The 139,712-nt window shown below is 52.7% G+C and overlaps 6 protein-coding genes across 13 annotated transcripts in view; 3 read left to right on the top strand and 3 right to left on the bottom strand.

Annotated features, from left to right (window-relative positions):
* The window catches only part of COPZ1 (COPI coat complex subunit zeta 1), a 9,001-nt gene extending 3,565 nt beyond the window's left edge, over nt 1-5,436 (bottom strand). The window contains exons 1-6 of the mRNA XM_039514745.1: nt 5,405-5,436; nt 4,174-4,280; nt 3,061-3,212; nt 2,353-2,434; nt 1,380-1,471; nt 625-680 (exon numbers count right to left, since the gene is read on the bottom strand). Coding sequence (XP_039370679.1) covers nt 625-680; nt 1,380-1,471; nt 2,353-2,434; nt 3,061-3,212; nt 4,174-4,280; nt 5,405-5,436 — 521 coding nt within the window. The remainder of the gene's footprint in view (nt 1-624; nt 681-1,379; nt 1,472-2,352; nt 2,435-3,060; nt 3,213-4,173; nt 4,281-5,404) is intronic.
* Nucleotides 5,437-25,220: 19,784 nt separating this feature from the next.
* LOC120391322 (protein mono-ADP-ribosyltransferase TIPARP-like) lies at nt 25,221-31,782 on the top strand. Of its 2 annotated transcripts, XM_039514853.1 has the most exons (7): nt 25,221-25,487; nt 26,271-26,626; nt 26,900-27,071; nt 27,930-28,117; nt 28,208-28,468; nt 28,856-29,320; nt 31,047-31,782. In XM_039514853.1, exons 2-6 carry the CDS (start codon nt 26,283-26,285, stop codon nt 29,295-29,297), a joined length of 1,407 nt encoding a protein of 468 aa, XP_039370787.1. In that variant the 5' UTR covers nt 25,221-25,487; nt 26,271-26,282; the 3' UTR covers nt 29,298-29,320; nt 31,047-31,782. The 2 variants fall into 2 exon arrangements, with proteins under 2 accessions (XP_039370787.1, XP_039370786.1); XM_039514852.1 differs by lacking the exon at nt 31,047-31,782 and having other exon boundaries at nt 28,856-29,598.
* A 10,217-nt stretch (nt 31,783-41,999) lies between these two features.
* On the top strand, nt 42,000-60,681 carry NFE2 (nuclear factor, erythroid 2). Its single transcript, XM_039514851.1, has 4 exons — nt 42,000-42,306; nt 52,858-52,939; nt 54,145-54,348; nt 58,920-60,681. The coding sequence occupies exons 2-4, from the start codon at nt 52,889-52,891 to the stop codon at nt 60,027-60,029; spliced, it is 1,365 nt and encodes a 454-aa protein (XP_039370785.1). The 5' UTR covers nt 42,000-42,306; nt 52,858-52,888; the 3' UTR covers nt 60,030-60,681.
* Nucleotides 60,682-70,115: 9,434 nt separating this feature from the next.
* Nucleotides 70,116-76,643, bottom strand: HNRNPA1 (heterogeneous nuclear ribonucleoprotein A1). 5 transcript variants are annotated; one of them, XM_039514019.1, is made up of 11 exons: nt 76,489-76,643; nt 75,523-75,639; nt 74,631-74,777; nt 73,317-73,527; nt 73,070-73,162; nt 72,880-72,975; nt 72,458-72,529; nt 71,981-72,100; nt 71,441-71,566; nt 70,675-70,833; nt 70,116-70,444 (listed from the first exon to the last, which is right to left on the bottom strand). In XM_039514019.1, exons 1-10 carry the CDS (start codon nt 76,501-76,503, stop codon nt 70,682-70,684), a joined length of 1,149 nt encoding a protein of 382 aa, XP_039369953.1. In that variant the 5' UTR covers nt 76,504-76,643; the 3' UTR covers nt 70,116-70,444; nt 70,675-70,681. The 5 variants fall into 5 exon arrangements, with proteins under 5 accessions (XP_039369953.1, XP_039369954.1, XP_039369950.1 ...); XM_039514020.1 differs by having other exon boundaries at nt 70,675-70,737; XM_039514016.1 differs by lacking the exon at nt 76,489-76,643 and adding an exon at nt 76,120-76,176.
* Nucleotides 76,644-76,953: 310 nt separating this feature from the next.
* Nucleotides 76,954-126,989, top strand: CBX5 (chromobox 5). Of its 3 annotated transcripts, none has more exons than XM_039514024.1 (5): nt 76,954-76,975; nt 112,770-112,948; nt 114,342-114,528; nt 119,856-119,953; nt 126,703-126,989. In XM_039514024.1, the coding sequence occupies exons 2-5, from the start codon at nt 112,812-112,814 to the stop codon at nt 126,851-126,853; spliced, it is 573 nt and encodes a 190-aa protein (XP_039369958.1). In that variant the 5' UTR covers nt 76,954-76,975; nt 112,770-112,811; the 3' UTR covers nt 126,854-126,989. The 3 variants fall into 3 exon arrangements, with proteins under 3 accessions (XP_039369958.1, XP_039369957.1, XP_039369956.1); XM_039514023.1 differs by lacking the exon at nt 76,954-76,975 and adding an exon at nt 77,035-77,168; XM_039514022.1 differs by lacking the exon at nt 76,954-76,975 and adding an exon at nt 77,208-77,358.
* On the bottom strand, nt 99,589-103,343 carry LOC120390932 (tigger transposable element-derived protein 1-like). Its single transcript, XM_039514015.1, has 2 exons — nt 103,124-103,343; nt 99,589-101,656 (listed from the first exon to the last, which is right to left on the bottom strand). The coding sequence occupies exon 2, from the start codon at nt 101,415-101,417 to the stop codon at nt 99,645-99,647; it is 1,773 nt and encodes a 590-aa protein (XP_039369949.1). The 5' UTR covers nt 101,418-101,656; nt 103,124-103,343; the 3' UTR covers nt 99,589-99,644.
* Nucleotides 126,990-139,712: the final 12,723 nt, after the last annotated feature.

Raw genomic sequence — 139,712 nt, 5'->3', positions numbered from 1 at the left:
AATCCTGATCTCATCTGTCCCATTCTCGGTGCGGCCGACGATCCCGCCAGGGACCGGGGCACCGAGGCGTGGAGCCAGGGACCGAGGCACCGAGGGGCGGAGCTGGGGCCCTGCTGGTTCATCCCCCTGCTAGGCCGACTGGGCTCCCTTGGCTGCCAGCTCACCCAGCCCCGCACGGCTCCACTGCCCCGGAAAGATCCCCCTCACGGAGCAGACGCACGGGGCTGTGCTGGCTCAGAGGGGCACAGTGGGGAATGGGCCTCGATCCTGGGGTGCTGAGCAGCCGTCAGCAGGATCGCGCCCCGCCGGCCGCCTGCAGCTGGTCTGATGGAAGGGGCCCTCTCTCCTGAGCCCCACGGGAGACATCACCCACAGCCCGTTCCTCAAATCAGAGCCCCCCACTGCTGTCACTGGAGCCGCACTGATTCACACCTGGCCCGAGGGACTGGGGACTCAGCGCTGACCCCCACTCAGCATGCTGAGCCCCTGGCTTCCCGGGCCAGAGCCTCTGACGGTCCTAGACTGCCCAGACTGACCCTCCACCCCCCCGTCCGCCACTGCTGGGAGAACTTGAGCAGAGGGAGAGGCCTCCCCACACCCCGCCCCGCCCCCCACGGGCCTTACCTCAGCATCTGGCTGAGCGAGTCGAAGAGGCAGTTCAGCACGGCCATGAGCATCAGCTGGAAGAGGAGACGACGCAGGTCAGGGAGACCAGGCCCTGCTCCAAGTGCCCCCAGCTGGCACAACGCGGCACCCTGACAGCCAAGCAGGTCCCCGGGCATAGGGCACCGGGGAGGGGCCATCTGCTTGCAGGGGCTGCCCCTGGCGGGAGAGACGGGCAGGCGAGGGAGCAGAGCATCATCACTGCTCTGACGTGGGGCAGGGGCAGCCTTTAGGGCCTGATTTGCAAAGGGGCCCAGTGCCCACAGCCCCCACTAGGAACAACAGGGGGTGGGGGATGCCCCACGGCTGCCAATGGGGGTGTCTCCATCACTCTCCATGGAGCTGCTGGGCAGATCCGGCGCTCAGTGGGGCTCTGACTCCAGGGCACGCTGCCCCGCCCCACCCCCCTCACAGCGTGCCCAGGGTCAGCTCCCTGTGTGGGGATGTGACAAGAACGCTCTGGCACAGCCAGATCACCCACACCCGAGGACACGGGGCCGGCAGCAGCGCATCAGCTGGGAAAGCAATGGGGGGGGGGCGCGATGCCCCGCCCCGCAGCAAGGGCCAGGTTTCTCTAGGCAAGTGCCCGCCTCCAGTTCTGTACCCACAATCCCCTGCGGGCCCAGAGCATCCTGTCCCCCAGCCCCCGCGCTGGCTGGGTGCCCCGACACGAGGCTCTAACTCCTTCTCCCCCGATCCCCCGGGCAGGAACGAACCTCGTTCTCGTACGAGCTGCCGATGACGTAGAAGTACAGGTCGATGCTGCTCTTGTAGACCACGGTCAGCCCCTCCAGGAGGGCGATCTCGCCTGGGGGGGGACAGGCCAGCTCGTGGGAAGAGGGGCTTTGCTAGGGTGGGCTCGCCAGTGCCCCCTGCTGGGGAGGCAGCGGGGCAGCCAGCGTTCATGGGACGGCCCCTCCCCCCCACGGCGCCCCTGGGGCCCAGAGTGCAGCGTCTGCCCCTCCCCCCCCCACGGCGCCCCTGGGGCCCAGAGCGCGGCATCTGCCCCTCCCCCCCCCCCCACGGCGCCCCTGGGGCCCAGATCGAGGCATCTGACCCTCCCCATGGCGCCTCGGGGGCCCAGAGTGTGACATCTGACCCTCCCCCCATGGCGCCCCTGGGACCCAGAGCGCGACGTCTGCCCCTCCCCCCATGGCGCCCCTGGGACCCAGAGCGCGGCGTCTGCCCCTCCCCCCATGGCGCCCCTGGGACCCAGAGCGCGACGTCTGCCCCTCCCCCCATGGCGCCCCTGGGACCCAGAGCGCGGCGTCTGCCCCTCCCCCCATGGCGTCCCTGGGGCCCAGAGCGCGGCGTCTGCCCCTCCCCCCCATGGCGCCCCTGGGGCCCAGAGCGCGGCGTCTGCCCCTCCCCCCCACGGCGCCCCTGGGGCCCAGAGTGCAGCGTCTGCCCCTCCCCCCATGGCGCCCCTGGGGCCCAGAGCACGGCGTCTGCCCCTCCCCCCATGGCGCCCCTGGGGCCCAGAGCGCGGCGTCTGCCCCTCCCCCCATGGCGCCCCTGGGGCCCAGGCGCGGCGTTGCCCCTCCCCATGGCGCCCCTGGGGCCCAGAGCGCGGCGTTTGCCCCGCCCCCCCATGGCGCCCCTGGGGCCCAGAGCGCGGCGTTTGCCCCTCCCCCCCCTGGCGCCCCGGGGGCCCAGAGCCCCCCTCCTCCCCCCGGCCAGGGCACGTACTGTCCGTCCGGTGGGTCTTGTTGAAGATGTTCTTCTCGAAGGCTTTCTGCTCCTTGACGGTGGGGTACGTGTCGTCATAGTACTGCAGGGAGAGGCATGGGCATCACTCCTGGCCCTGTGCAACGCCAGCCGGGCCCGGAGACCAGCTCAGTCCAGACGGGCCCAGCCTGCAGCCAGGCACCGGGAAGGGGACACCCAGCCCTCCCACCACACCTCGGGGCTGGATCCTGGGCACCCAGCCAGAGAGCACCGGAGGGGGAGAAGCAGGGCTTGTTTTCATGCACACGTCCTTGAAATTGTAGGACCAGGGGTGGGGTACAGGTCAGGACTGAGGGGAATTGGGGGAGCCCAGGGCTGGGGTAGCAGGGGCTGCAGGTCGGGACTGAGGGGCACTGGGGGGGTGGGAGGAGTTAGCTTTGCCCTGTGTCTGGTTCCAGAGTTGCTCCCCTCGATCCCTACGTTCCCAATCCTGGAGTTCACTCACAAACGAGAATCCAGGCCCCTGCCTGCCCTAGGGTAGGTCACAGGACCCACAGCGCAGCATCTGACCCCCCCACGCCAATGGTGTCCCTGCTATCCAGAATGCAGCATCTGACACACACCCCCGTGGTGCCCCGGGACCCAAAGCGCAGCCCCTGATGCCATCCCTGCCTATTCCACAGTGGGACCCGGAGCGCGCCCCACGCTGCGCCACCCGCGGGCACTCACCTTGGCAAAGAGGCGGTCGCCATCGTTATCCAGGATGAGGACGGCTTTCACCGTGTACAGGGACGGCTCCTGCAGAGACACAGGCCCAGTCACTGCCCAGAGCCTGCCACGGCCCCGAGCCGCTCCAGCCCACCCTCCCCACCCGCAGGGAGCTCAGACAGCCGGGGCAGCACGTGGGGCAGCCGCGGCCCAGAACCGTCTGCGCTGGGAGCCCAGAGGGCACAGGGAGGGGGTGTGTGTATGTGCCGCGGCACCAGGATTAGGCCCACACCTGCTCCCTGTGTGGGCTGGGGTGGGGGAGCCGACTCGAGGGACCACCGTGGGGCATGGATCTCGGCACAGCTCGTGGGGCCAGCTCCGATCCCACCCCAGGTCAGCAGGGCTGGAAAATCAGCCCCACCCCGACGGCTGTTCTCAAGCTGGTGCCCAGCAGACGTGTGCATCACCCCCGGCTGGGCTCTCGACACAGGGCTGGACTTACCTCCCCCCACCGGCGCCGGCTGAGGGCCCTGCTGGGGGGAGGACGCCCCCGCCCGGCACCTCTCACCCCTCCCCAGGGGGTTGCAGACCAGAGGGCCAGCCCCAGCTGGCGTCAGGGGTGCTCTGTAACCCGTCCAGCTCTGTCACTGTCGCTCCGGGCCCAGCCACCCCTGCCTCCCACACCCTCTCTGCGCCCAGCACACGCGCCCGCTCGCCCCATGGCGGGCACGGACAGGGCACCACCAAAGGGCCCTGCTGAGAGGCATCAGTGAGTATGGAATCGGGGGGAGGGGGAGAGCCTGGCCCCCACCCCACAGAACCCACGGCATGACCTCAGCTAACGGCAGGGTGTCTCCAGAGCGGGAGAAGGGGACGTTCTGGGGTGAAAGCCAGCATCCATCCATCCCCATCCTGGGCCTGACCCCTCTTGGCTGCCCCTGCCCTGGGGTGCTGGCGCCCCCCCTCCCCGCCAGGGCGTGACCCCTTCACGTGCGGGTGCAGCCCCCCATTGCTCCAGGTGCCGGCGAGGCCTCCCCAGGGCCCAGCTGGGGCTGCAGACAGGCCCAATGCCCCATGCCCGGTAACACACAGGCCTGCAGGGCCGAGCACCCCCCAGCCAGCTCTCTGCCCCACCTCGCCACAGCCTGTCCAGCCCTGTGCTCTCCTTGCCCTCGGCCAGCAGGGGGAGCTCCACGCCTGCAGCAGCCACAGCCGCGGGCACCGAGGACGCCCAGCTGGCCCTTTGGTGGGGGTATAAATAACCGGCTGCTATCGGGCGAGCCGGCTTCCTCCCCCCCAACCCTGCACGGGGCAGCTCTAGCAACCGCGTTTATCACTCCTCACCCCGGCCAGCCGCTTCCCCCGGGCCCCGCAGCACGGAGCAAAGGCAATGGCAGCTCTGACAGCTTCAAAGACAAGGAAAGGAGCGGGGGCTAGTGGTTAGAGCAGAGGTCTCCTGGGTTGTATCCCCTAGCTCCAGGAGGAGTGGTGTCTAGGGGTTAGAGCAAGGGATTGGGGGTCAGGACTCCTGGGTTCTATTCCCGGCTTGCCCCTGGCTTTGCTGCTCAGTGTCAGACGCTGCAGCCTGCAGGTGCTGTTTGCACTGGGAACAGGGTAAGTGGGGGGCCGGTATCCCCCCCGCGCAAGGAAAGGGGACAGACGAGGGTCCCCAGAACTAAGAGGCCATGAATGCGGAAGGCACTAGGGAGGCAGCGGCTGCCAGCACCGGGCTGAGGGGGGCAATGGGGGCTCTGGGCTCCTCGCAGGCCAGCTGGCAGTGTGGGGCTGGGGCAATGGGGGCTTGGGGGCCGCTGCCGGTCACCCAGACTGACGAGAGCCCCTCGTCGCCACCAGGATCCACCCCGCTCCCAGCCACTGGCCGAGCAGCAGCGCCGCCAGCCCCAGGCCCAGCGCCCCCAGCAGGGCTCATTGTGACCCCCCCAGGGACTCCCCCTGCTCAGGTCCCTCGGCCCCAGGCTCTAAGGACTGATAGGTACGACCCAGCCCCAGGCCCATCCCCATAGGGCCCCCCCCATGGGGGAGCTGCCCCTCTGACTAAGAGGGCAGAGTGGGCCAATCCCCAGCCTCTCTGCCCAGCCAGCACCACCCCGGGCGCTCGGCCCTTCATGGGCTCTCTGCCGACACTCGGCCCAGCCCCAGCTCACTCCCCATGCGGCTGCCAGGAGGGGGCGACTGGTGCCCACCCCCGGCTATGGAGGTGGCACAGCCCTGCACCTCGGCTCCTCCCAGCCCGCAGGTCACCCGGCCACAGTCCAATCCGTGCCAGGACCCCCAGCACCAGGCCCCTTGTTCCGGCTCCAATCTACCCGAGTGACCCACAGTGGCTCCTGCAGACCCAGCTCACGGCAAGTCTCCATCCACCCAGGCTGGCGCCATCACCGTGGCGTCCGGCCTGCTGAGCCCTGAGTGCTGACGGGATCCTGCCCATGCAGCACGGCAGCCCTGGCACCCGGCCGAGCGGGGGGATCATTCACTCAGACACCCACAGACACACGCCGGAGGAGGAACACCCCAAGCATCGTCGCCCCTGGTCTCCGGGCCCCGCTCGGAGCTGGGCACGTGCACAGCTGGATTCCCACCTGGATTTACACTGGCGCAGCACCGTGCGAGGGGGGCACTGGCTCCCCCCGTGGGGGGCGCGAGATGGGGCAGTTTAGCTCCTGGAATGGGGTTTGTTTGTCTGCAGAGGCTCAGGAAGGGGAGCAGCATTAGCAGGGCTGTTCGGGGCTCGGGCTGGCAGCGCTGTGGGAAGGATCAGGGGCCGCGTTCCCACGGGGTCACGAGCTGCTAACGGGTGGCTGGGTTGGGATTCCGAACTCTCCCAGCGCCCTGGGGCAGGATCTAACCCGGGGTGGCCAACCTGAGCCTGAGAAGGACCCACAATTTACCAACGTACATTGCCAAAGAGCCACAGTAATACGTCAGGAGCCCCTGATCAGTCCCCCACCCCCGCTCCCAGCACCTCCAACCCACCCCGATCAGCACCCCACCCCCGCCAGATCAGCTGTTTCCTGGCGTGCAGGAGGTTGGGGATGGGGGGGGAGCGAGGGCATGGCAGGCTCAGGGGAGGGGGTGGGATGGGGGCAGGGCCTGGGGCAGAGCCAGGGGTGGAGCAGTGAGCGGTGCCTATCCAAGGAGCCGCATATTAACCTCTGAAGAGCCGCATGTGGCTCCGGAGCCCCAGGTTGGCCACCCCAATCTAAGGACTTCAGCCCATCAGGGGCCCGGCAGCGCCCCGTGGCCCGGGCGACCCTCCGCCCTTTTACCGGAGTGAAAGGAAGGGGGTTTGCCCAGACCAAGGCAGATCGCTCCCTGCACCCCACCGCCAGGCACGAGGGCACCGCCGGGCCCCGAGAGGCTCCTGAGCTGACGGCGGCGAAGGGGCTGGGAGCCGGGGGAACCTGCTGTTGGGGTATCAGGTGGTCTAAGCAGCCTGCGGCAGAGCCCCACGCAGGCCAAGACCCACAGCTCAGGGCTGCAGAGCACGTAAAAGGGGTGGGGGCGCTTGGGTGGCGCAGCAGAGACCTGGGGGACCCCAAGGGACACAGACGCTAAAAAGCTCTCGAGACAAAGTTCTGTGATGCACTGACCTCCACGTAGCCACAGTCGGAGTGTATAACAGAACTTCACCTCAAACGCTGCGGGCTCTGCATCCGGCACCCCCACCCCGTCCCGGGCACAGCCCCCCGTTACTGCCTGGGGCCTGGCAGCGGCGCAGAAATCCACCCGCCTGCAGATCTGGGGAGTGCAGGGCGGTTCCCAGACAGGCCCGGCTGCCTCTCCTGCAGCCGAGACCCTGCCAAGGAGAACCAGCCTGGGGGGAGGCTGCCAGAACCAACCCCGCACTGGAGCCTGTGCGGTGCCAATCGCCCATGACGCCCTCTGCCCAGCACATTCCAGGATGGGGCCCTTGACAGTTGTGATGCATGGACTGGCTCCCACTGGGCCCAGCATGGGACTGCCCCACTTCTGAGACCCCAGAGCCCCGCTGGCTGCCTGGCACCAGCCCAAGGGACCCCTCCCCATAGCCGCTCATCCTTGGGGAGAGGGGGAGAGAACAGAAACTGCCAGGTGGCCAAGTTCCCCCGCTGACTCCACAGCCCTAGAGGGCCTGGCTTCACGGGACATGACTTCCCCCAGAAGCCAAGCATGGCCCGGCCTGCAGACTCCAGAAGGGCCTGTCAGAAACCTGGGCTGATCCCCACCCCCAGCCCAGGAGACCAAGACACGGGGGTGAACCTGCCAGGAGCAACCAGGCCATTCGGGAGCATCTCCACTCGTTGGACACCCTAAGGGGTCTGATTGGTGGGTGCGCAACCTAAGGACCCGACTGTCAGAGGTGCCAAGCACCTGCTGCCCCCATGGGCGTCACTGCAAGCAGCCAGTGGGTCTGAGAATCAGGCCAAAAACTCTTTAGGGCTTGTCAACATGAGGAGTTAATTTAGATTAATTCCATGTGTGGACGCTCTTACTCCAGTATAAGTGTCTTATTCTGAATTAGCTTAATCCACTTCCAAAGTGGATTAAGGGTTAAACTAATATTAGCCTATTAACTGACACACGGAGTTAATCTGGAATAGATCATCATCTTTACATTCACACCCCACTTTATTCCGGATTAACTCTCCAACAAACCCCAGCCCTTAACTGCATCCCACGCTGGTGCGACTGTCCCGAGATTCCCCGCCAACGTGGGGGCTCAGCTGTGTTCTTCTGGGGGCAGCTGGATGGAGAGCCCTGGAGAGCTACATTCCCCTCAATGCACTGCCCCACATACCCCGCACCCTGACCAGGAGCAACCCTCTCTGGAGATGACAACGGAGCCCAGTCTCCTTGACCAACTGAGAGGGCAGGTGCACATGAGCCAAAGGAATCAGCTTGAAAAACCACAAGCCTCTTTTGCACCCAGCTGGTAATTTACAGTAGCTGCTGCCCTGCGCTGGATTCGAACCAGCAGCCTAGAGCTGCATCCTCCCATCCCAGCCCCTGCTCCATCCATCCCCCCTTGGCAAAGAGACTGCAAGAGGCGCCCTGGAGGATTTACACTTCTCTAGAGCCATGCTGCACCGCAGAGCAAAGCAAATAAATACACGTTTTAAATCTATAATGAGTGAGCAGAGGGCCTGGAGCCCGAGAAGCTGCCTCAATTTCTCTCTGGAGGTTTTTCGTTTGAGCCTCAAGCAATCAACCATTCAAACGAGCCGGTAAGAGTCACGGCACAGTTTATTCTGATCAATTAATTCGGAAGTTTCAATAAATTAGACTTCGATCAATTCAAGTAGGTGCTCAACAGCCCAGATGGTCAGCGCGGCATCGGCAGCCGCCCCGTAAACCTTTTCTGGCTGCCAGGACCCTAACTAGGGGATGATGCCGGAAGCCAAGAAATACAGGTGGGGCTTTAGTATTGCGATTGGCAAACCTGGCTGCAGACAAAGGAGAGGGGCAGGGAGCTGTTGGCAGCAATACAGAAGGGCATTTTAGACCAGGTATTGTCAGGGATCAGTGGATCTCCAAGCGCTTTACAAAGGAGATTAGCATCGTTATTATTTTACAGATGGAGAAACTGAGGCACGGGGCAGGGAAGTCACTTGCCCAAGGTAACCCAGCATCAGGCCAGTGGCAGAGCTGCGAATGGAACCCAGGAGTCCAGGCACTCAGCTCAGTGCTCTATCCACCCACAGGGAATGAGGGACGCATGCCGCGAACAGCCAGGCTTTCCGGGTCACCCAGCTGGATACTCAGCTTGGAAGAAACCGTTCACACAAAACGACTTCACCCTTTCAGAAACAATTCCCTCCGGCCGGCTGGGCTCTGGTGCACAATATATTAAAAGCCTAAAGCCCATGATTTTTCTGCACCGAGATAAGACAGGTGCACGTCCCTGGCTGTCAGAACAGCTGCTGGCCAAGACAGACAAAGCCACCAGAGGTTTTTACTCCCCTAGATTCATTTCCCCCTGGGCCATCATTCCCCAGCACAGGGCAAATGAGAGAGTCCAGGCCTGTCACCCCCAAGGCCAGAGCTGCCCCGAAGGGCCTAGCGCCATCTGAACAGGCTCTGACCCAGATCTGGATTCCTCTGGCCCCAGCACCGCAGGATCAGAGCGCTCTGGCTCCGGCTCCTTCCTACGGAGGCTGGGAAGGGGTATCTCCATTGCGCACACGGGAACCTGAGGCAGGGGGCAGAATAAGTGATTGGTCTCCGGAGTCCAAGTCCAGACCCCCAGCCTGCCCTTCCTGCGCTTCAGAGCCAGCTGTAACATCGGCCTGGCCTCCCCCAGGACGAAGGGAGGACAATGCTTTGGAATGGTCGGGTGCAGCGTAAAGGGGGGGCAGAGGGGTAGCCCCACCACCCAGCTGTGGGGACTGGGGGAGGGTGACTGGAGCAATGAGTGCACGGGCTGTCCTGGGCTTCCATGCCAGGCCCGGGTGAGCTAGAGCAGCCCGTGGGCTGCTCTCCTTTGTGCAGGGGACGATGTGGGAGCCGACCTGGATGAGGGAGACACAACGGTGACTTCAGGCTGACGTTCCCCTCCCCATCCTGGGGTCTGACTCCGGAAACATGCAGCAGAGACTCCGGCCTGGGGCCACACACAGAAGTGCCTTGGCTGGTTGGCGAGTGCCATGAGAACTAGCTGGAGCTGACTAGGCTCTCAGAGGGACAGGAACCAGCCCAGCCCAAACCAGCTGGGTGCCACCAGTTCAACCAACCCTCTCCCTGCCGGCCCTTCTGAAACCTCCCAGAATCCAGGGTGCCCAGAGGGCACCGCAGCCGGACGAGCCCTAGCGTGCCGGGTGCAAGCCCACCCCCGGTCTCAGAGCCAGGCAGCCTGGGTTTAACCCGCTTCTGTTGTCCAGGGCAGCCAGGGAGGCCAACTCTGCTAGCGCCGCCGCACAGGCACCAGGGAAATCAGGGGGCCAAGGCTTGGAGAGAACATCGGGGGCAGGTCGCTGGCTCAAGGGCCCTCTGCTCTGTGTGCCCCACTGGCCGTGCCCGACTCCCTCCCAGCTCATTCCCACAGTCAGAACCGATCAGTCCCATTCGCCCTGAGACAGGGCTACACCCGCGCTGGGAACCCCCAGGGCAAGGGCTGCCCCTGCTCTCCAGGACAGACACCGAAATCACACCCTCCTGATCACAACCTCCAGCCCTATGCCTGCAACCGGAGCCAGGGGGGCCGCCCCCCACCCCACCTGTGCGGAGTCAAAGGAGCTTCTGGGTGCAAGGGACCCCCCCCCCCGCCAAGAACTGCAAAGCGCTTTGCTCTGACCCCTCCCTCCAACACCCCACATCTCCCGGGGCCGATGCAGGAACATTCCCTGCAGTCAAAGCCCTGAGTCCTGGGGGCTAAGCTGGGCCTAGGGCCTGTAGCAAAGAGTCCAGATTTCTGAGGAGGCAAAGGGGACGTGACACTGCAGCTCCAGGGGCTTTCAGGAAGGGCAGTGGGGAAGGGAAGGAGTTTATTAAATCAGAAACGAAGCCGACCACCCCATTCAGCACAGCGACCCCTGGTTTATTTACGACACTGGGATCATTCCACACGGCCCCACACTACTGCATTTTCAGGACGCTGTGGGGTTTTGCTCCAACCACACAGAAGAATGTCACAGACCTCATCGGTGCCAGAAGTTTGGACGGGAGAGGAAGGAATTTTGCCTCCGAATTTTCCACCATTTAAACTGTCGTTGTTAGGTTTCAGAGTTAACACGGTGCACCAAACAGGAGCTGGTTTGCCCCTGTCTGAGTTGGCATCCTAGGGCCTTGGCAGACTCAGGCCTAAGTTATTCAGTTTTTCCACGTTCTCCCCTAAAGGCAAGGTTTTGAGAGACTTGTCTCAGAGCAAGCTGCGATGGTGCAGCTGGTTTTTGAGAGGCCCTCCCCCCTCCCGGCTGTCCGGTGTTACAGAGTAGCACCCTGGGCCCCACATGACAGTCACAGCTGCTCTCTCAGGACCCAGCCCCCAGGGTTAATGGCCTGTCCAGATCATACAGATCCTCCCCCACAAAAGCTGGAATCCCTCCCCCAGTCCAGACAGAAGAGGAACTCCCACCCAGAGCAGGAGGTAATCACTTGCTGTGGGGGGGTTGTTACCCAGCATATGCTCCTGCTACCCACACAGCAACGGGTGACACAGGGCAGCCCTCCCCCCTCACCTGCCAGGAGCACCAGGCCTGGGGCAACCTCTCCCCTGCCAGAGCCTCACACAGCCCAACCCCAGGCTGAAAGGGACTTGCCACCATGTGCATGGCAAGGGGGTACCCAATGGTGGTGCCCATTCTCCCCCTACCATCCCCAATGGTGGTGCCCATTCCTTCTCTCCCCCAAATAACAGTGCCCACTCCTAGATTCCAAGCCCAGAAGGGACCACTGTGACCATCTCATCTGACCTCCTGTACAACACAGGCCATAGAACTTCCTCAAATAATTCCTAGAGCAGGTCTTCTAGAAAAACATCCAAGCTTGACTTTAAAATGATCAGTGATGAAGAATCCACCTTGACCCTTGGCAAGTTTTGCCAATGCTTAATTACCCACACTGGTAAATATTTATGCCCGATTTCCAGTCTGAATTTGTCTAGCTTCAACTTCCAGCCACTGGATGTTCTACTCTTCTCTGCTAGGCTGAAAACCCCATTATCAATTATTTGGTCCCTATGTAGATATTTATAGACTACAATCAATTCAGCACTTTGAGCTCCTTGAGTCTACCTCTACAAGGCAGGTTTTCTAATCCTTTAACCATTCTCATAACTCTTCTCCGAGCTCTCTGTCAATTTATCCTTCTTGAACAGCGGGCACGGAACTGGACACAGGATTCCAGCCGTGGCCACACCAAGGCCAAATACAGAGGTAAAATAACCTCTCTGCCCCGACTCAAAATTCCCCTGTTTATGTATCCCAGGGTTGCATTAGCCACTGGGGCCACAGTGTTGCACTCGGAGCTCACATAAGCTAACTATCCACCATCACCCTCAAATCTTTTTCAGTCTCTGCTTCCCAAGAAAGTCCCCCATCCCGTAAGTAGGGCTGATGGTTTTTGTTCCCAAGTGTTACCTTTACAGTTAGCGGGACTAAAATGCAGACTCTTTGCATGCACCCAGTTTACAAGTCATCCAGATCACTTTGTATTAATGACAAATTATTACAATTTACCACAATAATTACCATTATTTACCACTTCCCCAGTCTTTGTGTCATCTGCAAACTTCGTAAGTGATGATTTTATGTTTTCTTTCAGGATACTGATAAAGATGTTAAATAGCACAGGGCCAAGAACCAACACAGGATGACCCCACTGGAAACACACCCACTCGATGACAAGTCCTTATTTACCGTTACATTTTGCGACCTATCAGTTAGCCAGTTTTTAATCCATTTGGCATCTGCCATGTTGATTTTATATCATTCTAGTTTTTTAATCAAAATGTCATGCGGTACCAAGTCAAATGTCTTACACAAGTCTAAATACATTACACTGGCACTATTACCTTTCTCCCCCATCCCTCCCAATGGCGGGGCCCATCCTCCTCTGCTTCTCCCAATGGCAGAGCCTATTCCTCCCCTCCCAAACTGCAGCACCCAACCCCCATCCAACCCACTGGTGGTGCCCATCTTCCCCCTTGCCAGTACCCAACACCCATCTCTCCCCCAACCATGGAGCCCATCCTCCCCATTGGCAGTGCCCAATCCCCCATCCTCCCCAACAGCAGCACTCAACCCCCATCCCCCTCACCAGCAGTGCCCATCCCCCATCCCCCCCTCACTGGCAGTGCCCATCCCCCCCTCACTGGCAGTGCCCAATCCCCCATCCCCCCCTCACTGGCAGTGCCCAATCCCCCATCCTCCCCAACAGCAGCACCCAACTCCCATTCCCCCAACAGTGGAGTTCATCCCCCATCCCCCTTCCCTGGCAGTGCCCATCCCCCACACCGGCAGTGCCCCTCCCCCTCCCTGGCAGTGCCCATCCCCCAACAGCAGTGCCCAACCCAACACTGGCGGTGCCCACCCCCATCCTCCCAACAGCAGCACCCAACTCCCATTCCCCAACAGTGGAGTTCATCCCCATCCTTCACTGGCAGTGCCCATCCCCATCCACACCGGCAGTGCCCCTGCCCCTCCTCCTGGCAGCGCCCAATCCATCCCCTCACTGATGCAGTGCCATCGTGAGCACTGGCAGTGCCCAATCCCCATCCTCTGGTCAGCAGCACTCAACCCCATCCCAGCTCCAGCAGTGCCCATCCCCCCAGTCACCGTTCAGTGCCCATCCCATCACTGGCAGTGCCCAATCCAGAAATTCATTCCAATAACTGGCCGTATCCCCATCCTCCCAACAGCAGCACCCCTCAGCCATTCGTAACAGTGGAGTTCATCGAAGGCGCCCTTCCCCTCACTGGCAGTGCCCATCCCGGGGTCAGCATGGGAGGGCAGGATAGTTCCCATGACGACCAGGGAAGCGGTGACGTAATGCTTCTCCCCAGCCGTGTGCTGTGGTTGGCAGGATCACATGTCACATGACCGGAAGGAGTCGTCATCCGTTGTGTGTGGGCCCCGCCGTCGTGGGGTCATGACCTAACCAGGGCACTCTGACCTCTCTGGGGTCATGACCTTTAGGGCAGGGGGAGGGGCCATGCTGGCTCCCGTGGGGCTTCCTTGGTGGGCGGGGCCTGCAAACCCCACCCCTCTAGCCATGCGGACTAGCAGTTCCTGGGTGCAGGGTGACCAGATCTCCCGATTTTAGGGTCTTTTTCTTAGAGAGGCTCCTATTACCCATCACCCCCGTCCCGATTATTCACACTTCCTGTCTGGTCACCCTACCTGGATGGGACATGCCCTCAGTCGGCCCCCTGCTGCAACCGCCACTCCTCACGTCCCCGCCCCGTGCCTCAGTTTCCCCATTTGCCCAATGGGGTGATGGGCCTGACCCCCGGTAAGACGTATTGTGATATGATGAGCAGGGCAGTGGGAGAGCGAGAGGGGAGCTGAGTAACGCCACTTCCTCCTACGCCCTCGCTTCACTCCCTTACACGGCCTTAAATCTAGGGGGACCATATTTCCCAGAGGGAAAATGGGACACAGTGCAGGGCTGGCCCAAGCCCCCCTGCCTGCCCCCTGCATGAGGCTGGGGTCAAAGCTCACTCAAGCCCTGCCTCCCTGCTCACTCAAGCCCTGCCTCCCACCCCCTGCATGTTCCTCCACGTCGAACCCCACTTTTTTTGACAAAAGTGGGTATTTATCCCATTTGCTCTTGCCAACTCAACAAATCGCCAAGAGAAAATGGGACAAATGCCCACTTTTTCCAAAATAGTTGGGACGGCCGGGACAGGGCTTGAAAAACGGACTGTGCCGGCCAAAACGAGACTTATGAGCTACTTAAATCTGAAGGCGAGTGTGTGTAAAACCCTGACTATGTGCTAACCCCAGCCCTAGGACCTCCTGCAGTTTGGCCCAAGAGGGGGAGTCTCAGGGCCTGCAGCTGTGATGCAGCAGCATCAAATGCTGCCCGGGGAGAGAGACACCCAATGAAAGGCAGCTCCGAGGTTGAGGGGCTCAGCCTCTGCCGGGGAGGAGGCAGTTGGAAGGTGGTTAGAAAAGGAGGTAAAAGGACATGGCCCTGGGTAAAAAGAGCTGTGCTAGAGGAAGCTGGACTTTGAAGGGTCGTGCGAGGGGCAAAGAGCGTATGACGGGTGAAGCTGACCCTTGGGACACTGAGAGAGGGAATACGATTTGGGTGCCTGGGTCAGCAAGGGTGGCTCAGTCTCTCTGGCTCAGGAGATGTCGATCATGATCACGGGTGAACCTGTCTGAAAGAGGTGCAGGCATCGTAGTGTTGAATAGAAGGAGCATCGCAAGGCGGAGAGAGAGGGAAACTAGATTTTGCAGCCAGGGGGAGGAGGAGCTTCTCGGGGCCACATTGTGTTCTGGAGTAATTTCTTTTAGTGTGATGATAGTAATTTACAGTTTTGGTTTTTTTTCCCTAAGCAAGTATTTGATGTTACTTCATATTATTTATGTTCTTGCCAAATTTGGGGGTTTTCCTTCTTAAAGTTTAAAAAATGAAGGCTATCTCCCTTGTGTTGGTTTGCCTCAGCCTGTCCTCACAGTAGGCCTGGTCACTCCAAATGCAGCTGTTCAAAGAGAGAGTCTTAGATAATTTCATAGTAAACAAACATCTAATACACACAAATGCATTGTAAACAGTGTTTATAGTACTTAGAAATGTTTTAATACAAAAGCTAATAGGTAGGAAGCCTGCTAGTCCTCTCATAGACCTCCAGCCGTTTGTTGCGGTTGCATGTATGTAAATGTAAGGTTTCAACAGAACATCTGCACTTCTATACTTCAACACACACACAGAAACAGCAGTCCTCTCAGATCTGCTCTCAGTCACGATTGCCCAGTCTCTGTAGTGTTGCCATAACATGGAGTGTGTGTCACCTGACCCGAACCTTTCAGAGCTTGAGACAGAGCGGCCCAGAGGATTCAGGGGACCTGGGATCTTCGGCGGCGGGGGCCCCCTGCTGCCAAATTGCCACCGAAGACCCGGCACTTCAGCAGCGGGTCCCAGGGCAGAAGGACTCCCTGCCGCGGGTCTTCGGGGCACTTCGGCGGTGGGTCCCGGAGCAGAAGGACACCCCACCGTCGAATTGCCGCCGAAGACCCGGAGCAGAAGAAGCTCTGGGGGCCTGGGACCCGCGAGAGTTTTCCAGGGCCCCCGGAGCGAGTGAAGGACTCCGCTCCAGGGGCCCTGAAAAACTCTCGTGGGGGCCCCTGTGGGGCCCGGGGCAAATTGCCCCACTTTCCCCCCTGGGCAGCCCTGGCTTGAGAAGAATGGCAGCATCTTGGATCTTTGTCAGCAAACCCTCTCGGGGCAAAACCAGAATATTACCTTTAAAGAAAAACGTATGGGTTTAGGCCTTACTGCAAAAGAGCACCCAGGCCTTGCCCCACTAGCCACTTTGCCCTTCCTCTTTCCAGGCGACCCTCCCCACCACAGGATGGACACATGTAACAGTTGCCAAGGACACAGAGACTGGCTGACAAGGCGCCGGGCAGATGGAGAGAGTAGACACTTCTGCTCTCACCACTCGGATCCATAGGAAGGCAGATGGCTCTCAGTTCATTGAAAGAGGAAGCCGCTGAGTTGGGAGTGGGAGCTGGGGCAGGGCCTGGCTGATTTCTAACAGGGACTCTCAATTGCAAACTGGCAAGGGAGGGTAGCGGGTCCGGTTGTGCTATCAGGAGAACCGCACTGCCCCCAGCTGCAAACCCAGGGCTAGGGCTGGTTGCTCGTCGGCGGAGGATCCCCAGCCTGCTCTGTGCATGATCCACAAAGAAGAAACCTCGGGCCTCATCCAAGGCGAGGTATGAAATTGAGATGCACCTGCATGCTGGGAGATCTGTCACCCCCACCTGGAAACCCAACTCGCACCTGGCTTAGGCCAGGCTAGGGATGCCTGCCTACGCATGCTCTGATCACAGCAGGGGCGGGGTGATGAGAGATCAAGCCACACCTCAGTTAAACACCTGGGAAGAACAAACTCCCACACAACGTTCCCCAAAGGAGGTTGCCATAGTTTGCAGTAGCCAAGAGCTCGTCCTGCCCACCGTTGGGCTCTGTGTGCAAAATGCAGCACAGCCCTGCTATAGACAGCGTGAAGCGAAGCAGGACAAGGCAGAGAATCATAGAATCATAGAATCTCAGGGTTGGAAGGGACCTCAGGAGGTATCTAGTCCAACCCCCTGCTCAAAGCAGGACAAAACCCAACTAAATCATCCCAGCCAGGGCTTTGTCAAGCCTGACCTTAAAAACCTCTAAGGAAGGAGATTCCACCACCTCCCTAGGTAACCCATTCCAGTTCTTCACCACCCTACTAGTGAAAAAGTTTTTCCTAATATCCAACCTAAACCTCCCCCTCTGCAACTTGAGACCATTACTCCTTGTTCTGTCATCTTCTACCACTGAGAACAGTCTAGATCCATCCTCTTTGGAACCCCCTTTCAGGTAGTTGAAAGCAGCTATCAAATCCCCCCTCATTCTTCTCTTCTGCAGGCTAAACAATCCCAGTTCCCTCAGCCTCTCCTCATAAGTCATGTGTTCCAGCCCCCTAATCATTTTTGTTGCCCTCCGCTGGACTCTCTCCAATTTATCCACATCCTTCTTGTAGTGTGGGGCCCAAAACTGGACACAGTCCTCCAGATGAGGCCTCACCAGTGCTGAATAGAGGGGAATGATCACATCCCTCGATCTGCTGGAAATGCCCCTACTTATACAACCCAAAATGCCATTAGCCTTCTTGGCAACAAGGGCACACTGTTGACTCATATTCAGCTTTTCGTCCACCGTAACCCCTAGGTCCTTTTCTGCAGAACTGCTGCCCAGCCATTCGGTCCCTAGTCTGTAGCAGTGCATGGGATTCTTCCGTCCTAAGTGCAGGACTCTGCACTTGTCCTTGTTGAACCTCATCAGGTTTCTTTTGGCCCAATCCTCTAATTTGTCTAGGTCCTTCTGTAGCCTATCCCTACCCTCCAGCGTATCAACCACTCCTCCCAGTTTAGTGTCATCTGCAAACTTGCTAAGGGTGCAGTCCACACCATCCTCCAGATCGTTAATGAAGATATTGAATAAAACTGGCCCCAGCACCGACCCTTGGGGCACCCCACTTGATACCGGCTGCCAACTAGACATGGAACCATTGATCACTACCCGTTGAGCCCGACCATCTAGCCAGTTTTCTATCCACCTTACCGTCCATTCATCCAGCCCATACTTCTTTAACTTGCTGGCAAGAATATGTGGGAGACTGTATCAAAAGCTTTGCTAAAGTCCAGAAATAGCACATCCACTGCTTTCCCCTCATCCACAGAGCCGGTTATCTCATCATAGAAGGCAATTAGGTTAGTCAGGCATGACTTGCCCTTGGTGAATCCATGCTGACTGTTCCTGATCACTTTCCCCTCCTTTAAGTGGTTCAGAATTGATTCCTTGAGGACCTGTTGCATGATTTTTCCAGGGACTGAGGTGAGACTGACTGGCCTGTAGTTCCCTGGATCTTCCTTCTTCCCTTTTTTAAAGATGGGCACTACATTAGCTTTCTTCCAGTCATCCGGGACCTCCCCCGATCGCCATGATTTTTCAAAGATAATGGCCAATGGCTCTGCAATCTCATCGGCCAACTCCTTTAGCACCCTCGGATGTAGCGCATCCGGCCCCATGGACTTGTGCTCGTCCAGCTTTTCTAAATAGTCCCGAACTACTTCCTTCCCCACGGAGAAAGAAGGCTCAGAGGCTGAGCCAAGGGCGTTTTTGTGTTGTCCGGCAGATGCAAATCCTGGTAGTACAAATGTTTACTCCTTTAAGGGAGTGCTGAGAGTGGGGGAGGGGGAAGCAGGACTCCTGGGTTCTATCGATGGCTCTGGGTAGGGTGTGGGGTCTAGTGGGTTAGAGTGGGGCAGGGAACCAGGATTCTTGGGTTCATTTACCTATTTTACCACTGATTCACTAGGTGTTCATCAGTTCATATGCAGTAAGGGTTCCACTCCCAGTGCTGCCCCCTGACCTGCTGTGGGGAGGGTTGCCAGGCATCCAGTTTTTGACCAGAATACCCAGGTGAACAGAGACCCTGGTGGCTCGTCAGCACTTCTGCCCGGGACGTAAAAGTCCAGTCAGTGGCGCAGCTGGAGCCTGCACCCCACACACACACTCAGAACCCCTCAGCCCCAGCCCAGAGCTCCCTCCTGCACATCAAATCCCTCATCCACGACCCCACCCCAGAGCCCGCACTCCCAACCGGAGCCCCCACCACCACACATGCCAAACCCCTCATCCCTGGCCCCACCCCAGAGCCCGTACCCCCAGCCGGAGCCCCCCCCCACACACACACTCCAAACCCCTCATCCCTGGCCCCATCCCAGAGCCCATACCCCCATCCGGAGCCCATCCCCCACCACACACTCCAAACCCCTCATCCCTGGCCCCATCCTAGGGCCCGCACTCCCAGCCAGAGCCCCCCCCACCACACACGCCAAACCCCTCATCCCTGGCCCCACCCCAGAGCCCGTACCCCCAGCCGGAGCCCATCCCCCACCACACACGCCAAACCCCTCATCCCTGTCCGCATCCCAGGGCCCGTACCCCCAGCCAGAGCCCACCCCACCACACTCTCCAAACCCCTCATCCCTGGCCCCATCCCAGAGCCCCTACCCCAGCCAGAGCCCACCCCCACCACACTCCAAACCCCTCATCCCTGGCCCCATCCCAGAGCCCGTACCCCATCCAGAGCCCCCACACACACACATTCCAAACCCCTCATCCCTGGCCCCATCCCAGAGCCCGCACTCCCAACCGGAGCCCCACACACACTCCAAACCCCTCATCCCTGGCCCCATCCCTGAGCCAGTACCCCAAGCCAGAGCCCACCCCCCACCACACACTCCAAACCCCTCATCCCTGGCCCCACCCCAGAGCCCGTACTCCCCAGCCAGAGCCCCCCCCACCACACACTCCAAACCCCTCATCCCTGGCCCCAGCCCAGAGCCCGTACCCCCAGCCGGAGCCCACCCACACACACACACGCCAAACCCCTCATCCCTGGCCCCATCCCAGAGCCCATACCCCCAGCCAGAGCCCACCCCCCACCACACACTCCAAACACCTCATCCCTGGCCCCATCCCCGAGCCCGCACCCCATCCGGAGCCCACCCCCACCACACACTCCAAACCCCTCATCCTGGCCCCACCCCAGAGCCCGTACCCCAGCCGGAGCCCATCCCCCACCACACACTCCAAACCCCTCATCCCTGGCCCCATCCCAGGGCCCGCACTCCCAGCTAGAGGCCCCCCACACACACTCCAAACCCCTCATCCCTGGCCCCACACCAGAGCCCGCACTCCCAGCCAGAGCCCCCACCACCACACACGCCAAACCCCTCATCCCTGGCCCCCCCCCACAGCCCGGACCCCCAGCCGGAGCCCACCCCCCACCACACACTCCAAACTCATCATCCCTGTCCCCATCCCAGAGCCCGTACCCCCCCCCGTAGCCACACACACACACACACTCCAAACCCCTCATCCCTGGCTCCATCCCAGAGCCCGTACCCAGCCGGAGCCCCCCACCACACACTCCAAACCCCTCATCCCTGGCCCCACCCCAGAGCCCGTACCCCAGCCGGAGCCCCCACACACTCCAAACCCCTCATCCCTGGCCCCACTCCAGAGCCCGCACTCCCAGCCAGAGCCCCCACCACCACACTCCAAACCCCTCATCCCTGGCCCCACCCCAGAGCCTGTACCCCAGCCGGAGCCCCACCACCACCACACACAAACACTCCAAACCCCTCATCCCTGGCCCCATCCCAGAGCCCGCACTCCCAGCCAGAGCCCCCCCCACCACACACTCCAAACCCCTCATCCCTGGCCCCATCCCAGAGCCCATACCCCCAGCCGGAGCCCCCCAACACACACTCCAAACCCCACATCCCTGGCCCCCCCCCCGAGCCCGTACTCCCAGCCAGAGCCCACCCCACACACACTCCAAACCCCTCATCCCTGGCCGCACCCCAGAGCCCGTACCCCCAGCCGGAGCCCATCCCCCACCACACACGCCAAACCCCTCATCCCTGGCCCCATCCCAGGGCCCGTACCCCCAGCCAGAGCCCCCACCACCACACACTCCAAACCCCTCATCCCTGGCCCCACCCCAGAGTCCATACCCCCATCCGGAGCCCACCCCCCACCACACACTCCAAACCCCTCATCCCTGGCCCCACCCCAGAGCCCGTACCCCCAGCCGGAGCCCCGCCCCCACCACACACGCCCAACCCCTCCTCCCGGGCCCCATCCCAGGCCCGTACCCCAGCCAGAGGCCCCACACACACACACACTCCAAACCCCTCATCCCTGGCCCTACCCCAGGGCCCCTACCCCAGCCAGAGCCCACCCCCCACCACACACTCCAAACCCCTCATCCCTGGCCCCATCCCAGAGCCCATACCCCCAGCCGGAGCCCATCCCCACCACACATGCCAAACCCCTCCTCCCTGGCCCCAGCCCAGAGCCCGGACCCCCCGCCGGAGCCCATCCCCCACCACACACTCCAAACCCCTCATCCCTGGCCCCACCCCAGAGCCCGTACCCCCAGCCGGAGCCCATCCCCCACCACACACGCCAAACCCCTCATCCCTGGCCCCACCCCAGGGCCCAAACCCCCAGCCGGAGCCCCCCACACACACACTCCAAACCCCTCAGCCCTGGCCCCATCCCAGAGCCCGTACCCCAGCCAAGCCCACCCCACCACACACTCCAAACCCCTCATCCCTGGCCCCACCCCAGAGCCCCCACACCCAGCCAGAGCCCCCACCACACACGCCAAACCCCTCATCCCTGGCCCCACCCCAGAGCCCGTACCCCCAGCCGGAGCCCCCCCCACCACCACACACTCCAAACCCCTCATCCCTGGCCCCATCCCAGGGCCCACACCCCCAGCCGGAGCCCATCCCCCACCACACACGCCAAATCCCTCATCCCTGGCCCCACCCCAGAGCCCGTACCCCAGCCAGAGCCCCCACACACACTCCAAACTCCTCATCCCTGGCCCCACCCCCGAGCCCGTACCCCCAGCCGGAGCCCTTCCCCCCCACACACTCCAAACCCCTCATCCCTGGCCCCACCCCAGAGCCCATACCCCGATCCGGAGCCCATCCCCCACCACACACTCCAAACTCCTCATCCCTGGCCCCACCCCAGAGCCCGTACCCCCAGCCGGAGCCCCTCCCCACCACACACTCCAAACCCCTCATCCCTGGCCCCAACCTAGGGCCCGAACACCCAGCCAGAGCCCCCCCACACACACACTCCAAACTCCTCATCCCTGGCCCCACCCCAGAGCCCATACCCCCATCCGGAGCCCATCCCCCACCACACACGCCAAACCCCTCATCCCTGGCCCCACCCCAGAGCCCGCCCTCCCAGCCAGGGCCCCCCCACACACGCCAAACCCCTCATCCCTGGCCCCACCCCAGAGCCTGTACCCCAGCCGGAGCCACACACACACACACACTCCAAACCCCTCATCCCTGGCCCCATCCCAGAGCCCGTACCCCCAGATGGAGCCCATCCCCCACCACACACGCCAAACCCCTCATCCCTGGCCCCATCCTAGTGCCCGCACTCCCAGCCAGAGCCCCCCCACACACACTCCAAACCCCTCATCCCTGGCCCCACCCCAGAGCCCGTACCCCAGCCAGAGCCCATCCCCCACCACACACTCCACACCCCCCATCCCCGGCCCCCCCCCAGAGCCCCTCCCCCCAGCCGGAGCCCATCCCCCACCACACACGCCAAACCCCTCATCCCTGGCCCCATCCCAGGGCCCGTACCCCCAGCCAGAGCCCCCCCACCACACACTCCAAACACCTCATCCCTGGCTCCATCCCAGAGCCCGTACTCCCAGCTGGAGCCCACCCCCCACCACACACTCCAAACCCCACATCCCAGGCCCCACCCCAGAGCCCATAACCCCAACAGGAGCCCACCCCACCACACTCCAAACCCCTCATCCCTGGCCCCACCCCAGAGCCCGTACCCCCAGCCGGGCCCATCCCCACCACACACGCCAAACCCCTCATCCCTGGCCCCATCCCAGGCCCGTACCCCCAGCCAGAGCCCCCCCACACACACACTCCAAACCCCTCATCCCTGGCCCCACCCCCGACCCCGCACTCCCAGCCGGAGACCCCCACACACACACTCCAAACCCCACCTCCCTGGCCCCCTCCCCGAGGCCCATACCCCCATCCGGAGCCCCCCCCCCACCACACACACCAAATCCCTCATCCCAGGCCCCATCCCAGAGCCCGTACCCCAGCCAGAGCCCCCCCACACACTCCAAACACCTCATCCCTGGCACCATCCCAGAGCCCGTACTCCCAGCCGTAGCCACACACACACACTCCAAACCCCTCATCCCTGGCCCCACCCCAGGCCCGCACTCCCAGCCGGAGACCCCACACACACACTCCAAACCCCACATCCCTGGCCCCATCCCAGAGGCCATACCCCCAGCCGGAGCCCACCCCCCACCACACACTCCAAACCCCTCATCCCTGGCCCCACCCCACAGCCCAAACCCCATCCGAGCCCACCCCACCACACTCCAAACTCTTCATCCCTGGCCCCATCCCAGAGCCCATACCCCAGCCGGAGCCACACACACACACACACACTCCAAACCCCTCATCCCTGGCCCCACCCCAGAGCCCGTACCCCAGCCAGAGCCCCCACCACACACTCCAAACCCCTCATCCCTGGCCCCACCCCAGAGCCCGTACCCCCAGCCGGAGCCACACACACACACACTCCAAACCCCTCATCCCTGGCCCCACCCCAGAGCCCATACCCCCAGCCGGAACCCCCACACACACACTCCAAACCCCTCATTCCTGGCCCCATCCCAGGGCCCGCACTCCCAGCCGGAGACCCCCCCACACACACACTCCAAACCCCACCTCCCTGGCCCCATCCCAGAGGCCATACCCCCAGCCGGAGCCCACCCCCCACCACACACTCCAAACCCCTCATCCCTGGCCGCACCCCAGAGCCCATACCCCCATCCGGAGCCCACCCCCCACCACACACTCCAAACTCTTCATCCCTGGCCCCATCCCAGAGCCCGTACCCCCAGCCGGAGCCACACACACACACCCTCCAAACACCTCATCCCTGGCCCCACCCCAGAGCCCGTACCCCAGCCGGAGCCCCCACCACCACACTCCAAACCCCTCATTCCTGGCCCCATCCCAGGGCCCGCACTCCCAGCCAGAGACGCCACACACACACACACACTCCAAACCCCTCATCCCTGACCCCATCCCAGAGCCCGTACCCCCAGCCGGAGCCCATCCCCCACCACACACTCCAAACCCCTCATTCCTGGCCCCACCCCAGAGCCTGTACCCCAGCCAGAGTCCCCACACACACTCCAAACCCCTCCTCCCTGGCCCCATCCCAGAGCCCGCACCCCCAGCCGGAGCCCCCCACCACACACTCCAAACCCCTCATCCCTGGCCCCACCCAGAGCCCGTACCCCAGCCAGAGCCCCCCACACACACTCCAAACCCCTCATCCCTGGCCCCACCCCGGAGCCCATACCCCAGCCGGAGCCCATCCCCACCACACACTCCAAACCCCTCATCCCTGGCCCCACCCCAGAGCCCGTACCCCCAGCCGGAGCCCCACCACCACCACACACAAACACTCCAAACCCCTCATCCCTGGCCCCATCCCAGAGCCCGCACACCCAGCCAGAGCCCCCCCCCACACTCCAAACCCCTCATCCCTGGCCCCATCCCAGGGCCCGCACTCCCAGCGCGAGCCCCCCACACACTCCAAACCCCTCATCCCTGGCCCCACCCCAGAGTCCGTACCCCCAGCCAGAGCCCCCCCCACACACTCCAAAACCCGCATCCCAGGCCCCACACCCGAGCCCGCACTCCCAGCCGGAGCCCAACCCCCACCACACACTCCAAACCCCACATCTCTGGCCCCATCCCAGTTCCCGCACTCCCAGCCAGAGCCTCCACCCACACACTCCAAACCCCTCATCCCTGGCCCCACGCCAGAGCCCATACCCCCCGCCGGAGCCCATCCCCCACCACACACTCCAAACCCCTCATCCCTGGCCCCACCCCAGAGCCCGTACCCCCAGCCGGAGCCCCTCCCCACCACACACTCCAAACCCCTCATCCCTGGCCCCATCCCAGAGCCCGCACTCCCAGCCAGAGCCCCCCCACACACACTCCAAACCCCTCATCCCTGGCCCCACCCCAGAGCCCGTACCCCCAGCCAGAGCCATCACCCCCCCTGTGTCCCTTCCCGAGCCCTCTCCTGCATCCTGAACCCTTCATTTCTAGCCCCACCTGGAGCCCACACCCCCAGCCCAGAGTCCATACCCCCGCAACCCACTGCCTCAGCCTGGAGCCCTCTCTTGCACCCCACACCCCTCATTCCCAGCAGAGCCTGCCCCCCCCAGCCGGAGCCCTCACCCCCCTCCTGCCCCCCATTCCCCTGCCCCAGCCTGGTGAAAGTGAGGGAGGGAGGGGAGATGGAGCACTTGGGGGGGCGGGGCCTCCGAGAAGGGGCGGGGCAGCGGTGTTCGGTTTTGTGCGATTAGAAAGTTGGCAACCCTAGTGGTGGGTCTCTGGGTCAGGCCCTGCGCGGCTCCTCTCACTGAACTTCAGAGGCAGGGAGAGCCGGAGCACAGGAGCCCGAGTCGGAGGCAGGGGGAAGCCCCAGCCTGGGAAGCCCCAGCTCCCTCCTTTCTGTGCCTGCAGGTGGCACCGAGGGCGTGATGGGAGAGAGCCCTGTGACTCAGCGGTCCAGCAAAGCAAAAGCAAAAGCAAGTCTGCAACTACAACAATCCAGCAGAGGAGGTGAGAGGTGGGGCTGGGGGATGAATGCACCCCGAGGGGGGAGGAGGAGGAGATGTTCTAGCCTCGGGGACCCAGCCGCTCCCCTCCCCCCGGTCAATGCCACGAGGCTGCTGGGAGGGATGGGTTGCTCCATCTCCCTTAGGAGCCTGACATCTGGGCAATGCTGCCTCTGTGGCTATGTACCCCCTGGCCTCCCCGCTGTGGGCCCAGTTGGGATCTGCAGGGGCTCCCTAGGTCTCTGGGGGACTCAGCTTGGGGGGAGGGGCTGCTGATTGGAGACTCAGGGTAGTTCTCCAATATAATAAGGGGAGCAGTGGGGGTGGGGGGTGCGGCAGCTCCCATTGCAAACCGGTGGGACTGCAGCAGGCCAAGGTATTGAGGCCAGTCCAGTGGGCTGGCACTCAGGACACCTGGGTTCCTCACCCAGCTCTGCCACTGACCTGCTGGACAAGTCCCTGCATTGGCCTCAGTTTCCCCATCTGTAGACAGGGAATGACATCCCTATTCCCCCGCCCCCGATGCTGGGGTCCTATGAGAGGCCTCCCATGATCAGCCCCGGGCTGCTCTAGAGCTGGGGCCGGCTGGTGATTCCCTGACCCCGGGGGCAGCATCCCTCTTAAGATCCTTGCTCTTCCTTCCAGCACTAATGCCCTTCCAGCCAATGGCATCCAGAGGCCCCCCAGTATCCCAAATCCCAGGCCCAGTCTGCCCCCAGCCCTGCCTGGCTTCCCATCAGGTCCCATCTCTGCCCTGACTCCCCCCCCCCCCCCGCCCCGCCCTTAGGGCCTGATCAAGATGGCAGAGAAGCCCAAGCGCCCGCATCTGGGATTGGCCCAGTACCCCCTGCTGCTCACGCTGGAGCCTGAGGGGCATGGCCTGGGCGGGCAGGTCCTGGAGTTGGCTGGCCCAGAGGAGGTCCACGTCCACCAGAGAGACGGCATCCTGATCTGCGACGACTTCCTGCTGGGGCAGTGTCTGGAGGGGGAGCGCTGCCCGCGCCACCACACCCCCAACCCCTTCCACTGGCAGATGCGGCGCAAGGCAGACGGGGTGTGGCTGAGCGTTGGCACGTTGGCCCAACAGCACCTGGAGAACCTCTACTGCAGCACCAGCCGCCACGACGTGCAGCTCGTCGACAAGTACGTGGCTGATTGGACACGGCCCAGCAGGGGGCGCTATTGGGGGGCGGGGTGGGAGCGCTGGATGTAGGGGGAGCTCCCGGCGGCTCCACTCCCAGCCCCTCCCACCAGGAGAGCATTGGCTGAGGATGGAGGGAGAGATGGAGGCAAACCTGCTCCCAGGTGCATCGCCCAGCTACTCATTGCTGGGGGGAGGGGGAGGGGGAGGGGGGGCATTGCCTGTGGCCTCTGCCTCTTGGTGACGTCTCTGCTGCCCCCCCACCCCCCTTCCAGGGCCGGCTCATCCTGGACCCTCAACCTGAACTCCATGGACCTGAAGCCCAGCCAGCTCTATGACCGCGTCCGGCGCCTGTCCAACAGCAGCGACCCCAGCCGCAACCCCTACTTCCCCATGGAGTGGCAGGTGTACTGGGAGGAGTGCGGCGAGTGGCTCGTGTACGAGGAGGTGAGGGAAGGGGGGTGATCCCGGGACAGGAGCAGGTGTGGGGGATGCACGGGCAGCAGGGCGAGAGAAATGGAAGGCCAGGCCTGGGGCGAGGAGCAGTGTGGCTAGGGGGACGTGGGGTGGCTGAGGGAGGGGCTGGGTGGCATAGCTGGGGAGGGGCAGGGGTTGCTGGGGGAAGGGCTGGGTGGCTGTGATGGGGGAGGGGCTGCATGCAGGAGGTGGGGTAGCTGAGGAGGGGGAGAGGTGACTGTGGCAGGGCCGCCCAGAGGATTCAGGGGGTCTGGGGTCTTCGGCGGCAGGTCCCGGAGCGGAAGGATCCCCCGCCGCCAAATTGCCCCCGAAGACCCATAGCGGAAGAAGCTCCAGGGGCCCAGGCCCTGCGAGAGTTTTCCGGGGCCCCCAGAGCGAGTGAAGGCCCCGAAAAACTCTCATGGGGGCCCCTGCGGGGCAAATTGCCCTACTTGCCCTCCCCCCGGGCAGCCCTGGACTTGGGAGAAGCATGGCTGGGAGGGGCTGTGTGTGGCTGGGGCGGGCTGCCTGGCTGGGAGTGGCCTGGCTGTGTGGCTAGGAGAGCGGCGTAGCTGAGGAAGGTGCTGGCGCTATATGGCTGGAGGCGTGGCCTGGCTGGGTGGCTGGAGGAGTGGCCAGGCTGGGAGTGGGTGCCTGGCTGGAGGATTAGCCTGGTTGTGTGGCTGGAGGAGTGGTGTGGTTGGCAGAGGGGCTGCGTGGCTGGGGGAGTGGTGTAGCTGAGGAAGGTGGTGGCGCTGCATGGCTGAGGGAGCATCGTGGGGGAGCGGGTGCATGGCTGGGAGGAACATGGCTGAGTGGTGCCCCGTTACGGCGTCTCTCTGTGCCCAGCCGGTGCGGTGGGAGCTGCTGGCGGCCTTCGAGAAGGGCATGTGGAACCACGCCTTCAACCTGCGTGGCCAACTGTACAACGTGAACCTGAAAACACTGACCCAGCACAATGTGCATACGGGCTTCACCCGGCGCATCCTGCACTGCCCAGTCTTCCGCCCACCCTGGCGCCTGGCGCCCCACCTGCGGTGAGTGCCCTGGCCAGGTGCCATCCCTTTCCCTGGGCACCCAAGAGGCTCTCGGCATTAGCCATCCCCTTGTTTCTCTTCTCTTGGCAGGACAGGACCGGGCGCCACCCTCTCTTCCCCCGGCACCGTCCCTGGGGAGGACCCCCAGGACACCTACTGGGGCCCGTACCCTGCGTCCTGGGTCCCCGAGGCCCCAGTGGGCACCACGTACACGCTGGCAGAAGTGGCGCCAGCAGAGCGGGCCTATGAGACCACATGCACGCTGTTCCACAAAAGCCTGGCAGAGGACAAGGCGCTGGTGCTGGCCGTCTACCGGGTCCGGAACGACTACCTGTGGCAGAAATACTGTGGGTAAGGAGGGCAGGAATGGGGCAGGGCTGGGCATGGAGGGCTGCTAGTGGGTTCTGGGCTTTCCCTCGGTGCCCTTGCATCTGGCTGCTGCTGCCACAGGGCTGGGCTGGCAGCTGGAATTGTAACTCCGGTGCCCTGATCCTGGGGCGCGGTTCCCCCTGGGCCAGGAATGGGAATCGCCCAGAGGCTGGTGTTTTGTGGTCTTGGTGCCCATGCTCTGGGCCATGCCGGACCCACCGGGGGCATCCTGCCCGTCCTTAGCCAGCTGGCGATCCCGGCTTCTTGGTGCCTGACCCATCATACCCAAGCCTGAGACAATGCACCAAGGAAGCGGCTGGGTGGGGCTCCAGCTTGTCAGTGACACACTCCCATCTGTCCCCCCTCCAGGCAGAAAAAGTTCATGGCCCAGAGCCGTCCCCGTGCGGCGCGGCGCTGCCTGGAAAGACACCTCTTCCACGGCACCAGGGCCAGCAAAGTGCAGCCCATCTGCGAGATGAACTTTGACCCCCGGGTGTCGGGGGAGAACGGCGAGGCTTACGGGCAGGGCAGCTACTTCGCGGTCGACGCCTCCTACTCCCACACTTACGCCAAGGTGGACGAGGCCAGCCTGTGCCACATGTTCCTGGTGAAGGTGCTGGTGGGGCGCTCGGTGCGGGGCAATCCCATGTTCCGGCGCCCCCCACTGGCACACGACGGCCGCCTCTACGACTCCTGCACGGACCAGGCTAAGAAGCCACAGATCTTCGTCATCTTTGACAGCTGCCAGTGCTACCCCTACTTCCTGATCCGCTACAAGCTGCTCTCCGAGCCCGTGGCCGTGGACTCGTGACAGGGGAGCGCGGGGGGTCAGAGGTCAGCCTGCCAACATTGTATTTCAAAAATAAGGGACCGATTTCTTAGCCCCACCCCTCCTCCTGAGATCATCATCATTATTATTATTAATACTAAGAAGGATTCACCTACACTCACCAGGGGGATTTCTTGGCTGCTTTTGGCAGCACTCTGCGACTCCCAGTCTTGCTGTACAGAGATGGAAAAAAATAAGGGATGTCCCTTGTGTCATAGAATCATAGACTATCAGGGTTGGAAGGGACCTCAGGAGGTCACCTAGTCCGACCCCCTGCTCAAAGCAGGACCAACCCCAGCTGAATCATTGTAATAGGAGACTGTTGGCAATCCTAGTCACAGGTGAAGAGGGCAGCTTGCTCCCGGGGTGGGAGTGTGTAGAAGAGCCTGAATACCTCCCCCGCCCCCGGCACAGACTGCAATAGAGCTCGGCGTTTGGCCCTGGCGCCCCAGGTTGCAGGAAGGAGTCAGGGCCGTGCGGGGTCACTCCTGTCCTCCCTTTCTCAGCTGGCGATTGGCTCCAGAGACCTGATGCAGACCTGCCATCAGATCCTGCCGCCCAGAAAGGCTCGGCCTGCTCCCCCCGCGCCAGAGAGGGGGAGAAGGTTGCTGAGGAGCCATCGTCCAGGGTCACTCCTGTCCTGCACCCCTCCCAGGCCCTGCCGACTCCCCAAATCCTTGTGCCCCATGGCCACCGGGGTCCTTCCCAGCCAGCTCCTTTCTTGCCAGCTCCAGAGAAAGGGGAGATTTACCCCGATCCAGCATGGGGCTCCCGGCACTGCACTGCCCTCAGTCTGGAACCGAGGGGTTGTGTGATGATGTGGGGGATCTGTCACAGACTCCAGACATCAGCCGCCCAGTGCTCCCTGTCACTGCTGGGCTGAGGAGGTAAAATCTATGGGCTGGTGTCAGTCTGGTACCTCCTGTGAAGCTGGCCCAGCCCCCACCCTCCCAGCCAGCTCCCCGCACAAGCTGGGGCAGCAGCCATGCCTCTGCTAGATTCCTGGGGGAAGTAAGCGCCGCTTCCGGGCACATCTCTGGGGTCCTCTGCTATTAGGGGGATGGGCCCAGGGCCAAGCTGTCCCCCTACCCCTAGGCCCAGGCAGCTGGGGTGTTGCTGCTTCCTGCCTAAGCCCTGCAGCAAAGCCCGCCCCCATCCCCATGGTCCAGATCATCCCCCCGCCCCCTCCCCGAGCGACAGGTGCTGGCCCCCCTGGTCCTGGTGTGTCGATGGAGGGGAGGGTTCAGGGCTGCATCACTGGGGGCAGGAGGAACAGCATGGCTGGGGGGAGCCCGTTTCCCAGCACCACCTCCATCTCCTGAGCATCAGTCAGGGGGGTTGCCAGAGGGGCACGGGGGGTCCTGGGTGAGGGCGATGGGCCCAGAGGAGGAAGTGGGGAGCTGGAGGTTTGACAGCAGCTGCCCCAGGTTGGGTGACTGGAGCTGCCAGGGTCTGGAGCCTGGCTCGCCCACAGAGAGACTGGCCACAGCCCCCAAACCACCCTGCAATCAGCGCTCAGCAGGCCCCCCTCCCCAGCTGGCAGCCTTGGGGGGTGTGGGGGTGAACAGCCCCAGAGACTGAGCCCTGCGGGGTGGGAGGGCCCCTCAGGTGGCAGCTCTGCCCCCCTGTTACCAGCTTTGGGGTAGGCTCATTTATTAGGGTTACTCTTCTGGGGGTGGGGTTCTGTACTCCCATCAATGTCCTGCTTGTGTCACTTGTGTTCTCACACAGAACTTCTCCCTGCTGCACGTTCCCTCCCCATGGAGCTATTCTGCAGGACGTAGATTCTTCCAGCCCCAGAATCAGATGAACACACACACACATTAACAGAGAACATCTGAGAGGACTGGGTCAGTCAGCACTCCCAAGCTGACTCCTTGTATGTCCCTGGACTCAGGAGGCTGGCTCGAGCAGCACTCCCAAGCTGGCACCCTTGGACTCAACAGGTTGGGTCAAACAGCACCTCCAAGCTGGCACCCTCGTATGCCATGGGCACTGCACCGGACTAGAGTACGCCTGAGCAGGCTGGGCTGAGCCGCACTTTCAATCTGCAACCCTCATATGGCAGGTTTTTTGGCAGTTTTTCAGAGACATTATTAAGGGCACAAGAGCAAACTATCCCACTGCGTAGGAAAGCTAGGAAGTCTGGCAAGAGACCCCCCTGGAGTAACCAAGAGATCTTCAATGATCTCAAACTCAAAAAAGTGGCAACTCGGTCACATTACAAAGGGATGAATATAAACAAATATATCACAAGTATGTAGGGACAAAATTAGAAAAGCCAAGGCACAAAATGAGATCAAACTAGCTAGTGACATAAAAGGAAACAAGAAAACATTCCACAAATACATTAGAAGCAAGAGGAAGACCAAGGACAGAGGAGGTCCATCACTCAATGAGAGGGGAAAGACAATAACAGAAAATGTGGAAATGGCAGAGGTGCTTCTTTTTTTCGGTTTTCACCAAGAAGGTTGGTGGCGATTGGACGTCTAACATAGAGACTGATCCTACCTCATTTTCGCTGGCAGTGTCTAAAATAGGGAAAGAACAAGTCAAAAATTACTTAGACAAGTTAGATGTCTTCAAATCACCAGGGCCTGATGAAATGCATCCTAGAATACTCAGGGAGTGACTGAGGAGATATCTGAGCCATCAGCAATTATCTTTGAAAAGTTATGGAAGATGGGAGACATTCCAGAAGACTGGAAAAGGGCAAATCTAGTGCCCATCTATAAAAAGGAAAATAAGGACAATTTGGGGAATTACAGACCAGTCAGCTTAACTTTGGTACCCGAAAGATAATGGAGCAAATAATTAAGCAATCAATTTGCAAAAACCTAGAAGATAATGAGGTGATGAGTAACAGTCAGCATGGATTTGTCAAGAACAAATCATGTCAAACCAACCTGATAACTTTCTTTGACAGGGTAACAAGCCTTGTGGATGGGGGGAAGTGGTAGATGTGGTATATCTTGACTTTAGTAAGGCTTTTAGTAAGGCTGTCTCATGTGACCGTCTCATAAACAAACTAGGGAAATACAACCTAGAAGGAGCTACTATAAGGTGGGTGCATAAGTGATTGGAAAATCATTCCCAGAAAGTAATCAGTGGTTCACAGCCATGCTGGAAGGGCATAACGAGTGGGGTCCTGCAGGGATCGGTTCTGGGGCTGGTTCTGTTCAATATCTTCATCAATGATTTAGATAATGGCTTATAAAGTTTGTGAATGATACTAAACTGGGAGGGATTGTAAGTGGTTTGGAGGGTAGGATTAAAAATGATCTGGACGAACTGGAGAAATGGTCTGAAGTAAACAGGATGAAATTCAATAAGGACAAATGCAAAGTGCTCCACTTAGGAAGGAACAGTCAGTTGCACACATACAAAATGGGAAATGACTGCCTAGGAAGGAGTAGTGTGGAAAGGGATCTGGGGGTCATGCTGGATCACAAGCTAAACATGAGTCAACAGTGTAAAACTATTGCAAAAAAAGCAAACATCATTCTGGGATGTATTAGCAGGAGTATTGTAAACAAGACACACGAAGTAATTCTTCCGCTCTACTCTGTGCTGATTAGGCCTCAACTGGAGTATTGTATCCCGTTCTGGGTGCCACTTTTCAGGAAAGATGTGGACAAATTGGAGAAAGTCTAGAGAAAAGCAACAAAAATGTTGAAACGTCTAGGTAACATGACCTATGAGGGAAGATTGAAAAAATTGGGTTTGTTTAAGCTGGAGAAGAGACGACTGAGAGGGGACATAACAGTTTTCAAGTACATAAAAGGTTGTTACAAGGAGGAGGGAGAAAAATTGTTCTTAACCTCTGAGGATAGGACAAGAAGCAATGGGCTTAAATTGCAGCAAGGGCGGTTTAGGTTGGACGTTAGGAAAAACTTCCTAATTGTCAGAGTGGTTAAGCACTGGAATAAATTGCCTAGGGAAGTTGTGGAATCTCCATCATTGGGGATTTTTAAGAGCAGGTTGGATGGTCTAGATCAGGGGTCAGCAACCTTTCAGAAGTGCTGTGCCGAGTCTTCATTTATTCACTCTAATTTAAGGTTTCGCATGCCAGTCATACATTTAAATGTTTTTAGGAGGTCTCTTTCTATAAGTCTATAATATATAACTAAACTATTGTATGTAAAGTAAATAAGATTTTTTAAAATGTTTAAGAAGCTTCATTTAAAATTAAAATGCAGAGCCCCCCGGACGGGTAGCCAGGACCCGAGTAGTGTGAGTGCCACTGAAAATCAGCTCGCGTGCCGCCTTCGGCAGGCGTGCCATAGGTTGCCTACCCCTGGTCTAGATAATACTTAGCCCTGCCTTGAATGCAGGGGGCAGGACTAGATGATCTCTCGAGATCCCTTCCAGTTCTATGTCCCAGGTTCAGCATGTCTCTAGCCCCACTTTCACGTTACAATTGTTCTTTTTGGGCGCTGCAGGGATCTTTTAGCTTAGGTATGAGGGAGCATTGCTGCAGAGCGAATGAGGAAACCAAAAAATACCCACGAGGGGGGGAGAGAGAGAAGCAACCAGCTTAATCATGAAAATTATTTATTGCAAGGTAATAACTATAGGGGAGCCAAACAAACAAAACAGTGATAATATTAAATCTAACTTAAATTTGATTATACAAGTCAGGTTTAGAAAACTATCACTGATCACAGAAGTCAGGGTCAGAAGGCTACACTGAGAGAGAGAGCTGGGTTCTCACCACTCTGTGAAGCTTGGGTAGGGGGGTTTTGTCCAGAAACAACCATGGTTCTAGGGAGAACACTAGATTTGTTTGTGTAAACTGACGGGCTCCAGGGAGGATACCAGAGTTGTTTTGTTCAGGCTAGACAATGAGAGATGATCATTCCTGGCTATGGGCGGGGTTCCTTCCAGGGAGCTCACAATGCAATTAGGCAGCTTCTGTATTTTGGAGACCAATAAAGGATTCATTACTAGAGTTGGTCTGATAACTGCTGAGCTGGGTGTGTGCAGGCGCGTTCATTAACATCTGGAGCAGAGATCCCCCATGATGCACTGCTTCCCTGCTCCCAGAGTTCGGTGCAGTTCTTGCCTTGGAATCTCTATGTGCTAATGGAGGTGCCTCCCTGGCCCATCTTCAATGCAAATGAGGCTGGGGAGTTGCCTTAGTCCTGTCACCCTTATCCCAGGAGTTTAGGTGTCTCCCACTGCCTTAGAGTCATAGACTATCAGGGTTGGAAGGGACCTCAGGAGGTCACCTAGCCCAACCCCCTGCTCAAAGCAGGACCAATCCCCAGACAGATTTTTACCCCAGTTCCCTAAATGGTCCCCTCAAGGATTGAGCTCACGACGCTGGGTTTAGCAGGCCAATGCTCAAACCACTGAGCTATCCCTCCCCCCCTTGTTGTACATTTGTCTTCTGATCAGTTTTGGTTCAAGCAGAGGGTGGGGGAAGGGTCTTTCGTGAGTCAGGCTGGGTACTGCACCCTGGTTCCCCAAGAGCACAGAGCTGACAGGTAACCCTCCCCAGGCCTGGGAGCACCTGTGGGCCCTGCTTAGGGTGGGGTCATGGGTCTCATGCCCCTCCCCCTACTGTCCTGCCATCGGGGCCCCTGGCACTGGAAGAGGCTGGACACAAGGCCAGAGTCCTTCTGGGAAACCCCCCACAACCCTATCCTTAAAGACCAAACCACAGCAGAGGCTTGGCAGGGCTGGCATGGGGTTGGGTGTGTGGCAGGACTGGCATGTGGGGGGCATGGCAGAGATGGCCTGGGGGGCAGGGCTGGCATGGGGTTGGGTGTGTGGCAGGACTGGCATGTGGGGGGACAGGGATGGCATGGGAGGGTCACGGCAGGGACAGCATGGGGGGGGTTGGGGACCAAACAGGGCGGTGGGGGCGTGATGGGGCCATCACAGGAAGGTGCTCCTGTCTCAGGGCTCTGGGTGAGATGAGTTTGTGGGGGCTCGGCCTGGTGCCCATGTGTCCCCAAAGCCAGAAACCACCAGGGGAGCAAAGCGGCATCACAGGCCCAGCCACCCGTTGTTGAGCGATGGGAAATTCCCCCCTCTGCCACATACTGAGGTAGGACCAGTCCCCCCCACCGCACTCTGTGGGACTTGGCATCCGGCTCTGCAGCCAGTGCTTGCCTTGGACCCACACAGACCCTGGCATCAACTAAGGCAACGCCCCTGAGTCCCGACCCACAGCCCCCTGCAACCCAGTCCTGGGCTCCCATCCCCCCAGCTCTGCCGGTGCCCCTAAATCCTGACCCGCAGCCCCCTGCAACCCAGCCCTGGGCTCTGCCCCCCAGCTCTGCCGGTGCCCCTCAATCTCAACCCGCAGCCCCCTGCAACCCAGTCCTGGGCTCCCAGCCCCCCAGCTCTGCCGGTGCCCCTCAATCCTGACCTGCAGCCCCCTGCAACCCAGTCCTGGGCTCCCAGCCCCCCAGCTCGGCCAGTGCCCCTCAATCCTGACCCGCAGCCCCTGCTACTCCAGCCCTGGGCTCTGCCCCCCAGCTCTGCCGGTGCCCCTCAATCTCAACCCGCAGCCCCCTGCAACCCAGTCCTGGGCTCCCAGCCCCCCAGCTCTGCCGGTGCCCCTCAATCCTGACCCGTAGCCCCTGCTACTCCAGCCCTGGGCTTCCCCCTAGCTCTGCCGGTGCCCCTCAGTCCCGATCCACAACCCCTTCTTACCCCATTGACAGTCTCTGCCGGTTGAACTGTCCCTGTTGTTTCCCCGGTGCACATGGGCTGTGGATGAGAGCAGCTAATCCCATGTGGTGGGGGTGCAAACCTCATACCCCAGCAGGGAAAACCCAGCACTTTCCCCCTCCCCCGCATGGATCAGCCCAAAACCGAGATGGCTGGAGGGTGGCCCTGGGAGCCCGGCTGCCTCTTGACAGCAGGGGGTGCTCTTTGCTTGCACAATCCCCTGGCACAGAGGAGCTGAGTCCCAGGGGCAGTGATATCTAGTGGTTAGAGTGGCAGGGGGCTGGGAGCCAGGGCTCCTGGGTTCTCTTCCTGGCTCTGGGAAGGGAGGGGGGGGGTGTAGTGGTTACAGTGGGGGTGGGGAGCCAGGGCTCCTGGGTTCTATCCCTGGCTCCGGGAAGGGGGAGGGGTCCAGTGGTTGTGGGGAGGCAGCGCAGGGAGGGGAGCCAGGACTCCTGGGTTCTATTTCCAGTCCTGCTCTGTAACCTCAGGGAGGTCCCCCCAGCTCTCAGTGGCGGGGGCAGCTGGAGCCACGGGTCGGGGTGGGGGCTCTGGTTGCGGAGGGGAAGCGCTGGGTGTCAGGGATACCAGCCCTGCGGCCTCCCCGGCCGGTTGCAGAGGAAGCTGGGCCGGGCGCTGCCAGGGGCGGATATGCTGGGCCATGCTGATAAAGGTTGCGATAGACCAGGCAGCCACCCTGCCGCGAGACCAGTTACATAATGTTGCTTGGGCTCTTTAGCAACGGGTCCAGGCGGGGGGTGGGACAGCTGTGCTGGGTCCCCCCTGGAGCTGAAGGGGCTGGGTCCCCCCAGAGCCACTCACCCAACTGGCTCACCACCCACCTTGCGGGCTGAGCCGCTCCAGAATCTGGGTCCAGGGTGCTGCTCCATGGGGCAGGGTCCAATCCAGGGTGGCAGCCGGATCCGTCGGGCCTGCAGGACACACAGACACCCCCTTCAGACCTGGGGGGATCGGCACCCTTGGACAGCTGGACAGACAGACCCCTTGCAGGATCAGTCCCGCTGGAGCCCCATCCCTGGGCTCCCTGCCTCATGCCCCCCACTATTCACTCAGCCAAACAGGCTATCCTGGGGCCCCTGTTGGCCCCCCTGCTCACACCCCTCAGTGCCTCCCCGCAGGAGAGCCTGGGCAGTGAGCATCCCCAGGACTTGAACCTGGCACGTCTGGGGAGACAGCAGGAGTGGCTGGGGCTAGAGTAAGTGGGAGGGAGGCAGGGGGATGCCGCACTGGCTCATCTGCACCCAGCCCCAGCCCCACATTGCTACCAAGCCTGGCAGATCCTTATTCAGAAAACTGTTCTCCAGCAGCGAAATGCAGCCACCTCTGGGGTGGGTGGGGTGGCTGCTTCACTGCACTGAACAAAAAGGCCTGACTTTATCCTGGTGGGGTCGCCACTCCCTGCAGCCCCAGCCCAGCATTGGCTCGGCCAAGCATCCCTGGGCCTAGGGAGCTGAGCTGCTCCCCTGCTGCTGCATCTGGCGCTCCGGCCCCCTCCTCAGACTACGAGTCCCAAGATCCCCTGGGCAGGCTAGATGGAAGCCCCAGAAATAGGCTTAGGCCCTGGGGGTTATAAATTGTCCATATGGCACAAAACACAGGAGGTGGCACAGAAACCACAGTAACGGCCTTCCTGTGGGGGTGGGGAGGGGGTCGCACAAGGGAGGGAAAACATTCAGAGCCTGTGATACCCTGGCTGTGATACCCTAGTGTGGCATGCGCCAGCTGGGCTGCCATGGCATCCCTGTGTGCCGCATGTTACAGACATGTGCTGGCTGTGGCATTCCTGTGTGCCACATGTTACAGACGTGTGCTGGCTGTGGCATTCCTGTGTGCCATGTGTTACAGATGTGTGCTGCTGTGGCATTCCTGTGTGCCGTGTGTTACAGACGTGTGCTGCCGTGGCTTTCCTGTGTGATGCATGTTACAGACATGTGCTGCCATCACATTCCTGTGTGCTATGTGTTACAGATGTGTGCTGCCGTGGCATTCTTGTGTGCTGCTTGTTACAGATGTGCGCTGCCGTGGCATTCCTGTGTGCTGTGTGTTACAGACGTGTACTGCTGTGGCATTCCTGTGTGCCATGTGTTACAGACATGTGCTGCCATGGCTTTCCTATGTGCTGTGTGTTACAGACGTGCACTGCCGTGGCATTCTTGTGTGCTGCTTGTTACAGACATGCTGCCATGGTATTACTGTGGACATGTTACAGACACGTGCTAACATGGGATTTCTATGTTACGTGCCCTGCATCACATGGTATTTCTGTGTGGTGCCCATTACAGCTAGATGCTGACCAGGATTCATGCATAAGCATGTTGCAGATGTGTCCCATGAGTATTATTGCTCTAGGAAGCAAGTCACGGTTATGTGCTGGTAGAGCATCCCCATGCCATACATGTCACCGCTGTGTAACTACTAGCTCATTCCACCAGGGTTCATGTGTAAGGCATGTGGCAAACGTGTGCTGTGATATTCCTATGTGCTGCTGGCATGTGCCAGTGTACCTGGGGCCTGAGTCTCCTCGTACCAGAGCTTGACACCCATATAACTTCACAGACTTTAACAGAGTGAGTCCTGATTCAGGACTTCAAGAATCAGGACCATGACCGAGCATTCACATGTATACATGTTGAATATATGTGCTGCTCTAGCATTCATGTATATTACATGTTGCAGTCATGATCATCTAGCATTGACATGTACTGCATGTGCTGATCTAGTATCCACATGGGTTGCATGTTGCAGGCGTGTGTAGCTGCATGATCCCCTATTAAGCCATGTTGGGGAGTGTTGCATGTTATTCACATGGGGCAGGTATGCACTGAGCTAGCACTCCTGTGCCATGCCCACCACAGACACATGCTGCTGGGATCATTCCATGTGAGCCCCGGTACAGACGTATGCCTCATGTCATAACAATGATGCTCACACACATGCACTGAGTGACGACAGGGCACACGCCAGGGCTCACAGCCAGGGAGCGGCGTGTGCAGCAGAATGACTGCCTGTGCCTTTAAGACAGGTGCATGGGGATGCCTGGTTACCTGGGCCTATAAAAGGGCCTTTGTCTCTGCCTTGGCCTGGCCCAGCCCTGGGGGAGGGGGAACCCAGGAGCATGAAAGGGCTGAGATTCAGGCAACCTTCCCCCAGCCTCAGCCCAGGAGCCCCCACTGCCCTGGGGCTGTTCAGGGATCAGATCCCTCCCTGGGTGCGGGGGTGCACATCAGATCCCTGGGGTGCGGGGGTGCACTTCCCACTGGGGTGCACTCCCCGAGCCCTCCGCCAAGCTTCCACAGGGTCCCCCCAAAACTGCAGGACGTGTGGACTCAAAGCCTGCACCCACTCGCTGGAGGTGCCTAGGAGCCAGGACGCTTGGGTTCTGGGAGGGGAGTCTAGTGGTTTCAGGGACGGCGGGGTGGGGGGGCAGGACTCCTGAGTTCTATCCCTGGCTCTGGGAGTGGGGTGGGGATGGCTCACGGTGACAAGCAGTGGGGCCATTTGCTCCTACATGGCCAATGTAATTCAAGTTCAACCTGGCAGGAGTCGCTCCCCTCCCAGCGCCAGGGACAGAACTCAGGAGTCCTGGCTCCCAGGCCCCCTGCTCTAACCACTAGTCACCCTCCCTTCCTAGAGCTGGAGATAGAACCCAGGCGTCCTGGCTTCCAGCCCACCTGACGTAACCACTGCACCTCATTCCTGTCTCAGAACTGGATTAGAACCCAGGAATCCTGGGCCTGGGCTATGAATATACTGCACCTAGCACAAGGTGCAGTAAGAAATATCCAGCAGAGCTAATGCCTGTGTTTCCAGCTAGTGGCTGATGTGACCCAGGGGGAGTCACAGCCCCTCTCTATGCATCAGTTTCCTTTCCTAGATCCCACTCGTCTCCCAGAGTCAGGAATAGAACCCAGGAGTCCTAACTCCCAGGTGCCGCGCTGTAACCCACTAGACCCCTATGCAAGGCTGTCTGTGAGCTCTTTGGGACAGAGACTTACTTGGCGTGTACAGCACCTGACGCGGTGGGATCCTGTTCTCTGCTCAGACCCATGGGTGCTACGGGAAAAACGAATCGGAAATACTCAAAGCGTGTAAACCATTTTTATTATTTATATTCCGGGCTCCCCCAGGGTGCCGGGCACGGCACAGACCCAGAGTGAGACACAGCTCCTGCCCCAAAAAGCTCACAAGTTTGACAGCTAAAAGGTGGGAGGGGAAACTGAGGCCCAAGCAGGGAAGGAGATTTACCCAGAGTCACCCAGCTGGGAATAGAACCCAGGTGTCCTGAGCCCCAGGCCCACATGGCAGCCCCCAGCCAGGCTGCCATTGGCTTAGGCCCTGTAGCCTCCTCACAATGAGGCCTTGTGGGGCCTAGCTGGCTCAGGGCCCCATTTCCCTGTGTCCTGGCCCATGGCCCAGCATCTCCGAGCCGCCATGGCAACCCAGGTCCATGGCACCGGCTCTGGGGCCAACGGCAGGGAACTCCCAGGGGTGAGGGGGTTCACTCACCACCCGCCCCAGGGAACAGGCCTCCTCCCCATGGGGACGGTTCTCCATGGAAAGCCCCTGCCTCGGAGACAATGTGTCGGATTCGTTGTGCAATCAGCCAGTTTTGGTTCCTTCTCATGGGCCTTCGCCAGGCGGCTGCAGCCACCCCTTCTGGCAATGGCCTGGCGGTCCCTCCCCTGACCCCACACCCATCCCAGAGAACCCAGGAGTCCTGATGTCCATTCCCCCTGCCTCCCCCACCTAATCCTTCTCTAATCACCACACCCCACACCCGTGTCAGAGCTGGGAATAGAGCTCAGGGGTCCTGGCTCCCAATCTCCACTGCTCTAACCACAAGACCCCACTGCCCTCAGCCCTTGGCTGCCCCACTGAGACTCTAGGGGCCTGTTGTTTGTAGACCCCAAGTGGCTTGCGTGGTGGTGTGGAGTGGGTTAGAGCAGAGGGAACTGGGAGTCAGGACACCTGGGTTCCGCTCCCCATATCTGCCTCAGCTTTTCTGTCTGACCTTCAGCCAGTCCCACACCTCTCTGTGCCTCAGTTTCCCAGTCAGCACAGTTGGGTAATGGCTGGCGGGAGGTTAACAAATGTGCGAGATTCTCACATAAAAGACACAATTGATGATGCTGATGCTCCCCTCATCATGCCCTCCGCACCCCTATGGTTCCTTCCTGTGGGACAAACTCAACCTGTTTTATTGACTAAAAATGAATTGGCATTGAACTCCCACCTGGGTATATTTGAGACTTTACCAACATGTGGCAAAAAGTCACAAAAATTCTTTGGCTCCAATGGGGGGAAAAGAAGGAACGAACGTGTCTCTGTGGATGAACCCATGTAACATTTCAGCTCAGCTGGGGGCTGCGTCTGTGGGTTTGTGTTTGTCTTTCTCAGGGCTCAATAATCCCTTTTAAAGTTGTCTTTGTGTATGGAGCTGTGTGTGTGTGCATGGTGTGTTTGTGGGGCTCTGTGTGTGGCTGTATGTGTGGCTGTGTGTGTTTGTGGGGCGCTGTGCGTGCATGCGTGGCTGTGTGTGTGGCTGTGGCTTTGTATGCGGGGGAGGCAAGCTCTGTGTGCACATGCGGCTGTGTTTGTGCGTATGCACAAGGGGGGGTGTGGCTGGGTGGGTGTTTGAGGGGCTCTGTGTCTGTGTGTGTGGCTGTATGTGTGGCTGTGCATGTGCGGCTCTGTGTCTGTGTGTGTGTGTGAGACTCTGTGTGGGGGGGAGGGGGCTCTGTGCACACGCGTGTGGCTGTGTTTGTGCATATGCACAAGCGTGTGTGTGTGTGGCTGTGCGTGCGTGGCGCTGCGTGCAGGAGTCTTTGCGTGGCTGGGGGTTGTGTCGTGTTGTGGTGTGTGTCCTTGTTATCACTGTGTGCCGTGGAGCGAGGGCTCCTGTTTCCCTGCAGCGCAGCCCCCGGAGGCGGCGGGGGGGGGACATCCCCTAGGGACACTGCGCTCTGTGGCTTCCCCTCCACACCTCGTGGGGGGGGCGGGAGGCCGTTAGACGGCGGGGCAGGGCTGGCCCCGCTTATGTAATAACAGGCAACCCCAGGGAGAGGCGCAGAGCCTCACCGAGGAGAACGCGGACGAGAGCCCTGCCCTCCGTGCGCCCCCCAGGGCTGCCCAGGATGGAGGTGCCCTGAGAAGGCCCCCTCGGCTCGCAGCACGGACCACGCTCGGCTGCCCCAGCACCTCGGGGTCCTCCGGGAAGGAGCCACCGTGAGGGAGACGGGGAAAAGAGTGAGACCCCCGCGCGCCCCCCCCGGCTGGGGATCCCAGGCAGGTAGGAGCCAGCAGCCCAGCCACGGCCTCTCAAAGGAGACTTTGTTCAGGTCCCCGCGGCTCCGGCAGGTGCTGGGAACCCGAGATCCCAGCTGCGGGTGGGAGATTTTCCCAAGGCAGATGGGTCACTGCTTGGGGGGTGGGGGGGGGCTGTCCTGCCTCCATGGAACTGCTCGCTGGGGTGGTTCATTCAGAGCACCCCCCAGTGTGCCAGGAACAAGGCAGGGTGCAATCCCAGCACCAAGCCCCAGATTCCAATGCTGCCCCCCACGACACAGATCCCCAGCCCTGTTTAGCTCCCCAACCGGGCGGGGTCCAACCCCCCGACCAGGATCCCTGTCCCCATCCAACCCACCCCCCACCCCTCAGATCGCCATCTCCGGCCGGCCGCCCGAGCTGTGGGAAGGGTCCGACCCAGATCCCAGGCGGAAGCCTGCTGTTCGGCCCCTCTCTGTGAGCTGGCTGGGGACACATGGCTCTGGGGACCCAGGAGTCTGGGGGCAGGCGTGGGGAGGGCGTGGGGCCCACAAGGAAGCTGGGGGTATGAAGTCCTGGGAATGTGGGGCGGGGATGCTGCAGCCCCTGGGGGTTCTGATCAGACGGGCTCCACCCTGCCGGGTTTGGGGGTCTGCGCTCGGTGGCCTGTGGGGCCATCGCTGCGCTGCGGGGTCCTGGGGAGACTTGCCAGGGCTTCGGCGGGGGTAGGGATTGTGTCTGAGAGGGCAGGAGAGAGAAGGCGGGGGGAGGGGGGGCTCAGCCTTCTCCTGTCTGCGCCCTTGTGTTCTGGGTGTGAGTTAGTGACTCGCTGGAGGTGAATGGAAAACACAGCCCCCCCCACCCCCCTGCATCATCTCCTGGTGCACAACACCATACACATCCTACACACACACGCCGTGCACACACACCCCTACACACAGAGTGCACACGCACACGGACACACTGTATATACACACACACACACATCCTACACACACCCCTACACACAGAGTGCACACGCACACGGACACACTGTATACACACACACACATCCTACACACACAGAGTGCACACACACACCCCTACACACAGAGTGCACACACACACACACCCTACACATACTGCACACATACACCCCTACACTGAGTGCACACACACATGTATACTCTATGCACACACCCATACACAATGCACACACCCATACACACAGAGTGCACACACACAGAGACACACTGTATGCACACACACATCCTACACGCACAGAGTGCACCCCCCCTACACAGAGTGCACACACACACACCCTACACATACCCACTGCACACATACACCCCTACACAGAGTGCACACACACGTATACTCTATGCACACACACATACACAATGCACACACCCATACACACAGAGTGCACACACACAGAGACACACTGTATGCACACACACACACACACACATCCTACACGCACAGAGTGCACCCCCCTACACAGAGTGCACACACACACACATCTTACACATACCCACTGCACACATACACCCCTACACAGAGTGCACACACACGTATACTCTATGCACACACCCATACACAATGCACACACCCATACACACAGAGTGCGCGCACACACACGTTCACACACACACACACACATGGAGACAGTGCAGAGGTCAGCAAATTCTCCCAGCAAATTCTCCCAGTGTTTGCTATTGAGGTCAGTGTTTGCTATTGAGGCGGGAGAGAGTGTGAACCAGCAGAACTCCCTGCCACATGATATCACAGAGACAAAGGGAAATGGGCTTGGCACCTGCGGCTGCAATATCTGGTAGTAAATAGAAAGGCTGGGGCTGTGGGGCTGAGTTGATGCAGCTCCCAGGCACTGCTGGGCTGTGAAGCAGAACCAGGCCTGGGCTCCCGGCTGGACACACTGGGGGTCTCACAGGGGGAGCCAGGTCCTGGACTTGATGGCCCATTGGCCTTGCCCTCCCCTGGGGCCGTTTCTGCTGCCCCAGGGACCCTGCTCCCAGCCTGTCTCTTCCCAGCCTCTTCCTGGAGAGGGGCCTGGCTGGTCTCAGGACCTGTGACCAGCCAGTTAGTGCTCACCACTGCCCTCTCCTGGATGGCTGCAGACTCTGCTTCACTGAGTGTCATAGCCCCCTCACAGCCAACAGCGATTTCCCTTCAGCTCAAGTGCCAGGGGCTGCGCGCTCAGAGCAGCAGGGGCTGGATTCTATCCCTGAAGGATGCCAGAGGGTTTCCAAGACTGTTGACACAGGGACCTCTTCCCCCACTGCCCAAAAGCTGCCACTTCTGGGGTGCAGCGCAGCCCACAGCCGTTTAGCATGAACTGGAAACTAGGCAGAGCTCAGGGAGGTTGGGCTCTGTTTGCTTTTCGGATTAGGGTGTTGCCAGAGTCCCAGGTAGACGGGGGGCCGGCTGGATGGAGGCGCCCGGGATGTGGCAGTGCCGGGGATGCCTGAGAGCTGGGTGCGGAGGCTGTTGGAGGTACCAGGGAAATCTAGCAGTGCGGGTGATGCCCCCCTGTCAGACAGGCCATCAGCAGCTCTGCGGCACTGGCTTACTGAATGTGCCCAGGCCCTGGCTGGGTACCCATGTACCTGACTAGGGGCCAGCCCAGCCTGCCCTTGGGTGGGGGTGGGGGTCTGGGCCTCGCGCTGAGGGGCAGTAAAGGGGTTCCTGTAGCTCTCTCTCCTTCTGAGGATCTAAGCCTTGTGGCAGCTTTGTCCTCAGACTGGTAACAACGAGAAACAGCAAAGAAAATATCCCCCTGCAGGGTCTCAACTCACTCCTGTTTCCAAGGGCGTGTCGTCCCAGAGCAGGCGTCCCGTCTCTCTTAGCCTCAGTAGAGCAACACATGGGGCATAAAGGATGAGCTGTGTGTCATACGCCCTATACTGCTAACAGCTAGTGGGGATTCTCCTTCAGCTCCAGGGGCAGAGGCCTGCATTCCTGGGGGATCCAAGCCCTCTCCCTGCCCCGTCTCTGGCTCGTGGCTTGGAGTGCTGATTTGGCACACAGGGTTGGAAGAGCCGTGCCCGCTTCCACCCCCTCTGAGCCAAACTCGGCACTTAGCTGGGCCGGTGTGAAGCTGACTAGCCCCACTCGGGTGCATGGCATGACCCTGGATTTACCTCAGCGTCACCGAGAAGCAGCTGCTTCTGCAAGTCCCAAAGCTGCCTTCCCAACCCGAACCCACGCAGGCTCCCATCCCCAGCCAGCTGCAAGCGAGCCAGATTCTAGCCAGGCTTCTGCATCATCTCCATCGGTGACTGCAGAGAAACAACCCGTGGGGGGGAAGGGGGGGGCTGGATTGAACCCCTTTGCTGGGGGCAGAGATGGGGCTGGATGCACCCTCTGGGGCTGTGCTGCCAGAACCAGGGTGGGAATCTGGGGCTGGCTCCACCCACTCCCCATACACACTGACCATGATCCCCATCGGGTCCCTCCCTCCAGACCCCCTGGGCCAGCCCCAAGACTCCAAGACGGTGGAGTGACACTGAAGGCCAATCCCCCGGGGGAAGGGGCCATTGGCTCAGAGCAGGGTTGGAAGAGGGGCCCTGAGACAAGCCCCTCTGGGCATCACGGGAGCCGCACCCTAGACCCCCAGAACCTCCTGGAGACTCCCTGGGAGCAGTACAGGGGCTATGACACAGAGTAGAGCAGTGTGGATTCCATCCAGTAGAGGGCAGTGGCGCTCACACACAGACACATGTGCACACAACACCCACCTACCCAAGTATAAGCCACGCCCACTCGGTGTGGTGCTCTGTCCCCTTCTTGTGGTGCCTAGGCCAGGTACCGCTTGATGGGCCTAGTGCAGCCTTGCCTAAGAGCTGATGTTTTAGGCTTAGGGACGACGATCTGGTTGCAGGTTCGATCCCTGCTGCTATTAACCCACGCAGGGCATCAGCGTTCCACACGCTTGGTACAAGCTACGTCAGGCTAAGCAGCAGAACAAGCAATGGTCCTGGGGGAACCCCCTGCTCCCGACCACTGAGAGTGGGGTGCCTGGCTCCAGATTGGCAGAGCCCAGGCACAAGTCTCTGCCTGTCTCTCCCCTTTGCCTGCCTAGCCTGCCCCAGCCCTGAGCACCTACCCAGCTCTGGGTTCAAGCCCCAGGCAGCCCCATCCCAGCACTGACACCAGCCTGACCCTGAACGTCTCTGGGAGCTTGAAAAGCCCACCGAGCTCATTGCTGTGCACGCTGGCTTGTTATTGTAGGGTCTCCCTGAGCACTGTGCCACATATGCTGGTTTGTTATTGTAGGGTCTTCCCACAACAGCTACAGGAGCTGGGCAGAATCTTGTAGCAAAGCCGCGGGCACTGGGAACTCCATGCCCAGCTCCAGGCTGCATGTCGTAGCTGCATGAGAGACAGAACTCAGATCCTCCTGGTGTCAAAGCCACCTGCACTAAGGGAGAATCCCCCTCAGCAGTGTAGGGCCTCTGACACACAGCTGAGCAGTCCCCATCCTGCCTAGAAGAGGGCAGTGGTGCACACATGCTCGCTGGCTCCTGCTAATGCTAAGGTTGCAGGACGCCAGCTGGGAGGTGCAGGGGTCCGGAGGGAAAGTATCCCCATCCTGCGCCACTGGGTGACACCTGGAGTGGGTGGGGGAGGGGATGTGGGTCCCACCTGGTGGGGGAGTATGTGAGACCCAGCAGCTGGAAGGCAGGGCAGGGTGGGGCACAGGGGAGAGAGCAGGCCGGGGTCAGCACTGCCGGTGGGTAAAGTGGGATCTCAGCTGTCAGAGCCGTCGCAGGGTCTGGCACAAACTGCCAGCTCCCAGGGCCATAGTAACAGTCCTGGCAGGCTCTTCTTTGTCGATCTCAAAGCGCTTCACCGAGGAAGTCAGCGCTGTGAACCCTATTGTACAGATGGGGAAACTGAGGCAGCGAGAGGCACAGCTTGCCTAAGGCCACCCAGCAGGCCAGAGCCAGGGACAGACCCCAGCTCTCCCGAGTCCCAGTCCAGTGCACTCCCCGCGCGACCTCCCTGCCTCCGTTGCTACAAGGGCAGTGAGCAGTGTTTGCGAGTGGCTGTGCTGGGTGGATGGCTGGGGGGTGCTGGAGTGTTTGCACCAAGGGTCCTCCCAGCGCAGTGCATGGTGCTGAGCGCATGGCAGGGCTGCCTGGGCCAAGGGTGCAGGGCAGGGCCACCCTGATGAGCCGAGAGGGCTGGGCAGTGGCCCCTCCTAAGGAGGATGTCCCAGGGAGAGGCCCCCACGACCCACCCCCCACCCCCGTCCCATGCCCTGGGCCCAGGAGCAGGGGAGGGGGACGTGCCCTGCTGGAGCCAGGCGCAGTGTTAACCAAGAGAGGCTGGGCGTCAGTTTTGCCTTGTGCAACATCCCGCCGGGGCCTTGGGAAATCGTAGGGGGCCTGTGTCGAAACAGGGGCGGGAAACCAGGGGCCCCAGAAGGTGATAACGGCCCACAGGCTGTGGTGGGGGAGGGGGCCAATCAGTGCCTTAACCCTCTGATCCCTGCAGCTCCCTGCAATAAACGTGCCCTGCTCTCTACAGGGCCCTAGCATCAGGTGGCAAAACTGCTCTGACAACGGGCTCACCGAGGGAATCAGGAGCAGAGCCGGGGCTAGAACCCAGGAGTCCTGGCTCCCAGCCCCATAGCTCTAACCCACCAGACCCCACTCCCCTGCCAGAGCCAAAGGAGAGAACCCAGGAGTCCTGGCTCCCAGCCCCATAGCTCTAACCCACCAGACCCCACTCCCCTGCCAGAGCCAAAGGAGAGAACCCAGGAGTCCTGGCTCCCAGCCCCATAGCTCTAACCCATCAGACCCCACTCCCCTGCCAGAGCCAAAGGAGAGAACCCAGGAGTCCTGGCTCCCAGCCCCATAGCTCTAACCCACCAGACCCCACTCCCCTGCCAGAGCCAAAGGAGAGAACCCAGGAGTCCTGGCTCCCAGCCCCATAGCTCTAACCCACCAGACCCCATTCCCCTGCCAGAGCCAAAGGAGAGAACCCAGGAGTCCTGGCTCCCAGCCCCATAGCTCTAACCCACCAGACCCCATTCCCCTGCCAGAGCCAAAGGAGAGAACCCAGGAGTCCTGGTCCATTCCCTTGGGCTCTAACCATTAGAGCACATGGAGAACGTGGCTCGGAACAGGAGGGGTCTGACATTCAGGCCTGGCCCAATGCCCCCACTGGTGGCACTGAAGGGGGGAATCGGGTTTGGGATCTGACGCCGGCGGCGGGAGAGTAAATCTCATGTTGCTTCAGCGCAAATCTGCCCCCAGCTGGCATCAGGTCCAGCCCTGTGGGGAGCTGCCCTGATCCGGGGGCTCTGATCCACATGGAGGGGAGACGAACGGACGGGATGAGAGATACGCACAGAGTCCTGGATCCAGGCACCACCTGGGCTGCTCAACAGGAAGTGCCGAGCACCCCCCCGCCCCACCCCCACAGCCTCTCCCCTGGCTCATCCCCCCTCTCCCCCTGGTGAACAGGCCCGTTAACCCCAACACGAAACCAAGCACTGGTGGCACAAGGCTCCCCTCCCCCGCACCAGCCTGGCACGCCGGTCCTGGTGGGATGCTGCTGCGGCCGGCTGCTCATCCCGCTTGCTGGAAAGCACCTGAAAGCAGAAGTGAGCCCAACGTGCGGTCTGGCTGGGCGTTCCTGCGGCTGGGGACCGAGGGATGAGACAGCTGGGGGCATCCATGGGGCATCCTCAGGAGACAGCCCAGGGCACTCTGCCAACCTGCCCCCACAGGGAGCTGCCCGGTGCACCCGCGATGCCCAACGGCAGCAGGCTGAGCTCAAGGAACACAAGGGCAGTGCCAGGGTCAGGGCCCAGCTCAAGGATTTGGGAGTGGGGGACAGGCTCCCCAAAGCCAGTTCTGATTGGTCACTTAAGTCACATGTGTGTGTATGGTGGGGGGGGGGGATTTTTCAGCGAAAAACCACCAACCCCCATATTTCTGGGATCAAAGGGTTGTTTCCTCTTTCGACATTCCGTTGTTTTTTATAGAGATATTTTTGGAAAATTACGAAATGTTTGTAATAGCTTTGAAGGGGCCGTTGGGAGCGTCTCGACCGCCGTCCCGCGTAGCACCAGCCAGAAAACTTCCCCCACCGATTCCTCCCTGAACCAGAGCAGGCCTTGGAGGAAAACAGCCTTGCAAAGTTGCCAGGGATGGAGACAATAGCAAAGAGGGGGTGGGGGGGAAACGAACCAAGAAACCTAGCAGAATTAGAGATTTATTTATTTATTGAGCTAAAAAAGGCTGAATCGGCCTCTTTGGAAATGCAGCGGGACAGAGCTGATCCAGTGAAGGGCCGAACTGAGGTTACTGAGGCCAGGTCTTGGGGGATTTTTCACCCGCCCCCCAAGTCCCATAGCTGTCGACCGACGTTTTAAGTGTTGACCAGGCCTCCAACTGGAAGCTGCTGCATTCCACCCCAGAGGTGGCTGCATGGGACTGTAAGCTCTTTGGCACAGGGACCATCTGTCTGTTGTGTTTATACAGCACCTGGCACATAGGGGGCCTGGTCCATGAGTGAGGCTCCAAGATGCTACTGTAATACACCTAACAAATACCTATGGAGAGTAGGAGCCTCTGGAATGCCCCGCCCCGGAGGCTGGATCCCTCCCGGTTCAAACTGGAACTGAGTCATGAGTCTGTAACAGGGAGGGGACTGAGTCCTGGGAGCAGCTTCCCAGGGGACTGGTGGATTCTCCATCACGTGGAGGCTTTTGGTTGAGGATGGACGCGTGTCTAAACGATCCGGGCCCCTCAGTTACCAGGCTGGATGCAGGGATCTGAATGGGCCCTTCTGGTTTTAGCGCCAAGAAATCTATTTCCTCTCAGAACTGCCTCACTAGCTTCCCAGCGAGGCCTGTGGGCCCCACCCTGCCCCCATGACAGCTCAGTTGCCAGAGACTGGGATGGCTGTGGGGGCAGGTGTCTGTGATCCAGGGACTGGCCTGAGACCTGGCAAACTCGTTTCGCAGCCGTGTGGAACCAGCTGCAAGTTGGCAGCTGCTGGCACTGGCTGCTGGGTTTGGATGGGTGGCCATGTGGGGAAGGCGCCGTGTCCCGTTATCCAACAGCTGCTTCTGTGGTGCAGCAATGGGTGTGGCCCAGTCGGTACCAATCAGCTGTAAAAGTCTCCGATCTGCCTGGTCAGTTACACAGGCCCTTGGCAGTGCCCATCGCTGCCCCAGTGTCACTGGATGTTTTTGGAGTGGGGGTGCTGAGCTGCTGAGGTGGAGTGGGGGTGCTGGAGTGGGGGTGCACCCCTCTTATCCCTGCCCGCACCTCTCACCACCCCCTAGAGCTGGGGCCGGGAGCAGGGCTATGGCTCCGGGGGACGTGGACTGGGGTAAGGCAGCAGAGGCTGGGGACACAGCTAGGGGTGGCTGTGGAGCCATGGGGGTGGGTCCGTCAGCCAGGACCTCGCACGCGGGGCTGGTGGCTGGGATCCTGGGGCCGGCAGCGGAGCCCCCGGGGCCAGCGGCCGAGTGGGACCCGGCGGTTGAGCAGGACCTGGGGCCAGCAGCCAACACCTGGACAGCCTGGACTGGCAGCCAGGACCACGGGCAGCAGGGGCGCAGGGCTGGCAGCTGGGATGCCGAGTGCAAAACCTGGGGATGCTGCAGCACCCCCTGCACCCTACTTCCCATGCCTATGTTCTGCCCCCCCATCCTGATCTGACCATACCCAGCATCCCCCTGGCCTCAGAGCTTGTCATTGGTTAGTGTCTGCGTGGCACTGGCAGGTGCTGTCTGGGGATCCCACAGCCAGGCCCTGCAGAACAGCATCCCGGAAATAGGGTCTGGGGGGCCAGCTGGGTTGTCGATGGGGTGATGCTGCCATGTGGAACTGGGGGCGGGTGAGAGGGGACTGCACCGGCAGAGAGGGACTTTGTGCCTGGATTCTGGTGGAGTTCCTGGAGGTGAAGTACTGAAGATTTCAGACCCTCCCCTGGTTGGCGATGACGGCGGGTGGCCCGTGCAGGCTGTGCCTTTGTTTCCCGCCCCTGCGTTGGCTCGGGTCTCCCACCTCTGGTCCGTCGTCTCTGTGGTTCATTGCCCTAGTCGTGGTTCCGTAGGGATTCCCCCTCCCCCACATCTTTACTGTGAATGGCCCCTCAGGCTTCCCCGGTGCATGGAGGGGGAGGCGGGTGCTTTCGGGTCTGGCTTCGTGGATGCAAATTACAGCTTCAGGCCCAGCTGACCCCCTGGGAAGCCGGGCTGGACTTTCCAAGGAGCTGCTGCCCAGCGGGCCCCTGGCAGGGCCCTCTCTCCTGAGAATCCGGCTCTGCCTGGGTGCCCGCCCTTGGAAGGCTGCCCTGCCCAGGAGTGGGCTTAGAGGGGAATGAGAAGGGGGTGTGGGGCAGGGGAGCGTCGAGCTGCCAGAGTCTGTCCCTGGAAGCCCCACAGAACCTGCTGAGCCATGGGGGCAGGGGGACCCGGGATCTGTCCCTCTGGGCCCCAGGGAGCTGGCCTGGCCATGGGGGGGGGGGAGCTGGGGTCTCTCCCTTTGGGCCCCAGAAAACCAGCCCAGCCATAGGGGGAGCCGAGATCTGTCCATTTGTGCCCCACGGAGCCATCCTGGCCATGTCACTCGTTCATTCCCGGGGTGGCACAAGCCCACTGGGACTCAGTTCCACTGGGGGATTAAAGACTCTGACCCCCCCCCCATACAGGGAGCCTGAGTATCACTGGGGGGGGGCGCCGTGGGGGTCATTGCTTGGCAGAGCTGAATGGAGCGGCAGGGAAGTTCCCCTGGGAGGGCACTGCCAGCAGGGAGGGGGTAACGTGGGCGCCGGGCGGGGCTGGCGAGTGACGGGGCCGGTTCTGCTTCTCTTCCCGGCAGCCCGGGGGCTCCCCTGCCGCAAGGAGCCTCTTGTGAAATCGCTGGAGGGAGGCAGCCCTGCTCGCACACTCAGGCGCTGGCACTGGGGAGGGCTGCGGACCCAGGGAGCGGGGCAGGGGCTCAGCAGGGGGCGCTCTCCCCTGGCAGGGGCACTAGGGGGCGCTGTGCTGCAGGAGGGTGCAAGGTGCCTGGCCATTCATGGTCATTAGCGTGGCGCAGTCTCTCAGGGCAGGAGCACGAGTCCCAGCACCTTGGCCAATCTGAGTGAGGTCACTGGGGCCCCCTCCATGATCCACCATCAGCTCCTGTTGCAAAACAGGATTATTCTGTGCGTATCAGCAGCACCTAGAGACCCTGGCCGAGATCAGGGCCCTGCTGCGCCAGGCGCTGCACAGACAGAGTGAGAAATGGACCCTGCCCCAAAGAGCTCCCAGGCTGAATAGGGACAAGGAGGGGAAACTGAGGCACTGAGCAGGGAAGCAGCCGTGGAACAGAACCCCGGCGTCCTGTGTTCTAGTGCAGTGCACTGCCCACTAGGTCACACTGCCTCCCTCGTGCTTTGGGCAGGTTCATGGGTGTGTCTGGCCCTGGACAAAAACTGGGGATGGTCAGGGCTGGGAGCGGGTGGGTTCAGGGAGCTGGCTGGGCATGAGCCTGACAGCCGCTGGCCGGGGCACGTCTTGGCCATGCAGCTGCGGGTGATAAGGGCCCTTATCTGTGTGTTGCAGGAGCGGAGCAGGCCTCCTCCCGGCTTCATGAATGTCTGATTTTGCCAGCTGCGGGCTGCAAATTCACAGAACCGGCTCTGAGGTGAGGGGAGCGACCGGGGAGGGGAGGCTTATCGGGGCACCAGACGGGGTGGCCACGCCCAGGGTCGCCGTGGGGAACATCCCACCGGGCGGCAGAAGGAAACATGGGGCTCGGGAAAGGCCCAGTACTGCAGCCCCCCCACCCCGCCCAACCCCCCAGATGTGGCAGGACACCCCACGGGCTGGGAGACTCTGGAGGGAGCTCAGGAAGGGGTGGAGCGGGACGAGGGGGTGGAGAGGTCGCCCCAGCCAGAGGGGGAAGAGAAATGAGGAGGCCTGAGGCTGGGGTAGGGTAAGAGAGCAGCAGCGGGGTGAGTGGGGATGTGGGGGCTGGTGGGCGTGGTCCTGACCTCACCCCACATCCTCGGCTGGGTTGGGAAGAGGACTAAGGTTGCCAGAGCTCAGTGGGACTCAGGGACTGGAGTCTTTCCTATGAATGCCACCCCACCCCCCATCTCTGCTATAGCCAGGCCAGGAAGGGGGTGTCCCTCAGCCCAATTCTGTGAGAGGAGTTAGAGCCAGAACTCCTCAGGCCACCCAGCTCCAGACTGTGACCCCCAACCCAACCCCTCAGACTCGGGAGAGTTGGATCTAGAGCCAGTCTCCAGAGCGGGGGCCCAAGGGGAGCCTGGCCCCTCCATACGCTTGGCCCAGCAGGCCCGAGGGAGATGAACAGAGCAGAGCGATCCTGGGCATCCCCACTTTCCCTGCCACACCCAGGCCATGCTGGACAGAACGAGCCTCAGGCCTCTAGGGAACTTGGGAGCTGCAAAGAACTCCTCAGGGTGCCCCATTTCAGAGAGAGCTCTCCAGCTCCCAATCAGAGAGAGAAATAGCTCAGACCACCAATCAGCAGATAGAAAGGCTGGTGGTGGGGGGGGAGATCCTATCTCTACCAATCAGCAGGCAGAAAGGCAGGGGTGAATCCTGTCTCCACCAATCCCCAGGCACAAAGGCTGGAATGGATCCTGTCTGTACCAATTAGAAGCCAGGAGGGATGGAGTGGATCCTTTTTCTACCAATCAGTAGGTGGGGAAGTTTGGGGTCGCTCCAGTCCCTATCAGTCAGAAAGCAGGAAGGTTGAGTTGGATCCTGTCTCCACCAATCCCCAGGCAGGAAGGTTGGGGTGGATTCTGTTTCTACCAATCAGTAAGTGGGAAGGCTGGGCCTTTATCCAATCAAATTCTTTCTTTCCTTGTGCCGCAGAATTTCCCTACCACGGCCGGTTTTGGGGTGGCCCTTCTGGAGCAGACGCTGGGCAGGGCCTGGGCCGGCAAGATGCCCCCTTGCCCTCCCCAGCAGGGCCGGGCCCGGACAACGCTCCTGCCCGCTCCACCGCTGAGTGAGCCTGGCCAGCAGGGAGAGATGGAGCTGACCTGGCAGGAGATCATGTCCATCGCGGAGCTGCAGGTGAGCCCCGAATGGAGCCTCTGCTTCCCTCCCTCAGCCAGGCCGCCTTCGGATCCCAGGCTCCTTACTTCAGCCGGTCGCTGTGTCCAGCGCGGAGCCCCACGATCTCCTGGGTGCTAGAGAAGCTGGAGGGGCAGTTATTGTAGAAGAGGGAGGGGTTGACCCAGCTGCGCCAGAGCCCCAGGGCGCTGTGTTGCCAGGCTCCTGTCCCCATTGGGCTATTGCCCCCCACCTGGGTGTCTGTCTCCCAGGGAGTTTGATTGGCATCTCCCCTTGTAATGGGGCCTTGTTCCCAGGCGGCTGCCTGCTGTAGGCTCACACAAGTGACACGAGTTTGGCCAGGTTCAGAGCCCAGACCCCAGCGGGCGACTTGCTCCCAGCACCTAGAGAGGGGAAATTCTGATCTGGGTCGAAAGTCACATGGGTTCCCTTGAGCCTGGCACACGGAGGGGACTCACGGCTCAGCCCCCACCCCATGGGCACTGCCAGCTCGAGGAGGGGAGTGCACTGGCTGGCTCTTGGCCTGGCCTTGATAAGCCCAGCTTGGAGCAGTGGGGGGTCCCTGTGATGGGCCGCCTGCCCCAGCCAATCTGGCCCTGGCTGGAAACACAGAGCTCACCCCAGACCTGATGTTTAGGTCTAATTTCTCCCACCTGCTCCCCCATCCTTTGGCCTCAGCCCAATTCCCAGTGGCGCTAACCGGCCCCCAATGCTGACCGAATCCCCATCCGCCTAGTGGGGATCCCTGAGCGAGGGAGCAATGCTGCCCCCTAGTGGCTGGGCCCACCAAGAGGATAAGGGAGCTGCTAGCTGTGCGGGCCACGGGAGCGCTCCTCCTGTTGGTGAGTTCTAGCCCCACCTCCCTGGGATTCTTTGCAGCCCCCTGAATCCATCCCACCAGGGACAGGCGACCTGCTCAGTGTGGGGAGGCAGCCCGGGCTCTGGGGACACCCAGCCGCCTGCCCAGCACCCTGTGCTCCCAAGGCCCCGCAGAGCTGCAGCTATTCATTACACACAGCCGCCTCTTTAATCTTCCCAGGGGGATGGAGCTGCTCACCTGCCCCTGCGCCAACACTGCCCCATTCACTGCTGGGCCCTTGCTGCGGTGTTCGGCTGGTGGGGGCAGGGCGGGGGGAGGCCGGCCGCACAATGGGGCGTCTGTCTGACGAGATGAATCGGCTCCATTGTTCTGGTAGGGACGATATCGCGCTGTCCATCTCTGTAGGGCAGGCACCTGCTGCAGGGCTGGGCGCCTTCCCAGCATGCTTTGGGCCTGCAACCCCCTCCCCGAGGGGCAGGGTGATCCCAGCATGCTCCATTCCCCCTCCAACCCCGGGAATGACACATTCCCAGCATGCTCTGGGTGCCCCATCCTACCCCAAGGGGTGGCACATTCCCAGCATGCTCTGGGTGCCCCACCCCACCCCAAGGGGCAGGGTGTTCCCAGCATGCTCTGGGCCCCACATCTCATCCCCAGGGGCAAGGTGTTCCCAGCATGCTCCATTCTACCCCAAGGAGTAGCATATTCCCAGCATGCTCTGGGCCTCCCATTCTACCTCCAAGGGGTGGTGAGTTCCCAGCATGCTGCATTCCCCACCCCCGCAGCCTTAGGCCTTCCTGAGCCCTTTCTAGGGCTGGCGGGGCTGCAGAGTGTGGGTAGCGGGGCAGGCAATGCTGGCGCCCTGAGCAGCCTGGCGCGGGTGACTGTAAATGCTCAGGAAGATTAGAGAGGCTACAAAAGCAGAAAGTGCAATAACAATGGGGGGTTTCAATTGGCCCCTTATTGAGTGGGCACATGTCTCCCTAGGGCAAGATGCAGAGATAAAATGCCTGGACACCACTAGCTTCCACCACTGCTCCCTGGAGCAGCTAGTCCTGGGAGCCAGTCCCGAGGGGAGAGGCGGGTCTTGATTTAGTCCTAAGTGGCACCCAGGAGCTGGTCCGAATACTCCTGACCCGCTCGGGAATAGCAACCGTTGTGTAATCCTTGTAGGGGGGTAACACAAGAAAACGCACCATGGTGCCATTTCACTTTAAAAAGGGGAACGACGCGCCAAGGGGGGACGTCCGTTAGCTGGCCATTAAAAGGGTGAAATGCCTGCAAGCAGCGTGGGGACCATTTAAAACCACCAGAGTAAAGGCTCAGACTAAAGTCAGGAGAGACAATAAGAGGACCAGAAGAAGACCACCAGGTAGGCTGACCAGATAGGGGGTAATAGGAGCCTATATAAGAAAAAGCCCCAACTATCGGGACTGACCCTATAAAATCGGGACATCCGGTCACCCTACCACCAGGGCTAAGCAGCACAGTACGAGGCAAAAAGTCTGGAAGTCAGGTCCCAGTGAGGGTAATAAGAAGCCGCCCAAACTCTGGCAGATGAAGCATAAAACTAAAATAAGGCCGGTCAAGAAAGAGTTTGAGAAGCTGCTTGCTAAGGACGCGAAAACCAACAGTAAGAAAGTTTTTAAATACATCCGAAGCCAGCAGCCTGCCAGCCAAACGAGGGGCCCACCAGGCGGCTGAGATGCTAAGGGAGCACTCAAGGAAGACAAGGCCGTTGAGGGGAAGCGAAATGAATCCTTTGCACTGGTCTTCGCTGCAGAGGGTGTGAGGGAGAGTCCCACACCTGAGCCGTTCTTTTTCAGTGACAGATCTGAGGAGCTGTCCCGGATTGAGGTGTCAGTAGAGGGGTTTTGGAACAAATTGGTAAATTAAGCCGTAATAAGCAGGGGTGAAAGTAATATTAAACTCTTACCCATACGGGGGCCCAGAATGGGCGGGGCCTCAGGCAGAAGGGGCGGGGCTGGGGTCAGTCTCCCCCACCCAGCCCATCCGCGGTTCCTGGCCCGCGCCACCCGCGGCTCTGGTGGTGATTTAAAAGGGCCTAGGGCTAAATTGCCGGCTTTTGTCCCCCCCTCAGTGGCCCTGCCAGTAGGGTGCCTAGTGGCAGCGCTGCCGACTGGGGGTGGGGGAGGGGGCAGCGATGTTAACCCTTTAACAGCGGCTGCGTAAGGGCTTCTTACCGGTACGCCGTACCGGCTTACTCACCCCTGGGAATAAGTCACCAGGACCAGATGGGATTCACCCAAGGAACTCAGATATGACGCTGCAGAACTACTACCTGTGGTATGTAACCTATCACTGAGCTAAGCCTCTGACCCAGCTGATGGAGGGTAGCTAATGTAACCCTAATTTTAAAAAAGGGCTCCAAAAGTGATCCTGCCAGTTACAGGCCAGCGAGCCTAACTTCAGTGCGGGGCAACTTGGTAGAAACTAAGTGAAGAACACACAGATAAACACCATTTGTTGGGGAAGAATCAACCTGGCTTTCCTGAAGGAAAATCACGCCTCACCAATCTATTAGAATTCTTTGAGGGGGTCAATAAACATGTGGACAAGGGTGATTCAGGGACATGGTGAACTTGGCCCTTCAGAAAGCCTTGGACAAGGGCCCTCCCCAAAGCCAGGTCAGCAGTCAGGGGACGAGAGGGAAGGTGCTCTCATGGGTCAGTAAATGCTTAAAAGACAGGAAACAAAGGGTAGGAATAAACGGTCCGTTTTCACAGTGGGGAGTGGTAAATAGTGGGGACCCCCAGGGATCTGTACTGGGACCTCCACTGTTCAAACATATTTGTAAATGAGCTGGAAAAGGGGGTGAACAGTGAAATGGCAAAGTTTGAAGAAGATACAAAATCCCCCCCGTTAAGTCCAAAGCTGATTGTGAAGAGTTACAAATCAGGGCTCTCAGAACTCGGCGACTGGGCAACAAAATGGCCGACGAAATTCAGTGTTGTAGATAAATGTGATGCTCACCAGAAAACAGAATCCCAGCTACACATGTATCATGATGGTTCTAAATGAGCTGTGACCCCTCAAGAAAGTGAGCTTGGCCTCACCGTGGAAAACCTCAGCTCAGTGCGCAGGATGAGGATGTACAGATCCTTTAGGAAAGGGGTCGATAATAAGACAGAAAATATCTTAATGCCACTATAGAAATCCCTGCTACGCCCAGGCCTTGACTAGGGGGTGCAGCTCTGGTCGCCCTGTCACAAAAAGGATACAGCGGGACTGGGAATGGTTCAGAGAAGGGCAACAAGGATGAGTGGTGCTGGGGAGAGCCGGGGGAAGCATGAGTGGGGGAGGGGAGGTGGTTGGAGGAGAGTGGGTTGGGCGGGGGAGGGGAGGGGAGGGGAGGGCGTTGGGGAGCATGAGGTGGGAGAGGGGACAGGAGTTTGCAGAAGGAGGTTGAGGGAACATGAGGGAGGGGAGGGGACATTGGTCCAGTCTGGACCCTACGTTGCTTCTGCACCAGCATTTTGGGCCTAGGGCGTGGTGGGGAGCGCGACCGTGGGGCTATGCGGGGAATTGGGAGTAAGGACTCCTGGGTTCTATTCCTGACTCTGCCACTTGACCCTGAGCAAGCCGCGGACCCTCTCTGTGCCTCGGTTTCCCCGCCCTGTCCTATGGGGACAACACCCAAGACCCCTCAGGCGTGGGAGGCCTGGCCCAGCGATGCCTCGGGTGAAGCTCCTAGCAGCCACTAACCAGCCTGCATCTCTCAACCCCACAGGGCCTGGATGTGCCGAACGAGACCCCCTATGACCCGGCACTCTACACCCTCATGCACCAAATGGTGCCCACTGCCAACTACGGGCACTGCCCAGCACTGGGGGATGGCCCCGTGCCCAGCTGCAGCCAGCCTGCCCCAGTGTATGACCGCCACTATCTGGATGCCATGGCAGCTCCATGCCCCCGGCTGATGGGCCCCGTGCCCCCTATAGACCCCCCTTATGGCTACACTGGGATGCTGATCTCCTCCAGCCTTGACCCGGGGCCGGAAACCACCGCCCTGAGCCAGATGGGCACTAACAAGACTCCGTCTCTGTCCGGGCTGCTAAGCGAGGCCCAGCGGGAGGCCGGCGGGCGGGCTGAGGGGGGCCGGGCTGAGGGCTACGGCCCCCCGCCACCCTGCAATGCCCAGGAGGACTTGGAGTCAGATTCGGGCCTGTCGCTCAACTACAGCGACGCCGACTCCATGGAGACAGAGGGGCTGGAGCCCAGCAGGCTGCGGCCCGACTACGCGGAGATGTACCCCGTGGAGTACGGCCCGCACTACCCCTTGCTGCCCGCCTTGCAGGAGGTGCCCCCCTTCGCCATGCAGCCCCCGGAGCTGTTCAAGCCCCAGCCGGAGAAGGGCCGGGCGCCCCCGCGGGCCGAGCTGGCCTGCAGCCGGGACGAGCGCCGTGCCCTGGCCATGAAGATCCCCTTCCCCACCGAGAAGATCGTCAACCTGCCGGTGGACGACTTCAACGAGCTGGTGTCCAAGTACCAGCTGACGGAGCCGCAGCTGGTGCTGATCCGGGACATCCGGCGCCGCGGGAAGAACAAGGTGGCGGCCCAGAACTGCCGCAAGCGCAAGCTGGAGAACATCGTGCAGCTGGAGCAGGAGCTGGAGCAGCTGGGGCGGGAGCGGCAGCAGCTGCTGCGGGACCGCTGCGAGGTGGACAAGACCCTGGGCCTCATGAAGCAGAAGCTGGGCCAGCTGTACCGTGAGGTCTTCCTCATGCTGCGGGACGACGCGGGGAACCCCTACTCGCCCGACGAGTTCTCCCTGCAGCTCACCGCCGACGGCGGCATCTTTCTGGTGCCGCGCAGCAAGAAGCTGGACAGCGGGGACTGAGCGGGGCAGCCCCGGGGCCCCACAGCTAGGCCCTGCCTGGGTGTGAGGGGGGGGTCTGTGTTCTTTCCCAGCAACCAAACCTGCTTGTGGGGGGCCCCTTGGCGCGTTACACACCTGGAGGCATCATAAGGGCTTGGAGGGCCTGTCAGTGCCTTAAATACCCGAACCCTGGAGGTGTCACACGGGAACAGAGGGGCCTGCCAGAGCATCACACACCCAAGCGAACCCTGGAGGTGTCATACGGGGATGGGGGGACCCTGTAGTGCGTTCGCACCAGGGTCCCAGACGTGTCACTCTCTGTTTCTCTGATGATTACCCCAGCCCCCTTCACTCCCCTGCGGAGACCAGATCCCGACCCTGCTGAGTCCCTTGCCCCCTACTCCCCGATCTCTGTTCCTAGGGGGTGGTTGGGGCAATGCTGCCGACCGCGGGGAAGAACAGCACTTCTCAGGCCCACTCGCCCCCCGGAACTGACCCGGCCTGGGGAGGGGGAGAAGGGTTCTGCCCCACGAGCCCCACAGAGCCGAGAGAACCGGAGTCTCTTCCTTCCTGAGCGTCCATATGTCTGTCAGACGCCCCTTTGCAAAGTCACGGAGAGCAACAAGAGCCCTATGTCCCGGAGGGCAGGGCCCGGGGGCTGGGGAGAGGGCAGCTGGGGGTCCCTGAGGGCAGGGCTGGGGGGGCAGGTCTGTGCAGGGTCGAGAGGGACAGGGACAGGAGGGGGTCCCCAAGGGCAGGTCTGTGCAGGGCCATGGGGGAGTGAACAGGAGGGGGTCTCTGAGGGGACGGTGGTGATGCCGGGCAGGGAGAGGCCGGCCTGGGGGCCCGTGGCTCATGGCACTGAGCCCGTGTGGCTGGGTACGGGGCCAATCCACCCTCACGGTGGGTCGCGAGAGCAGGTGCTGAGCACAGCAGCTGAGATCCTGTGGCCCGGAGGCCGGCCGGCCAGGGGACCCCAGAGCTCAGAGGGTTGAACGTGGGGAGCCGTGGCCCCAACTGCTCTGGTGCAAGGCGTCCCCGGCGGCGTTTTCCCCACTTGGACTGTTGTAAATAGAGACCCGGCCGGTGGCTGCCAACTGTCCAGCAATAAACAGCGCCCGGAGGGACCCGCTGGGAGCCCGCGTCTCTGTGCCTGTCACTGGGGTCACTCACCAACGCCCGGGGAGGGAGGAGGAGGCGGACGGTGGGAACAGGCTGCAGCCTGTGTGAGATGGGAGGGCATGTGTGTGTGAACAGTGCAGGGGTGTGTGGGTTTGGGGGTGCGGGCAGCGAAGGGGTTGTGTGTGTGTGGTGGGATCACAGCCAGCGCCTGCATTGGTGGGGAGTCTGTGTACAGCCCGGGGCTTGCGCGAGGGACGCTGGGCAGAGCCCGGTCCTGACCCCCTGCCCAGCGCCGTAGCTCCATGGGCGCAGGGTCATGGCTCTGCACCACCTGCAGCCCGCTTGGCATCCCCGCAGCCCGCCTGGCCTCGGTGAGCCGGCAGCCCAGGCCAGTGCCACGCAGAGCCGCCCTGCGCTGCATGTGTATGTGTTTATGGTATATGCATTATGTATACATTGTGCGGGGGGGGGGGGCATTCTGTGGTGTAGGGTTGTATGATAAGTTGTTTTTTGCACACATTGTATGGTGTGTAGTGTGGTGTTTGTGCAGTGTGGGTGTGAGGGGGGCGTGTGTTGTATGGGAGTGTGGGTATCATCTGTGGTGTTGTGTGGGTGTGTTGTGTGTGTGGAGGGTGCATTATGTGGTGTGGGTGTATTGCGTTTCAGGTGTCCACATGGCTGCTGCATATGAACCAGTTCCAGCTCTCTGCATGGTACCGTAATTGGGACAATACCCCTCCCCATATTGGCAGTGGAGCACCCAGCCCAGCGCAGGGGCGAGAGGAGACAGGACAGCAGCTTGGAGGAGTGCGGGATCTCTATAGTGCAAGCAGAGCACATGGGCTTCTCCATCCCCACAATGGTGTGGACTGATGGCCACCGTGCAGCCAGCTTTTCACTCTGCCCCCTCCCATCAGAACTGAACCCACTTACAAAGCTTTTATCCCCACCCCCCTGTTTGAATATCGAAACACAGGACCGGAAGGGACCTCGAGAGGTCTAGTCCAGTCCCCTGCACTCGTGGCAGGACTAAGTATTATCTCGATCACCCCTGACAGGTGTTTGTCCAACCTGCTCTTAAAAATCCCCAATGATGGAGATTCCACAAGCTCCCTGGGCAATTTATTCCAGTGCTTCACCACCTGGACAGTTAGGAAGGATGGTCAGATTGGAAGGTCATCTCAAGGTGGGTTCCACAGGGATGTTCTGGGTCCGGTGTTATTTAACATCTTTATTACTGACCTGGATAGAAGAACAGAGCCTGCCCATCAAACCTGCAGGTGACACAACACATGGCAGGGAGGGGGTTGCAAACACTTAGGAGGATAGAGCTAAAATTCAAAGGGATCTTGATACATTGGAGAATTGGGCGATAGGCAACAAAATGAAATGAAATTAAGAGAAATGTAAGGTGCTGCACTTCGAGAAGAAAAACCCAACGCACGTATACAGAATGGGGGATAACTGGCCTGGCAGCAGCACTGCTGAAAAGGATCTGGGAGTTGTGGTGGATCACAACTTCAACATGAGTCAGGAATGCGACTGCTGTTGCAAAAAAAAAAAAAAAGCAAATGCAGTTTGGGTTGCATGAACAGGGGCAGAGCATGCAAGTCACGGGAGGTGACAATACCACGCTACTCGGCGCTGGTGAGGCCTCAGCTGGAGTACGGTGTCCAATTCCGGTCACCAATGTACAGACAGGCTGTGGAGAAACTGGAAAGGACCCGGGGGCGAGCAACAAAGATGAAAAAAGGGATGGAATGCCAGTCAGATGAGCAAAGGCTGAAGGAACTTTTTAGTTTGCAAAGAGGCGATTAAGGGGGAGGGGACATGACAGCGGGCTTCAAATCCTTGAAAGGCTGCCATGAAAAAGATGGAGAAATTTTTCTCTCTCTTGCCCCTGAAGGCAGGACAAGAGGCAGTGAGCTCAAAGTACAGCTCAGCAGATTTAGACTGTGAGCAATAGGACAATGGAACAGACGCCCCGGGAAGTCCTGGTATCTCTTCACAGGGTTTTGCAGAGGCTGGACAGCCATCTGTCCTGGATGGTTTAAACACAAGTGCTAAATCTTGGCAGGAGGTTAGACTAGATGTCCCTTGCGGTGCCTCTTATGGGTTGGGGGCTGTGCGGGACAGAACTCGGAGGCGATTGCCCAGCAAGGGCTGTTTCATACCCAGTAGAGGCTGTGGCCCTTGCTGTTTCCGATCTTGCACTCAGAGCATCCGGCGCTCCCTTCCCACCGAGGGAGTGTTACACACTCACGCTCCAGTCACAGACCCAGCTGACGCACCCCAGGAAGTGGTGCAACAGCTTGCTCCACCGGCAGGCCAGGACTGCAGGCAGGCTGGGGGCTGAGCCCTGTGCAGCCGCTTCCCCTGCCACTCACGCTGCAGTTGATTCAAATGCCAATTGTTCGTTCGCTGAGATGAAGGCCCCAGGGCTGTGCATGGACCCGTCACTGCAGCTGAATAGAGCAGATTCCTCTGCTGGCATCACAGGGCGAGAGATGAGGGAAACAAGACATTGACTGCAGCCCTTGCTGAAAGAGGCATGAGGTGCGGTAAGCATGGCTTTGTGGGGTCTTCACCTTACAGAGCCAGCACAGGCTGCTGCTTGGCCTAGACCCCAACATAGTTAGTCAGCAACATGAGACAATCAAAGCTTTTCAGAAGCTTGTCCCTTAGGGCATGTCTACATTGCCCGCAGGATCAACGGGTAGCCATCGATCCAGCGGGGGTCGATTTATTGTGTCTAGTCTAGATGCAATAAATCGACCACCGAGCACTCTCCCATCGACTCACCACAGGGAAGACACCGAAGTAGACCTAAGTACGTCAACTTCAGCTACGTTATTCACGTAGCTGCAGTTGCATAACTTAGGTTGATCCCCTCCCCCAGTGTAGACCAGGCCTAAGTCTCTCTAAATTCGGGATGTTTCAAATCATGCCCCGTCAGTGAAGAGCCAGTGACAGCGCATGGGACCGGAGAGCAGCTGGGGTATGACTCAAACTCTGCCGAAACAGCACAGAACCTCTGAGAAGAGACTGACCATGTAGACTACAATGACATCCCACCCCCGCCCGCCCCAGGTTTCTATTCCCTCCTCCACTTGGCCATCAGCTCATTCCACCCACTGCTGTCCCACTGTTTGCCCCTCCCTTGGCCTACACCTCTGTCTCACTCCCCTCCTGCTACAGACACGCTCTGGGGCAGTGGTTCTCAACCAGGGGGATACTTAGCCCTGGGGTACACAGCTCTTCCAGGGGGTACATCAACTAATCTAGATATTTGTCTAGTTGTACAGTAGGCTACATAAAACACACTAGCGAAGTTAGTACAGACTAAAATGTCACACAATTACTTGTTTATACAGCTCTGAATACCATGCGCTGAAATGCAAGTACAACATTTATATTCCAGTTGATTTATTTAATAATTAGATGGTAAAATGAGAAAGGAAGCAATAGCGAGCTGGGACACGTGTGTTAATCAGTAGACAAGCTCTTAGCATCTCCCATGTCAGTGAGTCCAACTCTTAACTCCCTTTGCTTCTCTGACCACATCCAACACGCTCTCTCTGGGGTTCCAACCATCCTAGACTCTCTCCAATCCCGTTTCTACCCCACAGCCACTCAGAGCTCTCATAGAATCATAGAACCGGAAGGGACCTCGAGAGGCCATCTAGGCCAGTCCCCTGCACTCGAGGCAGCACTAAGTATTATCTAGACCAGGGGTCGGCAACCTTTCAGAAGTGGTGTATCGAGTCTTCATTTATTCACTCTGATTTAAGGTTCTGCGTGCCAGCCACACATTTTAACGTTTTTAGAAGGTCTCTTTGTATAAGTCTATAATATGTAACTAAACTATTGTTGTAAAGTAAATAGGTTTTTTAAAATGTTTAAGAAGCTTCATTTAAAATTAAAAACGCAGAGGCCCCCAGACCCGTGGCCAGGACCCAGGCAGTGTGAGTGCCACTGAAAATCAGCTTGCGTGCCGCCTTCAACGCGTGTGCCATAGGTTGCTTACCTCTGATCTAGACCGTCCCTGACGTGTTTGTCTAACCTGCTCTTAAAAATCCCCAATGATGGAGATTCCACAACCTCCCTAGGCAATTTTATTCCGGTGCTTAACCACTGACAGTTAGGAAGTTTTTCCTAATGTCCAATCTAAACGGCCCTTGCTGCAATTTAAGCCCATTGCTTCTTGTCCAATTCTCCTCCCTCCTCCTTGTAACAACCTTTTATGTACTTAAACTTCTCCCCCCCCCCCCAAGTCTTCTCCAGCCTAAACAAACCCAATTTTTTCAATCTTCCCTCATGTTTTCCAGACCTTTAAACATTTTTGTTGCTCTTCTCTGGACTCCCTCCAATTTGTCCACATCTTTCCTGAAGCGTGACACCCAGAACGGGACACAATACTCCAGTTGAGGCCTAATCAGCAGAGTAGAGCGGAATTACTTCTCCTATCTTGTTTACAATACTCCTAATACATCCCAGAATATTTGCTTTTTTGCCAGTGTTATATTGTTGACTCATGTTTACCTTGTGATCCAGCATGACCCCCCGAGCCCTTTCCACTACTCCTTCCTAGGCAGTCATTTCCCATTTTGTATGTGTGCAACTGACTGTTCCTTCCTAAGTGGAGCACTTCTCAATATCTTGTCTTCCCATGGCTCCTCCCTCTCTTAATCACTCGTTCAGCAGGTTGAGGATTCTCCTCATCCCCTCAACTTTCTATGGGGGTTCCTAAGGCAGCATTCTGGGCCCCCCCTCTCTTCCTGCTCCACACCATCGCATCCACAAGTACCACCTCTATATGGATGATTCACAGACCTGCCTTTTTACACCAGAGGAGTCTTCTGGCCAAATTAACACTTCGGCATGTGTCCAAGATCTCATGGGTGTCCTGCAATGCTTAAGCTCAGGGTGAACAAGACAGACCTCCCCATCACTATGGATACCTCCATCACTCAAGCCCATAACCTGGGTATCATCATCTTCACCTCAGCACTCTAGAGCCTCACATCCTACTCATTCTTGCTGCGTACGATAAGAACTTGCTGTGGATAGAGACGAAAAAGTCTCATCCAGGTTCTCATCTTGCACCTCAATTACTGCAATATCCTTTTGTGGGGCCTTGACGAATGCTAGCTCATCCTGCTCACATCCATTCAAAATGCTGCTATACAAGTCATCGTCCTAGCCTGTTGCTTTGACTGTCACCTCTGCATCCTTCCACTGGCTCACATCAAACAACTACTTACCTTCACTTCCATGGCCACTCACAGCCTACCTGTCTGGCCATCATCTCATACACTACAGAGATGGCAGGTCCCACCTCTCATTGCCTAATGATGGCAGCCTTTCATTATCCATTAGTCAGAATTTCAGCTAAGCAATGCTCCCCCCCGCCCCACCACGCTGCCTATCCTGCTTGGGAGGGGCACCTCAGTCTTTCCTTTGTTCACATAACCTTGGCAGTGGCCAAGCAGCTACTGTGCTACATCAATTGTCTCATGTTGACCAGTAGTGCCTCATTGCTTCCTCTTTTCGTTTCATACTTAGCTTGTTAGGGTAGGGACGGTCTTTGTTGTGCGTCTGTACAGCACCTTGCACAACGGAGTACTAGGTCAAGACTGAGGTTTGCAGTGCTTTTTAAAAAAAGTTAAAACTTTCAGAGACAACTGCTTTATTGTAAAAAAATATTTTTTATTTAAAAAGATGCGTTCAAATATGAACAAGAAACACAGCTACACAGCAGCTCCGCAACTCTCCATGGAGACATCAGCTGGGCTTCCGGCTAGATAAGAGAAAGTATTGCAAGGAAGTGAGACAACACGTGAGTAGAGAGCAGACATTACCGCAAGTAATTTGGGATCACTAGTTGGTCTGCTTCTTGTGTGGGCTTCTAAATTGCTTCACACTAGACAAAGCCACATCCCTTATTCCTGTTTGAGGATTGAAATCTACCCCGGGCCCAACAGAGGTAGTTTTCCCAACAAAGCATACAAGACACCAGGCATTAACAGCAGTCATGAACAGAGTGGCCTACAATGAGAACCGCCCCCCACAGATCTCACCTTTTAAAGCAGCCACTGCAGACGTACATGGAGTCCTCTAGTTTAGAGGGCAGGCTTAGCACTGGGCATTTCCTCCTAGAAAAGTGAAGGCAAACATTAGATTCTCCAGCATAGCTGCTCCCCAGGACATTTAAAAGCTACCCTGCATGACCACCCCCATTGCAATTTAAAGAGTTAACTGCTGGCCAATTTGAGTGCCCTCTGAAAGGCACTGACAGGGCACTAAGGCAGTTTACAGAATCTGGACTGCAGTGCTAAGCAAGTGGGTAAACATTAAGCAGCTCCAATAATAATGGCAATAGAATTGAGAATGAACGTGCCACAAATAGGTTGGCGAGCATTACTTTCAGGCCAGTGACCAAGTAATTTAAAGTCACTATATTCCAGCCATCTGGTGCTTGCACTTACAGCACTGGGTGAGTTTAAAAAGCTCATCTTGTAGATTTCAAGACAGCTAGCCTGACTACTTGGGTTCATTACCCAAAGCTTTAGCAAAGTACTTGACAAATTAATTTCAGGCAAAACCATACGGACATAAGTAAAATCTGTTCTTACCTACAAGCACAGTAATAAAACCTTGCCTTCTGGATCTGACTGCTAGTCCTAAGAGCAAGGATCTTTACTCTTGTCTGCCTCCTTCGATGGTCACTGATACTCCACTCCCTCCTAGAGTGCAGAGCCTGCACCTGGCTTATCTGTGTACACTGGACTCCACACACAAGTGTCTACTCTCTCTCAGCTGTAGAAGTGTCTGAACTCGAAGCCATTCGTGCTATGCTTGCTAGCAGCTCCTAGTAGCTCAACATCTGCATGTCTCCTGGATCTTTAAGCTACTTAGTTCTTGGCTCCTGGAGTGCCTTCCTCTGTTGTGGTATGCTACCATGTCCTCAACGTTATCAAGCCATGCCAAGAGTATACTCCATGAATCCTGAGGTCTCTTGTCTCCCTCAATAAGTTTAGGATCCACCTGCTATTGCAAACTCAGCCACATAAAACCCAATGGAACTAAAACTTTTTTTTTTTGCATTCCACATTAATACACTTCATAATCATTCAGCTGAAGAGATCTGTTAGAAATATGCCAACATGATTTAGAGACAGGCCTGCTTCAAAACAGTTACCATAGGGCTAAGTTGCTCTTTATCAGAGAATTGAGATCACAAGTGAATGCCTTGATTTGAAATACAAAAATAAGAACTGAGAGCTCTCAATGACTCCTGTGTTCTGCAACGCAGCAAACAGAAGGAAACTAAAGCTATGCTTTTAGGCAGCTGTAGGAAGCAGCAGCAGCACTCGTCTGCAGCCTGCATTAGAGGGCAACTGCAGAACAGAGATTTTATACTCATTTACATTAGAAAGCTCAGGTCTTCACTGTGTTGGAGGCTTAGGACAGAAGAAGGAGGTGCCAGGTCAGAGTTTTTATCCCAACTACTTCAGCAGTTGGAATTTAAACCTTTAACACAGGCAGTAAGATTTTAATGTTCCTCAAATTACAGGGCTGGGGAAGCTTGTTCATCCCACCTCATCTCCAGCCCTCTCTTACATGCCAGCAAAGATCTGATATTCCTAATGAGCAGTTTACATTTTGGGGCTATCGCCTACAGGCAGTTTCTTCCTCTGCAGTTTCCCTTTAAAACAGGCTGAGGCACAGTTAGTTACCAACCAGTTTAAAAACAAAAAAAAGGGAGACTCAGTTACAGCAGTTGGGTGTCTATGTTTATACACAGGTTTAAAACTGCAATGGAATGACACTGCATCAGTCAGAAAATGCCTCAGATATCAAGAGGCAACCGTTCGTTCAGACAACTTCTGCAGAACCCACTCGGTGCTTAGAAGAGGCAGAGATTAGAGTCTGATTTCAGCAGTCTGAGAAACTTCAACCGTTTCTCAAAGCTGGCAGCTGTATTTGAGAATCAACCCTTTTGCAGAGCACTTGGGTTAAAAAGAAAAATGCAGTGCAACTTTCCCAGCTTGAGGCCCAAGCTGATCCAGTGTCACGATTCTGCCACACTTATGGTCATGATGCCACTGTCTAGCTGGTGGAAACATTTAACAGGCATCTGAGCTGGATCGCTTTGAGAGAAACAGAAGTGCAGCTTGCTTTCAAAGTAACCCTGGATGCACTCAGCTTTCCTTTATCATTACACAGGTAAGATTTCATGGCCACCTAGACTGGCCTCCATTAGTATCTCCTGCTGCTTGCTGTGAATTTGGGATGTGCTTCTCAGCAGAACTAGGCCTTCCCCTCCCCTCACTGCTAGAGCTGGGTTTTAAGAAGTTTTAGTTCCAACCTCTGCCAGCCATTAGGGTTTGGTTAACTGGACAGAAGATCCATGCCAGTGAGAGTTAATCCCCCTAACTTTGTGAGATGCCCAGGGACAGTTTTATGGGAAGTTTTGGCTGGCAGGGACCGGTCCATTAAACTTCAGTTTACAGCCCTAGCTACTCAACATCAACTGACTTTGGTTCTTGTAAGTTAATCTTGTTTGCTGAGAAAAGGTTTACATGGGTATATGCACCATTCAAGGAATTAGCCCCATTTGTTTGCTGTAAGACAGTCTCTGGACCCATCTACACTAGCAGACTTTGCAGCTGTAATTCACCAACAGCTGCGTCTGTGACAGCTGGATACCCAAGTCCTGTCTACAAGGGTTACACGGAGGCAGCACAACTAAATCTACAGATTCCATTGGTGGTTACAGCTGTCAAGTTGCTAATGCACACAGCCTCTGGCATTAGTATTCAGGACCCAGCTCAGGAGTCCTGACATGGCCCACAAACGACTGTCCCTGCCCAGTGCACTATTGCTGAGCTATACCTGGTCTAGTTACATGCAGGCACTGCAGCATTCATAGAGCTAGGATGGCATTCAATTGACTTATATCAGACTAACTTACACAGCACATTTAAAAAAAGACACATTTATTCAGCGTCATGATCAGTCTATTACAATTAGCAATCAACAGCATGGGTGCGGAAAAAAATAAAATAAATTCTACATAAAAACCCTTATTGGAATGCTTTGCACTTTCCACAGAACAGAAACTAAAATAACCTGTTATACAATTAGTCACAAATACAGTCCTTATGTTTGCAAAGGAGAGTTTGTCTAACACATGTCTTCATGTAGCAGCTACACCCTGCCACAACTGTGTTTGGCTGAGTTCACAACTGTTGTAACCTGTAGCTTCCCTGTCCCTTCTCTGGCTCTCCTCTCCTGCTAAGCTTTGTTTCCTGTTGAATAATATGGAATAAAGTTGTTAATCTAAACACATTGAGACTCAAGGCTACAATCCAATAGCAAGTTCGTTCCCACAGATAGCTGATCTGAATATTAGCTTAAACATCCACATTTTACTGAAATTAAGTCTTTTTACTGGGTACTTGCTCAGCTACATTAGTTACTGTTACTGATTCACTAGCATGATACGTTTGACTGAGAGGTGCAATGTCCAGATGCTTACCTGGTAGTTAAAACCTTCGCCCACCTCCATAACTACCGCCACTACTGGAGCCACCGTAGCCACCTGAGAGAGCAATTGGAGATGGCGTTATAGCAGTGGTTCTCAAACTTTTGTTCTGGTGACCCCTTTCAGATAGCAAGCCTCCAAGTGCGACCCCCCCTATAAATTAAAAACACTTTTTATATATTTAAACACCATTATAAATGCTGGCAGCAAAGCAGGGTTTGGGGTGGAGGCTGACAGCTTACTACATGGGGGGGGGGGGGTTTGTAACAGCGCAACCACCTGAAGGGCCCTGACCCCCTGTTTGTGAACCCCTATGTTATAGCAAACACAAAGACTGAGGGTTTGGCAAACCTGACAGCAAGGTAGGGCAGTGGATTAGATTCAGGTAAGCCACAATTGCAAAGGACTGCATTTGATCCCAACTGTATGTGTGAATGTCTGCAATTAAGCATATTCTGAAGCATGAGTTTGTTCCTGTTGGATATTCAAGTGGTGATATTCGGCTAGAACTGCATTTGATTTACTACGATCACAGCAAGTTAAGCCTGTGTGAGGTTAAATGGACAAGGATATTTTCATGTCAGCTTTCCTTTTTAACTGTGGGATAGTGACTGTTCCCCTGGTTAAAACTAGATAATTATAGATACTAGGCAGGTAGATTTCAAGCTTGTACCACAAGTGTGGCATCATGGTATTGGCTGTGGCTTCCCTCACACCTACTCCCCCTTTACAAGGACAGACCCCTTTTTCTGAGACTCACCACCGCTGCTGTATGGACCAGAACTCCTGCCTCCGAAGTTCCCTCCTTTCATAGGGCCAAAGTTTGAAGATTGGTTGTTATAACTGCCGAAGTCATTGTAGTTTCCGCCACCTCCAAAGCTGCTTCCTAGAGTGGAACAAGCGATAGGCATCCCAAATCACAGCCTGCCCTTCTCAGCAATAGCACCCTGTGCAGGGCATCCGGCTGAACGGCGGTTTTTGCAGCACGGTTTTGAGAACTCAAGGGCACTCTCCAGAGCAAGGACGTTCTCTTGCCTGTGCAACGTGCCAGGGGAGGGAGTGAGGTGGCCCAAGGCTGAGACAATACAGAACGGAATTTTGGGAAACAGGAGGTGCAACAAGCCACGTGGCAATGGGGAGGTTGAGTTAGCTTAGGAAATTATGCCCCGTGTCGGTCTACTAGGAATAAAGGCTTTCACCATGAAACTGTAGCACAGCGGAAAGAACTGGCGTTGCTGTTTGAAAGCCAAATAGTCCACTTCTGAGCAAGGTCCCTTAGTGACACGGAAGGGATACTTACCTCCACTGCCACTGCCAAAGCCACCACCTCCGTTGTTATAGCCGTCGTAGTTGCCACTGCCACCGTAGCCTCTGCTCCCACCAGAGTAGCTAGGGCCGCCGCCGCCGCCACCACCATAACCTACAAAATAACAACAAGACTGCTGAACTCCAGCATTGCACAACCCACAGTTGACTGATGGAATTAGGAACTCCCCAAAGAACTGATCACAGCATGCACTTTGGTAAACCAATGTATGTGCGTAGAAAATTTGTGACCAATCAATGTGACATGCTTAACACAATTATTCTATCTGGATGGATCCAATTGGGTCCATGCTGTAGTCAGTTTGTATCGGCCTTTCCGCCAGGCAAAGGAGTTGGAGTTTAGTCACTTTCCTCATGTCACCAGTGCTTCTTCATGGGCGTAGCACCTTTCAGCCTGGAAACAAGGCAACCTGGGCGCTGACACGTCAGTAAAGTTATGCTTTGGCCTTACCCTCATTGCTAAATCCATTATAGCCGTCTCCACTGCCTCCATAGCCACCACCGCGGCTGCCACCAAACCCACCTGAAAAGAACAAACCTTTGTGTTCAGTCTATCCGGGAAGGGACACTGTCAGGTGCTGGCGCCCAGGGCACACGTTTTTGTAAGCCAGTTTTACAGAATGAAGCAGCTGTATAAATTGATGGAGACTGTCGCAGGGAATCCAAGCTCTGCCTGAATGAGCCCTTGTACCGTGTTGGAATCCAAGAGCCAAGAAAGGAGAATTGCACTTAGTCCAATGTCCAAATCAACAAGTAAAATCAATAGCCAGAACTGCAGCCGCAGGTGTGTTAACCTATGGGCTAAAACTTTAGTTTTGTTAGTCTGACAGTACCCTTTTAATTCTAGTCAGAACGACCCCTTAAGTCACTTACCACGACCACTAAAGTTGCTGCCACGGTTAAAGTTGTCATTTCCGCCATATCCACCTCCACGGCCGCCACCACTGAAGTTACCAGAGCTACTGCGACCTAGAAGAGAGAGTGGTGTTTGTGAATGGCACAGCTAATCATCAAGGGTCTGTTTGGGATTAATTTCAAACTCATTTATAGAAACTGTCCTCACCTCTTTGGCTGGACGAAGCGCTGGCCATTTCTTGCTTTGACAGTGCTTTCCTCACTTCGCAGTTGTGGCCATTCACAGTGTGATACTTCTGAACTGAAAGGGAAGAATCAGACATTACTAGGTTGTCATTAACTGTTACATCCACACCTGCATCCTGATTTTAAGCCAAGGACAATTCCCATTCAAATACTATCGATTCTTTGCTGGTTTGCAGAGCTTTATGTAATAGGCTCACCGGGATACTTACTAACAATCTTGTCCACCGAGTCGTGGTCATCAAAGGTGACGAACGCAAAGCCTCTCTTCTTGCCACTGCCACGGTCTGTCATGATCTCAATCACTTCGATTTTGCCATACTGTTCAAAGTAGTCTCGCAGGTGGTGCTCCTCTGTGTCTTCCTTAATCCCACCAACAAAGATTTTCTTCACTGTCAGGTGAGCTCCAGGCCTCTGTGAGTCCTATGCAGGATAGAATATGGCAGTATTAAGTATTATCTGAGATGTACAAATTTAGGACGCCTCATACACTGGGCTGAACTGCAAGGCTCCCATAGCTGAAACAAAGAAAGCCAATATGCGTAGTTGTGCACCTTGACTGCAAACAGAAGTTAAAGGCTAGTGCACAAATGAAATTTTGTCCCCCTTCACAATCAATTGTAGTGAGTGACTAATGGCATGGTTCAGCTTTAAGAATTTCAGTACCATCTATGCCAGGGATGGACAGACTTTTTGGCCCGAGGGCCACATCTGGGTATGGAAGTTGTTTGGCAGGCCACGAATACTCTCAAAATTAGGGTTGGGGTGCAAGCTCTGGGGTGGGGCCAGAAATGATGAATCCAGCATGTGGGGGGAGGGGTGCTCTGGGCTGGGGTGCAAGGGATGAGGACTCTGGCTAGAGGTGTGGGCTCCAGGGTGGGGCTGAAGGTGTGGAGTTTGGGGTGCAGGAGGGTGCTCTGGGCTGGGATTGAGGGATTCAGAGGGCAGGAAGAGGATCAGGGCTGGGGCAGGGGAGGGACTCGGGGTGCAGGCTCTGGGCAGCCCTTACCTCAAGCGCCTCCTCGAAGCAGTGGCATGTTCCTCCTCCCACTTCTATGTGAAGGCAGGGCAGCACCACTCTGCATCTCCCACTGGTCACAGTTCCCGGCCAATGGGAGCTGCGGGCCGGATTAAATCGGCCCACGGGCCATAGTTTGCCCATCCCTATCCATGCCATCAATTAATCTATAGCCATTGACTAACGTCCTTTTTTTGGGGGGGGATGGGGGGGAGGGAGGGAGGGAGAGGAGATGTTTTGGCTGGCACCAGTGCATTGACAGTTACAGCCAGCATGATTAATGTAGGGGGAGCTCTGTGTGTGGGGAGTGTTGCTCCCCCAATCCATGAAGAGAAGGGGCGCTCTTCTTCACAGTTTAAACCCTTGATTATAGCCAAACCACTCACAATAACCTCATCCCACTCCCTACACAAGCACACAGGACTATTTAACACTATATCACCAGTGCGTGAACAGCCAATTTAAGGCTACACAAACCATCATGATTAGACTAAACATCAATTCATACCTCTCTGGATACGGCCCTCTTTGGTTCAACAACTCTGCCATCAACTTTGTGTGGTCTAGCATTCATGGCAGCATCAACCTCTTCTACTGTAGAGTATGTAACAAACCCAAAGCCCCTGGAGCGCTTGGTATTTGGATCTCTCATTACCTAGAAATGATACATCTCTATTAGTGATCAAAGTAAATAACTGAAACATGCAAAGCGGCATACAGATGAGAACAAAGGAACATCTAAGGTTATTATCTAGCATTGGCTTTGTCCTACAAGTTACTGAAAACCTCTGACTGCCAGAATCTGGGACTAGATGACAGAATGGATCACTTGATAATTGCCCTGTTCTGTTAATTCCCTCTAAACTAGCATTTGACATCAGCCACTGTTGGAAGACAGGATGCTGGGCTAGATGGACCATTAGTCTGACCTAATACGGCCACTTTTATGTACAGCGAATCCTTCAGAGCAACACTAAGTATGCAACTAGAGCAGTTACATAATATTCCACTATCTAGGAATAGCAGCAAAGAATCCTGTGGCACCTTATAGACTAACAGACGTTTTGGAGCATGAGCTTTCATGGGTGAATACCCACTTCGTCGGCTGTATGTACGTACGAATAGTAATTTAAGGACTCTTAACTGGTAAGTACAAAACAAAATTCTTCATTGCTCCCCACTGCATCAAAACTCAGTATTGCCACAGAGTGAGATTCCTTCACTCATTTCTGAGTTTTAATATCAAATACAGACAAGTTTATTTGCTCCCTTCCCACTCCTCGCAAGGAAACATTTTTACTCCATTTTGAAGGCTGCTAAGTTTTTGTAACACAGCCGCCCTGCCCAAGAGAAGCAGCCCTAGAGTGCTTCAGGGATGGCTTTGGGCCCAGAACACTCACCACGCAATCGGTGAGTGTGCCCCATTGCTCGAAGTGGCCACGGAGGCTCTCATCTGTTGTCTCGAAGCTCAGGCCACCGATGAAGAGCTTGCGCAGCTGCTCGGGTTCCTTAGGGGACTAGAGAGGAAGAAGAAGCCATGAGTTGGAAACACGATCAGCAGCCTCCCGGAGCTAACCCGCACCCCAGGGAGCACTGAGCTAGACCTGGGGAGCAGGAATTCCCTTCCCACCAAGCAGAGCATCCTACCCTGACGATGGGAGGGGGAGGGGGGAGCCCCCCCACTGCACAATGGCTTCCAGGCGAACCACGGCTCCTGCCCCTCAGGATTCTCAGCCCCCCTCCCCCCCGGGGGCACGGATCTAGACCTGGGGAGCAGGAATTCCCTTCCCACCAAGGAGAGCATCCTCCCCTGACGATGGGAGGGGGAGGGGGGAGCCCCCCCACTGCACAATGGCTTCCAGGCGAACCACGGCTCCTGCCCCTCAGGATTCTCAGCCCCCCTCCCCCCCGGGGGCAGGGATCACCGGGCCCGCCCCTGCACCCCGCACAGCCCAGGCGCCTAGCGCGCGAGAAGGGCGAGGCGAGCAGACACGCACGCGCACACGATGTCCGCCACGCGCCGCTCGGCCGGCCGCCATAGCTCCGCTCTGGTTCTGCACAAAGGCGGGCGCAGGCGCGAGGAAGGGCCCACACCCAGAGACTCGTCCCCGCCGCGCAGGCGCGAAAGGGCCGCCCATACGGGGTGAGAAGGGCCGCGCACGCGCGAATTCTGAGGTGGGGGGGCGCCCTCGGTAGCGCACGCGCAGTACGCGCACCGCCGCAGGCGCAAACAGGGGCCTTGTAGGTTAGACCACAGCCTAAGAGGCCCCCAGAGCAGTAAGGCGCCGCCGAGGGCTCCGGAGCAGCAGAGCCAGGGGAGGGCCGCGTGGAGAAGATGGCGGCCGGAGTCCCTGGGCCTGGCTCACCTCGGACTTGGACATGGCGGCGGGTGGGGGGGGTGCAGGCCTCCGTCTCAGACTGCTGCGCGCGCGATGCTTCCTTCGTGAGGCGCCGATTCAGAAAGGGCTGAATGAGGAGAGCGTCGCCGCCTCACTCCACCGCCCCCTCTTAGTGCTCCGCCCACCGCGTGCTCCCATTGGACAGAGGGGTCGGGTCACGCCCCCACACATCCGATTGGATAGCCACGACCGGCAGACACATCTCATTGGTAGTAGATCCTTGAATTACCCCACGGCGGCAGTCTACTGGCTAAGATGGCCTAAGTCCCGCCTATTAACGTATCTTATTGGGCGTCCATGCCTTCCCCCCGCCCCATCTTTCTCGCTCCACTCTCGAGACGTATCTCATCTCTGATTGGTTCGCTGATGGACAATCAAGCTCTAAACTTCCCAATGTTTGGCTGCTGCTGCCAAGCGTTGAGTTTGACTGGCGGGCTACGCTGTCAATTATTCGGTGAGGCGGGAGCATCGATTACTGTGGGGGAAATAATGAAATGACCTGATTTGTGTCACTAGCTTTAGCCCGCGAGCATTAATCTTGTGAAACAGTCCAGACCTGGGCTCCTGCCTGGCAGCGTCACGGAAAAGGGAATAAAGACGCAACAGCCAGCAAGAGCTCGTCTGCGCATGCGCTGGGAGAAACCCAAGTGAGTCCCCATGTGTGGACGAACAGGGGAGGGAGCGCCGTGGCCGCGCATGCGCAGTGCGGGGACCCAGGCGCCTGCGCGCTGGGGGGGCTGTTTTGGCGGGCGGCGGGCGTTGCGCAGAAGCGGCCTCAGCTCTGAGGGCCTGCGAGAAGGGGGAGTCGGTGCCGTGCCGGACCCGCTTCGTACCCAGGTACCCGGCGGGCGGGAGGCTTGCTGAGTTAGGGCATCGGTTTGTTCGGGCGGGAGGACCCCGGGGGGAATAGGGGCTCATTGTGTGAAATGAAAGGGGTTAGGGGGCGGGCCCGCGGCTTCTGATGTACAGGCTAGCTGGCCAATGGAGGGGAGAGGGCGGGGTTAAGGTAGTATGACTGGCAGCACGATGCGCCATTGCCAGTTGCGCGGAAGGGGGAGGGAGTGGTAGCTGTGAGCGACAGTCTTCTCTGCCAATGAGTCAGCCGCATTAGGGAAGGGGCGGTGCCTTCCAACCTGACTGATGGCGCGGCGGGCCAACTGGCGTGCGGTGTCTCGGGGCGTGCTCTTGAAGCGCATTAGGGTGGCGCTTCAGCCTGATGGGCGGGGAAGCGGGCCAATCGGGGCCCGAAGTCGCAATGCCCGCCTCTGGACCCCATGAGGTGGGGGTTGGGAAATGGGGCGCACCCCCAAAGTGCAGAAGGGGACCTGGCCACATCGCCTTGGGTTCTGGACCCATGCCCTGCGCCTTCCTGCAACACCCCCGCTGCTCCCCCGGGTGCGGCCCTGCTGCTTCGCCCCGGTTGGATTCGCTACAGCCAGGGGCGGCTCTACAAATTTGGCCGCCCCAAGCAATCATGCCCGGGAGGCGCCCCCGAGCCGCGGGAGCCCCAGCCCCCCCTGGGAAACGGCCGCTTGCCCCGCTGGGCTCTAGAGCCGCCCCTGGCTACAGCGCTGCGTTCTGCAACCCCTCCTGCCCCCCCCCCGCACTGCCTTGTCCTGTAAATCTCCTCCCCCCCTCGAATCTCCTGCTGCTGCCCCCTCCCCCGTCCTCCAACCCTCCCCCATCCCCTGTATCACCTCGTCCTCCATCCCCCACCCCAAATCCCTTGTAAGCCCTTCGCTGCTCCTCCCCCCCATCCTCTGCACCCAGTCCTGCAGACTGCCCGCTCCCGAATCTCCTGCAGCATCCCTCCCTGCACCCCCAGAATCCTCTCCCGCTACTCCCTACCCCTTGGATCCCCTGCACTGCCCTGTCCTCCAACCCCCCACCCTCAACTCCCCCGGATACCAACCTCTGGCATCCCCCTCAATCCCTGTCCCACTGCTTTCCCCTGGAATCCCCTCTATTTCCCTGTCCTGCAGACCTTCCTCTGGGGTTCTCTTCAACTCCCCCACCCACTGTCTCTCCAGATCCTTTGCAACAGCCCCTGGACCGTCTGTGCTGCCCTGTTCTGCAACCTCCCTGGGATCCCAAATCCCCAGAAAATCCTCCCCTCCAACTCTCTGGACACCCCCCCCCCTTCCCTGCAACATCCTCCTTCCTACTGCTTAGTCCCTCCTAGATCTCCTGTAAATCCCCCTCTGCAAAATTCCTGCTACTCCTGATCTCCTGCAAACCTCCTGGTATGCACACCCCCTCCCTCCAAATTCCCTACAGCCTCCCACTGTCAACCTCTTGGATCCCCTGCACTGCCCTGTCCAAGATCCCTGTAACAGCCCCCTCCCCCCTGTATTCTCTACAACTCCCCACACCAGTTGCCCACTACAGATCTCCTGTATTCCCCCCCATCACCTGCTACACACCCTCATGCTTGTCACTCATCCCTGCGATCTCCTTGCAGCCTTTCCCCGAGATTTCCTGCAACTCCCCCATCCCCTGTAGCTCCATCTCCCCTGCTACCCTTCCACAGCCCTCCTTGTTGTCCGCCCAGATTTCCTGCAAACATACCCCCACGGCCCTCCTCCCTTATCCCCTGCAAAAACACACCCTGTAGCCTTCCTCCTCCTCCTCCTCCCAAGGATCTCCCATCCCTCTCTCCTGTAGCCCCCCCCATCCTCCCCCTGAATCCCTCTCACAGTTCTTCTTCCCCCCTCAGGATCCTCTGCAACTGCCCACCCACAGCCTCCTGATTAGGGGGCCTACAAATCCCACTGCCCTTCTGTCCGCTCCATGATCTCCAGCAGCCCCCTGCAAACTGCACTGAGCTTTTTAGCCCTTCCCAGTATTCTTTGCAAATCTCATGGATGTTCCTAGCCCGGCAACCTCCCAACACATCCCCTCTCTCTAGAACCCTCACAGTAGGCCTGCTTCCAGCCTTGCAAATCCCTCTCTAGCCCTGCTTGGGATCTTTTGTGAACATCTTCCCCCCACTCTCATTTTTCATTTCAAAACCCCGATGTTCCCAGGATTTCACCTGCAAGCCTCATATTGCTCCCAGCCTTGCATATCCTGCAGCTTCTCTTGTGCCTCTGCGACCTCCCAGCCCTGCAAATCCCTGTTGACACCCCTCTTCCTCCCAGTGCTTTCTTTATTTGTAGTACCTCCCTCCCCCGTGTTTCATGCCTTCATTTCACATCCAAATCCAGTTTGTTGTTAAGTCTTCTGAGCAGTGATCCTGCCTTATGAGCCCAAACTCTGCCACATTCATTCAGGTTTCCTCCCATCCAAGGGCTCCCCCCCCCCCCCCCCCCGCTGCAACCCTAGATTAAATACTGTATGCCTCATTATTGGCCCAGCTGCAGTACTGGGAATACAGTAGAACTTCAGAGTTACAAACACCAGAGTTACAAACTGACCAGTCAACAACAAACCTAATTTGGAACTGGAAGTACACAATCAGGCAGCAGCAGAGTCCAAAAAAAAAAAAAAAAAAAGCAAATATAGTACAGTGGTAAAGAGAAACTTAAAAAAAAAAAGGAAAGGAGCATTTTTCTGCTGTCATAGTCAAGTTTCAAAGCTGTATTAAGTCAATGTGCAGTTGTAAACTTTTGAAAGAACAACCATAATGTTTTGTTCTGAGTTACAAACATTTCTGAAAAAAGAATGAGGAGTACTTGTACCTTAGAGACTAACAAGGAGAAACTGCAGAACTGGAATTAATTTGTAAAATGGACACCATTAAATTAGGCATGACTAAAGACTGGGAGTGGATGAGTCATTACACAAACTAAACTATTTCCCCATGCTAATTTCCCCCCTACTGTTACTCACACCTTCTTGTTCTTTGCTGCTTGTTTGAAATGAGCCATCCTGATTATCACTACAAACGTTTTTTCTCCTCCTGATAATAGCCCACCTTAATCAATTAGTCTCATTAGAGTTGGTATGGCAACACCCATTTTTTCATGTTCTCTGTTTGTGTGTGTGTGTGTGTGTATATATATATATATATATATATATATATATCTTTATATATATCTTCCTACTGTATTTTCCACTGCATGCCTCTGATGAAATGGGCTTTAGCCCATGAAAGCTTATGCTCAAATAAATTTGTTAGTCTCTAAAGTGCCACAAGGACTCCTCGTTCTTTTTGCTGCCACTCTGGAACATTTCTGAGTTATGAACAACCTCCATTCCTAAGGTGTACATAACACTGAGCTTCTACTATAATGGTTTCCAGACATGTTCACAACATTCTTGGTTTTGTAGACACCATGATTCCACAGTGCACTAAAGTGTCCCGGGACATGGTCTTGTGCACTGTTATGGTATTTGAGTTTGCACATGTGAAAATTAATCCGGAATAAGATAGGATGTGAAGTTACAGTGGCTCATTATAACTATCTGTAAACCACTAATTCTTGCGTCCTATGACTATAGTGGTGTTAACTGCCCACTTCACTTTGAATGGTCTCTTGCAAAATGTGTTAACTCCTTATCTGTTCCACCCTTGTATTTAGCTATAACACTCTCTGTACCTTTCCCAGACCTGAAGAAGAGCTCTCTGTAAACTTGAAAGGTTGTTTTGTCTTTTTCATCAGCAGAAGTTGATGCAATAAAAGAGACTACCTCACCCATCTTGCCTGTCTAATATCCTGAGACCAATATGGCTACAACAACACTGCAATTTACTGTGGATTAACTATTCCTGATTAACTCCATGTCTAGATGCACTTATTCCAGAATAAGTGTACCTTGTTCTGAATTAGTTTAAACATGAAAAAGCCATGCTTATTCTGGGATAAGTATCTATAGAGAGAGTTAATCCACTTTAAATTCACACACACTCTACCTTATTCTGGATTAACTTTCATGTGTGGATACAAAGCTAGTAGCAACAGAAGGGTCAGATGGGATTTGGACCTTTGTTGTATGCTATAGCACAGTGGTTTTAAACTTTTTTTTCCTTTGTGGGCCCCTACATTGCAAATGGAGGTGTGGACCCCTTTGGAAATCTTAGACATAGTCTGCGGACCCCAGGTTGAAAAACACTGTTCTGTGGTTATAACAACCTTTCGTGGACCCCTTAGACATAGTCTGCAGACCCCCGAGGGTCCGTGGGTCACCAGTTGAAAACTGCTGCTGTAGCAGTTGCCATGCTTGGGCACTCAGATACATGTTACTGCTCTATATGTAGCAAGATAGAACCAAGCTTTAACTTTGTATGTAAAGAAAAAGTATCTGGATGTCTTTGATTTTTACCACTCTTGTAACTGTATAATAAAGCAAAGGTAATCTAATTTCATACTGATTGTCTGAATTCTTATTAACTCTTCCTTTGCCCTTGCCTCCAAAATTGGTCTATGTGGCAAAATTGTCCAGGTATCTAATGAGGGATTCATAGACTCTAGGACTGGAAGGGACCTCGAGAGGTCATCGAGTCCAGTCCCCTGCTCTCATGGCAGGACCAAATACTGTCTAGACCGTCCCTGATATACATTTATCTAACCTCAGAGCCTTTTCCTCCCTCTGAAGGAAGGCAGGATTTCAGAACTTGATGAACCAGTTACCTGCTCTTGTTAGGCAAATCCTATGCTTGAGAGTTTCCTTTGAGGAGACTGTATTCTGACCTCCTATTTCAGAACAAGGGGCAATGAGAATTTAATGGTGGAAGTGGTATTCCTTACTGAAATACTGGGTTTATTTCTTACCCCCACTGTCTAGTTACCATAATGTTTGGAAACCAAGTTATATACACATGCACATGTTACATTAGACCAGGTAACTAGAGCCTGTGCTTCAGAACGTACCCCCGTGTAACTTTCATTTCTGTATGCCTAAGTACTTGTATGGCTCTCATCACCCTGGTATCTGAGAACTTCCTAATACAATAACAGCCAGATTTGCTTGTTTTAATAACTGTCCAATGCTATTTTAAAACATATTACTAAATATGTTTGTATCCCTGCACTGTGTTAGTTGTATATCCTGAAGCAGAGAGCGCCCTTGTAATTTAAAACGCCTGAGCTGCAGATTGGTAGTGGTAGTTTTATTTAACAGTCTACTTGGTATAAAGACGAGACTAAACATGTTACTGTTCCAAATGTTAAGCCACTTGCTTGTTTCCGTTTGATCTGTAACTAGTTTTCATCCTCTTAATATGGGTTTAACCATCTTCTATAAGGCTTCCATGTCAGTCACCTCTCAGCAAGATGGCTGCCACCAGCTTGAGTTTCAGAAATGGCAATTTTTACTTCAGATTTAAACCCAGTTGATGATCAGTCAGAGCAGTAATTTTGGGGAAGGGGCTAGGATCTTTGAACTCAGAAAGGAGGCATACTTCTCCAGTTGATCTCCTAATCCTAATAGCATTTTTTTGTATGTGTTGTAATTACTGTTCACGTAAAATGAGAGAGTAGCTCCATAAAGCAGTCATACATTTTAGCTTTAACATGTTGGAAGTAGGGCTACTTTTGTGCATCAGAGCTCTTTAGAATAAAGCAGCTACTTTAGAAATGTGTAGATACACCTCTACCCCAATAGAACGTGACCCGATATAACACAAATTCGGATATAACACGGTAAAGCAGCGCTCTGGGGGGCGGGGCTGTGCTTTCCGGTGGATCAAAGCAAGTTCGATATAACACGGTTTTACCTATTCCATGGTAAGATTTTTTGGCTCCCGAGGACAGCGTTATATCAGGGTAGAGGTGTAATTCTGATTTTTATATTTAGCATGCTGTTTATCCAAAGGGAACTATAATGGATATTGCAACAACATGCACTCATCTATATAGAGCTGGTGTTGTTACCATATGCAGCAAATGTTTCTTTACCAGAGACACATTTGGATGTTTTTCATTGCTTGTAACTAAGGGCAAAGTTAGAAGTCTTCATGAGTGGAGAAATTATGATAGAAATAAAGTTCTGGCCCTTATCTTGTACCAACCACTCTCAAAATCTGCATCATTGCAATGTTAAATTTTACATTAAGGGAGTTCTAGTACTGCAAATGCAACCAAGTTTGCCTGACAAATGTAACACCGTTTCATTTATAGTGCAGATAGGACCTTACCAGTGTCCCCTTCAAGGCTTTAGCATGATGTGGGAACTCTTAATGTACTGGTCCAACATACAAAATTGACTCCCTGTTCTAACTGGGTCTCCTGGCATGGTTATACTTGGGTAGAATGATCCTTAATATGAAGCCCTTTCATTGTGTTACTAGAACAAGTTGGGCAAGGAGCGAGCTTGGGAAGAAGGGAATTTTCTCTCAGCCAGGGCACTACTGTTGAGTGTAGCTCCCCCATTAAAAACTTGTAGCTGGATGAGCAACCACTGCTCCTTCGCTTCCCCCACAGATCCAATGGCTCAAAAGGCTCATGTGGAAGTAGGAATACAATAGTCCTCTTGTGCTCTGGCCCCAGTGTATTTAGGCTCATTGCCTCAGAACGTAGAGCTTGCAGAGGCAGTGTAGAATGGTTTCTCCAGCTGTGCATCATATTATTGGGACTTTCTATGTAAATGTCAACCCAGAGTAGATAGATGCTGTTTGCAAATGCTGAAAAGCATAGAAGATTAGGGTTGGAAGAGACCTTAGGAGGTCATTTAGTCCAACCCCCTGCTCAAAGCAGGACCAACCCCAACTAAATCACCCAGCCGGGGCTTTGTCAAGCCGGGCCTTAAAAACCTCTAAAGATGGAGATTCCACCACCTCCCTAGGTAACCCATTCCAATGCTTCCCCACCCTCCTAGTGAAATAGTTTTTCCTAATATCCAACCTAGACCTCTGCCACTGTAACTTGAGAACAAAGCTCGTTGTTCTATCATCTGCCACCACTGAAAGCAGCCTAGCTCCATCCTCTTTGGAACCCCTCTTCAAGTAGTTGAAGGCTGCTATCAAATCCGCCCTCACTCTTCTCTTCTGCAGACTAAATAAGCCCAATTCCCGCAGCATAATTCTCAGTTCCTTAAGCATAATTAAAATGCTTCAGCCAAACAGAAGCAAGAAAGGTAGGACCTTGCTATTTTGTCCTATTCACTTAAAAATATGGCCTCATTCTTTGCCATCCCATTTACTTAAAAAAAGACATGAACCAGACAGCCAGATCTTTTAAACTGGCAACCCTATTAAACCAAATCTAAAAACCAAACTAAGCAGGAGCAAGGTCACTTTTTTTTTTAATGCTGTCCCTCACCCCGCTCTCCACATGTTTCAGAATACCACCAACCTGGCTCTCAATTTTGCCAAAACAAAGTCCTCAGAAGTCCTACAACAATAGAAACGTGTTTGTGATTTTTAAACAATAATGATTCTACTGGAAACAAGTGATTGGGATACAAACATTGTGTAAGAGTGTTATTTCAGTATAGCAGCACGTAGAAGCTAAAAGGAAAATTGGCCAGCCCACACCCCTCCAAAACTGACTTCCTGGATTTTTATTGTTCAACCTGAAAGAACAAAAAGTAGACTGGGTTTTTAGAATCTTTCAGTTCTAACAAATCTAATACTTGATAAAATTCTGATAAAGTGCATTCCATTTATAAGAATCAATGAAATAAGAATCAACCGCATATAGTGATCAAAACCAGTGGGACAAATAAGAACATAAAATACTCCACTTGTAAGAATAAACTGCTTATAAGAATCAAATCATCCAGGATTCATATAAAAGGAGTGCACTGTATTTATATCTCCAAAACTTATACCTTTCAAATGAAACCTGACATGCTGAATTAGTTCACAGATGGGATGTTTTTGCTAATTTGACCAGTTCAAATAATTAATCATGGTTAACTATATTTTAAATTGTCCTAAGACTTTAGAATTAAGACACCATTGAGATAAACTGGCAGCTTTATCTCCAGTGACTGGCGGATAGCTAATGTAATGCTGAATTTTAAAAAAGTTTCTAGGTGATCCTGGAAATTACAGGCCAGTAAGCCTAAGTTTAGTACCAAGCAAATAGTTCTGTTCTTTACTAGTTTCATCCTATCAGACACATATATGCACACAATATGTTGGGGAAGAGTCAACATGGCTTTTATAAAGGAAAATCATGCTTCACCAATCTATTAGAATTATTCAAAGGTGTCAGCAAACATGTAGACCAGGATGATCCAGTAGATATAGTGTACTTGGACCTTCAGAAAGCCTTTGACAAAGTTTTCTCACCAAAGGCTCTTAAGCCAAGTAAGCAGTTATGGGATAAGAGGGAAGATCCTCTCATGGATCAGTAACTGATTAAAATATAAGGAATAAAAGGTCAATTTTCACAGTGGAGAGAGGTAAATAGCAGTGAAGCCAGGGACCTGAATTGGGACAGGGGCGGTTCAACATATTCATAAATGATCTGGAAAAAGAGGTAAACAGTGAAATGGCAAAGTTTGTGGAGGATACAAAATTACCCAAGATAGTTAAATCCAAACCTGACTGTGGACAGCTACAAAGGGATCTCTCAGAACTGGGTGACTAGGCTAGAAAATGAAATTCAGTGTTGATCAATGCAAAGTGATTCACATTGGAAAATATAATCCCAACTATACATACAGAATAATGGGATCTAAATTAGCTTTTACCCATTGAAGAAAGAGATCTTGGAGTCATTGTGGATTGTTCTCTGAAAACATCCGCTCAATGTGCAGCGGCGTCAAAACAGACTGTTAAGAACCATGAGAAAAGGGATAGATAATAAGACAGTAATTATCATAATGCCACTAAATACATCTGTGGTGTTGGTATGCCCATGCCTTGAATTCTGTGTGCAGTTCTGATCGCCCCACCTCAAAAAAGATATATTAGAATTGGAAAAAGTACAGAGGAGGGCAACAAAATTATTGAGAGCATGGAACAGCTTTCATGTGAGGAGAGATTAAAAAGACTGGGACAGTTCAGCTTAGAAAAGATCCAACTGAGGGCAAGTCTACATTACAGCGCTGCATTGGTGCAGCTGCGCTGTTGTAGTGTGTCTGGTGAAGATGTGCTGTGCCAACGGGAGAGTGATCTCCCATTGTCATAGTTACTCCACCTCGGTGAGAAGTGTAAGCTATGTCGGCTGGAGAGCGTCTTCTGTTGACATAGAGCCAATGTGACCGGACAGCGCAAAAGTCACATCACTCATGGGGGGGGGCAGGGATGGGGTTTTTCACTCCCCTGAGCAACATAAGTTAGATCGACTTAAGCAGTAGTGTAGATCTGCCCTAAGGGAGGTTATGCTAGAGGTCTATATAATCATGAAAGTGTTCACACAGAGCACTGCCAACCTGTGGAATTTATCAGGGGTGTTGTGAAGACCAAAACTATAACTGGGTGAAAAAAAGAATTAACTAAGTTCATGGAGGATAAGTCCATCAGTGACTATTAGCCAGGATGGTCAGGGACATAACTTTATGCTCTGGGTGTCTCAATCTCTGACTGCCAGAAGCTGGGACTGGACAACAGGGGGTGGATTGATAAATTGCCCTGTTCTGTTCATTCCTTCTGAAGCACCTGGCAGCGGCCACTGCCAGAAGACAGGATACTCGGCTAGATGGATTACTGGTCTGACCCAGTATGGCGGAGAATTCACTCCACAGAGTTATTATATGCCTTATCAAGATCTTTGCATTGAGTTACATTTAGGAGTATTTTAGCAACCAGAAAGATTAGGAAATGTAACTGCCACTTTTATTAAATTAAAGTTTAAATGCTGTAGTGTATATTGGGAAAGCTTCTGTCTACATGGAGACCCTAGGCTGTGTTTATATTAGCCTTTTTCCCTCTAATACTTGCTAATGTTGGCATGCTACTGTACATTTAGGGCAGTCTTTGCTCCAAAAGCTTTGCCAACATAGCTATATCGACAAAGCCTTTAGGCCTAGTGGAGAAGCAGCTTACACTGACAAAAGGAGTTGTTTTTCTATTATTGTTGTTTATTATTTGTATTACTTTAGCACCTAGGAGCCACCTCCTTGAACACATTAGCTATACTGGTGAAAGACTCTTTTGCTGGTGTAAGCAGTGCCTACATAGAGGATTTTACTGGCATAGCTATGTTGATTAGCGATGTGATATTTTTTTCTTTCCCAAACTCTCCTAGCTGACATAGCTATGCCAGCAAAACAGAGGCCTGGTCTACTCTTAAAACTTAGGTTGATCTAGCTATATCACTTGGGTAAGGTGGCCATCCTGCAGCAAAAAAACTTCAGGACCAGACTTCAAAGAGAAACTGCTGAGCTTCAGTTCATCTGCAAATTTGACACCATCAGCTCAGGATTAAACAAAGACTGTGAATGGCTTGCCAACTACAGAACCAGTTTCTCCTCCCTTGGTTTTCACACCTCAACTGCTAGAACAGGGCCTCATCCTCCCTGATTGAACTAACCTCGTTATCTCTAGCTTGCTTCTTGCTTGCATATATATACCTGCCCCTGGAAATTTCCACTACATGCATCCGACGAAGTGGGTATTCACCCACGAAAGCTCATGCTCCAAAACGTCTGTTAGTCTATAAGGTGCCACAGGATTCTTTGCTGCTTTTACAGATCCAGACTAACATGGCTACCCCTCTGACACTTGGGTGAAAAATTCACACTCCTGAGAGACATAGTTAAGCTGACCTAAGCCCTGGTATAGACACTGCAAGATTGACTGAAGAATTCTTCCATTGACCGAGCTATCTCCTGTCTGCATTACAGTGGTACAACGGCGTTACTGCAACTGTGCCGCTATAGTGCTTGTCGTGTAGGCATACCCTTAATAGCGTAGACCGGGCCTTAAGCACTGCTGTCTAACCTGACACAAAGTAGGTTTTAGATGACTTGGGATTGGTCTTGCCTAGGCTTTAAACGTGTGTTAGAAAGCATTCACTTGACATGCTCTACCATTCAGTTGTGGACAACGCAGAGTTGACTTTTACAGTGCTAAGCTGAAGCCTAGGGTCCCCTCAGCAACCGAGACTTTAACTCAAACAGGTTGACGTGTATTAGAGGCACGCTACCTTGACCACGCTAGGCTCTTAACACATGTTAGCTTAACATCTTCAAATCCTAGTACATGTGTACAGTGCCTGGCCCAGTGAGGCATTAATCCTTGACTGGGGTTTCAAGGTGCTAGCAATACCAATAATAAAGATATGACCAAGGGATGGCTGAGGTTATTGGGGGCTAAATTTTGACCCTGATGTAAGAAGGTGCAACTCTGTCAACATCAGTGGAGTTGCATCTGCTTATTCTGGAGCTGAATTTGGCCCCATAGCTGTATCTATGGCAACTTAAAATGTTTTTGTTAGTGGAACACCTGTCTGCAGCTACTGTTGAGTCTCTTCAGAATTAACAGAACCTTACTACAACTTGCTGGAACCTGCTTGCTTTCAGCAGTATGTACTATGTTTAAATGCAAAACATTTTTACTAATGAGACATTTAAGGTTGATAGCACAATTAAAAGGCCAGGAAATGCAAACATGAACTTTCCATCCGGAACATTAACTTTGTTGCATTGTGCATTCTATACATTTTATACAGGTGAGCAAAATATTAACCTACACGCTAAACCTGAAACAGGAATATAAAATACATTTGTGCAATGGAGTCAAGTTAATGTTGTTAACACTTTAACTCTTGCATTTCCTGACTTAATATTGTGACAGTTACAGCCATAATGTTGTTGTAACACAGTTTTACACGTTTAATTTCCATTTAAAAAAAAAACAAAAAAACAAAGCAGAAAGGGAAGACTGGGAGAGGAACAGAATTAATCTGGAGAGGTTTATTGAATCCTTGAATCCAGTAGGGCCCTGATTCTACAATGCCATACTCCCACAAATTGTCCCATAGGCCACGCCAATTAATGTGGTGTTTTTCAATGAAGTTAAATTCAGACATTCTTAAAGATGTTAATCTGTATCTGCTGCACCACTGAGGATATGTCGACATAACTTAGATTGACATAATTTTGTAATGTCAACATATAGCCACCACAATAATTAAATCACTTTTGCATGTCCACACTATGCTCCTTGTGTTGGCAGTGTGTCCCCTCACCAGGAGCGCTTACAGTGATTTAACTGTCAGTGTTGGGCATTGTGGGATGGTTTCTAAAAGCCAGTAACAGTCGATGTGAGCAACCAGTGTCTATACTGACACTGGGTTGATCGAACAATGTTGACTTAAGCGCTACACCTCTTGCGGAGGTGGAATTAAGTCGGCGTAGTGGGCAAGTTACATTGGCGGGAGCAATATTTTAGCATAGACGCTTACAGAGTTAGGTTGCCGTAAGCTTCCTTGTGTCTACCTAACTCTGTAGTGTAGACCAGGGCTAAGGGGGATTTTCAATGGAGTTAACTACTCAGTTGAGCTAATTTCATTGTATATAAAGCCATAGACACTGGCTTTATGGTTAACATGACCAGCTAACACCTGTTTAAGCAGGGCTGCCTGCTCTTGTCCACAGTAAGGGTAGAATCGTATTGAAGATTGTGTTAACTTGTTTTCAAATACAGTGCATTTTCTGAGCGTAACCAAGACCTATAAGCAGGGGTTTGCAGGATCAAGGCCCTATTGCACAGAAATGCGAGTTCATTTATCTCCTAGGTTATCTCTAGATTAGGAAAGCAGGTGCTTTTTAAAAATTGAATTAGAAAACTCCTAGGCTATGCCTTGGACCTTGTCTAGATTAGGAGGTGTTAGGTAATGTGCTAAGTAACACATTTGCTCATCCCTGGTCTAAACAGCACTTTTCAAAGTATGGCCTGTAGGCTGGATCCGGCGCAGCCGTTTAATCCGGCCCTTGAGCTCCTGCTGGGAAGCGAGTGGGGCAAGCCCCAGGTCCCCAGTGCTCCAGCCAGGGAGCAGGGTCGGGGACCGCACCATGCCGCTCTCGGAAGAGCGGCATGGCCCCACTCTGGCTCCTATGCATAGCAGCAGCCAGGGGACAGGCATGAGACAGGCAGTAGGACTTCCCCAGATTAAATCTTGCTTCATGTCCAAGAGCTGTGGTTGAAGTTGAACATATCCTTTAGAAAAACATCTAATCTTGATTTTAAAATTTCCAGCACTGGAGAATCCACCACGACTTTTGGTAAGTTGTTCCAGTTGTTAATTACTCTGAGTGTTAAAAATGTGTGCCTTATCTCTAGTTGGAATGTGCTTAGTTTCAACTTCCAGGCATTGAATTTTGTTATACCTTTGTCTGCTAGATTGAAGAGCACTTTACTACAAATAGGTAATTATATACTGTGATAAAGTCATGCTTTAACCTTCTTTTTGTTAAACTAAATAGATTGAGCTCATTCAGTCTCTCACTGTAACACATCTTCTCCAATCCTTTAATCATTCTTGTGGCTCTTCTCTGAAACTGCTGCAATTTATCAGCCTCTTTCTTGAAGTGTGGAAACCAGAACTGGACGCAGGATTCTAATAGCCAAATATACAGGTAGTAAAACCTCCCTACTCCAGGTCAGTCCTCTGTTGATACATCCAAGAATTGCATTAGCGTTTTGAAGCACAGAATTGTACTGGAAGCTTATGTTCAGCTGATTATCCACCATGACTCCCAAGTCATTCTCCTCTTTGCTGTTTCCCAGGTTAGAGTCCCCCATCCTGTAAGGATAGCCTGCGTTTCTAGACTTTAGTTCCTAAGCCTGTGTTGTTTGTACCTTACATTTGGCCTTATTGAAACACACATTGATTGATGTCCCCACCTTACCAAGTAATCCAGATTGCTCTGTTAGTGATCTGTCCTCTTGGTTATTTACAGGTCCCCCAATCTGTGTCATCTGCAGCTGTGTCAGTAATGATATGTTTTCTCTTCAGGTCATTGATAAAAGATTAAATAACATATGGCCAAGGACTGATCCCTTCAGGACCCTAGTACAATTAATTGTATTATCTTCCTTTAATTCTTTGTTAATCGAGTCCTGTATCAGTCATAAGAGTGGCCATACTGGCTCAGACAAGTGGTTCATCCAGGCCAGTATCCAGCCTTCCCACGGTAGTCAATGCTAGATGCTTGCAGTGGTTCTCAAACTGTGGGTCATGACCCTGTTTTAATGGGGTCGCCAGGGTTTGTGTTAGAGTTGCTGGGGCCCAGGGCCAAAGCCCCAGCCCCACTGGCCAGGGGCAAAAGCTGAAGCCTGAGGGCTTCAGCCCTGGCAGTGGGGATCCGGTTACAGGCCCCCTGCCTGGAGGTGAAGTCCTTGGGCTTTTGTCCCCCAACCCGGGGTGGTGGGACTCAGGCTTTGGCCCCTCCAGTTCGGGCAGCAGGGCTAGGTGGGCTCAGGCTTCAGTCCCCCTCCTGGGGTCATGTAGTAATTTTTTTTGTCAGAAAGGGGTTGCAGTGCAATAAAGTTGGAGAACCGATGTGAGGGAATGAAGATTACAGAGTAGTTATCAAATGATCCATTGCCTGTCGTCGAGTCCCAAAGTAAGCGATTTGTCAGCCTCCTCAACTAATGAATCTGTGTTACAGTGTAACGGTTTAAAAGAGGATGCAGGTGAAACCACAGTATTACTTGACCTGGATGGCGGTGATAGTTGGCATGGAGAACATCTGTCTAATGGAAATTCCCACTGAAAAACTTCATGGAAGACTCTGATTAGACTGCTTAAAGAACTTTTTATTTAATTAGTATGAACTTTTGCCTAGTTGATGGAAAAATAACAATGTCAGAGGCTTAGGGGAAACCAGTTGCATCCCTGACTATCTTGCCTGATAGCCATTGATGGACCTATCCTTCAGAAACTTTTCTAATTATTTTTTGAACCCTGTTATAGTTTTGGTCCATAGACTCATGGACTTTAAGGTCAGGAGGGACCATCAGGATCATCTAGTCTTATCTTCTGCACACTGCAGGCCACAGAACCTCATCCACCCACTTGTATAACAGACCTCTAATAGCTAATTTAGAACCCATTCTTCTGTATGTATAGTTGGGATTATGTTTTCCAATGTGCATTACTTTGCATTTATCAACATTGAATTTCATCTGCCATTTTGTTGCCCAGTCACCCTGTTTTGTGAGATCCTTTTGTAACTCTTCACCATCAGCTTTGGATTTAACTATCTTGGGTAATTTTGTATCTTCTGCAGACTTTGCCGTTTCACTGTTTACTCCTTTTTCCATATCATTTATGAATATGTTGAACAGCACTGGTCCCAGTACAGATCCTTGGGGGACACTGCTGTTTACTTCTCTACATTCTGAAATCTGACCATTTATTCCTACTCTTTGTTTCCTATCTTTTAATCAGTTATGATCCATGAGAGCACTTTCCCTCTTATCCCATGACTGCTTACTTGGCTTAAGAGCCTTTGATAAGAGACCTTGTCAAAGGCTTTCTGAAATTCTGAAATTGATGTCACATTAGCTATCCTCCAGTCTTCTGGTTCATAAGCTGATTTTAATGTTAAATAGTTTACATACCACAATTAGTAGTTCTGCAGTTTCATACTTGATTTTCATTAGAACTCTTGGGTGAATACCATCTGGTCCTAGTGACTTCTTATTGTTTAATTAATTGGTTTGCCCCAGAACCTCCTTTATTGACACCTCAATCTGGGACAATTCCTCAAATTGATAATCTAAAAATAATGGGTCAGTCATTTCATTATTTTGCCCTGGATGGATGTCAGTCTGACAGGCCTATAATTACTATTGTGATGGATTGGATCACAGAAACCCCTTTGGGAACTGCCACCTGATGTGCCAAGACTACTTCTGCCCCTGCTTTCCCTGCCAGCTTGGGACTCCAGCACCATCTTGTTGAGCCAGACACGCCAGTCTGCTCCAACACAGACCCAGGGTCTGAACCATGTGCCCCAAAGCTGCAGACTTAACTGAAAGCAACTTAAGAAGTATTCCTGTCTTTAACACTCAGATGCCCAACTCCCAGTGGGGTCCAAACCCCAAATAAATCTGTTTTACCCTGTGTAAAGTTCACCCTCTACTACACTGATATAGAGAGATATGCACAGCTGTTTTTCCCCTCCCCCCAGGTATTAATACATACTCTGGGTTAATTAATAAGTAAAAACTGATTTTATTAAATATAAAAAGTAGGATTTAAGTGGTTCCAAGTAATAGCAGACAGGACAAAGTGAATTACCAAGCAAAATAAAATAAAATATGCAACTCTAAACCTAATACAGTAAGAAAACTGAATACAGATAAAATCTCACCCTCAGAGATGTTTCAATAAGCTTCTATGACAGACTGAACACCTTCCTAGTCTGGGCACAATCCTTTCCCCTGGTACAGTCCTTGTTCCATCTCAGGTGGTAGTTAGGGGATTTCTCATGATTGCAGCCTCTTTTGTTCTGTTCCATCCACTTATATATCTTTTGCATAAGGCGGGAATCCTTTGTGCCTCTCTTTGTACCCCTCCTTCTCAATGGAAAAGCACCAGCTTAAAGATGGATTCCAGTTCAGGTGTCATGATCACATGTCACTGTAAGACTTCATTACCCACTTGCCAATACCCACGTATACACAGGAAGACGTACAAGTGAAACAGAGCCATCTACAGTCAATTGGCCTGGTTAATGGGAGCCATCAAGATTCCAAACCACCATTAATGGCCCACACTTTTCATAATTACAATAGGCCCTCAGAGTTATATTTCATATTTCTAGTTTCAGATACAAGAGTGATACATTTATGCAAATAGGATGACCACACTCAATAGATTATAAGCTTTGTAATTATACCTTACAAGAGACCTTTTGCATGAAGCATATTTTAGTTACATTATGTTCACACTCATCAGCATAGTTTCATAAAATCATATAGAGTGCAATGTCACAACTATATCGTCCTGTTTTACCCTTCTTAAATATTGGCACAACATTAGCTTTCTTCCAGGCTGATGGAATTTCTCCAGTGCTCCAAGACATATTTTTACAAAATCGACATTAAACAGTCCAGCAAGCTCCTCAGCCAATTCTTTTAAAACTCTTGGATGTAAGTTATCCAGGCATGCCGATATAAAACATATTAATTTTAGTAGCTGCTGATTAACATCCTCCTTAGTTACTTTTGGAACTGAAAGTATTTCATCATTATGATATGTATATATCATCTGGCTTGTTCCCAAATACAGATCAGAATTATATTTATAGTACACTTCTGCATTGTTATTGACAACTTGATATTTATTTTGACTAGCAAACATGAATTAAAACTACAACTTGCCATATTTACAGTAGGGTTTCTTAATACATTTTAAAAATTACACCTCTAGTGCAGGCATTGCTTACGATGCAGGCTAACAGGTCTGAATTAGCCTACCACGTTTTAGGTTAGGGGAGAGGCTAGGCTAAAGCACAGCCAGCTAACATGGCTTCAAACATACTTAGACTGTATCTTAATGGAGCTTTTCAGTTGTGTTACCTTAACTTGATTAAAAACACACCTTTTTTGCCTGTCAAGAACGGGACTTTAGGCTACTTTCTAGGTTATGACAGGACTAGCTAACATGATTGTGAAGATTTAAGCTGTGTCTGCACTGGATGCTAAATAGTGTTTGAAATCATGTTAGATAAGGCAGGTTACCTAAGTCTATTTTAAAAAGCACCGCCCCCCCCCCCGCTAGTGTAGGCCAGGCCTTAGTAAAATAATTTCCAGCAACTTTTGTTAAATCAAAAATATTTTTCAAACCAAGTAGAGGCTCTCTTTCTCAGTAAGAACCACATCTATGCCAAGTTTTAAATTGAGCCTGTTTTCGCTATAGTTTTTATGTATTATTTTAAGGTGGTATTACAATGGGAAAAGTGATTTTTGTCTCTATCAAAAAGAACAGGAATATTTGTGGCACCTTAGAGACTAACAGATTTATTTCAGCACAAGCTCAACTGTAACCCATGAAAGCTTATGCTCAAATAAATTTGTTAGTCTCTAAGGTGCCACAAGTACTCCTGTTCTTTTTGCGGATACAGACTAACACGGCTGCTACTCTGAAATTTGTCTCTACCATATCTCATACTGCTGAAGGGACTCTGGCTACTTTCCCTTGAGCAGAGACCAAGCACAGAAAACTTCAGTGAATATTTTTATGAAGTTGTAAGTATGGGAAAACAGGGTTTATAGTGGAAAATGTTTTGCAGCATTGATAATTATAGTGTCTGCTAGTCCCAGTTAGAATAACTGCAATCTCTGCTCTGGCTTCCCTTCAAAAACATTTCCATCATTCTGTGCTGGTACAGCTCCACATGTGGAAGCAATAGCGAGAACGCTATTGTAGAAAAGATGCTGTCGGCTGTTGCATTTTAACCAACATATTGTCTAGTCTTGTTCATTGTAGTAGCTAAAATGCAGGTGGCTTTTTTGCACTAGTGCTTCTACTGTTGCTTCTGCCATGGGGAGCTGACCTGGTGTTTGAGAAATGACAGGAAGATATTTTGGTGGGAGAAGGCCTAGTATAAACAGTGGCCTTGGGGCCTGATCTACATACAATTATTGTACTAGTTTTAACTATTTTGGCTAGGAGTGTGATTTTTCCTTCTGAAATAGATCAGTACAGGTCCTAGTGTAGACCCATTGTGCTTGTGTAAATGTGCCGCATGCTGCCAAAGGAGAATATCCATACCGGTATAACTGCATCTACATTGGGAGGCTGTAACACTTCAACTGCAGTGGTATAATTCATGTGTGTAGACAAGGCCTGGTATTCATAGTCATAAGCAGTGAAACAGCACCATAAAAAATGTGAATTCACCTTATTTATCTCAATTTAGCGGAAATGGCAAGGTCTGGTTATTCCTGTTTGAAAGTTAATGCTCATGGAAGAGTCACACATCTTGATTCACTAAAATGGGGCTGTAATTCATTTAATGTACACGTCACTGTGAACTTTAAAACTCTGACATGCATGTTTAACGCAAAATGTTAAGGTTTTAGATGCAGGTGGGGCTTGGTGGTTGCTGTCATAGTGATGCTGTGTTCTTGCACTACTCTTGCCATGGGAAGAAGGCTCTATCTGTGGGTTACTGTTCAAGGCCCCATCTACACTGGGGAAAAAGCATTTTTTAACGTGTTAGCTAACATGTTAAATACATCTTTTTTCCTAGGGCAGACAAGGATTTAGGTCTGGACTGTATTAGATGCTTGAACCTCATTAGGATTCAGCACCTTGCAAAATGAGGTCTACTGTGTTTTAATGTTTAACCTGGCTTTGTTTCTTTGTTCAGCATATTTTACATGTGTTGCTGAGAACACCTTAGAACATTAGCATTGAAAGAATTTTCAAAAGCGCAAAAGTACACCTTTTTGCAGTGAAGACTTAGGATCTTCCACTGATGCAGATTTTCCCTTTCATTTAGTTAGTTTGGACAATTAAAATAGATGAATTGGTTTTATTTTCTGGTTCTCCTGCCCTAGCCCAATGCTGTTGGTTTTTGGGTTGCACACGTTGTGAGAGAATGTTTATATGTTAAATATTACTGTTAATGGGTTTTGTAAAATGTTTTTTATCCAGAATCTATATTTGGACCTAAAGTACCCCTGCAAGAGGGAAATAACCATATATGTTTGCTGATTCAGGGTTGGTGATTAACTGTGGTATACAATATAGGAAGAACAAAATGTATTACCTTTCTCTAAATCAGTGGTTCTCAACCAGGGGTACGTGTACCGTTGGGGGTATGCAGAGGTCTTCCAGGGAGTACATCTACTCATCTAGATATTTGCCTAGTTTTACAATAGGCTATATAAAAAGCACTAGTGAAGTCTGTACACACTAACATTTAATAGGTAATGATATGTTTATATTGCTCTGTATACTATACACTGAAATGTAAGTACAATATTTATATTCCGATTGATTTATTTTATAATTATATGATAAAAATGAGCAAGTAAGCAGTTTTTCAATAATAGTCTGCTGTGACACCTGGTGTATTTTTATGTCCGATTTTGTAAGTTTTTAAGTGAGGTGAAACTTGAGGATACACAAGACAAATCAGACTCTTGAAAGGGGTACAGTAATCTGGAAAGATTGAGAGCTACTGCTCTAAATGAACTATCTCTTATAGTCTTGTAGATCTGAAATGGGAACTTCCGATTTCTGTAAAAGTAGCCTTCTCTTGTATGAAACTGGCTTCTTTTGGTGTCATTTAAATAACAATGTATCTGTACACTGAGCACACTTTTATGATATTGTGACACAATAACTCACACTTAAATGTCAACAGAGATACTTCAGAGGGCCTGCAAGGTTCAATAACTCTGTGGTTTGTTTCGCCTATAATCGACCATTATATTTTTACAAGCTCTTAAATTGCTACAGAGAGAAATTGCTTTGGATTGTAATGGATGGTTAAGAAGCTGCCAAGGATACCTTGTTGTATTGGGCAGAAACAGTTCAATACTATTTTTGTTTTATTTATCTAAGTTCTAGGCCAGGGGTTCTCAAACTGAGGGTCTGGACCCCTCAGGGGATCGTGAGGTTATTACATGGGGAATCGCGAGCTGTCAGCCTCCACCCCAAACCCCGCTTTGTCTCCAGCATTTATAATGGTGTTAAATATGTAAACAAGTGTTTTTAATGTATAAGGGGGGGTCACACTCAGAGGCTTGCTGTGTGAAAGGGGTCACCAGTACAAAAGGCTGAGAACCCCTGTTCTAGGCAATATAGCTTAAGTCTAATTTGTATTACAAATACACTGAAGTGATAGCAGGACACAATATTATACTGTGCATTAAAGGGACATTGTCAAGGGCTCCATAAATACTTGGAAGCGTCTCCTTAGAGAAGATTAAACTTTAGCCATAGTTGTAGGAGCTCTCTCTAGTCCTTGTTGTGAATCCAACACTAATAAACATCCGTACTTTGATAGATGAACCTGCTGCTCAGGTTGCAGAGCTCTGAATTTGTGAATTATCCCTGTATCCTATCACTGCACGCAAGCTCCTTTGTCATAATAATCATAATAATAAAAATAAGAAGAAACTCTTGAGAGGCTTGATCCAGCTCCCATTAAAGTTAGTGTAATAATATGTTTCATTAACTTCATAGGGAATTGGATTCATTTCTAAATTAACATCTAGCGATTTCATGTGACTTTTTTTTTTTTTTTTAAGATGAAGAGTCCATGTTGGAGTGATGGAAAACTTGGGAATTAAAAATTATTGACATTTGTGTAAGGGCATGGGTGGGTAAATGTTAGCTTCCATGCTGCAGATCCAGAAATTCAGAATTAATATTCTGAGAGAAATTGAGTAAAATGTTAAAGAAACTTTAGGGTTAGTCTCATTCTGCAGAGGCTAGCAACGGGTCTGAAAGCATCATGAATCTAGACCGGGGTCCCCAACGCGGTGCCCGTGGGCGCTGGGGCGTCAAAGTGCGCCCGCGTACTGGCCAGCAGACAAGCATCCGCCGAAATGCCGCTGGCAAGCTGTGTCATGCAGAGGCGTCGCCGCCAAAATGCTGCCAGACGAAAAAGGTTGGGGACCACTGATCTAGACAAAGGTATAGGGTTGTTGGATTTTGATTATTCTTCTGGCTTGTAGATCTGATGAAGACATGTTAACTTTCTCAGGAGGATGTTAAACACGGTCTACTAAAGTTACATAAGAAAGGCCGTACCAGGTCAGACCAAAGGTCCATCTAGCCCAGTATCTGTCTACCGACAGTGGCCAATGCCAGGTGCCCCTGAGGGAGTGGACCTAACAGGCAATGATCAAGTGATCTCTCTCCTGCCATCCATCTCCATCCTCTGACGAACAGAGGCTAGGGACACCATTCTTACCCATCCTGGCTAATAGCCATTTATGGACTTAGCCACCATGAATTTATCCAGTCCCCTTTTAAACATTGTTATAGTCCTCTTGTATCCAAGAGTTTTAAAAGAGCTTCCTGTACAGCTCAGTGGACTGTTAATTTTGATTTTCAATAAGTCTTGGAACATGAGGGAATTTCCAGAAGATTGCAAGAAAGCTAATGTTATGCCAATACAGATGGCCCCTGACTTCCGCAATCATTCCGTTCCGGAAAGCCTTGCGTAACCTGAATTTTATGTAAGTCTGAAACTTAATGTTGTGCAAGCATAAAAAACAAACAATTACAACAAAAATATTGCATTTACCTTAATCCTATTGTTATCCTGGCACGCTGAAGGCTGCATTTTGGTGGTGGATGACAGTGGGCTTAATTTGTAGATGAGGAAGGAGAGGAGGAGACAGACATTACATCATCGGGGTCGTCAGAGGGGGCTTTGGAGGTGGAAGGCTGTGGAGATGTGGACGTTGCAGGCCTTTCAATCTTCCTTACAAACTTATCAAGAGATGACTCGATGGTGGCCTTTTTCTTCTCTTCATATATCAGTCTGTAACAGGCCAGCGTTTCGTCAATGCCTCTGTTCACTTTCAAGAATCGTGAGGAATTGGGGTCCATCTTCTCAAACTTTGCCAGTGCAGAGTCAATCTCACGAAATGCAAGTGCCATCTCCTTGGTGTTGAAGTGTCGTGGCTCTTCTACTTCAACTTCATCCTCAGCTTCAGTCTGTTCTTTTACTTTTGCTGCTTCTAATTCTATAAGATCCTCATTTGATAATTCAGCTCCATGGGATTCGATAAGCTCATCCACATCACCAACATCAACTTCCAGCTCAAGCTGCTCGGCAAGCTTCACAATTTCATCTGCCACCTCCTCATATGTTTCGTCTTTTTCAAAAGCTTTAACGCTGTGTACAAACTGTGGGCAAGCTTTCTTCCATACGGCATTCAAACAAACTTGGGTAACCTCTGCCCAGGCCTTAGCAATGTTTATGATGGCTTGGTAAATGTTATATGATTTCCAAAAATCACGTAAAGTCTTGCCAGACTCTCTGTCAGTTGCTTTTACTGCCTGTGCAAATGTTCTTCGTAGATAATAGGCTTTAAAATTAGCAATGACCCCCTGATCCAGGGGCTGTAGGATCGAAGTTGTGTTAGGAGGTAGAAACACGACTTTTACATTAGGGTGAAAGTCATCTAAATGTGCGGGATGTCCAGGAGCATTATCGATGATAAGCATAATCTTGAATGGGATGTCGTTTTCTCTGCAGAATTTTTCCACTTCCGGGATAAACAAATTTATAAACCAATCTTCGAAAAGTGCCGTTGTGATCCAAGCCTTTCGATTTGAACGGAAATGAACTGGAAGGGTAGCTTTGCTAATGCCTTTAAACGCATGGGGATTTTCTGAATGATAAACAAGCAACGGTTTCAGTTTGCAATCTCCAGCTGCATTACCCCCAAGCAAAAGTGTTAGCCTATCTTTTGCAGCCTTAAACCCTTTCATCGTCTTTTCCTCTTTTGAAATGTATGTTCTGTCTGGCATTTTTTTCCAAAACAATCCAGTTTCGTCGACGTTAAAGATTTGCTGTGCTGTATAACCACATTCTTCTGTAAGTTTTTGTAACACTTTGGGATACTTTTCAGCTGCTTTTGTATCAGCACTAGCAGCCTCATCACTCACTTTTATATTGTGAAAATTTGCACGTTGTTTAAATCTATTAAACCACCCAGGACTAGCCACAAACTTTGCATTAGGATCACTGTATTTTCCCTTTACGTCTTCGAAAATACTTTTAGCCTTTGCTTGAATAATCATTAGGCTAAGCGGCACACGTTTTTGAATCTGATCTTCCATCCACATTGTTAATAACTTTTCCATTTCATAGATAGCACCAGAACGCTGCTTCGCTATGACTGTTGATTTTAAAGGAGCAGAGCCTTTCACATGCTCTTTTATGCGTGCACTATCATTCAAAATACTTTTCACTGTTGAGGTAGCCAAATCGAGTTCACGAGCAATTGACGACAGGCTTTGTCCGCCTTCATACTTTTTCACTATTTTCATTTTCTGCTCTAAATCAATCTTCTTTCGCTTACGAACTGGTCCTGCACTCTTGCTATCACTTGGTCGCTTTCCAGGCATGATTTAAATGAAATAATAGGGTGAAATAACAGAAATACAGTATCACTGAAAAGACACGAGACTGACAGGCTGTGAGAGCGCAAAGCCTTTCCTTGTAGGAGATGCTACCGCTGTATTCCTCCGCACTACAGTACTTTGTGTTTCCGTATGCTATGCAATATTTTCCACAACTCGCAAATTTTATTTATGCCTTATGGATCTTTTTGCGTAAGTTGGGTCTTGCATAACCCAGGGAGCGTCTGTAATTAAAAAGGATAAACAGGATGATGCAGGTAATTATAGGTCTGTCCCTCTGACATCGATCCTGAACAAGATAATGGAGTGACTAATACACCACTTAATTAATAAAGAATTAAGGGAAGCTAATATAAATAATGCCAATCAACATGGGTTAATGGAAAATAAATCTTGTCAAACTAACTTGATAGCTTTTTTAGCTAAGTTTACGGGTTTGATTGGTAGGAGTAACAGTATTGCTGTAATATACTTAGACTTCTGTAAGGCATGTGACTTGGACATTTTTATTTAAAAAACAAAAAACCCTAGGAAAATATAAAATGAACATGGCACACGTTAAATGGGTCTAAAGCTGGCTAACCGATAGGTCTCAAAATGTAACAATAAAGGGCAAATTGTCATTGAACAGGAGGGTGTGATGCTCCCCAAGGCTGTGAGGCACCATGTTACCACCTGCTCATAGTGTGCAGAAGCATGCTGTCTCTGCCGGCTGGGAGTCAGCTCCCCAACCCCACTGGCCATGGGCAACCCAAGCACTCCCCAGGCAGGCCCTGCTGTCTTGCTCCAGATTAGCTATAAGCATGCTCCAACTTTCAAGCCTTCCACGCATCCCCCTGGAATGACCAGCCCTTAGTCTGCTGGACATTCACAGAATTCACAGACCTGCTGCACTCAAAGAAGCAGCATGCACCAGTTTACAAATTTCACCTCAGGATCATCGCTCCGTTTAACACACAGCGCTTAGATATGTCTATAATGAAAACAAGTAAAAGTGTATTTAACGAAGAGTAGAAATTGAAATGATAGCAAGTAGAAATATTGGAAACAAATGGTTACATGTAAAATAAAAGCATAACACGCATTCTAGAACCTAACTTACTTAACTAGTTATCATTGTTACCCTGAAAACGGATTTAGGGTACCTCCAGAATAGTTAACCTATTAGTTAACACCTGGATTTACCAAGGGTTCCCTCAAGAGAGGTGAATTTAAATATCTCCTAAAAGGTTTTCCCTTAAAACCACACACCTGTGCTCCTCAATCTGTTTTCCTCAGGTATAGGTCTCCAGGGTGGCCAAGGAATTTCCCAGAGGACATGGATGCAGCCTTCTGATAAATAAACTATTAACCTAAAACAGTATTTTGACCAAAACAAGGCACCTTTTTATTAGTGTAAATAACAATCCCTAATACAATAATAATATAAAACACAAATCCCTTGCAAGTTAGAGAGCACCCCAAACCATAACAACATACAGTTTGAGACCATTCTAAGTGTCTGCGCCCTGCTTCAAGTGGCCAGTCTTCTGCAGGACACTGACAGCAGCTCTTAAATGTTCCTTAAATCTTACAAATATACATTCCTTTTACACCTTACACACATTCATACACCTTTTATTAACCAAAGCAACCCGTATGTACACTAACACTGTATTGTACTATGCTATGATTATAACTGACAGGCTTACTCTGTCTGCTGACTTTGCTGTCTTCTCCTCAGGTCTCTCTTTCCTTCCTCTGTGCCCCTGTCGGTGTGTCTGCGTTCCAGTGGCAGGACAGGACTCCCTCTGCTACTGCCCTGCTGCTGCTGCTGCTTTACTGGCAGCTCCTAACCCTCCGGCTGCTCACTGACACACTGACTTTTTTATACTGTCATGTCAGAACTTTCTAGACACTTCTGCTAATATCTTCCTGTCAGATCATTCTTGCACATGACAACCGCCCACATTCCAAACTGCCAGGTCTGTTTTTAGTCTGCAACCGTTGCTTACCTCAGTGTTAGGCTCTACTGACCTTTCCCCTTCTTTGGTTTTCCTGCCAATTCTACACAAAGCTCTCTGGGTTACGCAAACCCGATTTACGCAAATCTGCACTTACGGAAATAGTTCCATAAGCTTTTTTTTTTTTTTAATGTAATTATCGGGTATACGTGGCTGACTTACGCAAAATTCGACTTACGCAAGGCGTTCCGGAATGGAACACTTGTGTAATTCGGGGAGCGTCTGTATTTTTATTGCTATGTGACCTGCAGGTTCTAATGGTGGAGTGACTCTTGCTGATTTAAAATGGAAGCCAGGGATACAAAATGGAGTCTGGGGAATTTCTCTGAAATATCAGTCCCTTCCTTAATAGTTTGATTATATTTATATTTCTAGCCATCACCTACTAGTGAGTTCAGTGGGTGTTTGGCTTTGTCCAAAGTTGGCTCAAGTCTCTCTTTTTGAGTTTGAGCCTATGTTTCTTTTCATTGGCACAGTACCTTACTTCCCCAATTCTGCCTCACTAGAAGAATGTAATCATTTCAGCTCTCTCCAACCGTTCAAGCTTCCTTTTAATTCAGTGTATTAAGATAAGCATCTCAGTCACCACCAGTATCTGAAGCATTAAGATCACTATAATAGATGCAAAATTGCTTGCATTCCTGTTTGTTTTATTTTAATTTCATTTCATTTGTAAAGTGACATATAATGATCATAACTGTGTGTATTGGTTTTGACTCTTACAACAAGTTCTTGCAAATATAATATTACACACATACAATTGATTAAGTAAAACTAGGGTAAAACTGTTACATGACATTTATGAGTTACATTTAGATAAACAAATGGTTGGCTGTAAATTGCTCATGTTAAATTTTAATACATGCTTTGCAAGTTAATTTTAAATTTCTTGTAATAAACCCATTACAATTTCCAGCCTTTTTGAACTACACCTCTACCCCGTTATAACGTCACCCAATATAACACAAATTTGGATATAACGCGGTAAAGCAGGGCTCCAGAGGGGCGGGGCTGCGCGCTCCGGCGAATCAAATCAAGTTCAATATAACGCGGTTTCACCTATAACGCAGTAAGATTTTTTGTCTCCCGAGGACAGCGTTATATCGAGGCAGAGGTGTATTTGTAATTTAACATACATTTTCTTGGTCCAACAACACATTAATATAATAAATAATATACAAACAATTTGTACAAAATGGAGTCTGGGGAATTTCTCTGGAATCTGTCATGTCTTGTAGTATTGTTCAACGGTGTTTTTCAGCCAGGTGGGCCCTGATCCTTTTTTCATGAAACAAGTCACACTCTCAACTTGTCTCCCTAGAGAAGGATCCTGTGTGTCTCCTTGCATTCTCCTGTTGTACCAGACTAGTTCTTTAATGTTTGACATCAGCAGGACACCTTCCTCCTGTGTGTTCCCTCCTGTAGATTTTTGTGATCTCTTGTCAACTTCGCTATCTTGATTAGCTGGTGGCTTATATGTAAATAGACTTGCAATTACCAGCCAGGGAGATAAATGTCTACCGCCCCTTGCCTGAACAATTCCTGTTTATCATCTTCTAGTGGCTTGTCTTACTTAGTATCTTAAGAACACAGTTTTCAGTGTAGATACATAACTTTTTAAATAATATCCTTACATACATCTCAAAGTGATTATGATGACCATCAGGCTATGGGCTCTCAGTAGAGACCTTACATGCCCTCCTTTGGCTAACTATTATGTAGATATGAGACCCTGGGGATCCCTAAAAACCCCCACGGACTCCGTATACTCTCTGCCAGTTGGCACCAAGGGGTCCCTGGTCAGAATGTGTTTCTGTCTGGGTCCCACAGGAATTGGTTCTTGGCCCTACCCTATGTAACATTTCTGTTAATGACCTGGAAGAAAACATAAAATAGTCACTGATAAAAGTTTGCAGATGACACAAAAATAGGGGGAAGGTAAACAATGAAGAGGACAGGTCATTGATACAGAGCAATCTGGGTTGCTTGGTAAGCTGGGTGCAAGTAAACGATGTGCATTTTAATATGGCTAAATGTAAATCTTTGAACAAAGAACATAGGCCATACTTACACAATGGGGGAGTGTATACTGGGAAGCAGTGACACTGAAAAAGACTTAAGAACATAAGAACGGCCATACTGGGTCAGACCAAAGGTCCATCAAGCCCAGTATCCAGTCCTCTGACAGTGGCCAATGGCAGGTGCCCCAAAGGGAATGAACAGACAGGTTATCATCAAGTGATCCATGCCCTGTCACCCAATCCCAGCTTCTGGCAAACAGAGGCTAGGGACACCATTCCTGCCCATCCTGGCTAATAGCCATTGATGGACCTATCTTCCATGAATCTATCTAGCTTCCTTTTGAACCCCGTTATAGAATTGGCCTTCACAACACCCTCTAGCAAGGAGTTCCAGAGGTTGACAGTGTGTTGTGTGAAAAAATACTTTCTTGTGTTAGTTTTAAACCTGCTACCTATAAATTTAATTTGGTGGCCCCTTGTTCTTGTATTACGAGAAGGAATGGTGTCCCTAGCCTCTGTTTGCCAGAGGCTGGGATTGGGTGACAGGGCATGGATCACTTGCTTTTGGGGAGCATGGTGGATAAGAAGCTGAACACAAGCTCCCAGTCTGATGCCAGAAATGCCTAAATACGGTCCATGGATGTATAAACAGGGGAATCTTAAGTAGGGGTGGTTAGGTCATATTACCTCTGTATTTGGCTTTGGAGCGACCATTTCTGGAATATAGTATCCAGTTCTAGTGTCCACAATTCAAGAAGGATGTTGATAAAATTGAGGGGGATCAGAGAAGAGCCAAAAGAATGATTTAAAGGACTAGAAAACCTGCCTCAAGGAGCTCAGTCTACTTAGCTTAACAGTGAGACGGTTATGAGTGACTTGATTACAATCTGTAATTACCTACATGGCGAACAACTAATTAATAACGGGCTCTTCAGTCTAGCAGAAAAAGGTACAACACTATCTAATGACTGGAAGTTGAAGCTAGACAAATTCAGACTGGAATTGATGCATAACATTTTTAACAGCGAGAATAATTAACCATTGGAACAATTTACCAAGGGTTGTGGTGGATTCTCCATCATGACCTTTTTAAAATCCAGATTGGACGTTTTTCTAAATGATCTGCTCTGCAAACTATTTTGGGGAAAGTTCTATAGCTTGTGTTATACAGGAGGTCAGACCAGATGATCACAATATTCCCCTTTGGCCTTGGAATCTATGAATGATTATGACAAGTCCCAGTTCTCTAAACATGCAACTCTTTAATGATCATGGGTTAAGGAACATGTGGTATTTAATGCTTTTTCAAACTGCAGCTAGTTAGCAAAGATTCCTTTGTTATGTCCAAAATATACTGTGCGCTTTATATACCATAAGAAGACAGGTCTGTGCCCCAAGAGTTTACAGTCTACACAGATACGCATCCAGACAAGATCTGTGTTATTAGCTGTGATCCCTAGGGATTACCTTGACCAGCTAATTAGTTAAAACTACAGCTGCGTTTTCTTCACTAGAATTTTAACATGTTAACAGATTCTCCTTGAAAATCGTTTGAGGTTCTGCAATGACCTAGTCTTGAATGGTTTTCTTAACCAAATTCTACCTCAATTCAACTAGGAGCTATGAACTATGCTTGCTGAACATGATTTTGTCAAATCAAGATTTTGAAAGCCATTTCCAGCATGTACTGTGTGGAGAGAGACTAGATTTTTTTTTTCACTTCTAGAAGTGACAAGTGTAGGGTTTTTTGGAGGTTGAGTGATTTATCAGGATAATTTCCACTTCCATCCTGGAGATATTGGGATGCTCAAGGATTATTACGTGCTTTGAAATCCTTACAAGGACCATATCATGTTTTGTGTTTGTGCAGCATCTAGCACTTTGTGGGTGCTACCAGAAACAACTTAACCAAACTTGATAGACAGCAGTGGCATAGGAAATGCATATTTTGTTTTGGATACTCTTAACCTTTAGCTTTGTGTTACAAACACTTTTTTTTTTTTACTAGTTTATTTTGCAGTACACTTCTACCCCGATATAACGCTGTCCTCAGGAGCCAAAAAAATCTTACCGTGTTATAGGTGAAACTGCGTTATATCGAACTTGCTTTGATCCACTGGTGTGCACAGCCCCCCCCCCCCCCCCCGAGCACTGCTTTACTGCGTTATACCCAAATTCGTGTTATGTCGGGTCACGTTATATTGGGGTAGTGGTGTATTACAAAAGTATTGTAAATACTGTCCCTGTATTGCTTGTAATAAAAGATGCCATATAGGCTTCCATAAAACTTGTACAGGTTTCCAAATGTTTAATTTTGTCCATCTTCCTCCCTTCCAGGAAGATTAGAGATGTTTGCCTTTAGAAAAAGACTGTCAGTGGATTCTCTAGTAGCAGTACTTAAGACTCCAAAATTGAAAGGTGGTTGTGCTAGTTCACAAGATGTCCAGCTGTTGTAGACACATACAAGGGAAGGGGGGAGGGATAGCTCAGTGGTTTGGGCATTGGCCTGCTAAACCCAGGGTTGTGAGTTCAATCCTTGAGGGGGCCATTTAGGAATCTGGGGCAAAAATCTGTCTGGGGATTGGTCCTGCTTTGAGCAGGGGGTTGGACTAGATAACCTCCTGAGGTCCCTTCCAACCCTGATATTCTATGAAAATCCCACTAGTTGTCTGTCTGTCTCGCTGTCTGTGGATCTGAGTTGCATCTGGAGTTGACATTTGTGTCTTGAGCCCCCGTTCCTATTTTATAATGTTTATAAGAAACCGAGCCTGACATTGAAAAGAGCTCAGAGCTCCTGTTAAGACATGAAGATAAATGGCCAGATTTTCAAAAGAGCTCAGCACATTGGGTAGACACTGGGTGTGAAGCGGTTTTGAAATCTGGAGCAGTTGCACTTTAGCAGGGGGACCTTAGTGGGTGGTCTTATGCATGTGATTTCACAAAGTTATTAACTTAATACATTACCCACTCTTAGGTATGTACAGGATGCCCATTACCATGGTATCACAGCACAACCAACTACACTTTATGGCATTTTTTTTCCTCTTCCCCTTTGTTCTTTTAAAGTATGAGTAAAGATTTGTTTCCTCTTAATACTCTAGCATACGTTTCTATCATATAGTTTTGTAATATAATAGCAAAGCATATCTTAAATAGGTTTTGCCTGTAATAACAGATGCCAGATAGGCTTCCATAAAACTTCTACAGTGACTTGTTTTAAAATCAAACTGCATTGAGTCTGGTAATTTTGTGGTTCTTTACATTCTGGATTAAAATGAGATGTTGAAAACATGTAATCCCCAAACTTTCTGAGATTCTGAACTAGGGTTCACCAAATGAAATTAATAGGCAGCAGGTTTAAAAGAAACAAAAGGAAGTATTTCTTCATACAATGCACAGTCAACCTGTGGAACTCTTTGCCAGAGGATGTTGTGAAGGCCAAGACCATAACAGGGTTCAAAAAAGAACTAGATAAGTTCATGAAGGACAGGTCCATCAATGGGTATTAGCCAAGATGGGCAGGAATGGTGTCCCTAGCCTCTGTTTGCCAGAAGCTGGGAATGAGCAACAGGGGATGGATCACTTGATGATTCCCTGTTCTGTTCACTCCCTCTGGGGCACCTGGCACTGGCCACTGTCAGAGGACAGGATCCTGGGCTAGATGGACCTTTGGTCTGACTCAGTAGGGCCGTTCTTATGTTTTCAGGCAGGTAACACTAGAGACGGGATCTCTTTCAAGGAGTTAATATATGCACTCTCTTCTGAGCCTTATCTTGCAAGGAGCTGAGAGCGCCTTTAACTCTGTGATGCTTGATACTCTGCAGGATTGAGCTCTCAGACTGCAGCACATGCTAACGCTGAGGTGGGGGTAAGCAGCAGGCTGCTTACCAGCTAGCTAACATGGCCTCAGCCAAATGATAATATGACAAAACAACAGATGTTACACATGACTATAGGCTGCAGCAGAAAGGGTAGTTAAGGTGAGTGTAGGACCGTAACCACATATGGTCACCACCTGGACACTGAGGGCTGGTCTACAAACTTACATTGGTATAGCTACATTGCTCAGGGGTGTGAAAAAATCCACACTGCTGAGCAACCTAGTTATACCACCCTAACCCTCAGTGTAGACACCACTATGTTGACGAGAGGGCTTCTCTATTGACATAGCTACTGCCTATCGTAGAGGTGGATAACTACGTGGACAGGAGAAGCTCTCTCGTTGGTGTAGTAGTGTCTTCACTGAAGTACCTACAGTAGTGCAGGTGCACCGGTACAGAGCTGTAACCCTTAATTAAATCATCATGCTTTTGAATAACCCTGGGGGAGGGATTGTTTCTAGAGCAGTTTAGTTGCAGTTAAAGTAAAGCAAGTTAAAGAATAAGGCCTGGCCTAAACTAGAAAACTATGTCGCTCAGGGATGTTAAGCCAACCAAGTCCCTGTATAGACAGTGCTAGGTTGACACAAACATTCTTCCATTGACCTAGCTGCTGCCTCTCAGGGAGGTGAATTACCTACACTGAGTGGAGAGCTCCTCCCATTAGCATAAGTAGTGTCTACACTTGAAGCGTTTCAAGTGTAGACAAGCCCTAAGTCTTCTCTCCCCTCCCACCCCCCCACTTCTCTCCAGGAAAGGCCAGACTTTGACGTGTGAAAGTAGTTAGTCCGAGGCTCTGTCTTCGTGTTAGAACTTCCTTGTGTATAGAATTAGGCCTGGTCTACACTAGAAAATTAGTTTGGTTTAACTACATCGGCGAGGGGTGTGGAAAATCCACACCCCTGAGTGGCGTTGTTAAGACAACCTAAGTCCTTTTGTAGATATCACTAGGTTGACCGAAGAATTCTTACATCAACCTAGCAACCACGTCTCAGGAAGATGGATTACTTACACTGTAGCTGTGTCGCTGTAACATTTTTAAGTGTAGAAAAGCTCTTAGTGTTTTAAAACATGTACAGTGAGCTGTGTGAAGGGGCCATAACGCCATTAAAAATGCTTTTAAAGTGTTGTTCTACTTTGAAAACAGACTGTGTAGAAATGAGTCTTTTTATGTGTCTGGCACATGAGCTGATATGCTCAGTTTTACAAGTAAAAAGGCTCAGCAAACGCCTGATGAGGTCTGAGAAGAAAATGAGGTTCATTGTGGATCATGCATCACCATCAATAAAGATTCTGCATTTTAGTTAGCAGTTCTGTTGATGCAGCAACCAGGTTAGGATTCCTGTTCATGCTCCCAGGTTCACTGAAATAGTGCAATTAAATTGGGTCTGTTGGTGATTGGCTTGTTTCAGGCTCTGTCCATTTGCTTTTTCTGCCGTCAGGCAGCCTATTCTTCCACTCCTGGGCCAGAAGTACGGTCTACTAGTGCTTCATAGGACTAAATGCAGAACTGTTTAATGAACATTAGCTGTGTGGCCTAAACTGACACAAGCCAGGAAATTCCAAGTTAAGAACTGGGAGTCTGCTTTAACTTGGAATTTCCTGGTTTCTGTCTAAATCACACGCTGCCTGTTGAGGGGCATGGGTTGTTGAATTCCTCTTTTAAAGAAACAACAACTGAGGTTATAAAAATATGTATTTACCTCGGTGCTTGGAAAGGTTCCCAGTTTGGTAAGCCTGTGAACTAAGAAATACTGTTGAAAAGTCAACATTTTAAACTGGGACCCTTTTTCTAATTAGTTATGGCACGTGCAGCAATGACTGTTCTGTATATCTACAATGGCCGAGTTTTATATTACAGGGGATCTGTAATTTAAGAATAAAATAAAACTTAATACCCAATGCAGTTGGACCACACAAGGTTTATGCACTAATAATTTGTTAGACTTGTTAAACTGGAAGCAGAGTAAGTTATAGGAGCACAAATCTGCTATAATAACTTTTTTCACTCTTGTACCTCAAATGGTGTAATTGATTCCCCCGCCTTTATTAATTTTTGTCTCTGGGACCGAAACCTCATAGCCCCATGTTTCAGTCTGGAATGGTTTTAATTGCCAAGTTATAAATTCCTGGAAAAATGCCATTTTATATCTAACATTGACAAAACTTTAACTATTGTCCCAGCCTTTAATGGCTACAGCTCAGTAGTGTCACAGTAGTAAAGTGACAGTCAAGGTTGAAAGAGCACGTTTTTATTTCTCAATCACTTGAATTCTAGTTTGGGACTGAACTTTTCCTTGTTTCTGACCCACGTATGTTTTGGAAAGTGATGATATCTGTTCAGCTCTTTTAATAATACTTGCACAGCAGTTTTCATTTAAAGATCTCAAACACTGATTGATTTAACTTCACTACTCTCTTGGGAGATAGCTAAGTATTATCCCTGGTTTGCAGAGAGGAGAAACTGAGGCTCACAGTTTAAGGTCCTGTATGTGTTACCCCAGTCCAATTGTTTCCCTTACATGAGGATGCAACCTAATTAAATCGCATCTGGATCTTTCAATATAGGTTGACGTGGTCTAGTCTTTTAACATAGTCTGGATTTCAAACTCTGAGCCTCATTTTCTCTCCTCTGTAAAACAGGGATAATATTTGCCTTCCGAGGAGGATAAAGTGGTTATATCCATTCGTATCTGTAAAGGCGATGGTTGTAGCATTGGTTCAAGAACAGTCAAGCCCTCTCTACATGGAGGAAACTGTTTAAAAAAAAAAAATCCCACCATTGCGAACATTCAGCTCCACTGCTGCTGGAAGCCCTAATGTAGACAGACCACTGGCATTTAACACCATATGATAACGCTTTCTCATCCGTGCTGTGGCTTCCCACATTGCTAACCCTTGTGATGCTGGACTGGTGTTCAGAATTTCTATAAAAATGTCCCTCGCGTAGGTAGGGCCCCATTGTTGTAACTGGGTCCCCAGATGTGGTTGTATTTGTAGTTCTAGATGGGGCATTCCTGCTGGGCAAATCCACAGAATATATTTATTTACTGAACTCTGCATCCAGCCCAGGGTAGACAGGTCTTCCGCAGATTAAAATGGATCAGTTTAGCTATGATCAACAGCTCAACTGGAAATACCAACTCGCTTCAAGAATCTTGCAATTCTGGACAAAGTCACTTTGTCAAGTCCTTAAATGACAGGCCCATAGTCTTGTTCACGCTCATTCTTCCCCTTCTGTTTATAGTGGCCTTTTAAGCCCTGATCCTGCAGTGAGCTCTGCCTATGGACCTTTCTGCAGGATCAGCGCTTTAGTGACAAAGAGTTGGAGAAACCTTAGAGGGTCCCAAATGGGTGGGCGATACCTTGGCTGGGAGCAGTGCTGAAGCCTGCATCAGTGCCAACAATTAACAACATTTCACTTCCGATTTGCAGGAATTGGGTGGCCTTGGTGCATTAGGTGGAACTTCCTGCGCTATGGGAAAGAAAACCAAGAGGACAGCAGATAGTTCGTCCTCTGAAGATGAGGAGGAGTATGTTGTGGAGAAGGTGCTAGACAGGCGTGTTGTGAAGGGTCAAGTGGAGTATCTTCTCAAGTGGAAAGGATTCTCTGAGTAAGTCCAACTTTCCTTCTGACTTGGGCTATCTTCTTTAGCAGCGCTCCAGGCAGTGCTTCAAATTTGACCTTCGCTGCCCTCATTCAAGCTTTCCTAAACACCTTCATGGGTGGAGCTTGCCTTCTTCACTCCAGATAAGAGTGGCGTGCATCCATTTAAATGAGTGGGTCACGAGGAGAGGGCCTGGGATTGTAAGTGGGTTGTGAAACACTGGCAAAAGTTACTTTCCCTTTGGCGTCTGCGTTCCCTCTCTCACTTCATGGAGTTGGTAGTTCCACTTGAGTTGTTCACCAGCACTCTCGTCTATAGTCTTCCTCCTCACTTGAGCACCAGTGACTGACTCGTGGGTGAAGATGCACCTGAGCAGTTATTGTCTAGACTTATTGTGGAGATGCTATTAACTGCAGCTTGGGTAAATGGCTGTTTAGAAGAGGGATACTTCAAATGCCTTTAAAAAAAATCTCCCCCTTAACTTCCTCTTAATCTGCCCCAATAGGGAAACTTTTTGCAGGTTGTGTGTCCTCTGTGTTTGTCATGGCTTTTGGCCAGACCACTGGGGAATCTAGTAGTCAACCATGAAGCACAGCCATGACTGAAAATGTGCAAGGTTTATATCTTGGCATGGGATGTTTAAATGGATGCACACTGCTTTATACTGGGAGGGCAGGACATTTAACACAGATGATCAGAAAGGAAAGTCCTGGGGGGAGGGATTGGGAAGTATGTATTTGCAAAGAAAATCTGGTAGAACCTTGTTTAGTCAAACCTGGTTTATCCATATGTCTTCACTCAAGATAATATCTTCCATTACCACTGCAGGGAAGAGCTCTGCAGACTTCCAGGTGATTCTAGAATAATCAAATGCATTCTCTGTCTCCTGTTAGTCTGAGATTATGCTTCATTTTGAAACCCTCACCTTATGAGTCATTTAGCAACATGGCAGTCTGTGTTCATGAAGTGCAAGGGTGTCTAAAGCAGTGGTCTCCAAACTTTTTTGATCGTGCACTCCATCAGTAAAAAAATTTTGAGCATGCACCCCATGCTCCTGGCTGAACTGTCGAAGCAAAAAAAAAAAAAAAGAGCCGCTCGGACTCCTGGCCCAACTGCCGAAGGTGAGGGGGGCGAAGCGGCGCTGCTGTGGCGGCACTCCTCCTGCCGCGCACCCCGAAGGATCCTCTTGCGCACCCCCCACTTTGCAGACTACTGGTCTAAAGTATTGATACTGCAGGTGTCTGAGCTCCCAAAGGAAATGGGGAACCCAGCTTAAAACCTTTGCTAACAACTAACTTTCTTTGCCTTAGAGTAGGTTAATGTCTGTGATCTTTGGATGGCAGCATTAAAACTGGTCCGCCTCTGTTTTGATTGTTGTTGCCCATCTCTTCCATGGCAGGGAACACAACACTTGGGAACCCGAGAAGAATCTGGACTGCCCCGAGCTGATTTCTGAGTTTATGAAAAAATATAAAAAAATGAAGGAGGGTGAGAACAACAAATCAAGAGAGAAATCTGAAAGCACAAAGAGGAAATCCAGCCTCTCCAACAACGCCGAGGACATCAAAACCAAAAAGAAGAGGGAGGTGAGCTTGCAGGATTTCCTTCACCCCATTCTGCCACAAGCTTCTAGTCCTGTTCTGCACAGAATATATTGATCTGTGCTGGTGGAAACCATCTTCTACCTGCATCCTCCTTAAAATTACATGAGAGAATTTTAAAAACAAAATTGTTAAGAGGGTGTATTCTGTTAGACAAACTGGCATAGAGCAACACCTCAGTTTGGGTGTGCTTCAGTCTGCCAGCTTTGTACCGCTTTCACGAAAGCTGCACTAGAATAGGATGAACTAAATGCTGCCTCTGACTCCAAAAAATGGAATCACTAAAAATAATTAGGGTCTTAAATATAATAAAGATTAATAAACAAACAAGGAGTAAACGGCAGTAAGCTAGGACACAAGAAATAGTTTATTGTTTGAATGAAGAAAGAGACTTTAAATGCTGATTTAAGCTTGACATAAACTAAAGTGTTTTAAAGTAGAACTTGCCTTAAAACAATACGTGCCTAAAGCAAGAGGCTTTCCTGTATGTCCCAGTCTGCAGCAATTATTTGGGGCTCTAAAGAGGATACATCAGTAAAATGCCTGCTCTCGCTGCTCATAAACGTTTCTCAAGCATTCATTCACTGCCATATCTAGGAGCAGATTTTAGGGAAAAATTAATCTTGTTTTTTTTTTTTACATTTCTATCTGTTTGTTGTAGTGTCAATTTAAAATTTGTATTTATTTATTGTACTATGTGCAGTGACTATGGCCTAGTCTACACCGTGGGGGGGATTGATTTAAGTTACGCAACTTCAGCTACGTGAATAACATAGCTGAAGTCAACGTACTTTGATCTACTTACCACGGTGTCTTCACTGCGGTAAGTCAATGGCTAATGCTCTCCCATTGACTTCGCCTGCGCCTCTCGCCCTGGTGGAGTACCGTAGTCGACGGGAGAGCGCTCAGTGGTTGATTTATTGCGTCTAGACTAGACATGATAATTGACCCCTGCTGGATCGATCGCTGCCCGTCGATCCAGCGGGTAATGTAGACAAGCCCTAAGAGGCTACATTAACTATCTTGAACCCAAATAAATTTGAATATCTAGAAGGTCTGGCGTAGTTAGGATTCCCAGCAACTTCTGTGCAAAGTAGGACCCATCTCCTCTGCCTTCCCTTGCTTTCGTTATTGATTGCTGTCTCCCACTGGAATGCTGCCGGTCACTTCTGCTCTTCTCTTTGGAGAGTTGTTGAAGCATCTCCTGAAAGATGCATCTCTTTGAGCAGTTGGCAGCATTTAGTTCATCCTATTCTAGTGCAGCATTTAGTTCATCCTATTCTAGTGCAGCTTTCCTGAAAGTGGTACAAAGCTGGCAGACTGAAGCACACCCAAACTGAGGTGTTGCTCTATGCCAGTTTGTCTAACAGAATACACCCTCTTAACAATTTTGTTTTTAAAATTCTCTCATGTAATTTTAAGGAGGATGCAGGTAGAAGATGGTTTCCACCAGCACAGATCAATATATTGTCTCCTCCTGACACCCACAGCTGGGTGTTGTACAGATCTCCGCTGTGACAGCTCTGGCTCCTGAGCGTTTGGCCATGGACTCTGTCATCTGTACCAGCCAATAACTGCCATGACACGTCACTGAGGGAAATACATTTTCCAAGATGGGTCTAGCGAGTAAGGGGCTTCAAAGGTCAGAGGTGAAATCCTGGCCTCCTTGCAATCAATGGCAAAACTCCCATTGATTTCAATGTGGCCAGATACCACTCCAGAACTTTGTACCTTTAAAGTAGACCTGGGAAACCAGAGTAAGTTTTATGGAGGTCATGGGCTTAGGCTTGTTGAGGCAAAGTGCTATTCATAGATGTGAAGATTACGAAAGACTGACAGGCTTTTTTAATCTGTTAGCAAATATTTAATGAAACCCAGCCATTTAATTTTCAAACTCTGGAGGCCAGAACTATGGTATAGGCTGATGGACAGTAATGCCAGGGAAACGGGGGAAGGTCATGCAGCTATAGAGAGAGTATCATGTAGCCCTCCTTACCCAGACTGCAGAGGTGGTGGGGTGGACCTTTCATGGTCAAGAGAGGAAAGGAAATCAAGGAATACAACAGAGCTGCAGAAACATAGTGCTTTCTCTTAGAACAGGAGCTCTGTGTTTCAAAGTACTGCACAGACTTTTAACCACCATTAAAAGCCAATGGGGCATTGAAAGTAAATCCCCAGACATGGCTTTGAAATGTAGGAAATCCAGACAGGATGCTGGAGGTAATGATGCCTGTTGGTTAAATTACTGGCACTGCAAGCACCTTGATACTCAATTATGATGAGGGCAAGGGGGCCTTGTTGGCTGAAGTATAAAATAAAAATGTTGACTCCCTTTAAAAAAATAAAATAAGTTTCCCAGATGTGCAGAATTCACTGTCCAATGCACAAAGCGTGAGAGGATGGGTTATTAAAGCCCATCTTTGTGGAAGAGACTAATATATGGAATGTTCTATAAATGAGGAACCATTGAGCAACATTTTATGTCTCAGATTTTCCGTTCCTGAAGAAAATCTCCTGCAGATCTGTCTTCTCCTTGCCTTTTTTACAACCTTATTTGAAAAAATGCCCTGCCCTTTACAGCTGTGTCTGTACAAAGTTATGGCTAAGTCATTGGAGATTCAAACCCGCATTGCTGCTGTCTGCTGGTAATGAAATCATAAGGGGTAATAAGGTCATATATTTCATATCCAGAAGGTTACCCTTAGTGTGTAGGGATTACAGTTTTATAACCCATTATGTATCCTATTTAAAGTTTGGAACTAAAGCTTTCCACCAGTAAAATGAGCAGCTTGATTTCTGCAGCTTAGTTGAAGCATCTTGTCTTCTGATTCCAATGTTCTGGCTTGGCACAGTTTCCCATAGAGATGATGCAAATATTAGCACGTACTGGAATAGGTCTTAAAAACCCATGCCATGCTTGCACCAACCTGTACTTTTCATGGCAATTGTCATGTATCTGAAGCTGGAGTCTCCTCTGTTGTGTTATATCAGCCTTGATAGTCCATGATCGAACATTAAAAGGCTGGAGTCTTGCGTACACCTTCTGGGGGCAAAAAAGGAATAGCAGATAGTTCTTAATCATTGTTACAAGGGACATTGTTTTGAAATCTATATAATTTAAAAAAAGAATTGAAAGCACACCTCTACCTCGATATAACGCTGTCCTCGGGAGCCAAAAAATCTTACCGTGTTATAGGTGAAACTGCGTTATATCGAACTTGCTTTGATCCCCACCCCCCGCAACACTGCTTTACTGCATTATATCTGAATTCGTGTTATATCGGGTTGCGTTATATTGGAGTAGAGGTGTAGTTTGAGATAATGCACCTGTCCTCAAGTCCCCTGCCAATTTCTGTGGTTTATTCACACTTTCTAAAAAATGTTTTTCCTCTCCTTTCTTGTGTAAAAGACAAAAGAGGAAGCTGGGTAATTATAGGAGAAACTGATGATGCACAAAGTGTTATGAAATGCACAAGATATACTCTTGGGAAATTTTTTCCCCTCTAATCTTTCAGCGATGGTAATCTCGGTTATTGCATGTAATAATAATAGGGCCACTATTTCAAACAGAAATATGATTTGTTTTTTAAGCTGTGCCCCTTAGACCAGGGGTTCTCAAACTGGGGGTCGGGACCCCTTGGGGTTGTAAGGTTATTACATGGGGGGTCGTGAGCTGTCAGCCTCCAGGATATATAATGGGGGTAGATATATAAAAGTGTTTTTAATTTATAAGAGGGGGAGGGTTGCACTCAGAGGCTTGCTGTGTGAAAGGGGTCCCAGTACAAAAGTTTGAGAACCTCGGCCTTAGACCATGTGATCTCTTGTGTGGCACCTGCAGTAAAACATCCTTGAGGTACACATCTTTGTTTACCCCCAAAATGCTCCTCTTCTCTCCACATGTCGGCTAGATCTAGTAGCTGAGCTGTCATGGATAAGACTTTCCTGTTTTAACCAAATATACCACAGAATATTTAGGGTTAGATTTTTAGAAAGCGCTGAGCACCACTGAGTGGTATCAAACATACATTTTGAATGTGTTCAGCTCCTGTTTAGGCACCTAAATGAAGTGGAAAGGCTTTCAAAAGCATCCAGCCCCCATTGTTCTCAAAGGCAGTTGTTTGGGTGCTGATTAGCCCCAACACTGCAGTATTGAAGCTGAAGATAGTGATGAGTTCCAGCCACAAAGTTCTCATCCAGACCCAAACTCTTGTAAAGTTGTACAGTGTTAGGTCTGTACACAGACGCAGCAGGTAAACAAACCAGCCTGGCCTGCCAGGTTGTTTACCCTGGCAGGCCGTGTGCCAAAGGTTGCCGATCCCTGGTTTAGACCTATCTCTAATATAAAAACTAAACACCTGTTGTCTCCAAATTGCAGTGCAAATTGTGATGCAGTAGCTTAGATTTTTTTTTTTTGTATTTTATTCGTTTACTGATTCATGAAATTGGTGCATTCCCAATGGGTCTCCCGGTCACTAGTGAAGTAGCCAGTTTTTGCTTGGATCTGTATTCTCTCATTACCCTCGGAACGTGTTTTCATTTGGCAAATGTTTTTAGTGCGTCCAAAGCCAAGCTGGCTGCCTCTTTGTTTGCCTTTTGATCTGCATAACAGCATCTGTTGTACAGCATGGCAAGCAGCAAACATGCGTATCTGAGAATACCGTGTGCTGCTGCAATGAAATACAGAAACCTTGCCCCAGACATTATGGCCTGTGGTGACTGAAAGCTGTCAGGCTACCTAACAGCCATCAGATGGTATGTGCAAGGAGCTGCGTCACCCCCACCTCCCTCCCGCGCTCACAAGCCCCATCTCAAACTCTCAGTAAAAATGCACCAGTTGTCCCATTGTTGGCAGCCTCAGCCCAGAGACCTCATGGACAGACAAACTCTCCTCTTCCTTCGGAGTTGGTGGTAGGCTTGAGAAGCTAGCATCGCTGCAGCCAGAACCATACCTCTTCTGGGGAGAGCAGACTTTGATCTCTGCGGATGTCTGTTATCAGTCCAGAACTTCTCACCAGCTGTATATTTAAACTGACTTCACTAAAGCGGTGGCTTGTCTTTATGGATTTCCTTGTTTTCCCCTCTCTCCATGTTCATTATTATTGACTCTGTTGACTCATGAATTGTAGATTCCAAATAATGACTTGGAGAAGTTAACCCATCTGTTTATAACCCCACCATATTTCTACATGTCAGAGGGTTGGCGGTGCCCTTTTAAGCCTGCTTTGTTCTAAATTGTCAGGATGTAAAGAAACGGCCAAAGATAATATAAATCGTTATAATTTTTTTTTTTCAACCCATTCTCTCCTTGCCAGAGCAACGATATTGCCAGGGGCTTTGAAAGAGGATTAGAGCCAGAAAAGATCATCGGTGCCACAGACTCCTGTGGAGATTTAATGTTCTTAATGAAATGGTAAGTCGGGGGTGTCATCCCCCTCTCTCCCCCTCCCCTTTCAGATAAGTAGCTTGGATGGTTTTCTGGCCTGTGTTCTTCTAACACACCCAGGGAAGGAATGGTCCCAAGTGAGCCACTGTAGTAAACAGGACTAGGGCAGCTGGGCAGCTCCCCTTTCTTTTGTGTGGCTTCATTCTCTCCCATTCAGGCTTGCCCCTCCTGTCTTAGGTTTTACCTCTGCTGTGCCACTGACCTGGTGTTCACTGGTTCTGGGGCTCGCTGCCCTGTCCCAGAACACAACAGAGTTCAAGCTGCCTGCTGGGACCAGCAACTACGCAGTTTCCAGCTCTGCTCCCCCCACCCCCACCCCCAAGTGACAGCACAAGGGAAATCCTTTGAAAGAGATTCCCATTTGGCTCTGTTGGTTCCTTTGCTTTTCTCAGCTGGGTTGGCATCTTACTGGGCCCCCGCAGCAGGCAGCCAGTGGCCCCTCCCCCAAACCTCTGCAAAGACAAAGAGCTGGGAGCTTCATGCGCAGCAATCCTGCAGCTTTGCTAGGCAGGAGAAGGCTGCAGCTTTGTTTCGCTTGCCTGCTCCAGTTCCCAGCCCTGCCGTAAGTAGTTTCCTGGCTTGTGGCACCTGCCCTCGTTGTCCCAGAGTCCAGCACAGAGTGAGCCCTGGCTCTGCTTTGGCTTCCCTGAAACCCAGCAGAACAGAAACAGATTCCCTCAGTTCCCTCACATCAGCGGGCAGAGTCTTGTACTCCCCACAGTGACTCCGTGGCTATGCTCAGCTTTCATACCAAAAGCATGTTCCACAGGTCTCAGGGTCCTCTTCCATCACTGTGCACCAAATTTAAACATTGCAAGGACAAAGTGACGCGCACTGGGTGGTGTTCTTACAGCTGTTAATTGAGCCTATCTTCTGGTAAGCTCTTGTGCGTATAGAAATCCAACAGTTCTCTTTGTTCTGTACTTACCAATTAAAGGTGAAAAAGCGCCTTATGCATATATTACCAGGTGGGTAAAGATGTTGTATTAAAGGAATGTAACGATCAAAGCTTATTAAGAGTGAGCACACTTCTACATTGTAGGCTGAAAAGTCACGTGCTGTATGAAGAAATGTGTAAGGCAGCAACTTGGTCATCTTGTCAGGCTTTTGCCAGATGCTGCAAACGAGGAGTGAAGGCAACATCTGCAGAGGCCTCTGGTCCTGGGATATTGTCTTTACAAATGGAAAGCAAAAGTTTTGCCTCTAAAACATTCACTCTGAGCTCAGCCAGGGGATTTTCTTGCTGCCATTCCTGCATTGAGGGTTTGAGTCAGGATAATATCTGATGAGTTCTCTTTGACTGTTCAGGCTTGTCCTAATTCACCTTTACCCTTCTACATTTTGGGTTAAATCAGTAGAAGATAGTATCAGAGGGGTAGCCGTGTTAGTCTGGATCTGTAAAAAGCAACAAAGAGTCCTGTGGCACCTTAAAGACTAACAGATGTATTGGAGCATAAGCTTTCGTGGGTGAATGCCCACTTGGTCAGACGCTTGTAATGGACATTTCCAGAGGCAGGTATAAATATGCAGGCAAGAATCAGTCTGGAGATAACGAGGTTAGCTCAGTCAGGGAGGGTGAGGCCCTCTTCTAGCAGTTGAGGTGTGAACACCAAGGGAGGAGAAACTGCTTTTGTAGTTGGCTAGCCAGTCACAGTCTTCGTTTAATCCTGATCTCATGATGTCAGTAGAAGAGTTACACTGCTGTGTTCTGCAGATGAATTTAATTGAGGAAGTTAATAATTAAGTGGGCTTTCAGGTTTGGATGAGGTAGAGCCAGCCCCTGACATGGTGATTGACAGGTCTCATCCTGCCACCTCAGTTGCACAGCATAGATTACACCTGGTGTAGGAATGGTGATACTCAGGGAAGAAGTTGTGCATAAAAGTATCCTATATAAAGGGTCTATGTTTATGGAACAGAGGTGGAAACTGCAAGTGATCTCATGAGATGAAGATGGCAAAATGTTGGTAGATGAGAGAGGCAGATAGCGCCCTGGTGAGGGGTGGATACTAAACTAACGTTGTTCTTAACATGACCAAAGTGGACAACATTACACTGATTGGGGTGGGAGGTGATTGTGGGGAGCAGGAAATGAAGTTTCCTGTAATCCAGTACATGAATTGAGTTTATCTGGCAGTTTTACTTGATGGTGGGGCTGGGGCAGTGGTTGCTCACACTATTCAGTAGTTCTTCGAGTAGTGTCCCTACAGGTGCTTCACTGTAGGTGTGCTTGCGTCCCTGCGCTGCAGATTGGAGAACTTCAGTAGCAGTGTCCCTTAGGCCCGCACATGAACTGTCTCTCCTTGTGCTGCATGGGCTAACCCCCCTCAGTGCCTTTTCAACGCCCCGCCCCGGTTAGAGACAGAGTTATTCACAGTCCATCAAGACCATTACTTCTATTCGCATTTCTATAGTTAGTCAGTCTCCTTCTTAGTTGTCATTCTAGTTGTAGTTTTTTTTTCTTCTCTTTTCTTATTTTTCCCCTTTTAAAAATAAAATAAAAAAAACCCTTTAGTTTTTGCTATTTCCCCCCTCATTGGGGGACCCTTTCCCCAGTGGGGTGTGCCCGGCTCACCGGGAAGCGCCTGTCTTGCAAAGAGGCAGTCCCTATCGCAGACAAGCTTAATACACTCAAGAAACAAGTTACAAAATGTAATTTTTCACTCTAAATATTGCTTTAGTTGGGTTGTAGAGTTTCTGTAGCTTAGTGTTCCAGTTATTTCTCTTTACAGACTGGAGCCCTATCTCAGCCTGGACTCAGTCCCTGCCTTTCCCTTCAGGTGTTTTTAGCAATCTTCCTTCTTGGACAGGGAGGCAATGGAGAAGAGTCCTGATTGCCTTACTTCCCAGCCTTAAATAGAATTAACATAAGGCGGGAATCTTTTGTTTCCACTGGAAAAATACCAGCAGTGTCCAGTACCAGGTGACATTATCAGATGAACCTGCAATGTTGAAGCAACATCCCAGGAAGCTTCTCAGGAAGGTGGGGGATTAGTATCTTCAAAGATCTATTGTCCTTAAATGACTCATTCAGGCTGATTGCTTACTATCTGGTGGACCTTCCCCCACGTACACACACAGTTGTAATTGTTACATAGTCAATATTCCTAACTTCAGATACAGAAATGAGACATGTTGTGATAAAGTTCCTCCTCTACCTTCATGGGTCCTGCACTTATTGGCGGATTTGCTCGCCTCACAGATTCACCCTGTGGGTCGGGAAACAGCCCAGAAACCTTCCCCTCTGGTAGAAGCCACAGTCCAAGTCAATTCCTCCTGTGTTTAATCAGGAGTTGGGAGGTTTGGGGGGAACCCAGGCCCGCCCTCTACTCCGGGTTCCAGCCCAGGGCCCTGTGAACTGCAGCTGTCTAGAGTGCCTCCTGGTACAGTTGCACGACAGCTACAACTCCCCGGGCTACTTCCCCATGGCCTCCTCCTAACACTTTCCTTGTCCTCACCACTGGACCTTCCTCCTGATGTCTGATAACGCTTGTACTTCTCAGTCCTCCAGCAGTGTGCCTGCTCCCTCTCGGCTTCTTGCACACCTCGTGCTCCCAGTTCCTTGCACACACACTTCTCTCCCCTGGCTCCCTTTGGCCTGACTGGAGTGAGCCCTTTTATAGCATCAGAGGGGCCTTAATTAGAGTCAGGTGCTTAACAGCTGCACCTGACTCTTAGCAGGTTAATTGGAGCCAGGTGTTCTCATTAGCCTGGAGCAGCCCCTGCTCTGGTCACTCAGGGAACAGAAAACTGCTTATCCAGTGGCCAGTATATCTCCCTTCTACTACTCTGCTGTTCCCAACTGGCCTGGGTCTATCACAATGTATACAAATTGGATAAACATATTGAGTAGATAATAACCTTTTCAGTGATGCCTCACATGACCCATCTTACATAAAACATATCTTAATTATGCTGTGTTCATATCACATGGGTGTCAGGCCACGCTTTCGCAGAACATTATGCGATCACTGGGGACTCCTCTTCCAGTGCCACCTTCAGCTCCATAGTCCTGTCATCTGTAACTGACCTGACTCTGACGTTCCAGCCCTACAGAAAGGGGACTGCTTGGGAGTGACCTTCAGTGGAACACCCATAGGGATGCTACTTGAAGTAGTAGTAGTTACTCACCTGTGCAGTAATGATAGTTCTTTGAGATGTATCTCCCTGTGGCTGCTCTATAACCCACCCTCCCCTCTACTTCAGAGTTCTTGTCAATGACCATGGTAGAGAAGGAACTGAGGGGGGTTAGCCCGTGCATGCTGACTAGCCTCATGGCACAACACAAGGAGAAACAGCACACACGTGGGCCCAATAGACACTGCTACCAAAGTTCTCTGATCAGCAGTGCAGGGACGCAAGCACACCTCCAGTGGAGCACCCATAGGGACACACATCTCAAAGAATCATTGTTCTTGCACAAAGTGAGTAACTTCTTCTTTTACGTTTATGATGAACATAAAGTTTAACAGGAAATTTCTTGCCTTACGTATACGGGTATCATTGTGTTGGGCTGTTCCACCCCAGAGACGACTGTATGTGCTACATAAAAGCTAGAAATTTAACGGGTGCTGTATTGGTCCCCAAGCCAGAGCAGGACTGTGGAGAGATCCTAAGGAATGCTGTAACTCGCTAACACCAATGGTGGTTGGGGTGCTCCGTGTTTAGTCACATGCTAAAGTGGTTATGGGAATGGAGAGCATTCCATAGAATAGGGGTCGGCAACCTTTCAGAAGTGCTGTGCCGAGTCTTCATTTATTCACTCTGATTTAAGCTTTCGTGTGCCAGTAATAATTTTAACGTTTTTAGAAGGTCTCTTTCTATAAGTCTCTAATATATAACTAACTATTGTTGTATGTAAAGTAAATAAGGTTTTTAAAATGTTTAAGAAGCTTCATTTAAAATTAAATTAAAATGCAGAACCCGGACGGGTGGCCAGGACCCGGGCAGTGTGAGTGCTGCTGAAAATCAGCTCACGTGCCGCCTTTGGCACCTGTGCCATAGAAACAGAAGCTGCTTATGTGATGGAGTAGGGACTGTGTGGGGGATGGGAGAGCAGGGGATGACTTTAGGTGAGGGACAGGACCTGAGCCTGTAACCTGAGCCAGGCAGGGAGGAGGGGGAGTAAACACCTTTGCCCGGGAAGCTGGAAAAAGGAAGAGAGCCTGCTGGAGAGGGTTTGGTCAGTTTCGGTTTTGGGCTGGGTGGTGGAATTCAGGGAATCCCAAGCTGGGATCCAAGAACCCTGAACCCCCAGAAGGACCAGATTGAGGGGTCCTGGTTGTGCCTACAAGCTCTGCTGTAGCCTGCGTTCCTGTTGTTCAATAAACCCTCTGTTTTACTGGCTGGCTGAGAGTCACTGAGAGTCCCAGGAAGAGGGGTGCAGGGCCTGACTCCCCTATACTCCGTGACAGCTTAATAGTCTAGCATTGACATCTGACTAAAGTTGTTTCTATGAGCTACATTCACAGTGCTGTGTGCTTCAAGACACTGTCCAAAACTAATCTGCACACCGAGTGAGAAGGATAATCTAGTGGATGGAATTTAGGAGACCTGGGTTCAGTTACTGGTGCAGCCACAGACTCCCTTTGTGTCCTTGGGCAAGTCATTTAGCCTCCCTGCCCCACCGGTTCCCATCTGTGAAATAGGGATGATGCTTCCCTTCCTCACAAGGGAGCTGTGGAGATCACACCCATTAATGGCTGAGAAGTGCTCAGGGATTGTGGTGAGAAGGGCCATATATAGACATAAAGCAAGGGTGGCTAACCTGAGCCTGAGAAGGAGCCAGAATTTACCAATGTACATTGCCAAAGAGCCACAGTGATATGCCAGCAGCCCCATATCATTTCCCCCCCTGCCCCACCGTTCCCAGCGCCTCCCAGCCACCGGCAGCCGATCAGCACCTCCCCATGCCTCTGGGATGGATGGGGGAGGAGCAAGGGTGCAGCAGGCTCAGGGGAGGGGGCAGAAAGGGGTGGGAGCCTTGGGGTAAGGGGTGGAGTGGGGGCAAGGCCTGGGGTTGAGCAGTGGAAAGTTGGCACCTGTAGCTCCAGCCCTGGAGCAGCTCCTATGCAAGGAGCCACATTTTAACTTCTGAAGAGCCGCATGCGACTCCGGAGACACGGATTGGCCACCCCTGACAGAGAGACAGACACCCATCCTGTGAAGGAGGGAGGTATCTGTGCATGCATGTGCGCACTGTTGCTCACAGCAGAGTTTTGTAGTCCTGTTACAGTGGCACCTCAGAGTTACGAACACCAGAGTTACAAACTGACCAGTCAACCACACATCTCCTTTGGAACCGGAAGTACACAGTCAGGCAACAGCAGAGATGGAAAATAAAAGCTAACACAGCACTGTACTGTGTTTGCTTTTAACATAAACTACCAAAAATATAATGGGAAAGTTTTTTAAAAAAAAAAGTTTGACAAGGTAAGGAAACCGCTTGTGCTTGTTTCATTTAAATCAAGATGGTTAAAAGCAGCATTTTTCTTCTGCGTAATAAAGTTTCAAAACTGTATTAAGTCAATGTTCAGTTATCAACTTTTGAAAGAACAACCGTAATGTTTTGTTGAGAATTATGAACATTTCAGAGTTACGAACTACCCCCATTCCCGAGGTGTTTGTAACGCTGAGGTTCTAATGTAATGTTGAAAGCTGGCCAGTGGGAGCCCAGAGCTAACAAGGACAGTAATACTCTCTCTTTGAATCTTCAGGAAAGACACCGATGAAGCCGACCTGGTCCTAGCAAAGGAAGCCAATGTGAAATGCCCGCAAATTGTGATAGCGTTTTACGAGGAGAGACTGACCTGGCACGCGTATCCAGAGGACACGGAAAACAAAGAGAGAGAAGCAGCGAAAAGCTAAAGGGCCATCCTGGGCCATCCTTAGCTGTACATACACATCCCCCCAACCCGACCACATCCATTGAAATGTGCTTATTACTGTGCTCCCAGGAGAAACCTTGTTATTGGTTCAGTCATAACATAAATGGTTTGCTTCATGTTCAGCTTCATCTCTAGTGAAACCCATGAGATTTATGTGCTGTGTGTCCTCCTCTCTCCTCCCCCCTGCCCTCCAGAAAACGGTTTTGACTTGTCACATCCTCTTAGAGCCTCCAGGGGGTTTATAGAGTTGTTGGTTCCCTTTGGTTCGGTCCCCTTTTGCCGCTTTAAATGCCGAGAGTGGCAGCGATGCCCTTTCTAAACAGAACTAAGTGGAGTTACCCTGTCCAGGTACACAAATGGCTGTTGGCTGGGAAAGCGATAGGAGCTGTCTGCATTTGGGAAATCCATCCCGTCCCTCCTGCTAGTGCTACACAGGGCAACATCCTGAGATGGTCACTGTGGCCTTGGTATGCTGGGCCTGTGTGTTGTTACATAACTGGCAAAGTCTTGTTGGGACTATGCATCTGGACTCCGTCCCAGAGGACACCAGTTGTCCTGAGTTGTGATGCCTTCCAGCCTGTCTCGTGCCTAGGATGGATTCCAGGCGAGCTGTGTTCTCTTTGCAAGCCCAGCCTGCATTAGTATTGGTTCCCAGACGCAGAGCGAGCCCCCTTCCTCTAGGAGGAGTCTAATGTGTGGGAGGTGGGGAAAGTAGAGCCTTCTAAACTTGTAATGCGATTGTTTATCCCCTGTCGGGCGCAGGTAGAAGCCTGCCACTGCTTCTGTATGATCTTATGCAGTATGTATGTATACATTCGTTTCTCATTTGGGCTGTGTATTTCCACAGGAGTGAGCGTGTCAGGTGGCCTGGCTTTGTGTCAAGGCGCCTGATCCATGTCTGTCATTGGCTGTTGCTTGAAAAGGCCACAAGCATTGTGTTACCAAAGTGGCTTTCCGCTTGAGGGCCTCTCCTCCCCTCCCCCATGAGCTCTGTCTTGGAAATGTGGACAGCTGATCTGGTCTGGTGTGCACAGCACTTCTCCCTGGAACATATGCCCCAGGCAGTAGGACCTGCCAGTGGAGCAGAGAGGGCATTGCTGTTTCCAGAGGGTGAGTGCTCGTTTTGCAAGGCCTGGGTATCTGGGACAGTCGCTCTGCTGCCCAAGAGAGCTGGCAGCACAGTAAGATGGTGCAGAACTGAGCCGCTACAGCATTAGGCACTGCTTTCAGGGGCTCCTTTTCCTTTCCCTCCCTGAGTATGGTGAGGCCGGAGTTGAGAACTGACCCAGGGCTGGTTGCAAGATCTGCTCCTTAGCATCTCGGCACAGCCCCCTTTTGCTTTCCAGCATCATGTACACTCTTCATGCTGATCCTATGTACTGTGTAGTTTAGCTGGACTTGGGCTCTCCTTGCCCGCAGGAACTGACGGATGTCTTAGGCTCCCCACCTCCTAATGGTGCAAACAGAGTCCTCCTTGGTGACTAGAAGTAATACAATTATGGTATTGCGATATCGACACTGGTTTCTAGTTGACACGTTCCCCGTGCAAAGCTCCTGCAAGAATGAGCGCTAGTTGGTTTTGTGGCCTTCATTGTGGCTTGGAAAGGCTTATTGCATAAAGTGGAGACCTGCAAGTGGATGAATTGGAAAGGGGTTGTGGGTTTATTCTCTGGAATGAAAATATCATTGTTGCATCCTGACTTTCCTCACTCCAAAGGCCTGGTCCTGTTCTTATCTCCCCTCATTCCCATCCCTTTGCTACCCTGATTCTCTCCCTTTATAGTGAGCTTGGAAATCTTGAATGGCATTGGGGGATATCTGCAGACTGGTTGCAGAGGGAGTTTTATCAGTGGTGACTTCCTTCCTGGCCTTGGACTCTGGTTAGTTTTGTGCCATGGGCACAGAGAGTTTTGCTTGTTCTGATTTTCTAGAGCACGTGACCGAGTTTGTTCTCTGCCTCCTTGTTGGTCTGTCTGTCTCGCTTCACAAGCTCATTCAGTATAATGTTCGCACTGTTGGATGAATTCTGCATGCAAGCAGTTCAGATGCTGTGGGGGAAATCCAGGCACCCTAGAAATCAATGGCAGAGCTCTCATTGACTTCCGTGGGACCAGGATTTCACTCTGTCTCTCTAACATGACTTCTAGTTGAGCGCATATCACTAAGTGGTATTCCCGCTTCACTGACACACCTGCCATCGTCTCCTGTGCCTGTTGGAGGTGTGTGCTGGCAAAGGGTTAGCATGGCCATTGCTTTGAAAGTTCCCATTGGCAGGGTCAGTATTTCTAGTTGCATCATCCTGGCTGGTGTTGAGAGTGATTTGAAATAAAAAAATCTGCCTTCTGAGCCACACTGCCAAGCAGGCCAGCAAAGCTGCAGCTGCCAGCACACCGAGTAGAAATGCTGATGTGCCTAATGCTGCACACTTCTTATATGTGCTGGGAAGTGCTCCTGGCCCTGGGACCCTTCCAAGGCTTCTGCTTAGCAGCTTTCCTGGCATCTCGGTAGCTGACTTTGCTCATTATTAAGCGTCTGTGGTCTTACCGCCTCTTGTTCCTATAACTGTGGGGCTTGCACAGGTACCTCTGGCACCAGCACAATCCACAGAGATTCAGGGTATGGCTACACTTGCAGCTGTACAGCGCTGGGAGTTAAAGCTGTCTTCGTACAGCTGGCCACACTGACAGCTACCAGTGCACCGTGGTGGCCACATTTGCAGCATTTGCAGCGGTGTTGGGAGTGGTGCATTGTGGGCAGCTATCCCAGCATTCAAGTGGCTGCAACGTGCTTTTCAAAAGAGCGGGGTGGGGTGGAGTGTGACAGGGAGCGTGAGGGAGACAGAGAGAGTGGATTTTTGGAGCTGACACTGTGTCAGCTCCCTGCCTTGCAAGTTCCGACCCCTTCCCCCACCCCTCTCTCATTCACTAAATGCAAATAGCCTTCTTTGTTTTTTTCCTCACAGACCAGATAAGCAGCTGCTCCGAAACGGACACCCCCCCCACCCGTGAGGGATGGGGAGCCCGAATCGGCAGACCATCACTGGCTGCCCGGACTGCGAACACACTTGCGCGGCCCGGGGAGAGGTGCCCCAGCCTAGCCCCCCAGGACCTGCCGCAGATAGGTAATAGGTAATAACTGGAGATATACCAATCTCCTAGAACTGGAAGGGACCTCGAAAGGTCATCGAGTCCAGCCCCCTGCCTTCACTAGCAGGACCAATTTTTGCCCCAGATCCCTAAGTGGCCTCCTCAAGGATTGAACTCTCAACCTTGGGTTTAGCAGGCCAGTGCTCAAACCACTGAGCTATCCCTCCCCTAGCCCCAACCCAGCCCCCCCGGACCTGCTGCGGACAGGGAAGAGGTGCCTATCCCATGGCCACAGCACCGGAGCTGCTGTGGTGGGGAAAGGCGCCTCTCCAGCCCAGGTGCTGCTGCAGGGAGAGAGAGCTGGGGGGAGTTCTCTCTCCCTTCATAGCCCCGAGGCAGCCTGCACCCCAAACCGCTCATCCTCAGCCCCCTCCTGCACCCCAAACCCCTTGTTTCTGGCCCCACCCCAGAGGCCACCCCCCCAGCCAAAGACCTCACACTCAGCCCCAGCCCTGAGCTCCATCGCACACTCCGAACCTCTTGGTCCCACATGAATGTTGTTATATGCACCAATATGGTGCAACATCACCTCCATATTGGTGCACATAACAAAATTAATTCCGTACATGTGTAGGAAAAATGAGAGGGAACACTGGTTGTGACCAGAGCTGGTTGCAAATACTCCCTGTGAGCCTGTTGGACTCTCATTTTAGCTGTGCTGCGTGTTCTACTGGAAGCAAACGGCTCTGGATAAAAAGCCTGATATGAATCAGATTAGAGCCACATGGCTCAGCAGGCTTGGTACATCGGGGCTCTGTTTCAGCAGTCAGTCTTGAGGGTAGCTCTTACATCTTCTCCCTTCCAGCCTGAATTATGCTCCTATGGGAGATGCAAAATGGTTCTTAAGTTGCTTCAGCATTCCAAGTGTCTTCTAGACAGTAATAGATTGTGTTGGTTGCAGCCTCAGGCAGTGTAGTATGTGGTGTCATCTCCTGCCAGGGCTGCCCTGGACCAGCCTGCAAGCTCATGCGCCAGACAGCCCTGCCTGTCGAGTCTGCCCCAGATACCTCCCCAGTCGCTCCCTTTTAACTGCTCTTGAATGCTCGGTCTTGCTGCTTTTCCTGTTGCAGAGAGGAAGCTTCTCTGCTGGTGGCCAGCCACCTTCCCTTCTGGCTAGGTTTTCTTTTGCTGATTTCCAGTATCGGTATTGCTTGAAAAGTAGATGCAGCAGCTGGCATGGGAGTAAGAGGGTGGGTAAAGAAGTGATGTCAGAAACCCCTTAGCAAACTGAATAGGTCCGGGGGGAGGTTTACAGTGTTTGTGGCTGAAACCAAATACTTAATGCTAGAGTGAAAAGCTCTCCAGGCATTGCTTATTTTGCATCCCAGTCTACATGTCTAGTTGTGAGCAGTACTCTGGTCCTAATCCTCTTCTCACAGGGCGTTCGGGGCAGAAGGTTACGTGCCAAAGTCAGTTCCTGGAATGGCAGGTAGCATCTGAAAGAGGAGACGTTTCCTTCTGGCATCTACTGGGAACCAAAACCCAACCCTTTTCCTTGGCCCCATTTATTGCAAATTGTGTCCCTCACTCAAGAAAACAGCTCAGGGTCTGTGAGCAAGCTGCCCGGAACAGTGCGCTTTCAGACTAACCGCATTAAACTAGCGCAAACGGCTGTGTGGATGCACTTATTAGCGTGTTAGGAATTGGCTAAAGCCAACCTGAGATAATTGTCCACATAAGTGTTCACACTGGTTCTGCAAAATCAGCTCATGTAGACGAGCTCCAAGTCCCTTTCTCTAAGGAATTAGGGGTGAGGAGAGAGACTGGGTTGGGGGTGTTGAGCCCTCAGCCCCCTGTCATGTCCCCCACACGTCTATTACTCTGTCCTTTCTTTGCTGTGTAAACCCTGTTCTCTCTACCCTTTTTAATGATTGCAGCTGCTAATGGGGCTGCTTCTGACCAGATCTGTGTAGGCAGCCGCCTGCTGGCAGAAAGCACCGGGGCATCAGACAAAAGGATACCTGCAGTGACTGCTTAGCCATCTGTGGCATAACCAAATATTTACCATCCACAGATGCGTTTTTAAAGTACAAAGTACTGCTGTTTTCCTCTCTCCACAATCCTGCATATTGCTCAGTGGGAGCTGCTCTTCTGCTAACTCATCATCTGTGGGGAGAGAAGTTGAAAGGCTAAGACAAGGCTGTAGGAAGCCCCGAGAATGCAGTACGTACTGCATGTCTCCCAGTGTCACATGTGGTCCGATTCCTCCCTGTGTGTGCTACATTTGGGGTGGGGAGGATGGACACCAGGATTGGGATCCTCTTGTTGCACCGTAGTTGTCACGTTGAAGGCTGATGCTAGCTAGGAAGGTCAAAGCGATTGCCCAGCCAGCTGCCATTTCAGCGCTCGGTTTGTAGTGTGTGTGGCGGGGAGGGGGGGAGACCAGGGTCATTTGCAAACACAAAGCGGGGTCAGCTCCGACTGGGACGGGGCTGGCATGTAGCAGGCAGAAGGGGAACTGAAAAGCATTTAATCCTGGCTCATAAATCCCCCTTTCCCCCACTCAGACAAACCTGACCAAAGGCAAAGGAGCGAGAACCCACTCAAAGGAATGGCTGGGGGTGGGGACACCCCCAGTAAGGAAGCTGCACTGCAGAGGGAAGTCACTCTTCCGTATCTGCCAAGGCCCAGGTTGAGGCTCCTGGTTGCCTGACGTGCGGTTGTCACTGAACAAGACCCACTTTCAAACACTGGTCGGGAGGGGCTGCAGAAAACCTGGTTTTCAGTGAAGCTGGGGGACAGGCCACAGCTGCTGCACCTGTTTAAAAATGGCATTTTGAGGGGGACTCGGTCTCACACCAGGGCAGTGGGTCCAGGAACACACACAGTCCCGGGGTGTGGCAGGTGACATGCTTTTCTGAGCCCTCTTGGTCTTTATTTTAATCCCTTGTAAGTGGCTGTAACCCAGTGCAGTCAAGGCAGCTAGAACTCCGTGTGCCAACTCAATGCTCCCCAGCCCTGCTGCACTGGGTCCTCCGACACGTATCGTGTCCACACTCCCCTTTGTGGAAAACGGTCCCCTTGGCCAATCCCCTCCCTCCCGCGAGTTGCTGTTCCCAGTGTTGATGGTGTTTTTTATGGCAAAGCAGAACGCTAACTTTTTGTCAAATTTCTTTTGTCGTTGTTACATAGAAGGGATCTGGGGAGGGGTCATTCTGAGATATGGGCGTGGTCTCTGGCCAGCTTTGTAACTAGTGTGTTTTTTAAAAAATCTTTCTTTTATATACTGAGCACTTCTGTGTGGACACTTTTTAGGCCGAGTCAGTTCTCAAAGCCGCTTGCCAACGATTTCAAGTCTTTTGCGCTAAAGGTTGGATCCGGCCTGCGTTTAAAGGCAACGATTAACTTTTAGAGAGTCTAGTTCCAGTCTGTCCTCTCCCTCTGTTCCATGGAGACTGCCACTTGCAAGGACTCGTAACTTGCAAGTGAAGAGGGGAAATTAATTATGTTTTAATTAAACACATGAATTTTTGTCACAGATGTTCTAATTTTATCTGGGATCACAGCTGAGCCTCTCTAAGCTGGAACATGACAATTCTCTTCCTCCTCTTATAAATTGGACCCCCCCTGCCCCCCAATTAGTGGTGAGGCATGATTTGCTAATGGTTAAAACTTGCTCTGATCCCACATGTAAAGGCAAGACAGAGCCTTAGTTCAGCCTAGTGTTGAGTCTCCCAGCACAGTTGTTTCGTTGTAGCATAGGTGCCTCCTTTGAACAAATGTAGAGTCCGTGTTCTTATAAGGGTGAATCAGCAACATACAGGGCTTCTTTCTAATTGTCAGTTTCTAGTATTCCAGGGGGCTAGGCCCTGCCATTACATTTGGGGGCATCTTTCCTTCCTAGCCAATCTGAGCTTTTAGGGGTTCAGCACCCACATTTTTGATGGTTCCCCCCTCCCCTTAACAGGGGGTGAGCCCCCTTTTTTAAAAAAGTACATCTCTGACAAAATGACTCCCTCTCCCCCGGAGAGTTCAGAAGCCATTGCTCAGCAGGCTGGATCATTTCAAGGTCTGACACATTTTAGTCCTAAATGATTTGACAGTGTTACTTTAAACTATGGGCCCAACCCTCTCTCCTGCCAGCTGTCCAATCCCTGCTTGGTGTGAGTAAGGGCTGCAGCACCAAGCGCGATTGGCAGAGACTTGAGAAGGACCCATGGCTGCTCCCACCGCATGCCAGGCGGTATCTGTGTCCTTGCTGTGTCGCCGCTGCGTTGCCTAGGCAGTAGGTGGCACAGCACTGTTGGTGTGGGGGCCGTGGGCAGCATTTGAACCCGTCTCTCTGTTAGAACTGACTTGCCAGGAGAGTGTGGGACTCTGTCCTCCAGACCGTAGCCAGGCGCTACTGTGTGGCGCAAAGTGTCTGTGGGAGCCGGCGTGTGGCTCCCGGCGCTCCCCTCTATCGTGTGATGTTCGGTAGTGTAGCCTGTCTCTCCGCTGATGTATGTTACGCTTTTTTTTAAATGGTGATGTTTTTAAAATAGGGATTTTTTTCCCATCATGAGACTGACATGTTACAAAGGCCCCCTGTCCCTTCGCACTCTTTCATACTCTTGTATTGGTTCTAATAAATGGTTACTTTTCAATACAGGATCCTGTGTGGTTTTTTCTGCCCCGCTCTTGTCTCCGTGTGTGTGGATATAATTGTCCTGCATAGACAGCCCCCTACACAGCTCCTGCTCTTGGTGCATCGCTCAGTCATGTGGGCGAAACAGACACATCAGGCCAGATTCTGAGCAGGTGCAAAGCACCCTGGAGCCATGGAAGCTAGTGGAGTTACCAGCGTCCTTTCAGGCACAGTCGGAGCGGGAAATTCTTCCCTGCGGTGAAGTCAAGGCTGGCGCAAGCTGCTGTTTCTCAGCCCTGCAGACTAATGTCCTGTTGGGATATAAGGGGCAGGCAGTTATGGGGTGAAGTCCCACACACCTGGCCCCCCTCTCATGTGCCTCAGCCCTGCCCTGGGAAGGGACTGTCCCTGTCCTTCGCCATGCCCCATTCTGCCCTCATCTCTCTTGTGCGCATCGGGGGCTTCCCATGGAGATTTTTCACCTTCCCTTGGGTGCCACCCACAAAAGGGGCCTATGGACAAGTCACCCCTCTGTGTCCATGCGGGCCCCACAATCCTAGCACAGCCGGCTGGTGTGCTGCTAAACGCTCAGCAGTGGAAGAGTTCATGCTTCCAAATGCCAGTGGTGTCACTACGTTCCAGTGTCGATGCAGCAGCCAGGTGTATGGGGCAGCCCCTGAGGCCGGGTCTACACTACGCGCTTTGGTATAACTACATCGGTCAGGGGTGTGAAAAATCCACCCCTGAGCAATGCAGTTACACCAACCAACTCCCCGTGTAGGGCTTCTCCCGCCTCTCGCGGAGGTGGAGTCATTAAGCCAATGGGAGAGCTCTCCCGTCGGCTTACAGGGTCTTCACCAGATGCGCTACAGCAGCATCAGGGCGGCTTCCCCCATGCAAGTTTGCAGTGTAGACTCGGGCAGTCAGTCCCATGGGGTTGCAGATGGATAGTTCCCTGGGCAACCAGACAGGATGATTTCACTGCAAGCTTCAATTCTTCAGATGTGGGGTATTCCCTAGAGGGGGCTGCAGCCATGTGATTCCGCCCCCCCCCCCCCCGCCACATGCAGGCTCAGTCCCATTGGTGCTAAACCTGGTGCAACTCTTCCTGCCTCGGGGCATCTCGCGGTGTGCCTGTGAGGAACCTGGCCCTGGCTGGCCGGACTCCTGGGTTCCATTCCTAGTGCAGAGCAGGGAGTGGACTCTAGTGGTTTAAGCAGCAGGGCCTGGGAGCCAGGACTGCTGGGTTCTGTTCTTGCTGCTGTGCTGGCAGCACTCGGCTTTGCGAAGGCGAGTCCATGTTGGCTCTGCTGCAGGGGAGCGAATGGAGCCACACAGGGCAAGCTGCAGCTTTCACAAGTGGCCTCCGCTGGGGCTGGCCAGTTTGGGGGTGTCCTGTGTGGCCTGATTGCCCCCAGCACCCAAACCCCATGGGTTGCAGGTCCCAGCACCTCTGTCCCTCAGACCCCTGCCCAAGCACGGACACTGAAGGGCTTGCTCAGTCTGCAGTGGGACCCAGGAGTCCTGACCTCATTCTCCATCGGCTCCGGGCGCTGGACCTCATTCCACTCTGAGCTGGGGAGAGAACCTGGGTGTCCTACCCGGAGCACCAGCTCCCACCTGAGAGCGGCTGTGGGCGTGTGGGCCATGGCTGCAGTGGCTTTGGCGAGGACTTGCCCGTGGGCTCAGACATGCTGCTCCCCTGCCCTGCTGTGGGGCCGGCAGCGCTGTGGTTGGCGCGGGCCGAGCCTGGCGCCAGGGGGAGGATGGGGCCGTGAGGGTGGCTGGCAGAACTCGGGGGGGGGGGGGGCTGTCAGAGCTCATCTGTGTGGTTACATTGGGGGCTGTTTGGAGGAAGTGGGGAGACTGGGAAGCGGGGCCAGGGCACTGGAGGGGGCAGCAGGCCATGGGTGGGAATTGGAGTGGAGAAGGGGAGAGACTTCAGGGAAGGGGGGGCATGATTGGCTGGGGGGGGGGTGAAGCAAAATAGGCTGGAGCAGAGCTTCCTTCACAGAGCAATTTACACAGATGCTGGGATGCCATTAACTGCAGGGGCTGGGAGCCAGGACTCCTGGGTCCTGTCCCCAGCTCGGGGGGCGGAGGGGGGTCAGGGGAGACGGGGCTGGGAGCCAGGACTCCTGGGTTCTCTTCTTGCCCCTGCCCCGCATTCATTAGCTGCGCGCTAGGTGGCCGGGACGTGTCACCTCGCCCCTCCTGCAGGCCCGGTGGCTCCCTAACCCTGTCCTCCAGCGACACCTGGTGGCCGAGTCTGGCCCTGCGCCGGGAAGCATTGGCCGTGAGGCCCTGGGCGTGAGTGGGGACGGAGGGGGCTGCCGAAGGGCAGTGGCCAATGGGGATCGGTGCCCCCCCCCCCAGGTGCCTACAAGGCCCTTGTTCAAACGCTGGTGCAGGCCCGGACTCCTGGGTTCTATCCCAGCCCTGGGAGAGGAGTGGGGTCTAGTGCAGTGATTTTCAACCTTTTTTCAGGTGTGGACCCCTAAAAAAACCATTTTGAATGGAGACGCGGGACCCCTCTGGAAATCCCAGACAGGCTGTGGACCCCCAGGCGGCTGCGGGCCCCTCGCTGAGAACAACTGATGGAGTGGCTCAGAGCAGGGCGGGCTGGGAGTCGGGACAGGTGTGTTCTATCCTGAGCTCTGCCATGGATGTGCCTGTGTGGACAGGTCCCGTCCTCTCGCTGTCTGCCTCAGTTTCCCCATTTTCAGCATGCACCTCAATCTACTTCAGAGGCTGTGAAAAAGAAAGGGGCCAAAGTGCTGCGGGGTCCTCCGAGGGGAGGTGCCAGGGACCAGCCGCCTTGGTGTGGTGTTTGTTTTACTGACAATCGAATGAACTTTGAAACAGTTTCATTGAACTAAAAACCCCACATCTGTTCCCTTTCTCTGCCAGAAGCCATCAAAAGGCCTTTATCCCGCAAGCTCAGCCCACAAGAGGTGTTTCATTACACAGTAGAATAACCACATGAAAACAATCAATAACACCCCAACGTACCCAGGGCAAATATGTTCAGAGTTTGTGATATTTCATATTTTACATAAGATTTATTTAACATTTCCACAGTATTGGCTTCGTTCATTCATTTCTTAGCTTGTCTTTCCTTATTGATCTTTGATATTGGATAATTCTTATTAGAACAGGGCTACGGTTCACAGGACTCCCTGTGTTCGTACAGGACCATGTCCAAGTGGCTGCAGCTTTTCGGCACTATTGTAATCTACATATTTAGCCGTAATAATAGTACATTAATAATCAAATACTGTAGTGATGATGATGACTATCTGCCTCCATTTCTGTATGTTATATTTTAATGCAATCTAATGAGAGGGAGTTTTAATTGTTACTCGTGTCATACCCTGCATGGATTGTAGTTATTAGATTTACAGATTTTCTTAGAATTCATCCATTTGCTCTGACCTGTCACAGCTGTGCGCTTCGGGCGCTGCTGTGCCTAGAATGGCCACGGGGTGGCGCCTGTCCCTGCTGCAGGCTGGGCGAGACCGTGTCTCTGCAGAGGACCCGGTCGGTGACAAATCGCTGCTCGGACCCAGCGTGGGGAAGCTGCGGATCCAAGGCCGCGTCCCTGCTGGAGAGATGCAGCCGGGCCGCAGGGAGCCCCCCAAGCGGGACTGAGGGGCCCCGGCAGAGCCCAGTGGAACAGTGCCCCTCACTCCCGACCCGCAGCCCCCTGCTACCCCAGCCCTGGGCTCCCCCCAGCTCTGCCGGTGCCCCTCACTCCCGACCCGCAGCCCCTGCTACCCCAGCCCTGGGCTCCCCCCAGCTCTGACGGTGCCCCTCACTCCTGACCCGCAGCCCCTGCTAGCCCAGCCCTGGGCTCCCCCCCAAGTCTGCCGGTGCCCCTCACTCCTGACCCGCAGCCCCCTGCTAGCCCAGCCCTGGGCTCCCCCCAGCTCTGCCAGTGCCCCTCACTCCCGACCCGCAAGCCCTGCTAGCCCAGCCCTGGGCTCCCCCCCAAGTCTGCCGGTGCCCCTCACTCCTGACCCACAGCCCCCTGCTACCCCAGCCCTGGGTTCCCCCAACTCTGCCGGTGCCCCTCACTCCCGACCCGCAGCCCCTGCTAGCCCAGCCCTGGGCTCCCCAGCTCTGCCGGTGCCCCTCACTCCTGACCTGCAGCCCCTGCTAGCCCAGCCCTGGGCTCCCCCCAGCTCTGCCGGTGCCCCTCACTCCTGACCCACAGCCCCCTGCTACCCCACCCCTGGGTTCCCCCCCAACTCTGCCGGTGCCCCTCACTCCCGACCCGCCGCCCCTGCTAGCCCAGCCCTGGGCTCCCCAGCTCTGCGGTGCCCCTCACTCCCAACCCACAGCCCCTGCTACCCCAGCCCTGGGCTCCCCCCACCCAGCTCTGCCGGTGCCCCTCACTCCCGACCCGCAGCCCCTGCTAGCCCAGCCCTGGGCTCCCCCAGCTCTGCCGGTGCCCCTCACTCCCGACCCGCAGCCCCTGCTAGCCCAGCCCTGGGCTCCCCCAGCTCTGCCGGTGCCCCTCACTCCCGACCCGCAGCCCCTGCTAGCCCAGCCCTGGGCTCCCCCCCAGAGCCGGTGCCCCTCACTCCCGACCTGCAGCCCCTGCTACCCCAGCCCTGGGCTCCCCCCGGCTCTGCCGGTGCCCCTCACTCCTGACCCACAGCCCCTGCTACCCCAGCCCTGGGCTCCCCCCAGCTCTGCCGGTGCCCCTCACTCCCGACCCGCAGCCCCTGCTACCCCAGCCCTGGGCTTCCCTCTAGCTCTGCTGATGCCCCTCAATCCGGACCCAGAGCCCCCTGCTATCCCAGCCCTGGGATCCCCCCAGGTCTGCTGCTGCCCCTGAATCCCAACCTGCAGCCCCTGCCAGCCCAGCCCTGGGCTCCCCCTCAGCTCAGCCAGTGCCCCCCAATCCCAACCCGCAGCCCCCTGCTACCCCAGCCCTGGGCTCCCCCCAGCTCTGCCGGTGCCCCTCACTCCCGACCTGCAGCCCCCTGCTACCCCAGCCCGGGCCGCTCAGAACCCAATAGTTCTCCCGACTCTTTCTCCTCCCCTCTACCTCTCCCCCTTTATCCATCAGCTCCCCCTTCTCTCCCGTCCTCTCACTCTCCTTGCACCTCCCTCGCCAC

The sequence above is a fragment of the Mauremys reevesii genome, linkage group 25 (genome assembly GCF_016161935.1).
Source record: "Mauremys reevesii isolate NIE-2019 linkage group 25, ASM1616193v1, whole genome shotgun sequence".
NCBI lineage: Eukaryota > Metazoa > Chordata > Testudines > Geoemydidae > Mauremys > Mauremys reevesii.
The sequence above is the reverse complement of the archived record's forward strand: the minus strand, read 5'-3'. Positions and strand labels throughout refer to the sequence as shown.

What these genes read in the sequence shown, in the direction of transcription:
- LOC120391322 (XM_039514853.1), top strand. Translation starts at nt 26,283, where the DNA reads ATGGCAGAGAAGCCCAAGCGCCCGCATCTGGGATTGGCCCAGTACCCC. An exon ending in AGTGGCTCGTGTACGAGGAG is followed by an intron (nt 27,072 to 27,929) that starts GTGAGGGAAGGG and finishes CTCTGTGCCCAG; the next exon opens with CCGGTGCGGTGGGAGCTGCT. An exon ending in CGCCTGGCGCCCCACCTGCG is followed by an intron (nt 28,118 to 28,207) that starts GTGAGTGCCCTG and finishes TTCTCTTGGCAG; the next exon opens with GACAGGACCGGGCGCCACCC.
- NFE2 (XM_039514851.1), top strand. Translation starts at nt 52,889, where the DNA reads ATGTCTGATTTTGCCAGCTGCGGGCTGCAAATTCACAGAACCGGCTCT. An exon ending in TTCACAGAACCGGCTCTGAG is followed by an intron (nt 52,940 to 54,144) that starts GTGAGGGGAGCG and finishes CTTGTGCCGCAG; the next exon opens with AATTTCCCTACCACGGCCGG. An exon ending in TGTCCATCGCGGAGCTGCAG is followed by an intron (nt 54,349 to 58,919) that starts GTGAGCCCCGAA and finishes TCAACCCCACAG; the next exon opens with GGCCTGGATGTGCCGAACGA.
- HNRNPA1 (XM_039514016.1), bottom strand. Translation starts at nt 76,161, where the DNA reads ATGGCGGCCGGCCGAGCGGCGCGTGGCGGACATCGTGTGCGC. An exon ending in AGAGGGCCGTATCCAGAGAG is followed by an intron (nt 73,528 to 74,630) that starts GTATGAATTGAT and finishes TATCCTGCATAG; the next exon opens with GACTCACAGAGGCCTGGAGC. An exon ending in CAGCAACTTTAGTGGTCGTG is followed by an intron (nt 72,530 to 72,879) that starts GTAAGTGACTTA and finishes TGTTCTTTTCAG; the next exon opens with GTGGGTTTGGTGGCAGCCGC.
- CBX5 (XM_039514022.1), top strand. Translation starts at nt 77,218, where the DNA reads ATGCGCAGTGCGGGGACCCAGGCGCCTGCGCGCTGGGGGGGCTGTTTT. An exon ending in CGGACCCGCTTCGTACCCAG is followed by an intron (nt 77,359 to 112,769) that starts GTACCCGGCGGG and finishes TCCGATTTGCAG; the next exon opens with GAATTGGGTGGCCTTGGTGC. An exon ending in TTAATGTTCTTAATGAAATG is followed by an intron (nt 119,954 to 126,702) that starts GTAAGTCGGGGG and finishes TTGAATCTTCAG; the next exon opens with GAAAGACACCGATGAAGCCG.
- LOC120390932 (XM_039514015.1), bottom strand. Translation starts at nt 101,417, where the DNA reads ATGCCTGGAAAGCGACCAAGTGATAGCAAGAGTGCAGGACCAGTTCGT.